The 109,390-nt window shown below is 56.5% G+C and overlaps 10 protein-coding genes across 21 annotated transcripts; 4 read left to right on the plus strand and 6 right to left on the minus strand.

The window, feature by feature from the left end:
• Positions 1–5,154: 5,154 nt before the first annotated feature.
• MMP25 (matrix metallopeptidase 25) lies at positions 5,155–14,385 on the minus strand. The gene is made up of 10 exons (XM_068968780.1): positions 14,276–14,385; positions 13,705–13,837; positions 11,989–12,124; positions 11,589–11,881; positions 6,869–7,045; positions 6,703–6,784; positions 6,457–6,539; positions 5,953–6,105; positions 5,611–5,868; positions 5,155–5,445 (listed from the first exon to the last, which is right to left on the minus strand). The coding sequence occupies exons 1-10, from the start codon at positions 14,363–14,365 to the stop codon at positions 5,177–5,179; spliced, it is 1,674 nt and encodes a 557-aa protein (XP_068824881.1). The 5' UTR covers positions 14,366–14,385; the 3' UTR covers positions 5,155–5,176.
• Positions 14,386–39,144: 24,759 nt separating this feature from the next.
• BICDL2 (BICD family like cargo adaptor 2) lies at positions 39,145–45,246 on the plus strand. The gene is made up of 9 exons (XM_068969227.1): positions 39,145–39,426; positions 42,010–42,225; positions 42,456–42,572; positions 42,682–42,828; positions 43,682–43,879; positions 43,998–44,147; positions 44,594–44,721; positions 44,879–44,999; positions 45,085–45,246. The coding sequence occupies exons 1-9, from the start codon at positions 39,145–39,147 to the stop codon at positions 45,244–45,246; spliced, it is 1,521 nt and encodes a 506-aa protein (XP_068825328.1).
• Positions 45,247–45,681: 435 nt separating this feature from the next.
• On the minus strand, positions 45,682–48,613 carry THOC6 (THO complex subunit 6). 4 transcript variants are annotated; one of them, XM_068967492.1, is made up of 13 exons: positions 48,443–48,613; positions 47,623–47,738; positions 47,450–47,514; positions 47,256–47,359; positions 47,091–47,128; positions 46,960–47,008; positions 46,765–46,836; positions 46,583–46,685; positions 46,449–46,498; positions 46,293–46,355; positions 46,083–46,193; positions 45,863–45,997; positions 45,682–45,783 (listed from the first exon to the last, which is right to left on the minus strand). In XM_068967492.1, the coding sequence occupies exons 2-13, from the start codon at positions 47,736–47,738 to the stop codon at positions 45,703–45,705; spliced, it is 987 nt and encodes a 328-aa protein (XP_068823593.1). In that variant the 5' UTR covers positions 48,443–48,613; the 3' UTR covers positions 45,682–45,702. The 4 variants fall into 4 exon arrangements, with proteins under 4 accessions (XP_068823593.1, XP_068823592.1, XP_068823591.1 ...); XM_068967491.1 differs by having other exon boundaries at positions 48,439–48,613; XM_068967490.1 differs by having other exon boundaries at positions 48,308–48,613.
• Positions 48,415–50,005, plus strand: HCFC1R1 (host cell factor C1 regulator 1). Of its 5 annotated transcripts, none has more exons than XM_068967494.1 (4): positions 48,415–48,845; positions 49,144–49,200; positions 49,285–49,440; positions 49,681–50,005. In XM_068967494.1, exons 1-4 carry the CDS (start codon positions 48,751–48,753, stop codon positions 49,814–49,816), a joined length of 444 nt encoding a protein of 147 aa, XP_068823595.1. In that variant the 5' UTR covers positions 48,415–48,750; the 3' UTR covers positions 49,817–50,005. The 5 variants fall into 5 exon arrangements, with proteins under 5 accessions (XP_068823595.1, XP_068823596.1, XP_068823597.1 ...); XM_068967495.1 differs by having other exon boundaries at positions 49,312–49,440; XM_068967498.1 differs by having other exon boundaries at positions 48,797–48,913; positions 49,312–49,440.
• Positions 50,006–50,731: 726 nt separating this feature from the next.
• TNFRSF12A (TNF receptor superfamily member 12A) lies at positions 50,732–52,335 on the minus strand. Its single transcript, XM_068969171.1, has 4 exons — positions 52,215–52,335; positions 51,363–51,467; positions 50,992–51,126; positions 50,732–50,906 (listed from the first exon to the last, which is right to left on the minus strand). Exons 1-4 carry the CDS (start codon positions 52,306–52,308, stop codon positions 50,851–50,853), a joined length of 390 nt encoding a protein of 129 aa, XP_068825272.1. The 5' UTR covers positions 52,309–52,335; the 3' UTR covers positions 50,732–50,850.
• A 1,276-nt stretch (positions 52,336–53,611) lies between these two features.
• Positions 53,612–56,369, plus strand: CLDN6 (claudin 6). Its single transcript, XM_068968831.1, has 2 exons — positions 53,612–53,624; positions 55,678–56,369. The coding sequence occupies exon 2, from the start codon at positions 55,704–55,706 to the stop codon at positions 56,367–56,369; it is 666 nt and encodes a 221-aa protein (XP_068824932.1). The 5' UTR covers positions 53,612–53,624; positions 55,678–55,703.
• A 1,255-nt stretch (positions 56,370–57,624) lies between these two features.
• Positions 57,625–58,275, minus strand: CLDN9 (claudin 9). The gene has a single exon (XM_068968995.1). It carries the CDS (start codon positions 58,273–58,275, stop codon positions 57,625–57,627), a length of 651 nt encoding a protein of 216 aa, XP_068825096.1.
• A 6,918-nt stretch (positions 58,276–65,193) lies between these two features.
• On the minus strand, positions 65,194–81,794 carry GREP1 (glycine rich extracellular protein 1). Its single transcript, XM_068968410.1, has 36 exons — positions 81,728–81,794; positions 81,500–81,532; positions 80,734–80,763; positions 80,593–80,622; positions 79,971–80,006; positions 79,613–79,645; positions 79,460–79,531; positions 78,997–79,050; positions 78,695–78,742; positions 78,221–78,253; positions 78,079–78,138; positions 76,969–77,001; positions 76,849–76,878; positions 75,910–75,939; positions 75,796–75,828; positions 75,672–75,707; positions 75,454–75,483; positions 74,699–74,728; positions 74,597–74,629; positions 74,465–74,500; positions 74,105–74,134; positions 73,982–74,014; positions 73,182–73,235; positions 73,016–73,048; positions 72,898–72,939; positions 72,775–72,807; positions 72,637–72,672; positions 72,231–72,350; positions 71,607–71,648; positions 71,466–71,498; positions 70,990–71,052; positions 70,876–70,905; positions 70,491–70,604; positions 70,132–70,185; positions 70,020–70,078; positions 65,194–65,967 (listed from the first exon to the last, which is right to left on the minus strand). Exons 1-36 carry the CDS (start codon positions 81,792–81,794, stop codon positions 65,194–65,196), a joined length of 2,337 nt encoding a protein of 778 aa, XP_068824511.1.
• Positions 81,795–100,468: 18,674 nt separating this feature from the next.
• Positions 100,469–104,558, plus strand: PKMYT1 (protein kinase, membrane associated tyrosine/threonine 1). 2 transcript variants are annotated; one of them, XM_068967687.1, is made up of 7 exons: positions 100,469–100,828; positions 101,675–102,168; positions 102,825–102,931; positions 103,054–103,226; positions 103,310–103,467; positions 104,271–104,357; positions 104,447–104,558. In XM_068967687.1, exons 1-7 carry the CDS (start codon positions 100,478–100,480, stop codon positions 104,556–104,558), a joined length of 1,482 nt encoding a protein of 493 aa, XP_068823788.1. In that variant the 5' UTR covers positions 100,469–100,477. The 2 variants fall into 2 exon arrangements, with proteins under 2 accessions (XP_068823788.1, XP_068823787.1); XM_068967686.1 differs by having other exon boundaries at positions 100,478–100,828; positions 104,271–104,369.
• PAQR4 (progestin and adipoQ receptor family member 4) lies at positions 104,522–107,850 on the minus strand. Of its 4 annotated transcripts, XM_068967690.1 has the most exons (4): positions 107,666–107,850; positions 106,141–106,362; positions 105,801–105,970; positions 104,522–105,599 (listed from the first exon to the last, which is right to left on the minus strand). In XM_068967690.1, exons 1-4 carry the CDS (start codon positions 107,829–107,831, stop codon positions 105,537–105,539), a joined length of 621 nt encoding a protein of 206 aa, XP_068823791.1. In that variant the 5' UTR covers positions 107,832–107,850; the 3' UTR covers positions 104,522–105,536. The 4 variants fall into 4 exon arrangements, with proteins under 4 accessions (XP_068823791.1, XP_068823790.1, XP_068823789.1 ...); XM_068967689.1 differs by having other exon boundaries at positions 104,522–105,970; positions 106,141–106,245; XM_068967688.1 differs by having other exon boundaries at positions 104,522–105,970.
• Between the last annotated feature and the right edge of the window lie 1,540 nt (positions 107,851–109,390).

Genomic DNA, 109,390 nt, shown 5'->3' on the forward strand with positions numbered 1-109,390 from the left:
GCTGACAAGCTTTTTGAATACAAGTTTCCTCCTCCTCATACTTAGAAAGGGTCCTGACAGAGGCCCAGATGGCTTCTGGTGCCTTTGAATTCCCAGGTCCCCGGCTGGTTGAAGACCTGGCTGTCATTGTAAGGCCAGACCCTGGGGCCATGATGAGCCGCCCCTTCTCTCTCCCGCCAGCGGAAAACTCCGTAACGGAAGGAGCCTCCCAGATCCCGGAGACCAATGACAGCACACTTCGCCAGCTAAAGCCGCCCTACCCCAGCCACGTAGAAGGACCTGTCAGCCCGCGACGCCTCAGCCTGGCGACCTATCCGAACCCCCGTACATTAACCTGACCATCCCTCGCAACGGACATATATAAGCCACCCCCAACATGGTCCGGGCGCGGACTTCCGTTACCTGCCATGTTCCATGTTCGGGTCCGGAAATCCCGCCCGGGAGCGCTTCGCCATTAAAAAGCCTGTTAGACACTCTTTTGGTGTCCTGGTTGTCTTTTACCTAACAGTCATCCTTCTGGTCTGGTCGTGACCAGGCTGGGCTCCATGCCCCTGGGTCAGCTCTGGCAGCACTGTGGGCCTGCTGAGGCTGGTGACACATTAAGAAAGGGTGGGTATGTGACTCCACCCATGGGGGTGACCCTCTCACCCAGGCCATGAGCTGGCCTCTGTAAAAACAGGAAGAGGTTAGAGAAATTGCCAGAGACACAGAAAAGCTACAAGACAGAGATGCAGCTGCTGGCCCAGCTCCCTGGCCCAGGAGGACCATGCCCCACCCCCACCCCACCCAGCTTGTTCCAATGAAGATTCCTGTCCCCAGACCCCGAGTGTAGATTCAGATGAGGACATGGAATATGCATTCTCAGTTTCCACGGTCATGCTCTCTCTATTTTTTTTTTTTTGCAACATCAAGCGACTTGAGGGATCTTAGTTCTGAGACTAGAAATTTAACTCAGGCCATGACAGTGAAAGCACCAGATTCTAATCAGTGGACCACCAGGCAGCTACCTTCTTGGGTCATCCTGTGTGGAATATTCCAGAAGCAGATTTGCAGAGGCATTGGTTTTTAGATCCTGAAATTTGTGATGAGTCTGGGGTGGGGGCCAGTCAATGAGGTGGCTCAGGTTCCACCCTCTCATCACGCAGGAACGCTGAGGAAGCAGTGAGCCCAGACTGAGAGGGGACCAGTCCACTGTCTTCCCACCAGCATGAGCTGATGGGAGCCAAGCAGTTCCCGAGAGGCTGTCAGAGGCTCAGGTGTGGAGGAGCGGAGAGGGGTTTCAGGTGCAGGAGAATGTCCCCCTGAAAGTGGGCAGTTCTGGTTCCAGTCTGCTGACTGGAGAGAAGGTGCACAGGGGCCGACTGTGGAGCATCCTCTATGTGTGACCAGTGATGTCACCCAGGACTTGGGGCACAGCGATCAGGGGTGGTCTCAGGGCTGATTTGGGGTCCCCAGCAATGTGGGTTGATTGGATTTCACAGAAGCAGGACAGGGTGAGAAACATCCTAGAGGGCCCGCAGAGGCAGGCTGGCGTTCAGTGTCCCGGGGTTGACAGTGGGGCCCGTCCCTAAAGACCCAAACAGCTTGGCACAGTTGTTGACCAGAGGGGCCTGGGCTGCCTGGCACACAGACTGGGGCCTTCAGGAGGGAATGAAGGCCGTCTAGGCGCTGAGCCCTCTGGGGGCCCCTGGATCCAAAGCGAAGTGGCAGCTGTCTCCCTGCCTGGCCTGCCCACAGGGCTTGTTGCTCACAGCCTGGCCAGCCTCCCCCTGAGACCACAGCCCCTCACAGCCATGGCCTGGCATCTGTCAAGAACCACAGAGCCGGAACTCAGCAACACACAATTACTCTCACAGTGGACCCTGGAAATTGAAATCAAGGCGTCAGCAGGCAGTGAATGCTCTGAGAGCCCTGAGGGAAGCATGTATTCCAGGCCTTCTCTCCTAGGCGTGTAGACGGCTGTCTCCAGGTCTACATGGCGCCCTCCCTAGACAAGTATCTGTCTCCTTATTCCCCATTTTCAGAGGTCACCAGCCATAATGGATTAGGGCCCACCCTAAGAACCTCATGCTAACTTGATTCCTTGTAAAGACCCATCTCCAGGTGCTGGTAGTTAGGACTTCACTGTGTGAATTTAGGGGAACATGATTCAGTGTCTAATATCCTTGAAGAGGAACTGGCCTCCTGATGGCCCACCCATGTGCACCCCATGGGGACAACCTCAGAAATCCCGCTCCTCAGAAAAAGTCTCTCTTGGGTCCACCAGACCCAGCTGCATCCCCTGCCCCTTAGGAGCCCTTCAGTTGTCTGAAACTCCCTTCCCACACCCAGAGGTCCAGATCTTTCCCTGAGTCAGCTCAGAACTCCAGGGCGGGAAGGAGACAAAAGAGACGCTCTTGCTTCAGCTGCAGACTTCCCTGGTGGCTCAGAGGGTAGAGAATCCACGTGCAATGCAGGAGTCCTGGGTTCGATCCCTGGGTCGGGAAGATCCCCCTGGAGAAAGGAACCTACTCCACTATCATGGCCCGGAGAATTCCACAGACTGCACCGGCCATGGGGTCACAGAGTCAGAGATGGCTGAGCGGCTTACTTGTTTCAGCCAGATGCCTCATTTCCAGGCCTTATCTCCGGAGATCTGGCTCCCTGAGACACGACACTGGGGACCTCCACATCTGTCTCAGGAAGGCCACCTCCTGAAAGGCATTTCCTGTCTCACTGTGGCCTGAATCATTTTCTTTATAGGGTTTTAGTGAGATGTAATTCACATATCATATAATTCACTCAGGAAAGTTTCTGATTTAATGCACAGTACTACTCAACCATCACCACCAGAGATTTGAGAACACTTTTATCTTCTCCAGGAACCATCCTGCACCTCTGAGCCATCATCCTCCAGGGCCCACCACCAGGCAATCCCTAAGTCTGTTTCTAACTTTTTGAGGTACCACTAGACTATTTCCCGAAGCTTCCCTGGTAGCTCAGGGGTAAAGAATCTGCCTGCAATGCGAGAAAACCGGGTTCAATCTGTTGGTCAGGGAAGATCCCCGGGAGGACGGGACGACACGGCAACCGACACCAATATTCTTGCCTGGAAAACCCCATGGACAGAGGAGCCTTGGGGGCTACAGTCTATGGGGTCACGGAGACAGCACTGAGCATGCACACACACACAGAAGGGTGGTATGTTTTCTGGCTCCATGCCCTTATCAGATGAATCATTTGCAAACTTTTGTCCCCATTCTGTGGGTTGTCTTTTTACTTTTCTTGTGTTGCCCTTTGAAATAGAAAAGTTTTAAGTGTTTCTATTTTAATTTGTATCATTTTCCATTCTTTAAATAACATATTTCAATATGATGTGGCATTTTTTTAGTCAGACTTCATGAAGTCTCAGAGGCCGGAGAAATGTCCATTGTCGCAGCAAAAGGAGCCTCCAATGTTTCATGGGACATCCCTCTCTGGGTCCCTCCAACCCACTTTTGGTTGCCCCCCAGCTCATTCTCAGCCACCCTGACACCCATCAATGCCAGATTCCAGCCTCATCTGTAAAGCCATGATTCGGGTCTGTCACGTTCCTGCCACCAAACTTCACCTTGGGGCTCCATCACTGCTCCGAGGAAATGAAGGCTTTTCTCTCCTGTTATTTTTATTGTCCTGTTTCAGGGCTGACAAGCTTTTCGAATATAAGTTTCCTCCTCCTCATACTTAGAAAGGGTCCTTACAAAGGCCCAGATGGCTTCTGGTGCCTTTGAAATCCCAGGTCCCTGGCTGGTTGAAGACACCTGGCTGGCATCCTCCTTCTGGTCGTGACCACCTGGGCTCCGTGCCCCTGAGTCAGCTCTTGCAGCACTGTGGGCCCGCTGAGGCTGGTGGCACATTAAGAAATGGTGGGTATGTGCCTCCAGCCATGGGGGGTGAACCTCTCTCACCCAGGCCATGAGTGGGCTCTGTAAACACAGGAAGAGGGTGGCCCCTGGGTGGAGAACATGGAGGGGACACACGAGTCAGAAGACAGAGACCAGGGACGGCAGCTGCTGGCCCTGGTTCCTTGCAGCTCGGGGCCAACCCCAGCCCACCCCCACATCAACCACCCAGTTTGTTCAAATGCAGATTCCTGGCCCCAGACCCAGAGTGAGGATTCACAGTGAAGACATGGAATCTGCATTTTTAAAGCTCCCTAGGTAATTCTTTGTCTTGGACCACACCGAACGGCTTGAATTATTTTAGTTCTGGGACTCGAAATTTAACTCAGGCCATGACAGTGAGAGCACCAGATTCTAACCACTGGCCCACCAGGCAACTCCCTTCCTGGGTCATCTTGTGTGGAATATTCCAGAAGCAGAGTTGCAGAGGCACTCATTTAGATCCTCAGTTCAGTGGAGAGGGGGCTCATTGAGGTGGCCCAGGTTCCACCCACTTGTCACCCAGGAGTACTCAGGAGGCAGTGACCCCAGGCTGAGAGGGGACCAGTCCACTGTCTTCCCACCAGCATCAAGCTGATGGGAGCCAAGGGGTTCTGGAGGGGGCGGCAGAGGCTCAAATATGGAGGTGGGAGAGGTGTTTTAGGAGCAGGAGTGTGTCCTACTGAATGTGGGCGGCTCTGGTACCAGCGTGCTGACCAACCAAGGATGGGCCACAGGGGCCGTCTCAGGAGCATCACCCACGTGTGAACCACGGATGTCACCCTGTACTTGGGACACATGCTCAGGGGTGGTCTCAGAGCTGGGTTTGGGACCCTACCAATGTGCTTCCATTGGCACTTCGTGGAGGCAGGACAGAATGAGAAACGTTAGAGCAGAGGCTGGAGAGCCGGCTCAGCTGGCAGTGGGCAGTGGGGCTGTCCTGTAAAGAGCCAAGCACTTGGGACAGCTGCTGTTGGCAGGTGGGGTGGGGCTGCAGGAATTCAGCCGCCTGAGCTCCAGGAAAGGCCAGGTGACAGGGAAATGGAGAGTCCTGCGTGGTCATGGCCAGGGGCAGGGGAGGAAGGCCCAAGAGGCTGCACTCAGGGGGCGTTCAGTGCCAAGGCCAGCCCTGTGTCTCCGCCCTCCTGGACTTAGCTCCACGGGCATCCCCAGCTGCATCCTGGCTGAGCCCCGCCCCTGGGACAGACTTCCCACAGCCACAACCCGCGGGGGCCCCGTGGGCGATCCGCTCCCTTCCGCGCAGCCGCAGGTCCCCCTCACGGGGAGGCCAGGCCCCCCACCAGCAGGGACAGAAGAGGCAGGAGGGGTACCGAAGGCCACTCTGCAGCCTGACTGATCCCGCACTGACAGTCGCAGTCTCCGGGCTTAAGGGTCGCTCTGGGGGTTCTGGGGGCCCGAGGGCCCACACTGGGGGCGGGGCAGTCCAGGAACTTGGGCCCCATGGGTTGGGGGGAGTCCGGCTCGGCTTTGATGCTGCCCTTCGGGAAGCGCCAGTAGTGGACGCCCTTGAAGAAGTAGGTGTCACCTGCGGGGAGGGAGGAGATGTTGGAGGGGCTGGTCCACGCCTGCCCATCCTCCAAACCCCTCTCTCCGCACCGCTTCTCCCCCGACCCCGGGGTCTGCAGGCCCTACCACCCCACGGCCCCTGGGCCCCCATCGCCCGGCCCCGCAGGAGCGCGAGCTCTCCCACCCGTGTTGCTGACGGTGACATCATCGGGGGCCGGCGGCGCGCCCTCCCAGAGGCTCAGGTCGCGCGGGTAGCCCGGGTCCGGGCTCGCCGCCGCCTCGTCGTACCGCCAGTACTGCCGCCCCCGGATCAGGTAGGTCTTCCCGTTGAGCGGCCAGGAGAACACGGCGTCCACCTCCTCCCCGGGGGGCAGCCCCAGCTCGGTGAGCGGGCGCGCGGCGCCCTCTAGCAGCCGGTCCTGGAACGACCAGAACTGCGGGCCTGCGGGCGGGGCGGGGGCCGGTGAGCCGCGCTGCGCATGCCCGGCGCTAGCCGCCTCCTCCCCCAAACCCGGATCCGACTGACCGCTAAAGAGGAGGATCCGGCCGTCCCGGTGCCGGGCGTAGGCGGCCTGAATCACCTTCACCTCGGCCGGCAGCCCCTCCCAGAAGCGGTGGAGCCGGGCGGGCCGTGGCGATACCAACTGTCCTGAGGGCTGGAGACGCCAGAACCAGGGGCCTGGGTTGGGGGACGAGTGTTCGGAAGAAGGCGTGGGTTATGGGCGTGAGATGAGACGGCAGGAGGTCACGCCTCTGTACACCCATCCGCTACCCCGCACCCCCCACGCCTGCCGGGGTGTGGCTGGGACACAGTGGTGGGTTTCCCCTCCCACCGCTGGGGGCGGGGCAGGGCGCAGGTCCATCCAAAATCAAGGCTGCAGGGGCTCTAGGGTGACCGGCTGGGCCAGGAGTTTCCCATTTGGGGCACTGAAAGTCCGGCATCCCTGCGACCCTCGGGGCCCCGGCGGCGGGTCACTCGAAGTGGGTGTGAAGCCAGTTGTATGGGGTCGGGGAGATGGAAGTCACTTACCTTTGAAGAAGAAAGTTTCGCCTCGGATGTTGGCGATGGCGTCAAAATTGCCATCACATCGATCAGGGAGGGGTTGTGAGGGGCTGGGGAGGAAAAGAGAGGTGAGCGGAGAGGAGGAGCGGGGTCCGGCTCCTTTTATTTAACCTTGACTACATCCTACAAGGCAGAGACTCTCACCTCCCCATCTCGAAGAGGACCCTGAGGCTAGGGAGCGCATCCAAAGCCTCCTCCCTGGAGAGGACTCACCTGTCCGGCGGCAGGGCAGGGGGCGGGGGAGGAGCCAGGGGCTTCCGTGTGGGCTTGTCATACGGGGTTTGGGGTGCTCTGCCTGTGGAGAGAGTGTTACAGGCCTGGGTCCCCTGACGCTACTGCAGAGGCCACCAGGGGGCGAGCACCCCGCCGCCACCGGTACCGTAGAGCTGCTGCAGGCCTTCGCGGTCGTCCTGGGACAGGCGGTACTCGGCGGGGCTGCCCACTGGGCCCTGGTAAAAGGGCCTCATGATGGAGTCGGGCGCTGAGGAGTGGCCCAGGCCCAGGGCGTGACCAAACTCATGAACAGCCACCGCAAACAGGTCCGTCCCCTCGCCATCTGGGGAGGAAGGGAGAATGCGCTCGAGCCGGGCCCCACCCCCACCCCTAGCGCCCCCAGGAAGCCCCGGAGAAAGGGGCCTTCTGGTGGACACAAACAGCCAGGAGGCGCTCCGAGGTGGCCGTGGCCGCCTCTGCGCAGACCCCCTCCCTGAGCCATCTTTTCCCTCCTCTGTGGGAGCACGTTTGGTAGTTCGTCTCCTGTCGCCTGGTTTGGCAGTGCTGCACACCGGGGGGATGGAAACAGTGTGGCAGGGGGTCTAGGTCAGGCAGCTAGATCCCGCGGGCTGCAGCTGAGAGTCTGCAGGCTGCAAGATCCCGAGGGCCGCAAGGAAGACCTGGCACAGCCAAACGCCTAAATGAATATTCTTTGAAAAAAAAAAAAGGAAACATTCTAGAGGAAGCAGGATCCTCTGAGTGTGTGGTTCTCTAGAGGGAGCCCCAGCTCTGGGGAAACTCCCTTCTCACAGCTCCAGAGGCCCCGCCCCTCCGCACCATTCTCACTCCCACCCACAGGGAAGGTAGGTCAGACTCCATGGCCCCCTCTCCCTCCCTCCATCCCCACCAACCTAGTGCCCAGGACCCCCAGTCCTCTATTTCCGCTCCATCTCTCCCTCCCACAGCCTCCACCCCCCACCCCTGCAGCCTGCATCTCTCAGAAGCTCTAGCAGGCACTCTCCAACCACAGCCCACTGACCATGGTGCCCAACCTCTCTGACCACAGAAGGCTTTTCCCTGGGGACCCAGCCCAGGCGCCAGGACCAAGCTGTCTCCATGCTCCCAGCTGCTGGCTGAACCCCAGCTCCTCATTGATTCCTGAGCCAGTGAGAAGCTAAGAAGGCACAGAGACAGCAAGAGAAACAAGCGGCGCCCCCCCGCCACCCCCAGGTTGATCTACCGTCATGGAAATCTCCAACTAGAGTGAGCAGTGGTGAAAGTGCAATGATGGGAAGTAACCTGGTAAACTGAAAAGCAAATTTCTCTCCACCCGTCCAGGCCACTGAGTGAGAATCTAAGGACAAGATGAGTGAGTCATAAGCAGAGCAGCAAAGGCTTGTCCTCAGTTACTTCTACCTCCTATCCTCATTTTACAGGTGAGGAAACTGAGGCACAGGGCGGTCAAGTTACATGACAGAGCCAGAACCCTGGCTGGGCTGTCCTGCTTCTCAGCAGTGGTTTCAGATGTCTTAGTCAAACTCATAAGGACTGCTGAATTCCCACGTTGACTGTGGCTTTTCTCAATATGCGCTGAGAGCTTTTTCTAAGAAACTGGATGGAGGACATTTGGTGTCTTAATCAGGTAGATCTTTTTTCCTATTTTACCACCTGCCCCCCGCAGCGTCCTTGCCTCTCCTCTGGCCACACCCCTTCCTTGCACCCTTATCAAGCTATGCAGCTAGGGAAATTACACAACCATGCAGATCCAGCTGGGGGAGCCTGGTGGGCTGTCGTCTATGGGGTCACACAGAGTCGGACACAACTGAAGCAACTTAGCGGCAGCGGCAGATCCAGCTGCAGAGACTCCCGGTGCTCGTCTCGGGGGGGTCCTCTGTACCTCCCCTCACCCTCACCCATGGCCTCAGTGAGCAGCTCCTTTGCTCCTCCCATTCACCCTCAAACCCAGACTCAAAGCCCCTCCAGGTGCTACCCAGTCCCAGCCCCAGCCTGCAACTCTTCGATGACAAATTTCCTGTTTCATCAAGACAGGCTGCTTGTGTCATCGGTAAGCTTCTGTGCATGGGGCACAGAGCTTCATCCCCTCCCAGCTCATCTCCTGCCTCTTGCCCTGCCCTGGGAGAGATCCTTGCCTCACTCACCTCCTCCAGGACAACGACAAAGCCTCACCCATCCGTTCATCTCTGCCTTCGTGCATGCATGCATCCATGTATCCCTCCATCCATCCACGTGTCCGTTCATCAGCTCATTGATCCATCCGTTAATCCACGATCCACGCACTCATCCCCCACCTCTTTCTATTAGCTTATCCACTCTCCCCGGGTCTTCAAGACTCCCTCATCCTAGGACAACCCCTGGACCTGTCTGCCCACCATCCACACCCCGCTTCCCCCCGCAAGCTCTCTGGTCAGCGGTCTGAACTCAGCCTTCTGTTGCTCAGCTCCTCTCATGCCTCTGTGGTCTGGATTCTCCCTCCACCCACCAAGCCATTGGGCTCTAAGGTCACTTTGTCCCCACAGGGCGAGATCCAACCATAAGTAACTTACTGGATGACTTGAAGCCCTGCTCACTGCTGCCCACTTCCTCCTTCGCTTGTCTTCCTAATCACCTTTCAACCTAGTTTTTCTCCATTTGTTTTCATCCCTCCCCCACCCTCCACCTGCCCCGCTCCCCATAACTGTGAGACTTCCCCACCTCTGAACTTGGTCTTCACATTCTACCTTCTCCTGGAACCTGACCCCCCAGGTACCACCAACTCTCAAATGTGCTGGAAGACCCAGCTCATAGTGGCCGACAGTGAACAGTGTGCTAAGACCCAGCTCATAGTGGCCGACAGTGAACAGTGTGCTAAGAGCTGTAGGCGAATTACTCGTTTCATCTGCAAGCCCGTGGGACCAGTACGTACTATTATCCCCATTCCTCAGGTGAGGAAACTGACCCTACTGAGGCCAAGTAACTGGCACACGAAGCAGCAGGCGGAGGAACCCTGAATTGAGTTCAGCTTCAACACCAAGTTCTTAAATGCTGTTACACAGCCTCCCTGCAGCGGATCTGTGTCTGCTATCCCCACCTCACCTAAGTCCCTCTGCAGAGCCTGAGGACCCATCCCCAGCAAATGGCTCTCCCTCCTGGCCCAGCCTCCCCCAGCAGTTCCAAGGATGGGGAGTGGGAGAGCTGGGCCCCCTGCCTCCAGGCAGAACCAACCCTGGGGCACTATTTACGTTCCAGAGAGTTCCCTGCGGGGTCAGGCTCTTCTCCAGCTGAGACCACATCCTAGCTTAGCTTCTCCCCCCTCCCTCCCCGACACATCTCTCCTGCTTTCCTTTCCCCTGAAAACGTGCCCCCCAAAACTGCTTGCAGAAGAATTTTCCTCTCGCACTCCAGTTCTGGGAAACCTGACTTAAGTTGGAGGGATCCAAATTCTAGCACAAGATACTAGACCATCAACGCACCACCTGCACCGACTCAGCACTGCAAACACAAGCCCTGACCCAAACTCACCTGCCTTCCCCAGCCTGCTCCTCCTCCTGCCCTCTTCTCACCTGCATTAATGGGACACCATCCTCCAGGGCCTTTGAGCCAGAAACCTGGCTGGTATCCGGCCATCCTCACCCCCTTTGCTTCCGAATCCAATCAGATCCCAATCTCTGTCCATCCTGATGGACTCCCCTCTGAGCTGCCACTGCCCTCCGCACCCACCCCCTCTTACCTGGACCCCCAGCTACCTCCCTGCCTCCCCGTCCCCATCTTGACGCCCACGGCAGCCAGTAGTATCTCTGGAATGCAAAACCTTCCACAGCTCCCACTGCCTTTGGAATCCGATTGTCCAGACCCCACCACGTGTCCTCCCAGACCCCTCTCATCATATGAGACTGGCCCTCCATCCTCTCTGGTCTGCTCCCAATAGCACGTGTGTGCCTTCCAACCCTGAATATCCCAGGCCGTTCCTCACCCCTGTACCCCCACCTCTGACTCCCCTGGCCTCAGTGAGCTCACTGGCTTGTGCTTTATGTGTCCCTTCCCATCCCCACCCTGGTACTCCAGGAGAGTGGACCCTGGGTACTAGTTGGCACACATTGTCTACATGTGAAACAAACAAAGTCACCGCTTCCAGGAAGTCCCCGTCCCTTCAGCCAGCTTTCGTGTGAGCACCCCCAGGCTTAAGGACTTCCTCTGTTGTGATTCCGCGTAATTGTGACACCCTGTGTAGCAACTGCCAGTTACTCTTCTGACTCAGCTACTGGCAGACCGTGTTCTTGCCCTTTTGAGTCCTCAGCCTCAACTTGGACTTCCCCTCTGTGATGGGTAATTTTCTGTGTCAACTTGGCCAGACTAGGGTGCCCCAATGCCTGATCAAGTACCAGTCAAGATGTTGTCGTGGAGGTTATTTTATCGGCATGAATAACATCTATAAGCCACGGTAAGTAGAGCAGATTATCCTCCATAGTGTGGGCGGGGCCCATCTAATCAGTTGAAGGCATTAAAAACCAAAACTGAGGTTTCCTGGAGAAAAAAGAATTCTGCCCAAAGACTGCAACATGGAAAGCCTGCCTGGGTTTCCAGCTGGCTTGCTCTGCAAATACTGGACTGAAAATTGCACCATCAAGTCTCCTGAATTTCCAACTTGCAGGCCTGCCCTACAGATTTTGGAGCTCACCAGGCTCTGCAATTCTTTGAGCCAGTTCCTTAAAGTAAATCACTTTCTCCACACACACGTACACACACCCATCTTACTGGTTCTGTTTCTCTGGAGAAGCCCAACTGATACAGCCTCCATTGGTAAATGTAATATAAACGTCATTCTTAAGGACATTCTTAAGGACAGGTGGTTCTGGACAGGGGACCTCTCAGAAGAGGGGAGATGGTACCTTTTGACCCAAAAGTCCAGGTCTCCTCATCGTCGAAGTGCGTGTCCCCAGAGATGGGGTGCTCCCCTGGGAAGAAGGCGTGGGCCAGGGTGCCCCCCTGCCCGTCGAAGGGGTAGCTGTCCTGGTGATAGGCCCGGGCAAAGTCGATGAGGATGTCAGGCTCCGTGGGCCCCTGCGAACCCACCTCCTGGAACCTGAGGTCTGACTCGGTGCCCCAGGTGGTCAGGGCATGGTGCATGAGGGTCCGCACCGTCTCCTGGCTCAGCGCGGAGCTCTGGGGGAAGGAGTTGACCCTGGAAAGAGGAGGGCCGAGTGAGGGGCTCTGAGGAGAATGGGTAGACACATGAAGCTGGGGCCCAGAGGGCAGCCCCAGGGTGGTCGAGAGGGCACCAGGACTGACCTCCACGTCAGTGTCCGCTTCTTCCACACGCTGCCGCTCAGAGCGTACCGGCGCCGCCGCCTCACCAGCCCCGCCGCCCCCAGCACGTCGGGCAGCGAGCAGCGGGGTTTATGCATCGTGGCCACCGTCACCGGGTCTGCAGGAGGTTGTGGCAGATGGGGGATCAGCAGCAGGCGTGAGCTAGCATCCTCCATGGGCAAACTGAGTCTCCAAGAGCTCCAGACACTTGCTCACAAAGGCCCCACAGCTTGCACTGGGAGCCGGGCTGTCTGATTCTGAACACCAGCTCGTACCAAACTATGGCACTGCCCTCTGGGTACGATCACCCTCCACACCTGGCCCTGGATGGATGCAAGAGTCTCAGGCCAGGATCTGGGTGGCCCGCTTCCCTGAGTCCTGGCAGCTGGACTCTAGAGAAAGAACCCTGGGGGTGCCGGGAAAACGCCTCTCTTAAAGGTTGGAAGCCCCTGGGAGACTAGCTCCCAAGTCCCCATCACATCCAGGTCAAGTTCAAAGTCCCCGGGCCAGTCAGGTCTCTGGAATCCCACTCCCCAGCTCAGCTCCATTCCCAGCAGTCCTCTCGGCTCCATGTGAAGGTCCAACCTCATCTTGTCGTTTGAGGTGGCGAGGAGCAACTAAGCACATCCTGGGGCCAGAAGGTTCTACCTCCCTCGCATCTGGACAGGACCCCTCTGCTTCCCTCTTCCTCTCATTTAACCCAACGGAGGAGCCTCTCAGCTCTGTCTCCGAAATACACATTCTGGATTCACTGGTTCTCATCACACCCTTGCCTGAACACTGGTCTCTGTGCGCCCCACTCTCCATTCTCCACCAGTAAGCAGTAAATAAACGTCGTTCAGTTGTGTCCGACTCTTAGCCTACCAGGTTCCTCCGTCCATGGGATTTTCCAGGCCAAGAATACTGGAGTGGGGTGCCACTGCCTTCTCCAGGAGATCTTCCCAACCCAGGGATCGAACCTAGGTCTCCCGCATTGTAGGCAGACACTTTACCGTCTGAGGCACCGGGGAAGTCCAGTAAGCAGAGGAAACTCTAAAGTGTAAATGAGGTCTCCTTGCCTCCCTCCTTCAAACCCTCTCAGCGATTCTTATCACTTTTGAAGTCAAACCAAAACACCCTTCCTGGTCCCTAATCAGGCTCTTGTTTAGCTCTGCAGTCCACCTTTCATCACAGGCATGCAAGCCTGTGTCTGCCACAGGGCCTTTGCACCGGCCTGCGAGATCGCCTCCCACATCTCCCCATGGTTGTTTCGCCCTCTTTGTGTCCTAGGAATTCTTCATGTCACATGAGCTCCTCCCGGCTCACGTGACCTATTTCAGAGGGGCCTGCCCTGCCTGACCAGCCCCTGAGGATCATTACCATTTTATTTTCTTCAGAACACTCATCACTGTTCTTGCTCTGTGCCTCTCTCGCTCTAGAACGTAGGCTCCATGTGAGTGGGGACCTCCTCTACCTCGTTCACCACTATACCAGTGGAGCCTGGAATGACCTCACATGTCAGTTCATCGGGAAGAGATTCCTGATAAATATTTACTGAAACAGGAATGTCTTAGCACCTCCAGGGTTGGGACCTGAGGTCAGCATATTCACAGCCCTGGTGATTCAGCTACATGCAGATGTTTAGACCCTGCAGTTGGTGGGGTGGGCAACAATGGTCAGGCTGGGTGCGGGGCCAAGACAGGGCTGGGGGCCACCTACCCAGGACGCCTGTCTCCGGCAGGCCAGCAAACCTCTGCATGACCTTGATCGCATCCCGAAGTTTTGCAGGGCTCTGCAGCTGGGCCTGGGCAGGGTGAGGGGGCGGCAAGTAGCCATAGCGGGTCAGCCAGTCCTAGACCAGAGGTGGGAACAGGGGAAGCAGAAAGGCTCATGGAGGGACTCTCCCATCCAACCACCATCCTGGAAGCCTCACCACTCACCAAGCATGGCCAGCCCCGGGGAACCGTCTGCTCCCTACCTCAAGGTCCAGGCCCTCCAGCCCCGGCTTTGCTAGTGCTCATCTGTTGCCAAGAGTGCCCACCTCTCCACCCCAACCCTTTTTCAGATTTCCAAATTCTGGCCCTCAGCCTCCTGACGAATCCAAGAATTCGGGTCCCCAGTCTCCACCCTCGGTCACGAATCCAAGGATTCCGGTGCCCAGTCTCTATCCTCGGTCACTCTTTGGACATTTGGAAAGCGTCCCCAGCCTTCTCTGAACCCAGAAGTCCAGGCCCCGGCTCCCCTCTCTCAGCTCTGTTGCAGAACGGAGCCGGCGGACCCCTGCACTCACCACGCCCAGGCTCACGTCCTGCGCCGAAGGCTCCCGGGCGCGAGCGAGCGGCTGCAGCAGCGGGAGCAGCAAGACCAGGAGCCGGAGCATGGCGCTCTCCTCCCCAGTGGCCGGCTGGGCTCCCGGGGACCTGCCCCGCGCCGCCCTGGAGATCTGGGGAGGAGGTCGGGGGCCCGGAGAGGCTCAGGGGACCTGGCACCGCGTACGAGAACCGGGCGAGGGGGTGAAAAGGTGGCGTGCGGGGATCTGGGACCTTGGGAGGTACGATGCGGGGGGTACTGGGGCGTCCAGGCGAGGGCCGGGAAGGTTGAAAGGGCACGGGCTCCGGGTCAGCGGCGCGGGCTCCCGGGGGTGCGCACAGGTCCGGTCGGCGCCGACGGCCTGTCGTCCGGACAGGAGCCGCTAGCCCGGCAGGGCGGGGCAGGGCGGGGCGGGGCAGGCGGAGACGGCGCGGCTGGGAGCCAGGGCCCAACCTTCCGTCGTCGGTGATGGCTAAAGACCCCACCGGATCCAGGGCCTCCCCGAGGGCTTCAGAGGGCCCGGCCGCAAGTTTCTCTTCCCAGATCCCTGCTCCAATGGGACTCTCCGGAGGGCCGCTCGCTTCTGCTTTCTCAGATCCGCGCCGCCGGGCCCGGGGGAGGGGCGGCTCGGGGCCCTCCCCTCCCCCCACCGCCCTTCCTGGAGACCCCAGGGCGCGCGGCGGGCGCTTAGGCTGGGGGATTTCCGGGCAGCGGGCGGCTGGGCTGCTACCCCCTCAACGGGGCTGCGTCACGCCCCCCGCGCACCCTTGCCGACCCCGCACTTCCCCCACCCCGCCCCCCGCCGCCCGGGTGTGCGCGCCTGGGGCTGCCTGTGGTCCCTGAATTAATTCCCCTAACCACGTGGGCTGCGAGGGTCTCTGCTTCCCACGCCGAGGTTCTAGCGTCTCTAGATCCCAGACCCGGGGACTACCTTGGGGCAGGTACTGGGCTTTTAAAATCCTCGCAAGGCTTCCCAGGTGGCTCAGTGGTAAAGAATACGCCTGCTAATGCAGGAGACTCAGGTTTTATCCCTGGGTCGGGAGGATCCCCCGGAGAAGGAAATGTCAACCCACTCCACTCTTCTTGCCTGGGAAATGCCTTGGACAGAGGAGCCTGGCGGGCTACAGTCCATAGGGTCCCAAAGACTCGGTCACCACTTAGAGACTAAACGACATCCTCGCAGGAGCTAGAGCGCCTGTGGCAGGTCGGTCGGAGCGCAGCGTGGAGGAGGGGGCGAATGGGAAGAGACCCGGGCGGCAGAGCCGCCGCTCACGCCCGCGGGGAGCCGGGTGCTGGGAGGCCGAGCAGCTGGAAAAAGATGAGGAGGAAGCGGGGGTGGACTTCCTGTCGGGGGAGGCGGTCTGCGGAGGTGGGCCGCGATGGGACCCCTGTGTGCGTTTTAAACAAAATAAACAGTGAGCAGGATTAGCAAGGTAGAGATGCAAACGAAAACATCAAGATCCTGTGCCGAGCCGCTGGGACTGCAAGAACAAACCACCACAGACCAGGAGGCCCGAACAGCAGTTTATTTCCTTACTTCTGGAGGCAAAGGTGTTTTTCCCAAGGCTTCTCACCTTGCAGGTGGCTCAGTGGTCCTTCCTCTGCCCAGGCAACCCTGGTGTCTCTGTGTCCATATCCCCGCTTCTCATAGAAACCAGTCACGCTGGTCGAGGGCCCACCCCAACGGCCTCATTTTACCTTAATCGCCTTTTTATAGTCCTGTCTCCAAATGCAGTCACATTTTGAGGGGCTGGAGGTTAGGACTTCAACCTATGAATTTAGGGACACAGCTCAGTCCATATTGGATCCCCCTGTGCAATGAAAACGTCCCCTCCTCCTCCTGCTGGGTCTCCTCTGCTCTCACACACGGCCACACTCACAACACTTCTGACACCAGATGTGTGGGGTTTCTTCCCACGTCAGGCAGTTCTGTGTGACACCAGCCAGGGTGTCCTTCAATTCGGACCATAGCTAGAGTTATCTAAGATCCCACAGGTTAAGAGTTCAGGCCCGCAAAGCTGCTCCCTGCTTCAGATGCAGGCAGGAGGTCTGCAGGTCACCCTAGGTCAGCCAGGTTGGCTGCAAGTCAGAGGTTCACATGCCTTCCCCCTCCGTGGATTCAGTTGTTTGTTAGACCAGCTCACAGAACTCAGGGAAACATTGGGATTTTCCTGGTGGTCCAGTGGCTCAGACTGTGTTCCCAGTGCAAGGGGCCCAGGGTTCTACCCTTGGTCAGAGAAGGAGATCTTGAATGCCGCAACTAAAGATCCCACAGGCTGCAACCAGCGCAGCCAAATAAAACCCCCAAAAAACAATATGTAGCTTGAAAGACACTGTCGTGTCACAGAATTCCACGCAGTCAGCAATCACCCCCATCCGTAGCCAGGGTGAGGTTGCAGTCTTCCATCCGATCTTGTCAGATTCCAAAAGCAAGAGTAGTCTTGGCACAAATGGCTTCACCCTTCCGGGCATCTGGTTGTAATTGAACTAAGAGATAATATCATCTCTTGCTCTGAGCCTCTTTCGAGGCGTTAATGTAATACTGGCTTTCCCTCATGACATAATTAATTTATCTTTACTCTTAGCTCCTGTTCCGCCTTCTCTATACAGATCCTGTTCTGCTTTCTCTGCACTGATTCCCCAAAGGCTTCCACCTTTGGAAGGGACATTAAGTGGGGCTACTGTCCTGGTCCAAACTGCAGGCAGCGATGCTAGACCAGTCGGTGTCTCCCTCCTTGGCCCACAGAGGCTGTGGTCACACAGGTGCAGAACTGGTGAGCTTTTTTTTTTTTTTTTTTAAGGAAAGCAAAGTGTTGATTTACACGTTGGTCTGTACACAAGAGTTCCCCGGGGAGCCTGTCTCTGAGAGCCTGCTCTTTTTTGTCTCAGAAGCAGGTGGGAGGTGCAGGGCTCAGGATGCAGCCTTGGAGCTGGTGAGCTATCTTTAAACAGCACCGCTGTAGCTGCATTCGCTGTCGACACTGACTGTCACGGGGGTGAAGGCATACGTTGCCCCAGCAGGCACTTAGGAATTCTGACATAAGGTTTGAAGTAGTGTTTCTGTCTCTTATTTGGGATTCATCGCTGTCTTGGGCACTTGTGTTTGCAGCCCTGATCATAGGAGCAGGTGTGTGCTATGTCACTTCAGTCGTGTCTGACTCTTTGCTACCCTATGAACTATGTAGCCCAGCAGGCTCCTCTGTCCATGGGATTCTCCAGGCAAGAATACTGGAGTGGGTTGCCATGCCCTCCTCCAGGGGATCTTCCTGACCCAGGGATCAAACTCATAATTTTTATGTCTCCTGAATTGGCAGGTGGGTTCTTAACCGCTAGCGCCACTTGGGAAGCCAGATGGGAAGAAAAAAAGTGGTATGAAGGGAAACAACAACAACAAAAAATGAGGTGGTATATGGGTATTTTCCTGCCTTGGCAAAAACTGCATAGTCTGACCTGCATTTCTCCCTGCTTTGTCTTCCCCAGATCCACCAGAAAAACAGAGACACCCCCCAGTGGGGACACTCCTTTGGCCACACTCAGGTCTGTGTTACAAGTGGAGGTTTGTAACCCAGCTCTTTCAGTTCAGTTCAGTTCAGTCCCTCAGTCGTGTCCGACTCTTTGCGACCCCACGAATCGCAGCACGCCAGGCCTCCCTGTCCATCACCAACTCCCCGAGTTCACTCAAACTCATGTCCATCGAGTCGGTGATGCCATTCAGCCATCTCATCCTCTGTCGTCCCCTTCTCCTCCTGCCCCCAATCCCTCCCAGCATCAGAGTCTTTTCCAATGAGTCAACTCTTTGCATGAGGTGGCCAAAGTACTGGAGTTTCAGCTTTAGCATCATTCCTTCCAAAGAAATCCCAGGGCTGATCTCCTTCAGAATGGACCGGTTGGATCTCCTTGCAGTCCAAGGGACTCTCAAGAGTCTTCTCCAACACCACAGTTCAAAAGCATCAATTCTTCAGCGCTCAGCTTTCTTCACAGTCCAACTCTCACATCCATACATGACCACAGGAAAAACCATAGCCTTGACTATGTTGAGGCTTAGTTGGCAAAGTAATGTCTCTGCTTTTGAATATACTATCCAGGTTGGTCATAACTTTTCTTCCAAAGAATAAGCATCTTTTAATTTCATGGCTGCAATCACCATCTGCAGTGATTTTGGAGCCCCAAATAATAAAGTCTGACACTGTTTCTACTGTTTCCCCATCTATTTCCCATGAAGTGATGGAACCAGATGCCATGATCTTCGTTTTCTGAATGTTGAGCTTTAAGCCAACTTTTTCACTCTCCTCTTTCACTTTCATCAAGAGGCTTTTTAGTTCCTCTTCACTTTCTGCCATAAGGCTGGTGTCATCTGCATATCTGAGGTTATTGATATTTCTCCCGGCAATCTTGATTCCAGCTTGTGTTTCTTCCAGTCCAGCGTTTCTCATGATGTACTATGCATATAAGTTAAATAAGCAGGGTGACAATATACAGCCTTGACGTACTCCTTTTCCTATTTGGAACCAGTCTGTTGTTCCATGTCCAGTTCTAACTGTTGCTTCCTGACCTGCATACAGATTTCTCAAAAGGCAGGTCAGGTGGTCTGGTATTCCCATCCTTTTCAGAATTTTCCACAGCTTATTGTGATCCACACAGTCAAAGGCTTTGGCATAGTCAATAAAGCAGAAATAGATGTTTCTCTGGAACTCTCTTGCTTTTTCGATGATCCAGCGGATGTTGGCAATTTGATCTCTGGTTCCTCTGCCTTTTCTAAAACCAGCTTGAACATCTGGAAGTTCACGGTTCAGGTATTGCTGAAGCCTGGCTTGGAGAATTTTGAGCATTTCTTTACTAGCATGTGAGATGAGTGCAATTGTGCAGTAGTTTGAGCATTCTTTGGCATTGCCTTTCTTTGGGATTGGAATGAAAATTGACCTTTTCCAGTCCTGTGGCCACTGCTGAGTTTTCCAGATTTGCTGGCATATTGAGTGCAGCACTTTCACAACATCATCTTTCAGGATTTAAAACAGCTCAACTGGAATTCCATCACCTCCACTAGCTTTGTTCGTAGTGATGCTTTCTAAGGCCCACTTGACTTCACATTCCAGGATGTCTGGCTCTAGATTAGAGATCACACCATCATGATTATCTGGGTCGTGAAGATCTTTTTTGTATAGTTCTTCTGTGTATTCTTGCCACCTCTTCTTAATATCTTCTGCTTCTGTTAGGTCCAGACCATTTCTGTCCTTTATCGAGCCCATCTTTGCATGAAATGTTCCCGTGGTATCTCTAATTTTCTTGAAGAGATCTCTAGTCCTTCCCATTTTGTTCTTTTCCTCTATTTGTTTGCATTGATCACTGAGGAAGGCTTTCTTGTCTCTTCTTGCTATTCTCTGGAACTCTGCATTCAGATGCTTATATCTTTCCTTTTCTCCTTTGCTTTTCGCAAAGGTCAGTGGCGGCCAGGAGGAGACACCTCGGGTCCGAGGTCAGGGGCGGCGGCCGAGAGGAGCTACCCAGCGTCTGAGGCCAGAGGAGGCAGCCGAGAGGAGCCACCCAGCACTGGAGGCCAGGGGCGGCTGGTCTCATTTTAAACAACTAGTGTTTCAACTGGTCGCTCCAGTTCCCTACCAAACGGGTACTCTGGACATCACAGGCAACCAAGTGTGGTCCTCGGTCTGAAGAAATGATGACCGGCCATGCACACTGGCACAGTGTTCTGTTCCAGATCTTTTATGTCATTCTGAGCATTTGTATCTACCCCTGGGTAAGCAAAGCCCACTCCAGAGTCGGGGTCTATTCCAGGCAGGACCCATGTGCACCCCCAGGACACCAGAATTAGTCTCACCTGCCAGTTATGATCCAGGTCTGCCCCCCAGAGAATGTGCCACCTCAGGAGGGGCTACAAGAGGACCATGTCCAGATTCAGCCCCATCTCAGTATTGCTGCAGGGGTCCCATGCCCACTTACTTCATGGGTCCAGGTCGTGGCCACCTTAAGTGAACACACCGAATCTCTGCTGATTAAGCTGGAAGAGGGTTCCAACAATGGGCACTGAAGTGTCAAATCCTACTTACAAGTGCCCTCAAATTTCCAACGTGATTTCCACAGGGCTGTGCCCCATATGGGCATCCTTTTATTTATTTATTTTTAATTTTTTCTTTTTGGCCTGGCCTTTCAGCTTGCAGGATCTTATTGCGCCAACCAGGGATCAAACCCAGGCCCCTGCAGTGGAAGCGCAGGTTAGGAGTCCTCACCACTGGCCCACCAAGGAAGTCCCCAGGCATCCCTTTAAGAAGCTAGTTTTCCATCACCCTCCTGCCTGACCGTGAGTCTGTAGAAACCAAAACATAGGAAATTTCACCACTGCCAATTCTCCCATCACAGCTCAGAAAACAGCTTGCAGTTCAGCCCACCAGGCTGACCTGTTTTCACCTTCTTTGGTCAGAGTGGTGACCTTCCAAAGACGAGGTTGTCTGTTCACCTGGGAACTACTGTCTACAGGCCGAGCAGCTCTTTGAAGGTCATTTAAGAGCTGTTAATGGGGCATTCGCTGTCCAGAGGTGGAATTCAGAACTGCTCACACAGTGGCACATTCAGTCCTCAGAGAAGAGGCTCCCTGCTCCTGTCGGTCTCCGCAGGCAGCACCATCCTGGGAAAACCACTTCCGTCCTATGAGGGGACTTTTCTGGGCACTGCCATCTCCATTGGAGCATTTTTCTGACATCTGCCTAGGCGTTATGGATATTTCAGGTTTCAAGATCATTGTATGTCCTTTAGTCATAGGGTAGCTTCAGTTAACGTCTGAAAACTAGGTCCTGTAATCCCCTACCTAGGAACCTTCAAGTTGCAAACTTTCAAAGATGCAAGCGCACACTGGCATATGCAGTCACATAAGGCGTGAGTGACATTACAGCTTGCCGTCCGTCTCCTATTGCTGACAACCTTTCAGCTCTACCATCTCCCACCTCCTCTGCCCGCTCCAGTCAGTAACTCTTCTTCCTGTTCACTTGATGCCAGCCCCTGTATGCCAGCTGTTGCACTGTATTACTGTACTTTTCAGGGTGCAGTGTGGTAAGATTAAAAATGTCTCTTTCATTTTTTTGTTTCTAATATACTATTTGAGTGAAAAGTATTATAAGACCATCACAGTTCAGGAGTGCATAGCTGATTGTGTTAGTTGGGTACCTAGGTTAGCTTTTTTGGACTCCAAATGCACTCTTGGAATGGAACTTGTTCATATGTAGGCGACTTACTGTAGTAAATAACCCTGGAAACTCTCTAGTTAAAGTCCCAGTAGTCATCGCTGGGCATGCTCACAAGCTTTTGCCTTAAGCCACAGTCTACACTCCACATAGTGCTACTGTGCAGAGATTTTGTCTGAGCCGGCACCCCACCTTCTATTCCACACTGTGTGGACTCGGGCAATCTTACTGGTTCCTGTTTAGCTTGTCCACATAACCTTGCTTGAAATTCAGATTTGCACACCTTCTGTTTCACAGTACTATTTAGGGAAACAGTCCCCAGTCAGATACAGTGTCAATCCCATAATTCAGTTCAGTTCAGTTCAGTTCACTTGCTCAGTCATGTCCCACTTTGCGACCCCATGGACTGCAGCACACCAGGCTTCCCTATCCATCACCAACTCCTGGAACTTGCTCAGACTCATGCCCATTGAGTCAGTGACGCCATCCAACCGTCTCATCCCCTGTCGTCCCCATCTCCTCTTGCCTTCAGTCCTTCCCAGCATCAGGGTCTTGTCCAATGAGTCAGTTCTTCACATCGGGTGGCCAAAATATCAGAGCTTCAGCTTCAGCATCAGTCCTTGCAATGAATATTAAGGACTGATCTCCTTTAGGATGGACTGGTTTGATCTCCTTGCATTCCAAGGGACTCTCAAGAGTCTTCTCCAACACCACAGCTCAAAAGCATCAATTCTTCAGCATCAGCTTTATTTATGGTCCAACTCTCACATCCATACATGACTACTGGAAAAACCATAGCTCTGACTAGACAGACCTTTGTTGGCAAAGTAATGTCTCTGCTTTTTAATATGCTGTCTAGGTTGGTCATAGCTTTTCTTCCAAGGAGCAAGTGTCTTTTAATTTCATGGAAATCAAAATTTCATTGAAATCTTTTCATTTCAATCCCATAATTGCACTCAGGTAAAAGAGGCACTTCACAGAAAGTCTGACTGATTATTCCAATTAGTAGAATTCCAACTAGTAGAACTTTTACCGTAATTCCATAGACCCTGTGATTTCATCTATAGGTTTGGAGTTTATGATACCAGGTAGGGGAAATGTGCCCAGTAGGACATAATATTCGTTCCCATGAAACATTAGGTAGAGGAGACACCACTGCTCACATAAAGCCTGTTCAAACATCCCACCTTCCGTAAGCTCATGAGCTCTTGCCATTCTGTGCTCTGTTCTCTCAGTCTCACTGCAGCCGAGTCAGGGCTTCATACACAGAGTTTTGGTACCACAGTGAGTGAGGCCCCTGTGTCCAGGAGTGCTGGGGACTTCCCTTCTCCTCCGCACCCGCCCCCCGCCGCTGCCCCCACCCCCCCCAGTTTCCCACTCTTGTGCAAAAGGCTTTGGATCAGAGAAGATTCTGGAAGATGGTGATGCAGGAAGCACCAGAAATCTGTCTCCCGACCTGGGCAGCAACTGCAGGGCAGAGTCTCTCTGATGGAACTGTTCTGGAACCCTGAAGGCTTCCAACTTCAAGGGGAAGCCTCCGACCGTAAATGAACATCCGACAGTCAATGGGCATCCCCGTCAGCTCTCAGTCCGGTAGCCCCGCCCATCCCCGACCTGGAGGGCTTCCAGAAAGGACCTGAGCAGAAACAAACCGGTCCCCCAGGGGTGGGGGATCTGGGCTCTGATGGCTTATCACCGAGGTGCAGACAGAGGGGGCTGAAGTCATTCTTGCAGCCCCTGCCCCCTGCTGTAGCCTCCGCCTCCCTCCCAAGTGAGGATTTAAAGGGCCGGACCCCTTTTTCACCGCCTTTTTTCGATTTTTCCCTTTTGGGAGTCAGACACTAAAGAAGAGGACATTAAAAAAAAAAGAAAGAAAGAAACCCTACATCCACGGGGAAAATTAGAAAGTAACTGTGTGTCCCCAAGGCTCAGAGAAGACCTAAGAACATATAAAGTTCACACTTCAGTCACAGACAGCCTATAACATTAAAAAAATAAAAATAATAAAGCTCCCAAACAACAATAAAAACCAACAAACCCTGGGGAAGGGAGAGAATCTGACTTTCAGAGTTACCACATTATTAGATTTAAATGTCTGGTGTTCAACAAAAATCACAGGGCAAACAAAGAGACAGGAAACGTGGCCAGTTCAAAGGAAAAACACTGACAGAAAACTGTCCCTGGAAGACTTGTGTGCGTGCATGCTAAGTTGCGTCTGACTCTTTGCAGCCCCATGGGCTGTAGCCCGCCGGGCTCCTCTGTCCATGGGATTCTCCAGGCAAGAACACTGGAGTGGGTTGCCATGCCCTCCTTCAGGGGGATCTTCCAGACCCAGGGATCGAACCTGCGTTTCTTTATCTCTTGCGTTGGCAGGTGGCTTCTTTACCACTAGCGTCACCTGGGAAGCCCTGAGAAAGACTCAATGGCAGACAAATTCTATACAGTTCCACTAATATGTGGTACTTAGAGCTGTCAAATTCACAGAGACAGGAAGTACAGTGGTGACTGCCAGGGGCCAAGAGTGGGCAGAGTTTCAGTTTTATAAGCTGAAAGGAGTTGTGGGATTGAGGGTGCTCATTTCTGCACAGCAATATGACTGTATTTAATACCACTGACCTCTACACTTAAAAATGGTCAAGATGATAAATTTTATATATGTGTATTATACCACGATAAGAAAAAAAGGTTAATTTTGGGAAAACTATATGATTCCTTTTATGTTTAGCAAATGCAAACCAATCTACTGGGATAGAAAGCAGTTGGTTGGTTGCGGGGAGGCAGAAGGGAGGAATTGAAACTGAGTAGAACACTGTGGTACCCCGCCCCCCACCCCAGATACAAAGGTCCTTCCATGCCCCCTGCCTCTTGTTTATAGAAAAGCTGAAGTCACCCAAGTTTGATCCCTGGTCAGAGAACTAGATCCCATGTACCGCAACTAGAAAACCAGGCACAGCCAAAGGAGAAAAGGAAAGCTGAAGCCTCCCGATCCTCCCTGAGTCACAGAAGAGCAGGCTCAAGCAGTTAATGATCCGGACAATGGAATCATAGCACCTTTCAGTGTCACATGTACACTCCAGAGTTGCTTTACAGTTACTGTAACTGCTCCCTGGGGGGGAAGGGCTAACTGAATGATGGCCAGACAGCAGCCATGATATAAGCTGTGCCATCTTGAGCAGTACTGAATTTATGGTGAGCGACATTCCAAGAGCTGGCCCCAAGAGAATGGGATTAACGGTATTGCTCATAATAGTCTGTATCTTTGCGGACATCAAAATAACTGTAGCTTGCTCTGCCCACATGTGTAAGCGGGCAACTAAAATTGTCAGCAGAGATGCTCCAGACCCATGTCGACATATTCCACTCTAAGAATAGGCACCCTATGTCAGCAGGAGAAAGTTGTAGGAGACAGACCTTTGCCCATGATGCCCTGGAAATAGAGTGAGGATATGTAAGCAGCTTTTTGCAGGAAAAGAGGGTTTGTTTTCTTTTTGCAGGAAAGAGCTCTCTGCAGGAGGTCCCTTTTGTTTTATCACTTTAGCAAAGCCGTATTGTAACTAACCTCCGGCCCAAGCCCACTTTTCAAATCTTTTGCTCACACAATACTTTGCCTAAACTGTTTTCTTTCCTTAGATCAAAGAAATAGAGATGAAGAAAAAGGAATTAACAGATGGCTAGATTTCTTCCTTAGCTTCCCCTTCAGTAATCTCCCAAAGAAATTATGTGAACCAGATAACATCGAAAGAAAGGTTACAAGGCTGCCTGCAAAGGGAGATGGCGGTCAATGATTAGCTGAGATTACTTTCCGTTTTTCTCTTCTGAAACGTTCATGGCCAAGCAGAACTTCAGAGAGAGTTCTGGGACACAAGTCTGCCTTCTCCCCAGCTTGCTAGCTTCCCAATTTTTTTTTTTTTTCTGGCCACATGCACGGTTCTCAACCAGGGATCAAACTTGCGCCTCCTACACTGGAAGCCTGGATCGTAATTACTGGGTCACCAGGGAAGTCCCTCTCTCCGCTTGTTTTCCTTTGTTTCATTCTATCGATATTCGTTTTATTCACCTTGTTTTTAATAACCCTTAAAAAATTGTTCACCTGCTGAGATCTATCTCTTGATTCTCTACTCTGCCTTTCCCGATTTTCTTGTTAGTTAGCCTGATGTTTCTTTAGTAAGACCCAGAAGGGGGAGCTAGGACCACAAATTCATAAGGCTTTCTGAACTGTCCTTTGGTTTTGGCAGTAGTCAGGTTATCTGAGGTACTCACGCAGAAGGGCCACCCCAACCACAGCACGCACTGTGGCCCTGGTGAGGGGCAGCCTCGGTGGGTGAACGTCCAGGTCCACTGTGGATTGGCTGCACCAGGTCTTAGTGGCGGCGCAGGGGATCTTTTAGTTGGAACGTGTGGGATCTAGCTCCCCGACCAGAGCTCGAACCTGGGCCCCCTGCATTGGGAATGTGAAGTCTTAGCCACTAGACCACCAGGGAAGTCCCTCCAGGTCATCACAAAGTCCTTCCGGGTCATCCCAGGTGGCTGGCATACAACATTATCAGCCGCTTCATCTGGAGCGTTCCTTTTGGTGTTTATGGGGGGAGATGGAGAGTTCTCTTTCTCAGGGAAATTAGACCTTATGGGGGCTTTTATCTAGTTCACCAGGCTGGCTGTTCCCTCGGAAATAACCTCCTAAAGGGCTGGATCCTGTAAAAACCATCTGTGATGGCTTCATGTTGAGCTGTGTGTCCCCATTCAGACTCTGCAGATTCAGAACCAGGGAACGGCCCCTAAGCTAGTGACTCTCACCATCCCTTTCAGTAAAGGGTCTTCAAGAAGGTGAGGATAAGGATACACAAAATGAGAAGTCCCTGCAGGCTGTCCCTCTGCTCTCAGTAGCTCCTTGGGTTTGCCCTTCCCCGCACCCTGACTCCCTTCCTGGTGACTCGAGGTCTCAGAGGTACTTAGAGTTGTCCCAGTGTGACTCTTCCCTCTGTGGCTGGCACTAGACTAGTGGTCAAACCTCAGATTCACCGAAATCTGCCCAGTACCAAGGTTCCAGCCAGCACTCCCTTTTACTTTCCTTCTAGCTATCACAGATAACAATAATAACCGGCAAAATATTAATAGTTTGCTTTTTTCTTATTGCTTTTCATTTCTTTCTGCCTCCCTTAAACCAACTCCCTGGGAGTTGGATCCCTTCCTAAATTCCGTTGCCAGCTGTTACTTTCAGTACTTGAGTACAGGGGGCTTCCCTGGTGGCTCAGTGGTAGAGAACCCACCTCTCACTGCAGGAGACACGGGTTCAATTCCTGTGTCAGGAAGATCTCCTGGAGGAGGGCATGGCAACCCAGTCCAGTATCCCTGCCTGGGAAATCCCATGGACAGAGGAGCCTGACAGGCTTCAATCCATGGGGTCGTAAAGAATTGGACACAACTGAGCAGCTAAACAATAAAAACAACAATCTGAGTACAGCACAGCTGCTTCTCCAGACTGTGGGTGACCACATGGCCACCAGGAAGCAGAATCTCTGCAACCTTGCCCCTTCATCCTTTCTCTTCCCAACCCACCTGTTTCCATGAGTTCCAGCAAAACCCACTTCACTGACAGCAACTTAACGAAAGCCTCATCTCTCCTAGCCTCTTATTCACAAGGGCTTTAGGAGCTTTGTACCAGAAACTGAGAGCAGAGACTGATAAGTAAGTTTTCTATTATTTCATACCATGTCCATCATCAGATTGGCAAAAATGATAAAGCCTTGTAGTCGCTAGGTTCGGGCCAGATGAAACTCACACTCTGCTTATAGGAGTATGTTTCATGGTTGCTCTGTGATGGGATCAAACCTTCCACACAAAATTTGGTTCAGGGGACTTCTGCAGGGGGTTCAGTGGCTAAGACGCCATGCTCCCAATGCAGGGGGCCTGGGTTCAACCCCTGGGCAGGGAACTAGATCCTACATACAGCAACTAAGAGTCCGCAAGCTGCAACTGAAGATCCTGCGTGCTGCAGCTGAAGATCCTGCGTGCTGCAAGTGAAGATCCTGCATGCTGCAACTAAGACCCAAATAAATGAGCAAAAATACATTTAAAAATAAATGTGGTTCAGATGTGAAGATTGATGAGGCCACAGGGAGCAAGAGAACAGGATGAGATTGGTGACTCACGTAGTGAGGCTTCCTGGGGTGAGCCGGGCAGGTGTTCCAGCAGGTTTGAAATGGCTTGAGAGGGCGGGGAGGGGCCTTCGCTGTGGTCAAGGGGAGAGGCTGGGCTGAGGGCCCCTCCACTCTGGCCAGAGCAATCCTGGATTAAGTTTCTCTCCTCTGCATGGAAGCAGGCATCAGGGCCTTCTTATTAGTTTGTCCAGATGTGGGACATGAAGAAAGAGGAAGCCTGTTTTAGGCCATCAACAAACATCAGTAATGGTGTTAGACTTTTTATTACAGAGTGTAAATTAATACCTACCCCTTGGGCCATATTTACTAAAGAGGTGAAGTCGCTCAGTCGTGTCCGACTCTTTGCAACCCTGTGGACTGTAGCCTACCAGGCTCCTCCGTCCATGGGATTCTCCAGGCAAGAATACTGGAGTGGGGTGCCATTTCCTTCTCCAGGGGATCTTCCTGACCCAGGGATCGAACCCAGGTCTCCCTCATTGGAGGCAGACACTTTAACCTCTGAGCCACCAGGGAAGCCCAAAGGTGAAGGAGTCTGAAAAATGACCACAAATTATACTCCCGCGGAGCGGCAGAATCTACTCCTTGCCCCTTGAACCTGGGCTCACTCAGCGCCTTGTCTGACCAGAAGCTTGCTGTAGAAGTGATGGTTCTGGGAACTTCGGGACTTCCCTGGTGGTCTCGTGGTTAAGAATCCACCTGCCAATGTAGGAGAGCCAGGTTAGCTCCCTGGTCTCAGCAAGACTCCACGTACCGCACGGCAGTTTAGTCTGTGCCACAGCTGCTGAGCCCGCCCTCTAGAGCTGGAGAGCCGCAACTGCTGAAGCCTGTGTCCCAGGGCTGGTGCCCGCAACAGGAGAAGCCCGCACTCCGTAACTAAGAGCAGCCCAGTGCAAAGCAACAAAGATCCAGCGCAGCCAAAAATAAGTGAATGAATTTTAAAAAAAAGAAGCCTGGCAGCTTCTGCTCTGGTTTCTTGGAACCTCATTTTGGGGAAGTCAGCTCCCTCCAGTCAAGGATAGCCTCCCTGAGAGGAAATTCAGGCGGCCACGTGCAGAGGCTGCATCCAGAAAGAAACGCTGTCTGACCCCAGCTGACCCAGCCAGCCAGCCCAGGCGCCAGATGTGGAAGCTGAGACACCATCTGACTCCAGCCCCACCACCGTCTTACCTGCAACCACATGAGACTCCAGCAGAAGCCAGCCGACCCTCAGAATGGTGAGAGAGAAAACCAAATTGTTGTTCCAAGCCTCTAAATGGTGGGATAGTTACTACCCAGCAAGAGGTCACTAGAACACCTCCCCCCACAGATTTCAGAAGTAGATGAACGACGGCATAAAATTTCCACCCAAGAGTCCACGGAAATCTGTGTACAGCGATGAGGATCTGCGTTAAAACACTGTTTATAACTTGGAAAAAGTGCCAGGAGACTAAGTGCTCAGTGATAGACGAGTGGAGAAATAAACTGGGGCATAAACATTGGATGAAATACCTTACAGCTGTTAAGTACAAACTAAATCTAAATACATCTTCCTGGATAAGTCTGAGAACATTCTGGAAAGCAGCTGCTCGAATTCACCCCCACAAAGTCAATGTCCCAAAAGACACATAAAAAGGCAGGGGGAGTGTTGTTGATGAAAGGAGGCTAAAGAGAAACGGTCAGCTGATCACATGTGATAAAGGTACACGGTTCCGTAGCGGGGTATCTGCATCCTCAGAGAGGCAAGCCGAAGTAGCTGACGCTTAGCAAAGGGTTTGCAAGAGTGTGTAACAGCGGAGAAGGCAATGGCACCCCACTCCAGTACTCTTGCCTGGAACATCCCATGGACGGAGGAGCCTGGTAGGCTGCAGCCCATGTGGTCGCTAAGAGTCGGACACGGCTGAGCAAGTCATGTAAGAGAGAGAGAGAAAGCCAGTGGGGCAAAATGGCCACCACTGGGAGCCAAGTGGAGGGTATTTGTTATGTCATTCCTGTGACTTTCCTTTGTGTGTATGTGTGTTGGTTGCTCAGTTGTGACCCATGGACTGCCGCCTGCCAGGCTCCTCTGTCCGTGAAATTCTCTAGGCAAGAACACTGGAGTGGGTTGCCATTCCCTTCTCCTGGGGATCTTCCTGACCCAGAGATTGAACCCCAGGTCTCCTGCATTGCAGGCAGATTCTTTACCATTTGAGCCACCTGGGGCTTTGTTGCCATATGCGGGATCTATGATCTTCCTGGGGTGTGCCAACTCTTCGTTGAGATGTGAATGCTTAGTTTCATCATGCAGGATCTTTAGTTACAGCATGTGGGATTTAGATCCCTGTGCATTGGGAGCTCAGAGTCTTTGCCCCTGGACTACTAGGGAAGTCCTCAGCTCTATTGATTCCACCGATACACACAACATGGGTGAATCTCAGCACCATTATGCTGGGTCAAAACAGCCAGGCACCAAAGACTACACATGGGACATGATTCTGATGCAGGAGATTTACAGCTGGCCTCCTGCTGGCATCTCTTGGGGCACCAAGAAGTGGGCTTCAGGCTGGCTACAACTGTTAGCATTTTTTGAGGCAAGAGATAGGTGGGCTCCAGTGAAGGCATTTACATTTAGCCTCCTGTTTGCCCTCTAAAATGGAAGTAACAACAGAAACAGGGTAAATAGCCAATGTTTGTCTCTTGTACATAATAGTGTTTGTCTGTTGAGATAAAAGTCATGGCAGTAGTCAAGGTGAGGGCAAAGGGGGACAGAAGCCTGTTTGAGAAAAGGATTAAGGTATCTCTGCTTGCGCCTCTTTGGGGGCAAGGGAGACTACACATGTGCAGAAAAACTCCTTGTGGGTCAAAAGTCAAGGGATAACGCCAGGCCATAATGAGTCTTGCTTCTCCCAGAAGCCTTCACTTTGAGATCCATCTTGGCTGAGGGGTGTATGCACACCCAGGGGAGTGTCCCAGGGTAGGTCATGTGTGGATAAAGGAACCAGATAATTGGCCTGAAGGAAGACAAAGACCCGGAAGGACTGTCCTGTATAAACAACTCAACCACCTCTCTTCTGAGCTCCTTCTCACTAGGGGGCACGCTCACACCCTTTCTCTCTGGGTGTCCATCCCTGCCTTGCCTCTGGCTTAACTAAACAAACCGTTCCTCTATGTGCTCTCCCACTTGGCGTGCTGTGTCTCTAACAATAAACTTTGTACCTATATTTACAGTTTCTGCCTCTGTGATAAGTGCATTTTTCAATGGGGGCAAAGATCCAGGGGAAAATAGCATCTAGCTTCTAGCCCTCACTGGTCCTGCAGCTAGGATTGATGGTTCTCTCTCATCCAGGCTTCTCAGTTTCAACTCCGGGACAGGGAATAAAGATCTCATTTCACCCCACTGCTCACTGCTGCCTCGCTGTGATCAATTTCATTTAGAGAGTGTTCTGGTGTTAAATGAAATATTTCCTGCGTTACCAGTGGGCAAGAGATGTCCCAGCTATCCATGATTCAGTTCAGTTCAGTTCAGTCGCTCAGTCATGTCCGACTCTCCGAGACCCCATGAATCGCAGCACGCCAGGCCCCCCTGTCCATCACCAACTCCCGGAGTTCACTCAGACTCATGTCTATCGAGTCAGTGATGCCATCCAGCCATCTCATCCTCTGTCATCCCCTTCTCCTCCTACCCCCAATCTCTCCCAGCATCAGGGCTTTTCCAATGAGTCAACTCTTCGCATGAGGTGGCCAAAGTACTGGAGTTTCAGCTTTAGCATCAGTCCTTCCAAAGAACGCCCAGGGCTGATCTCTTTTAGAATGGACTGGCTGGATCCCCTTGCAGTCCAAGGGACTCTCAAGAGACTTCTCCAACACCACAGTTCAAAAGCATCAATTCTTCAGTGCTCAGCCTTCTTCACAGTCCAACTCTCACATCCACACATGACCACAGGAAAAACCATAGCCTTGACTAGACGGACCTTTGTTGGCAAAGTCCTCTGCTTTTCAATATGCTATCTAGGTTGGTCATAACTTTTCTTCCAAAGAGTAAGCATCTTTTAATTTCATGGCTGCAATCACCATCTGCAGTGATTTTGGAGCCCCCAAAAATGAAGTCTGACACTGTTTCTGCTGTTTCCCCATCTATTTCCCATGAAGTGATGGGACCAGATGCCATGATCTTCGTTTTCTGAATGTTGAGCTTTAAGCCAACTTTTTCACTCTCCTCTTTCACTTTCATCAAGAGGCTTTTTAGTTCCTCTTCACTTTCTGCCATAAGGCTGGTGTCACCTGTATATCTGAGGTTATTGATGTTTCTCCCAGCAATCTTGATTCCAGCTTGTGTTTCTTACAGCCCAGCGTTTCTCATGGTGTACTCTGCATAGAAGTTAAATAAGCAGGGTGACAATATACAGCCTTGACGTACTCCTTTTCCTATTTGGAACCAGTCTGTTGTTCCATGTCCAGTTCTAACTGTTGCTTCCTGACCTGCATACAGATTTCTCAAAAGGCAGGTCAGGTGGTCTGGCATTCCCATCTCTTTCAGAATTTTCCACAGTTTATTGTGATCCGCACAGTCAAAGGCGTTGGCATAGTCAATAAAGCAGAAATAGATGTTTTTCTGGAACTCTCTTGCTTTTTCGATGATCCAGCGGATGTTGGCAATTTGATCTCTGGTTCCTCTGCCTTTTCTAAAACCAGCTTGAACATCTGGAAGTTCACGGTTCATGTATTGCTGAAGCCTGGCTTGGAGAATTTTGAGCATTACTTTACTAGCGTGTGAGATGAGTGCAATTGTGCGGTAGTTTGATAATTCTTTGGCATTGCCTTTCTTTGGGATTGGAATGAAAACTGACCTTTTCCAGTCCTGTGGCCATGCTAAGTTTTCCAGATTTGCTGGCATATTGAGTGCAGCACCTTCACAGCATCATCTTTCAGGATTTAAAACAGCTCAACTGGAATTCCATCACCTCCACTAGCTTTGTTCATAGTGATGCTTTCTAAGGCCCACTTGACTTCACATTCCAGGATGTCTGGCTCTAGGTGAGTGATCACACCATTGTGAAGAAATGGAGTAGCCATCATGGTCAACAAAAGAGTCCGAAATGCAGTACTTGGATGCAATCTCAGAAACAACAGACTGATCTCTGTTCGTTTCCAAGGCAAACCATTCAATATCACAATTCAATCCAAGTCTATGCCCCAACCAGTAATGCTAAAGAAGCTGAAGTTGAACAGTTCTATGAAGACCTATAAGACCTTTTAGAACTAACACCAAAAAAAGATGTCCTTTTCATTATAGGGGACTGGAATACAAAAGTAGGAAGTCAAGAAACACCTGGAGTAACAGGCAAATTTGGCCTTGGGATGCGGAATGAAGCAGGGCAAAGACTAACAGAGTTTTGCCAAGAGAATGCACTGGTCATAACAAACACCCTCTTCCAACAACACAAGAGAAGACTCTACACATGGACATCACCAGATGGTCAACACCAAAATCAGATTGATTATATTCTTTGCAGTCATAGATGGAGAAGCTCTATACAGTCAACAAAAACAAGACCAGGAGCTGACTGTGGCTCAGATCATGAACTCCTTATTGCCAAATTCAGACTTAAATTGAAGAAAGTAGGGAAAACCACTAGACCATTCAGGTATGACCTAAATCAAATCCCTTATGATTATACAGTGGAAGTGAGAAATAGATTTAAGGGACTAGATCTGTTAGATAGAGTGCCTGATGAACTGTGGACTGAGGTTCGTGACATTGTACAGGAGACAGGCATCAAGACCATCCCCATGGAAAAGAAATGCAAAAAAGCAAAATGGCTGTCTGGGAGGCCTTACAAATAGCTGTGAAAAGAAGAGAAGCAAAAAGCAAAGGAGAAAAGGAAAGATATAAGCATCAGAATGCAGAGTTCCAAACAATAGCAAGAAGAGATAAGAAAGCCTTCCTCAGCGATCAATGCAAAGAATTAGAGGAAAACAACAGAATGGGAAAGACTAGAGATCTCTTCAAGAAAATTAGAGATACCAAGGGAACATTTCATGCAAAGATGGGCTCGATAAAGGACAGAAATGGTCTGGACCTAACAGAAACAGAAGATATTAAGAAGAGGTGGCAAGAATACACAGAAGAACTGTACAAAAAAGATCTTCAAGACCAAGATAATCACGATGGTGTGATCACTCACCTAGAGCCAGACATCCTGGAATGTGAAGTCAAGTGGGCCTTAGTCACGGTGGAAATCCATGATTCCCACCCTCCAAATTTGAACTTCCGAGCCACGCCAAAAGGTGGCGCCACTCCCTACATGCGGAACTTAAGGATGTCACAGTCAGGACTGATTACAGCCCTCCAGTGTGCCCTAAGGTAATTCAAGAAGATTTGGATACCTCTGTAAAAATGCAGGATGCTGGTCCCAGATAGCTGAGATGCATGTGAAAGGAATGCCTTCAATAATCCCAGACACTTGGGGCTCTCCCTGTGGCTCAGACAGTAAAGAAGTTGCCTGCATTGCAGGAGACTCAGGTTCAATCCCTGGGTCAGGAAGATCCCCTGGAGAAGGGAGTGGCAATCCATTCCAGTATTCTTGCCTGGAGAATCCCATGAACAGAGGAGCCTGGCAGGACTGAGCAACTAACATGTTCACTTGCTTTCACTTGCATCTTCCCATACATAGAAGAATGCTAAATTCCTTAACGTGATCTTTGGTTTTCTTTACTTAACAGTAATATTTGATGTTCAGACCACCTGCCCCCTTTGTTGCAAGCTTGTTTATAGCCTGACTCCCTCTCCCACCTCCTCAGAGCAGTCTCTCAGGGCTACCTGAAGTGCTGTCTCCCAGGCTCGGAGTCCCTAAGGTTCCCACCAAATAAAATAACTGCCTAAGGTTGTGACTAGTTTTTCAGTTGACTCTGGAAGAGGCAAAGTCAAGCTGATCAGTGGTTGCCAGGGGATAAGCCCTGCGGAAGGAGCCTGGGGAGCTCTGAGTACTGGACCACAGAGCTGGGAGAGATGCCACCGACAGAGGCTCCAGGAGGAGCCAGCCCTGCCCACAGCTGACCCCCAGAACTGAAACAATTTGTTCCTGTTGTTTGAACATCCAGTTTGTGGTCATTTGTTAGAGAAGCCCTAGGAAATGAACGTGTATGCGTGCTCAGTTCAGTTCAGTCGCTCAGTCGTGTCTGACTGTTTGCGACCCCATGAACCGCAGCACGCCAGGCCTCCCTGTCCATCACCAACTCTAGGTCGTGTCCAGTTCTTTGTGACCTTGCGGTCTATGGCCCACCAGGCTCCTCTGTCCATGGAATTTCCCAGACAAGAATACTGGAGTGGGTTACTACGCCCTCCTCCAGAGGATCTTCCCAACCCAGGGATCGAACCCAGGTCTCTTGTGTATCCTGCACTGGCAGGCGGATTTTTTACCACGGCAACACCTGGGAAACCCATAAGAAATGAATACCCAGCAATCAAAGTCTTTTTTTTTTTAAGTTGAGGGAAAAAAAAAAAAAAACCTTGGAAATAACAGGCTAAATGAAAAAAGCAAGTTTCAGAACAATGTATTCAGTGTAAAACATTTTATAGGAAGGTTTGCAAAGGCCCCAAACAATACTGCTTATTGTTCATAGGCTTTGGATATGTTGCAAGCACTGGGAGGTGCCCTGGTCTGGAAGTGCACCAACCCCCAGTTGTCTTGATGGAGGGGGTGGAGCATTCTGCTGGCTTCCCCCACCCAGCAGAGTCCCTGTGAGGCCTGCAGAGGCTTCCCGACGGAGGAAATGCCCGGGAGGAAATGCCAAGATTTGGAACACTAGGCGCCCACCAGGCGGTGGGGAGGGTCGGGGAGAGTATTCAGGGCTAAGCCCAGGCTTGGAGGCTGAAGGAGGCGGGCTTGCTTGAGGGCCACCTGGAGACCAGAGGACTGGATACCTTCCCTTCTTTTATCTGAACCTGTCCCAGTATCACTAGGGCTTCCCTGGGGCCACTCTGTCCCTCTTCTCCATCTTCACCTAGAATCAGCAAGGAGCCTGGAGGCCAGATTCAAATGCCCCAAGAATGACCCTGGCTGGGAGGCAGGCAAGCTGGGATGAAGCGCTGGTCATGCAGGCACAGACAAATCACTTTACCTTCCTGAGCTGGTAAACTGTGAATGGTCATGACCTCACAGGGCTGCTGTGCAGATGGAATACACTGTCATATTAACACACGTGGTGAGTCACTTCTTATGGCCCTGCTGAGCAGCAGCGCAGCCTAAGTGCTCGCACCTTACCTTCACCCTCATTCAACAGTCAGAACTCCATTAGCTGGGGACTGTGATCACCTCCATTCTACATATGGGGGACTGAGGGCAGCTGAATGACTCAGACACACACAGCTGATATGTAGGCAGTCTGGGATCTAGACTGAAGCCATGCAATGCCAGCACCTGTGAGCTACACTCCGTAATGTGTTGTTTTATTGGTTCATTTCTAGTTTACATAGGTCTACACCTCCTCCGACCTCCTGGGGTGGACTGTGAACCTCCTAAGAGTAGGGCCTTCATGACTTATCTCCAGGTGAGCCCAGCCCCTGCCCGGTAGGACTGGGGCTCAGGGAAGGCGTGCTGAGTGTGGGTGTGATATAGGTGGAGCCCTGGGTGATCCTGGCATTTGGAGGGAGTTGCGCAGCAGCACAGAGGCAAGGCTGGGGTGCCTCCAGCCCCCTGAAGTCCACCAGGCTGTCGCCCAGGTGCTGCGGAAGAATGTGGTGGCTTTACCAGGCGAGGCAGCCCACAGACCACTTTGCTATGGAACTGGTGACACCCCTGCTCTACGCTGGCAGGAAACCCTGTCCCAGCCTAGGATGCAGGAGTCCCAGACTGGAACCGGCCCTCACATCCAATTCCCCACAAGTCAGGAGTCCCAGCTTCCATCTTCCTTTTTCTCTAAGACTCAGCCAGACAGGACCCCAGTCCTCCAAGGCTCAGAAACCCTGACACACCCAAAGTCAGAGGGGCAGGGGACCCAGCCAGTACTGGCTGGCAAAAGCTGATATGGACATCTCTGCCCATCTCCACATTCAAAGATGTCATGTCAGTAGCTTGAAATCAGCCTTGGGGCTTTCCCTGGTGGTACAATAGTTGAGAATCGCACTTCTAGGACATCCCTGGTGGCACAGTGGATAAGAATCTGCATGCCAACGCAGGGGACCCGGGTTCTATCCCTGGTCTGGGAAGAGTCTAACTGCCTTGGAGTAACTAAGCCCGTATGTGACAACTTTTGAACCTGTGTGCTGCAACTGCTGAAGACCGTGTGCCTAGAGACCATGCTCTGCAACAAGAGAAGCCACCGCAATGAGAAGCCTGTGCACCGCAATGAGGAGCAGCCCTGCTCTTCGCAACTAGGGAAAGTCTGTGCGCAACAACAAAGACCCAGTGCATCCAAAATAAACACATTTTTAAAAAGAATCGTGCTTCAACTGCAAGGGGCATAGGTTCAACCCCTGGTTAGGGAAGTAAGATCCACATGCTCCCCAGTGCTGCCAAAGAAAAAAAAAGTAATCAGCCTTGGAGGGAGTATTTATAGCACAGAAATGGGCAGAATTAACAAGTCAAGGCTTTTTCCTTCCCTGAAAGCCTGTTATTAAAGAGTTACCAACACACCACTGCTCCCAGCCCTCCATCCGTCCCCACTCACTAGGCCAGGAGCCTCTTTCACAGGGACCCAGGGAGCCCTGAAGTCTGAGGAGACTCTTGAGAAGCCACCAGGCCACGGCTGGGGCATCACCCACAAGCCCCAGGCTGCCCTGGGCTCGACCCCAGAATTCAGCCATGGGTCCTCCCAGTCTCCTCACCCCATCCTCTGCCCCTGACTCTGCAGCCTGGGAGCTGATAGCCTCAGGTTGGGAGGAGCACAGGCTAAGGTGTGGTTATGGGCAAGTCACTTCAGCCGTCCTCACCTACCACACGGGAACCAGACTAAGAAGTCACATCTGTGCTGCTCACGTTCAACTCCTGTCCATGTGACCCCAAGCAAGATAGATCCTTGCTAGGCCTCAGTTTCCTCATCTGTAAAACGGGGATAATGGCAGTTCCTGCTTCATGAGGATGTCATGAAAGTAAATAAGAGCTTTCTTAGCAGAGTGCTTAATACCCGCTAGATTTGCTGCTGTCGTTAATAATGTCCTATCTCAAAGGGCAGTTGTGAGGGGAAAGGGAACCGACGTCTATGTTCAGCGTGGGGTGTGCATACAGTAAGTGCTCAATTAATGGGCCCTGTCGTTTTCGGTGGCAGCAAGATGGGTCAGCGGCTCTGACCTGGGTGGAGTTGCCTTTCTTTGGGCCCCACCTGGCCATTCCAGCCACCAGGGGGCGCCCCGTGGTCCCGCCCCTCACCTGTGCGGGCGGATCACCCGGCACCGCCCCCGGAAGAGGGGATCCGGGGCCGCGGGGACCTCGGAGGCAGCCCGGCGCCGTCGGGTGAGAGCCGAGGGGGCGCGAGGACAGGGGCCCTTTCGAGCTTCGGGTGGACCGGGCCGGGCCAAACGGGCGCGGGCCGATGGGGCGGGCAGGGGTGGCCGGGCCGGACTCTGGGGGCCGGGAAACCCGGGAGCGGGCAGGAAGGAAGGCGGGAAGGCTGTGGCTGGGCTTCCGACGCCGAGAGTTGGGGGTCGAGAGGCTGGTGGCCCCGACGCCCGGGTGGAGGTGCTAAGAGCTAGTAGCTCAGTGCGGGGAGAGGCGAAGAGGCTGGATGCGCCCGAGTCCCAGAGCGGGCTGGACCCGCAGGGGCCACGTCGGGGAGACCCCCGGTCCTTCCCGGGGCAGTTGAGTTGGGAAGACCGCGGATGCCTGGGTCCTGCGAAGAGGCCTGGGATCTGACACCTGCCAAGAGGAGGAAGGGAAAAGTCAGGTGTTTGTGTGTGTGCGTGCCCGCGCGCGTGCGCTCACAGTGGGTGAGGAAGCCCCAGGCATGCTGGTGGGGGGTAACATGGGGAAAAGGCCAGGGAAGCCCGTGGGTCCCCTCCCTCCTGAGCCCCAGAACTGCGGGCCCTGGCGGCCCTGGGGGAGCGCCGCCAGGCTCCCATCCCCAGGGCCGGGCGGGAAGTAAACAGAAACCTGGAGTGGCCAGGCGGCAGTGCCCGCGCGGGCATAACCTGTTACCTCGCCCAGGGTGGCTGGGAACTGCGGCGCCTGGGCCAGCAGTCCAGAAGCGGCAGGCTGAGGGCCTGGGGAAGAGGAAGCGGGGGGCCAGTGGCTGGGGTGGGCTGTGGTCCTGGAGCACTGGGACAAGTTCCCCGGGGCAGAAACCATCCACCAGAGGCGGGAGCCCCGGCAGCTCTCTTCCTGCTTCCCCCTGCCTCAGTTTACCCTGGGGACATTAACGGAACTGGGCGGACAAGACACAGATCATTAACCCTTCTTGGCCCAGAAGACTCAGAGGGCCAGTGGCAGGTGAAGAATTTCAAGAGAGCCTTGTCTTGGCCAGCGAGGGGGCAAACCCCTTTGGGTTGCAGAGGAGTCCTGTCGCCACTTCTCCTCACAGCCCTACCTGCCCCTACAGATGCTGCCGGTGCCATGAACTCCCCAGAAGGGCCCAGCTTTCCGGCCGGGCTGCTTTCAGGGGGCGCCTCCCCCAGTGGTGATGAGGGCTTCTTCCCCTTCGTGCTGGAGCGGCGGGACTCATTCCTGGGAGGAGGCCCAGGGCCTGAGGAGCCAGAGGACCTGGCCTTGCAGCTGCAGCAGAAGGAGAAAGACCTGCTGTTGGCAGCGGAGCTCGGCAAGATGCTTCTGGAACGCAACGAGGAGCTGCAGCGGCAGCTGGACACGCTGAGCGCCCAGCATGCTGAGCGTGAAGAAGTGAGCTGGTGGCAGAGGGCAGGGCTGGGGGGTGGAGAACAGGTGGCAGGGACCAGGTGGGGGGCGGAGGGACGAAAGCGGGGCAGGGGCTTGCCTCTGGAACAGCAGTCCAGGGCTAGGACCAGTCTCCCTGGCAGTGTTGCCCAATAGTTAAGAACATGGGTTCCCTGGCGGTCCAGCATTTGGGACTCTGTTTCCAATGCAGGGATGCAGGTTCTGTCCCTGATCGGGGAACTAAAGGTCCCACAGGCTGCCCACTGCAGAGAAAAGAACACAGGCTCCGAGGGCAAGGCAGGACCCGAGTTCAGATCCCTGCCAGGCTGTGTGACCTTGAGCAAACCGCTGGCCCTTTCTGAACCTTGGGTCTGGCTCCTCAGCAGTATTGCACAAACCCCAGCGAGCAGATCCTAGGCACTCTCTCCCTGTCTCGCTCTGGGCTGAGCACTTTCCACTCATGATCTTGGTCAGTTCTCACTCAGCTCTGGGAGATATGCATGGTTCCCTCTGCCCATATTGCGGTCACCCTCACCCTGGGCGCCACATCCGGCCCCCTACACACACCAAGGACACCACTGACTCCTGCATCCATGTTGTCGGCCCCACACCCTCCCCACTTGGCCACCTAATGGGCGTCTCAACATAAGTGGCACTGGATTCCGTGATCCCATCACCTGCTGCCCACCCCCGCTTCCCACTGCAGGGCCCCAGCCTGAGCATCTCCACGACCTCTTTCCTCCCACACTGGCAAGTCCTGTTGATTCTTTTTTGAAACTAGACACCAAGTCTACTCACTTCTTATCATCTCTCCAAGCTGGCTGCAGTGCCATCATCTCTGCCCTAGACACAGCAGCTGCCTCCTCACTGGTCCCCAGCTTCCACCTTCCCCCTTGAGCTCCTTCTCCAAGGGGTAGCCAAAGGGATCTTCAAAAATTGCAAATCCGATCATTTCAGTCTTTGCCCAGAATCTCCCAATGGCTCCCCCTCATTTAGAATGAAACCAAAAGTTCTCACCAGGGCCTAAACGTCCTAAGTGACCCCCCCTGATCTCATCTCAGCCACGTGGCCTCTCCTCTGAGAGGGCCTTTTTTCAGTTCTCTGAGCAACCCACACTTACTGCCTCAGGGTCTTTGCACCTGCTGTTCCTTGGTGTAGCCCTCTTCCTTCTTACCCTGCAGGAGTCAACTTAGATACCACTTCCTCCTGAAGGAGCCCCCGCCGCACCTCACTCCTCTTCATCACTTCCCAGGGTTTCTTTAGAGCCCTCAATGTGCCCCTCTCCGAAACTGCCTGGTTCAAATGTGTTCATTCGCCTCTGGACTCTAAGCTGTTTCAGGTTGTGAATTTGGTGGTCTCACTTACTGCTGATAGCCAGACCCCAAAATGGGGCAAGCTCAGGAAATACTGGATAGATGAATAGATGGATGGATGGATGGCTAGATGGGACTTGGAGGTGTTAGGGAGCTGGGCACTGGCCAGAACAATAGGGCCCCAGACTGGTGGGCTTAATCCTAGAGCTGTGTTGTCCACACCCCACCCCCATGGTATTTGGTTAAGGATTTGGCTGTCTGGGTTAGAATCCCTGCTCTAATAACTCACTGTGTGTCCTTGGGCAAGCCATTTAACCTCTCTGAGGCCCAGTTTCCTCATCTGTAAAATGAAGATGTTAAAGATTTTAAAGGTTTCCCTGGTGGCTCAGCGGTAAAGAATCCACCTGCCAATGCAGAACATGCAGGTTTAGTGCCTGGGTTAGGAAGATCGCCTGGGGAATGAAATGGCAACCCGCTCCAGTATTCTCGTCTGGGAAATTCCATGGACAGAGGAGCCTGGCAGGCTACAGTCTATGGGGCTGAAGAGTCGCACATGACTTGGTGACTAAACAGCAACAATAGGATTCTAATTCCCCCGGAGTAAAGACAATAATATAGGTGAAGCCCTAGCAGGAGGGCTTGCTAATCATCATAGCAGCTATGGTTAGTGTCACCGTCCTGCATGGAGTCTACAGAGGGGTGAGGGGGCAGACGCTGGCCTCTGACTTGCCTGCCTCCCCAGGCTGGTCCTCTGGGTGTGCCAGGAGCGTCCCCCCGCTGGTTAGACAGGTTCTAGGGGAGGGCGGGCAGAGGCGTGGGGCCGGGGTGCGGCTGCCCAGGGTTAATTAGAGGGAGCTGGCCAGGAGGAGCTGGGGGAGAGGGGTTGAGCAGAGGCGGAATCTCCAGAGCACGCAGCTGTGTGAGGCCATGGGCCGGGGCTTCAATTCTGCCAGACTCAGGCGCTAAAAACGGCGCCTGCAACCTTGGGCCCAGAAGCCCCGGAGGCAGGCAGAGGTGAGTGGGCACCGGGAAGCGTCGCCCAGCTCAGGCCCAGGGTCAGCCCCTCCAGAAGCCGCTCTAAGGCTCCTCTGCCTCCTCTACTGTCTGAGGCTGCATCTTGCCCCCCTGCCCGCTCCCCCGCAGCTCTGTCCTGTTTTTGGCTCTCAGGCCTGCCTCGGACCCCCTCGGCCGCCCCCAGGTCTCTGCCTGTTGCTCTGGGTCCCCTCCAGTCTCACTGTTCCGTCTCTGTCTCCGCCCCTCTGTCTCGGCCCCACAGCAGCTGCAGCAGCAGAACCATGAACTGCGCCGGGGCCTGGCAGCCCGGGGAGCTGAGTGGGAGGCCAGGGCGGTGGAGCTGGAGAGGGACGTGGAGGCCCTTAGGGCTCAGCTCGGGGAGCAGCGTTCCGAGCAGCAGGACAGCGGCCGGGAGCGGGCTCGGGCCCTCAGCGAACTCGGCGAACAGAACCTCCGGCTCAGCCAGCAGCTTGCCCAGGTGGGACAACCCTGACCCTGGGTCCCTTGGCAAGGAGGGGGCGGGCTCCCTGTCCTGGTGGGGGTGGGCGCACTGGGCCCAGTCCTGGTGGGGGTGGTTGCACTGGCCCAGGCTGGATGGCCCTGACCCTGGGTCTCCCAGCAAGGAGGGGTGGACGTCTGGGGATGGGAGTGCTGGGCCTGTTGCAGTGTGGGCCAGCTGAGGACTCTGATCCCCAACCCCATTCCCAGGCCTCGCAGACTGAGCAGGAGCTTCAGCGGGAACTGGACAGCCTTCAAGGGCAGTGCCAGGCTCAGGCCCTGGCTGGGGCAGAGCTGAGGACGCGGCTGGAGAGTCTGCAGGGGGAGGTGAGTGCCAGTTGGGGCCGGGGGTCTGTTAAGTGGGGAAGGCTGGCATGGGGGCTGTGTAGGCCCAGCCTTGCCCTTCCACTCTTGGCTGTGATGGGCTTTTCCCCAGAATCAGATGCTCCAGAGTCGCCGGCAAGACCTGGAAGCCCAGATTCGAGGTCTGCGTGAGGAGCTGGAGAAGGGACGGAGCAGGTTGCAGGCCACCCACGAGGAGCTGCTGCTGCTGCGGCGGGAGAGGCGGGAGCACGGTCTGGAGGTGACTGGCAGGGCTAGGGTGGGTGGGCGCGTCAGGCTGGGGGCCTGGATCACTGCCTCGGGGCCTCCTGGGAGAAGACCCCAGAGCTGGGTCACCGGGAGCCCTAGCAGCCGGGCCAGGAGGGCAAAGGCATTAGCACAAGGGCAAGTGGGAGCCACAGAGAGACTGAGTCGGGCTGGTGGTTCTAGGATGCATCAGAGACCAGCAACTGGAGGCCAGGGATGGGGCCGAGGCGAGAGCTCACCATCGGAGGTGATGGGGACCTGGACCAGGTCTGGGTGTGAAAACAGAGGAAAGAAAATGGAAGGAGGCGGTATGCCTTGATGTTTGAGATCTTAGGAGCTTGCGCTTGCTTTGAGGTCAGATTACTGGGTTTCTTATCCCAGGGTCCCTCCCTACTATTGTGGGACACCAGCCTCAGTTTCCCCATCTGTGAGATGGGTGGTAATGCTGCATGGCTGCGGGAAGGGTGTGAGACGTTCAGCAGGTCGCCTGGCTGAGAAGAGAGGATCAGTCAGGGCCGGGTGACAGCTTTAGTAAGAAGGTGGGCCTGCCGGGTCAGGGACGGGGCGGGGCTTTTCTAGTGATCGGATGGGGCGGGACTGGAGGGTGACTGGAGACTTTGAAGTCTGGGTGCTCGTCGGGGTCCTGCTCTGTAGGTAAGGCAAGTGGCATCTGCCGAGGGGGACTGCGGGTCCCACGGCCGCCCCGCGCTGTGGGAGCGGGAGCCAACTTCGGCGCTGGGCGGGGCGGACGCGCGGGGATGCCTGACTCCCGCGGCGCGCTGGCGCCCCCTGTCGGCCAGCGGTGGGGGCATCCGTCTGACGCTCACGGTTTCACTCTGCTGCCGCAGCTGGAACGCGCGCAGTCCGAGACGGGGGAGGCGCTGAGCGCGCTGCGGAGGCTGCAGCAGCGTGTCTCGGAGCTGGAGGAGGAGTCGCACCTCCAGGACGCCGACCTCTCGGGAGCCTCGCTGCAGTTAGAGCTCGCCCACAGCCTAGACAGCGACCAGGACCAAAACCAGAACATGGACAGAAGCGGAGGTGCTCTGGTGAGCTCTCGGCCCACCAGGCTCCACACTCACCATCCCGGAGGGCTGCAGACTCCGCCCCTCTTTTTTTATCCCTAGAAGGTTTGACACTGCCCTGATCGATTTCTTTGGTGGACAGACCACTCTATCCCCGGAGACCCAAGAAGCATCCAGCCAGCAGTGTTCGCCCCAAGAGGAGAGGTTGGAGCCTCCCAGGAAGGGAGCATCCCTGAGCCCAGAGGAGATATTGGGAGAAGAGGAGGAGGAAGTGGTCCGGTTACAGGTTGAGGTGAGGGAAGCATAGTATTGGATGCAAAGCTCCTCTCAATGTCAGTTTTTCTTTCCCATCTATACCGCCAAGCCTTTGCCCACGAATCCCTCTCTACTTGGATACCCCTTCACAAACTTGCCATCAAGTTTCAACAGCCAGCCTGTATGTCACCTCCTCCAGGAAGACTTCCTGAACTACACTCCCCCTTAAGTCCCATCTCCTCCATGCATCCTTCCAGCAGGCTTAGACCATCCATCTAACCCCGACCCACCCCACCCCGCTAGGCACTCAGAAGATTCATCTCCAGCACAGGACCATTAGCTGTCAGGGTTGTTTGTGGAGCAGGTGGAGATGGGAGGTGGGAGGTGCGGGAAGGCAGCGAATGAGTCTAGACTGCCTGGAAGAGCAAGTGCTGGGACACCCAGGGGCTTAACTGCCTCTTCTGGACGTTACCCTGCCCGCAGATGGCACTGCAGCAGGCAGAGCTACAGTCCCTGCGGGAGGAACTGCAAAGGCAGAAGGAACTGAGGGTGCAGGACCCCGAGGAGGCCTTAAGCAGCGCCCTCTCAGACCGAGACGAGGCCATGAACAAGTAAGCATCTGCAACCATTCACCACCGCCCGGGGGCCCTCTGACTTCCCTGGTTTCGTATTAGTGGTCTGACTCCCGCCTGGGTCCAGGAGCCCCCATCACCCCTGCACGCTGAAGCCCCAGCGTCCACGGACCTGCTCTTTGCCCCTCGCCTGCAGGGTCCTGGAACTGTCCCTGGAGCTCAGCCGCGTTTCTCTGGAGCGGGACTCCCTCTCCCGGGAGCTGCTTCGCACCATCCGCCAGAAGGTGGCGCTGACGCAAGAGCTGGAGGCCTGGCAGGTGAGGGGCGGGGCGCACGGGGCCAACGGGGAGGAGCCGGTGGGGCGGGGCCGAACGCTGACCCGCCCCGCCGGCCCGCCCACAGGACGACATGCAGGTGGTCATCGGCCAGCAGCTGCGCTCGCAACGCCAGCAAGAGCTGAGTGCTGCCGCGTCCGCCCCGCGCCCCGCCCCAACGCGCTTCTCCCTGCGCCTGAGCCCTGGGCCCGCCGGCGGCTTCTTCAGCACCCTCTTCCGAAGGACCTGAGCGCCGGGAACAGGCAGGGCTGGCTTTGCCCTCTTGGCTCACTTTTCTTTTCTGGCCGACAGAGTGATGGGTCCCGATTGTCTGCCAAAGGCGGCTGGTGCCCTCCCCTCCCTTGGAGGCTGGGCAAGGGCTCACTGGGAGCAGGGGCCAGCTTTGGGGGCCAAAGACCCCAGACGGGTGGCAGGGGCATGTGTGGCAGAGCTGTTTATCAAATCTATATAAATCTATCTTTTCTAGGCATTAAGCCCCCTGGCCCTCAGCTGTGGGTCGGGGATGGGGGTGGGTATTTATGTATCAAGATCAGACAGAGTAATATATAAATCATTACACTGACTTGGCCTCCATTCTTGGGAAGAAAGCACATTAAAAAACAAAACAAAACACTAATTTTATTTGTATAAAAAAAGAAGAAAACACTGTGAACCCCTCAGATGGAGGTGGAGACACTGTTGGAGGTCAGAAGGACAGAGAGAAAGCTCGGTAGCCCAGATTAGTGAAGACATCCACCCTGCAGCTGTTGCCCGCTGCTGTCAGGACCTAGAAACAAGAGGGGAGTGACTGACCTGCCCCAATGCCCTGGCCTCCCAGGGTCCCCACCACCCCTGGCCGGACCCACCTTGCACTCAGGGGCTGCTGGTTGCTGGTTGAGGCTGAGGCTTAGCAGTCCCGGGGAGGAGCCAGGCACTTGGGCCTTGAGCTCCCCACTCAGCTGCCACTGGTTGACACAGCGACCCTGTCCAGCTGATAGAATCTGTGGAAGACAGGGAGGGAGCTCAGAGTTCAGGCCTGGAGGGGGAGCGAGGCAGGGACAGCAGAAACAAGACAGAGGGCCTCACCAGGTCCTGGTAGAAGGTGACGTGCTTCTGTGGCGCCCGCATGGGGAAGACGGTGGTGGGTGTGGAGGATCGGAGGTGCCAGAGGGTGAGTGCTGGGCCTCCTCCGCAGACCTGGGCAGGAAGTTGGGGGTCCCGAGTTACCGTGAGCCATGGGCCCTCAGCCAGACAGGGCCCGAGCTGCCACCCCAGCCTGCACGCTGCCTGGCTCACCATCCAGTCCGAGTCAGTTGCCAAACATCCGATCCAGCGCCCATTGTGGGGCCTCGAGCACTCCTGGGAGGGAGGAGGAGAACAGAGCGGAAGATGAAGACACCAGAGATGCCCAGGAAGGAAGAAGGGAGGACAGAACGTGGGATGTGCCCTCACCTCGTGCTTATAGACCTCGATTGTCTGGACCTCCTTGGCTGTCCGCACGTCTGCGGAGGAAGAACCGCGAGAGGTATCCTCCTCGCCTCAGGCTCCCTCACCACCAGCCTTCCCTCCGATGCGACACTCCTTACCCCAAAGCCGCACGGCCCCATCCTCGCCACCCGACAGCACCTCAGGGCTCCGCTCCCGCAGTGCCAAGCAGTGGATGTAGTCCGTGTGGCCCCGGAGGGCCCACTGCAGGGAGAGAGGCAGTGTCAGGACAAGACCCAGGAGGAATGCCGTTGCCCCTGCTCCCCTGGCCCTGCTCTCTCACCATGAAGGTCCCTGTCTCAAGATCCATTGCATGCAGCTGACAGTCTCCCCCCGCCAGGATGAGCAAATTCTCCTGCAGAGGAAGGCGGGATGGAGTCAGAAGTCAGGGTCAAGTCAGGCCACGGAGAGGGGAAGGATCAAAATCTGGGCCAAAAACAGGACAGGGAAGAGCCCTGAATTTACGAAGGGCTCGAACCTTGGGCACGAGAAGCAGAGCATTGATCTCAGGTACTTCCAGGCTGGTCCTGGGGAAAGGAAAGCAGAGTCAACTCTGGTGAGGTGGCACCTTCACCCCCAGGTGCCCTCTGCTCACAGGGCCTGGCTCACCTGTATGGGGGCTGACGACGCCACAGCTCCTTACAGCCCTTTGTGGAGAGAAATGCTTGTTGTACAATTGCTGAATTGTGTCCGACTCTGTGACCCCATGCACTGGGTGGCCTCAAAGGCTCTCTGTGTCTGGGTACCTCACCCTTCCCCTAGCTCCACACTCACCTTCTTAAGGATCTCCGCCCAAACCCAGGCCTTCACCTCCCCATCACCAGCACTCAGCAGATGTCGATCAGTGGAGACCATGCTGTAGACAGGCCCATCATGGGCTAAATGGAAGCACAGAAACTGAGTGACCTCATCCTGCTCCTGTCATCCACCCTGGGGTCCCCCAAGCCAGACTCAATGTCTGCACCCACCATGGAAGGTCACCATGGGCTTCTTACTTTCCTCTTTAGCCTCGGAGCTCAAAGCAGCAGACAAGCTGAAGGGAAAGGGGAGAGGGGCCTGAGTGTCAGAAGAAGGGGGCATTAGCCCCCCAGAGGGCCAAGTGCCAGAGCTCATGGACAGTGGGGAGCAGGGGCAAGGGTACCTAAAGATAGCTATCTGTCCATAATTGTTGCCAGCAGCCAGGAACTTCCCACAGGGTGAGACGCTTTGGGAGAATATGGTCATGTGCAGCCGCTGCAGGGCCTGAAACACTTCCATCTGTGGAGAGAGGCTGGATGAAGGCAGGCTCGGGCATCCGGGACCTCCGACCCACACACTTCTTCCTGCTTCCCCTGCAGCAGTCGGGCCTCCCATCACCCAGTTCTCCTTTGAGACAGCCCACCAAGTGGGCCTTGCCCATATAAGTCCCAGGGGCGGCTCCAGGGAGGTGAGGAAGAGGAGAGTTGAGGCATGATGCCCAGTGGAAATCTAAGCAAAGAGCCTCTCCTCCCGGTTTCCTTAACTGTCTAATGGAGTTCATGGGAGATTTTGTCATGATTGGATGAGCTACTGTACATAGCGTTGCAGTTTCTGTCTTCGCTCAGAAACGGCTTAAAAAACTATTACTCCAATACAGAAAAACGTACTGACCCCTGATCCGTATCCTATGACTTTCACGTTAGGCCCCTGAGGTATTTCTGGGTTATCCTCCCTCCCCTGGGTCAGAATCCGATCCCACCAACAGCCCACGCAAAACAGTGCTCAGGGCACGACTCCCTGCCGCGCCCCTTCGGAGCCAGACGTGGACTACAAATCCCAGAAGGCACTGCGCATCGCCCCACCCTCACCTGACCCAGAGGCACCGCTTGCTGCGCCGCTCGCTCCATCTCGAAACTAAAAGTCCCAGAGTGCTCCGCGCGCAACGCAGCCTCACGAGTCCGGAAGTGCCAGTGGGCGCCTCCCTTTCGCGGTTCCTCACCTACCCTATACCGTTGGCCGGCCCAGCGTGAAGACGGCCACCGCGTAACCCGAGTTCCAGGAGCAGAGGTGACCACCGAGAAGACACCCCAACACCAAGTGGCGCCCACCGCGACCCCGCTACGCCGGGTCCCCTCCCCCACCCCGCTGAGCGGACCCGCCTTCTAGCCGCGTGAGGTTCTTCTTCCGCGCCTGCGCGGAACCTGGCAGCGCACGCGCCTAAAGCCACGCCCCACGCACTGGGTCACGCCCTCAAAGGCTCCGCCCCTGCTGCCTGGATCCCACCCCTCTGCCCGCAGGACCCCGAACCCCAATGATCCTGCAGCAACCCCTGGAGCGAGGCCCCCAGGGTCGGGCCCAGCGCGACCCGCGGGCCGCCTCGGGGGCTTCTGGAGGCCTGGACGCGAGGTGTGTGTGGGGGACCCTGGCTGGGCCCGGCCCAGGGTCCCAGGAGCTTTGGCTGGGGCCTCGAGCAGGTCTGCAGGATGAGATGCGGTGGGGCTTATCGGCAGGGCTTGGGCATAAGCTGAGACAAGGTTGGAGACCTCCGAGGCAGGCTCGTGGATGGTCTGGGAGCGAGGGTGACTTAGACGTCAGCGACAGGCATGGGCCGGGGGGCTGCTGGCTGACGCTGCAGGCTCAGGCGGGCAGATCCTGGGGATGGCGCCAAGAGGGTGGGGTGCTCCTAGCTCTCTTTTCTTCCCAGCTCCCCTCTCCGAGGAGCTGTGCCCATGAGCACCAAGCGGCGCCTGGAGGAGGAGCAGTGAGTTTGGGGGCAGGGAGGGACTCCCGCCAAGTCCTCCGTCACCTCAGGTCCCCATCAGGCTACCTCTCCTCTGAATCCCAGCCTGCCTGCGCCCCCGTCTCTCTCCAGGGAGCCCCTGCGCAAGCAGTTCCTGTCCGAAGAGAACATGGCCACCCACTTCTCTCAACTCAGCCTGCACAATGACCACCCTTACTGCAGCCCCCCCAGGGGATTCCCCCCAGCTCTGCCCCCACTCAGGTAGGCACCATCCACAGTCCTCCGGCTGGGCCTTCCAGGGGATCATACCCAGTCCTGGGAGCCCATTTCCAGGCTCTGCCTCACTCTGCTATTTTTAGCTTCTCGCCAACCTCTGTTGTTTCCCTACTTGGCTCCTTGGAAGGTGCCAGCAGTCCAGGAGCCCCTGGGGACCTGGACCAGGTGGGGCGTGGCTCTGCCAGGCCAGCCTCTGCCCCTGTGCCCTGTTATTTCCTCTTCCAGAAGCCCTTGCTCTGAGCTGCTTCTCTGGCGCTACCCTGGGAATCTGATCCCTGAGGCTCTCCGGCTGCTGAGGCTGGGGGACACTCCCACCCCCCACTACCCTGCATCCCCAGCTGGGGACATGATGGAGCTCTGAGATCTGGGGAGGAGTGCTCCTGCCCCACCCCCTCCTTCTTCCCCTGAACAAGGGAGAGCAGCACTCACACGAAGGGACCAGCTGCCCTGCTTTTCCTCCAGACCAGGCCTCTGGGCACCAGAACCTCCCCTCAACAGAGGACACAGAGCCCTGAGGTGAAAGGGGCAGGAACATGGGAAAGGAGGCCATCCCCTCCCCGCCGAGAACTGAATAAAGATTGCTGAGTGAATGAAAGCTTCATCTGGAACCCAGCCTCTTTGGGGAAGGGAGGGCAGGGAGGGGTGCTGGATGCCGGATTTCTCCTCAAGCACTTCCCTGGAAAACAGTCGCGGCCGGCCAGGTCCTGGCAGGCTGGGCTCAGGCATTGAGAATGGGTGAGTCAGAGCCTCGCCCCCACCCCCGCGGTGACTCACTCCTCCCCTCCAGCTCTGGGAAGTCAGGCTGGGATCATGGCATTCTCCAAACCATTTAAAGTTAAAGATTCTTTTATTAATAAATTCTCTCCCCCTCCACATTTTCTCCCCAAATAAATATCTCCCCCTGTGTTAGGGGGTTCGAGGGGGCAGTGTCTTAGGGCCAGCCCCATTAGAGGGCCAGCCCTCTAGTGTTAGGAACAGGTCCCTAACCCCCCCAGGCTGAGATCCCAAGTAGTGGAATTTCAGTACATCTGAGTGGGTGGGGCCTGGTGTTGTGTCGGTCCCTCAGGTCAGCCTGGCCCCCAGGCCATGGTGGGGGTGGGGGTGGGGACCCTTGTGCAAATGCTGCGGTTCCTTAGCATCAGCTGTCTGGCAAGAGCCAGCCAGGGTCTCCTTTTCTATTCTGGAGCCAGAGACAGGGCGGTCAGACACCTTGGAAGGCCCTTCGGAAGCCTGGGCCCAGACCTTAGAGAGGTGATTCACTGTCCCCCATCCCTCCACACCCCTGTGGTTGGAGCAGCCTGGCTCTGGCTGTGTCTGGGAGGCTGGAGCTGGCTCCAGAATGAATGAATGAATGATGAGCGGGCACAGCCTCCTGCTGGCAGGGGGCGTGCCCTGTCACTGGATCAGGGCCACGCCAGGACAGCTCTCCCCACCGGTCTCCTCGATGGGGGCTGCAAGATAAGAAGAGGGGTGTCAGGAGTGGGGGAGATGTTGAGGAATGATGGGGGGCCATTGGGCGGGCGAGGACACACTTACTGGTAAACTTCTCTCTCCTGCGGCACCGTCTCCAGACCAGGAAGCCAGAAAGCAGCCCCAGCACGAGGGCCAGGCCCAGGGCGCCCCCCAGGATGGGCCACAGCAACCTGAAGGGGGCTGGAGGGGCCGCAGTGCCTGGGGGCCGGACTTCAAGTCAGACCACGCCCCTCTCAGGCCAGCCCCGCCCCCTAGATCGGAACCTCCAGGCTTCCTTTCCCCAGGTCCCTACCCTGGTGAGAGCCCCTTCCTCACTCCAGCCTCCCCCCAACCCCGATTAACTTCCCAGATCTCAAGTCCCCTGCTCCCCCCTCCACCCCGCAAGCCTCTCCCCTAGGCTGGGGTCCGCTCGCCCCGGCCCCGCCCCCACTCACAGCCCAGGCAGAAGTCGCTGTGTGGTCTCGCCCGGCATGAGGCGCAGTCCATGCACTTGTCTAGGTCCGCGCTCCAGGAGGTGCCGCGAGAGCAGGGGGTGGTGCCTGGGGAGGGGGCCGCGGGTCAGAGGCTGGGGGCGGGGCGCGGCTATTTTGAGGGCTGAGGTCAGGGTCGGCCCGGCTCGAATAACGTGAGTCACCGGCGCCCTCCGCATTCCTCACAGGTGACCGCACGGCCCGACCAGGACACGGCAGCGCGGGGGAGCGAGGGGCATAGTGCGGGACGCTTGCGGGGGGGTAGTCAGGTCCCCATAACCGGCCCCCCCACCCCGCTCCAGGCGGGTGACTCATTCCCGGGCACCGGGCCCGACCCCGGTCCCTCCCCCCGCATAGCTGGGCACTGAAGTCACCGGATAGAAGGGGGCACCCCACATGGTATAGGGGGCACAGACCTCCGTGCCCCTCAACAGCCCCCCACTCTTTTGTTAAGGCGGGGTGCGCAGACCCGGTATTGATCAGGTTGGGGGCGTGCCGCCTTACCAGACGAGACATCCCTCCCTCAAACTTTCTCTCTCCACTTCCTAGTCCAGACTCTCAGGACAGAAACACCCCGCCCCCCCACGTCGGACAGGCGGGAAACTGAGGCCCGGACTACGGAAGAAGCTGGGAGAGGAATGGGACCTCTCCTGATCAGGGAAGGCCGTGTCTGGGGACTGTCTGACCCCGGATCCCCGTGTCCGCCTGGTCCCCCGGTTCTGCCCCGCCTCTAGGCTCCTGGTGCCGGCTCCCCGATCCCAGCCCGGGGACTCCCCCCGCTCCCACGCTCTCCCGCCCGGCCGGGGACCGGCATACCTGGCACTCGCTCCCCGGCCGCGGCGCGCAGCAGCGCCAGCCCGAGCCCCACCACGAGGAGCCGCAGCAGCGGGCGTAGCGGGCAGTGAGCCATGGTGCTCGTCTGGCAGCCGCTGCCGTCTGCGCTCGCCACCGGTGGACCCGGGCATACAGTGGCGGCCCCGCCCCCGCCCCCGCCTTCCGGGGCGGACCCCTCGTCTTGGCCCGGCCCCCAAGATCCGCCCCTAGACGCCCCGTCCCGCCCAGACCCGCCCGCTAAGTTCAGGCATTCGCTCAACAAACGCCTCCTCTGCGCCGGAGTGGCCAGAATGCCAAAGGGAGGCAGATGTGGCCTTGCCTTCTCGGTGGCTGAAGCCCGGGAGGTGTGTGTTGGGCGAGGGAGAGGGTCTGACACGAGACAACCCATCTCAGAGATAACTGCAGCTTTCTTAAGGGCCCCGAGGGTATAATAATATAACAAAAATAATACTACTGTGTCGTTTCATTTCTACCTTAGGACATTTGTTGTGTTTGTTGTTCAGTTGCTCAGCGGTGTCCGACTGTTTGCGACCCCATGGACTGCAGCACGCCAGACTTCCCTGTCCTTCACTATCTCCCTGAGTTTGCTCAAACTCATGTCCATCGAGTCGGTGATGCCATCCAACCATCTCATCCTCTGTCGTCCCCTTCTCCTCCTGCCTTCAATCTTTCCCAGCATCAGGGTCTTTTCCAGTCAGTCCGCTCTTCACATCAAGGCTTCCCTGATAGTTCAGTTGGTAAAGAATCCGCCTGCAATGGAGGAGACCTCGGTTCGATTCCTGGGTCGGGAAGGTCCCCTGGAGAAGTGAAGTGATAGCTACCCACTCCAGTATTCTTGGGCTTCCATTGTGGCTCAGCTGGTAAGGAATCCGGCCGCAACGCGGGTAGGCCATGGACTGCATAGCCCGTGGACTCGCAAAGAATCGGCCGCGACTTTCACTTCACTTCACTTTACATCAGGTGGTCGAAATATTGGAGCTTTAGCATCAGTCCTTCCAATGAATATTCAGAACTGATTTCTTTTAGGATTGACTGGTAAAATGCTGTCTCCCGTTTTCGGAGTGAAATGAGGCTCAGGAAGGTTAGGTGAGTTCCGGAGTCCAGACCCGAGCTCTGTTCGAGCTCTGTTCGGCCCCACACCGCGCGCCTTCCCAGCGGGCAGAACTGAAGCCGGCTGCTACCAGGCGCCCGGGCCAGAGGTGTGCGAGCAGAGCCTGCAGGCTCGAGCGCCCCTTACTGACCAGGTTGGGATTCGCCGCAAGTCGGACAAGGGTCTCTGCCCCTCCCCAGGGCGGTGGTCCGGTGACGTCACTGCCTCTTTAAAGACCCCCGCCTCCGCCCCCATCTCCACACTCTGCCGGCTACTCAGAATCTTTGTGGACTCCTTCACAGGTGAGCCTGGGCAGGTGCGCCTGTCGTGGGGGAAGGGGTAGACACCTGGGATTGCGGGGCGCGTGGGTCGTGGCAGAGTTGGGTTGCGGTGCGTGGAACGAACCTAAGGGGATTTGACCGCGAGCCCCTGGGGGCGGGGGGGACGCCTGCACCCGAACCGGGGCCCTGAAGGGGTCCTTCGGCGGAAGGGTTAAGCGCCCCTCCCCCTGCCCAGGACAAAGGCACCGAAACCCGGGAGCCCATCCCCCACCTGCGCTGCTCTCTAGGGCCAGGCCCTTCCCCCCCTCACCTGTACGAGCGGACCCCGCGGCGAGCGCCGCCCTTAGGCCCCTCCAGGGTGCGCGGCTTCCACGGCGGGGGGCTGGGGATACCCTCCTTCGGGCCAGACTCAGGGGAAATAGGGATCGAGAGGGGGAGGGGACGCCCTCGGATGAGCCGAGGCCGTAGAGCGTGGAAAGGGAAGGGGCCCGAGGGCAGGGGCGCGCTTGTAAGGAGGAGGTGCCGGGTGCCTAGGCTAGCGTGGCCCCCACCCTAACCCTGCCGGAGAGGCCTGGAGGGCTTGGGATTGGCGCAATAGGGCCCGCCCCGTCCAATCTCCCCTGAGGTCGTGAGTTCTCCCGGGTTATGGGCGGGGTGCAAAGGAATGGAGAGTCTGCCCTCTGGCCAGCCCCTGGGGCTGGTGCTGAGTTTAGGTCCCAGCCACGTACGGGAAGTTTGTGCAATGGAGGATCATAGGGGGACCCTGAACGGAACTAATCGCCCCCCCCAAACGACGTCGAGACAAATCAGGATGTGAGGGGGCTAGAGTTGCCCCAGAGGAACTGGTTCACTGGACAGACTCCAAAGGTGGCAGCTTCTTTTACGGGAAATTGGGCCCTGAGAGGATGGCATTTGGGGTAAGAATACACAAGAAAATGTCACCAACCTTGAGAATCTGTTGTGTGGGCCCCGGGCAGGGCAGAGGGCAGGACCCCAGGAGGCAGCTGGGGACCTTGGGAAAGGAAGTACTTTGGGTGGGAAGGGCTGGTGTTACTGTTTTGTTGCGTTTCTTCTCCACCTCTCCTGCCCCATCCAGGTTTTGAATGGGTGGAGCTGGTTTGAACCAGGCAGTGGTGAGCAAGGCCAGGACTGTCTGGCCACCGTCCATCCACACTATATCTTAGATCAAACTAGCAACCACCTGTGTGGGGGCATGGATCCAAGTTGGGGTGAATTTGGACACTTACGTTGGATGCTAAGAGGAAACTTGGGTCTGTTCTTGGTGTTAAAACTAAGTTTTAAGCCTGGAACTCATGGCTAGAGCCAACCCACCACCCATTTGCCCTGTGGAAACTATCAGAAAATTGCATTCTGTTGTTTCACCCCTTTTATCCCTTTGTACCCAAAGGGCCATGGGCTAACCTTTGCATGTGTGTGTATGTTAGTAGTTCAGTCATGTCTTTGCAACCCTGCTGACTGTAGCTCACCAGGCTCCTCTGTCCATGGAATTCTCCAGGCAAGAATCCTGGAATGGGTTGCCATTTCCTTCTCCAGGGGATCTTCCCAACCTAGGGATCAAACCCAGATCTCCTGCATTGCAGGTGGATTCTTTACTGTTTGAGCCACCGTGGAACCCCAGCATTTGCACAGGTGCTTTATTTCATTTACGCTCAAAACAACCAGGACTGGGTTGCTTACTTTTTCACTCTTATACGCCAGTGTCTGTCACACAACTGGTGGTTTAGTCACTAAGTTGTGTCCGACTCTTGCGACCCCATGGACTATAGCCTGCCAGGCTCCTCTGTCCATGGGATTCTCTAGGCAAGAATACTGGAGTGGGCTGCCATTTCCTAGGGAGAAAAGTTAATGCTGAAGCATTAAATGTTCATTTGCCTTTGAGAAAATAAGGCTCGGAGCGTGCCTTGCCCATCTACAGGGTTCATACTGACTTCCAGGGTTCACACTCTTGGTGTCCTATGTGGTGGCTATGGCATGTGGCAAGGGACCTAGCGTTCTTTGGGAACGAGGGGCTGAGCCAGCTGGTCTTAACCTTACTCCACTTTTGTCCCCCCAGTGCAGCATCTCAGCCCCAGCCTCACCATGGCTTCCGCTGGTCTGCAAATCCTGGGGATCGTCCTGACCCTGTTTGGCTGGGTGAATGCCCTGGTGTCCTGCACCCTGCCCCTGTGGAAGGTGACCGCCTTCATCGGCAACAGCATCGTGGTGGCCCAGGTGGTGTGGGAGGGGCTGTGGATGTCCTGCGTGGTGCAGAGCACCGGCCAGATGCAGTGCAAGGTGTATGACTCGCTGCTGGCGCTGCCGCAGGACCTGCAGGCCGCCCGGGCCCTCTGTGTCATCACTCTCCTCGTGGCCCTGCTTGGCCTGCTGGTCTACCTTGCCGGAGCCAAGTGCACCACCTGCGTGGAGGACAAGGACTCCAAGGCCCGCCTGGTGCTCACCTCCGGGATCATCTTTGTCATCTCGGGGGTCCTGACCCTGATCCCTGTGTGCTGGACCGCCCACACCATCATCCAGGACTTCTACAACCCTCTGGTGGTCGAGGCCCAAAAGCGGGAGCTGGGAGCTTCCCTCTACCTGGGCTGGGCAGCTTCCGGCCTTTTGTTGCTGGGTGGGGGGCTACTGTGCTGCACCTGCCCCTCTGGGGGCTCCCGGAGCTCCAGCCATTATATGGCCCGATACTCAGTATCAGCCCCACATACCGCCTCTCGGGGTCCCTCCGAATACCCCACTAAGAATTACGTCTAATTTGGGTAGGGGAGTGGGGGCCCCTTTGACAGTGGAGTCTAACCCACTGCACTGGAGTCATGGAGATGGTCATCCATGACAGCTTTGGGGTTGTTTTGGCTTCTTATTAGGGGAGGGGGGCAGTGGTTAATCCACTTTATTACCTACCTGGGGTCTGCTACTAGTGTTGCTCACTTTGGAAGATGGAGCCAAAAAGGTGATGCTTCAGTTTCTGGATTGTTCTCCACCCTGGACAACCCTCTCTTAAAGACCAACCTGGAACTGAGGTCCCATGTGAAGGGTACCATGCCGTCCCCTGCTGGTGCTGGGGGCGGGGCCTCCCTAGGACAAGCCTTTCCTTGCTGGTCAAGCCTCTGGAACCCCCAGGGGCTCTCGAGTCTCATGTAGCCACCAGAAGAGCAGGTGCTAAGTTACCAAAGACCCGCCAGTCTCCAAGTCTTCTGACCTCTGGCTCCTCCATCCTGAGTCGTGTCCCCCTTGTGCTGACCCCTGACCTTCCTATTCCAGCCCCTGTGCACTTGCCATATCCTGCCCGCATTCACCAGTTTTTACTAAATAAAGCATGTTCGTTTGATTACTTACCTTTGGTGTTGCTGGGGGAGGTTGCTGAATGCCAGACTGGCAGGAGGTGGGCACGAGTGGCACACCTCCCCGTGTTGTCATTCCATCCCCTACCCCGTGACTTGCATGGCCTGAGTGAGGTCACCGCCTGGGCATGACCTGGAGCAGGCCTTGCCTGACAAACCCACGGGAGGCCATCAGGTCATCCCAGCCCAACCACAAATATTCTGTTTATTCTGAGTTACAAATGCTCAGTTTATTCCCTACTTGAAGGTGGGGTGAGGGGGGAAGGTGATGGGCAGGGTCTCTAGGCCTGGAGGAGAGCGGCTGCTCTGGATGCCGGTAGTGGCCAGGCAGAGAGGGCCAACTCCAGGCCAGAGAAGGCATAAGGAGCTACTGCTCTTTGGGTGAAGCCCAGGTTCTGGGAGCAAGGGAGGAATCGGGAAGAGTCCTGAATCCAGGACAGAAAAAGAAAGAAGCAGGAGCACCGGCGGGGTTGGAGGTGGACCCTCCACAGAGGGGGTCTAGGCTCAGTCGGGCCGGGTTCTGAGACTAGCTCTGCAGCCAGGCCTGCTCCTGCCTCTGGAAAGCGGGTTCCACCTGGCTGAGGGGTGAGAGTAGAAGGCAAGGTTGAGAGCGGGGCAGCCAGCACAAGGTCAAGGTTTCCAGCAGCAGGCTTCCTGGGACATTTGCCTCACACGTAGTCCCTCTTGTCCAGCCCAGATGCCCCCGAGCGGGAGGGGATAGAGTAGCCCAGCCTCGGTCCCCGGGGCCGCTCGTGAGGCGGGGGGCACGTGCAACACAGTAGCCCCCCTCCCAGCAGAAGCAGGGCAGACGCGGCCCAGCCCAGGTAGAGGGAGGCTCCCAGCTCCCGCTTGAGGGCCTCGGCCACCAGGGGGTTGTAGAAGTCCTGGATGATGGCGTGGGCCGTCCAGCACACTGGGATGAGCACCAGGATGCCCGCAAGGAGGAGGAGGACTCCCGCGGTGAGCACGATGCGGGCCTTGGCGCCTTCGTCCTCCACGCAGGTGGTGCACTGGGCGCCCGTGATGGCCACCAGCACTCCGAGCAGGGCCAGCAGGAGGGCGATGACGCAGAGGGCCCGGGCGGCTTGCAGGTCCTGCGGCAGCGCCAGCAGCGAGTCGTACACCTTGCACTGCATCTGGCCGGTGCTCTGCACCACGCAGGACATCCACAGCCCCTCCCACACCACCTGGGCCACCACGATGCTGTTGCCGATGAAGGCGGTCACCTTCCACAGGGGCAGGGTGCAGGACACCAGGGTCCCCAGCCAGCCCAGCACAGCCAGGGTCATACCCAGGAGTTCAAGACCAGTGGAAGCCATTTGTCCCCTCCCTCAGTCAGGTCTTCCCCTCTCTAAGCGGCCCAGTTGATCGGAGGAGTGGGTCCGATGCTCCACCCCTGTGGGAGCGCAGGTGAGGGGCGTCACCGTCCTCTGACCCAGACAGCTCTCACCGCATCCGAGAGCCTCTTTGCGGGTGCCTCCTTGCTCTGTGCCCTTCACAGATACCCCACAGTTTCGCTCAGCTGAGTGGCTGCCGTTCCCAGGTGGGTCCCGTCGCCCCTCAGGTGCCCTGCAGCTGGTCCCGCCGCCGCCGTCTGACCAGCTTGCACAGACCCTCCCGACCCACCTCCCGGCACAGGAGAGCCAAGCCGTGGCAGCCGTCTGACCAGCTTGCACAGACCCTCCTGACCCACCTGCCGGCAGAGGAGAGCCAAGCCGAGCCGCGTCCCTTGCCGGGGGTTAGCGCAGGTTCTGGGGCTGAGCAGCTCGCCGGGCGGTGCCACCTGGGGACGCCTGGCTGCAGGCAGGGGGTTTTAAGGCCGAGGCCGGGGAGGAGTCAGAGTGATGGGAGAAGGCGGGGCTGGGGGTGGAGGGGCTCAGAGTCGCAGGGGGATTGGTGACCAGAAACGAACCTGGGAGGAAAGAACCTCCATGCCTGTGGGGACGCAGGGACAGAGGAATGAGGAGGAGACGGGACTGGCCCTGGCTCAGGCTGAAAGTGGGAGGACCCCTTGGGCACCATGCTGAGCCTCCTGAAACCCGGCCCCCTGCGCCCCCCCCCCCCCCCGCTGTCTTTGCTCTCCTCCTCCCCATTTTGTTTCTGTTTCATGATGCAGACACACCAGCTTCCCCGGTATCGCATACCCCTGTCTCCCCAGCCCACCCACCCAGCACTCTCTGGAATCTGATCCATCTCCCGGTCTCAGCCTAGTGGCTCTGGCGGCTCCCGAGGGAGGGGCCCCGCCCATATTGTTCCCCTGGCGACAGGTGCCTGGCGCCCAGCTCAGGTGGCATCACCCAGGCAACGGCCTAGAAAACCATCCCCCCCCAACATTGACTTCAGCTCAGGTGTGCCTTCCCCACCCCTGTTGCTGCCACTGGGGGCTGAGCTGAGCGGCTGAGGGTGTCTTGGGGCCGGGGGATTAAGAGCCTCTTGTGAAGGTGGGGGAAGGGGGAGAGTAGCAGAGGGTGAGCCCTGGTGGGGGGACGGCCCAGCGCTTGGCTCTGTTTGGGAGACACCGCAGGGGAGGGCAAGGGGGGTGAGACCCAGGTGACTTGAGAGTCCCTGAGCCCTGCCTCGCAGAACTCAGGACGCACATCCCTTCCTGAAGACCCCATCAGAGCCCAGGACTCCCCTTGTGGGAACAGCTGAGCCTGGGGCTCACGCAGACCACGGCTCAAGTCCTTCCCGCTCCCCCTCCAACCCACCCACCTCCCCAGCCAGGAGCAACTTCATAGAAGGTCAAGCCTCCTTGGGTCAAAGACCCCTTTGAGAAACCTCACAGGACCCACAAACAGCAGCCCCTCATTTTGGGGGGAGGCATGAGCTCCTTCAAGCCCCTCCCTGGGTGCTAAGCACTGAGCTTTATTGTTTGAAAAGGGAGTTGGGGGGTGATGAAAATTCCTATCTCCAGGGTGATGGGGAGGACTCTGGGGAGAGCCTCTCCCCTCCCCCTACTCCCCCTGAGGAAGCTGGAGCTCATTTGGCCTGTGGGGGCAGGGATGGGAGGGCACCCCCCCCATGCACACCTAGTTGAGGCTCTGCTCAGCAACCCTGGGGGAGGGGTCGTCCCCTGGTCCTCCTCGTCCTCCTTGTCCTCCTCATTCCCCCGGTGGGGCTGCATTTATAAAGAATTCTAACTTCAAGTGGCTGCAATGCTCTGGGAATGGCTTTTAGCAATTTTTTGGAAAAGAAGTTTATATCTTGATCAGATCTGCAAAGGGATGGGCGCCCCCAGAAAAGGAGACCCCCTCCCCCTTAAATGAAGAGACTGAGTGAGTGACAGTCACTCAGTCCTGTCCAACTCTTTGAGGCCCCGTGGACTATACAGTCCATGGAATTCTCCAGGCCAGAATACTGGAGTGGGTAGCCGTTCCCTTCTCCAGGGGATCTTCCCAACCCAAGGATCGAACGCAGGCCTCCCGCATTGCAAGCGGAGAGACTGAGACCAGCGCCGATCAGAGGGTCTGACAGGTGGACTCCAGTGGCCGGGGAGCCTCCCCAGAGAGGGGTAGAGACCCTGACCAGAGAGGAGCAGAGTGTCGGCCAGCCTGGTGGTCCTGGCCTGAGAACGGGGAGGAGGGTGCTGATGCAAAGGCTGGGAAATGACCAGAGCTCCCTGCTGGCTGAGATGAGCAGGGGAAAGCAAGGTTGGGTTGTCCAGCTTGTCCAGGCCCCTGAGGACTCACATTTCATGGGGGAAGGGGGGATGTGGAGAAAGAAGAATGGCAAATAGAGGCAAGCCTTCAGTGGGCTCCCTCCGGGGCTGCCAGGAATCCAGTCACACAGGTTTGGGTAGGTGTCAGGCGGCAGCCAGCCCTGTTCTCAAGAGGGCCCACCGACCCCGAGTACAAAAGGCCTCCCATCCTGGACAGCCCCAGCCTGGGGCCTTTTCTCTCTCCAGGCCTGGAGACAGTCTGCCTCTGGCCCAGAGTATGAGGCCACCAGCTCATCTTGATTTGCCTGGTAATTACTAGTTTGAGCAGAGTCCTGCGTCCTGGTTGGGGGGACGGGGGACAGTGAGTCAGCCTGCAGTCAGGCCTGGCTTTGCTGTTAGTCGTTCAGTCGTGCCCTGCTCTGTGTGACCCCGTGGACTGTAGCCCTCCAGGCTCCTCTGTCCGTGGGATTCTCCACGCAAGAATACTGGAGTGGGTTGCCATTTCGTCCTCCAGGGGATCATCCCCACCCAGGGATCGAACCTGGGTCTCCTGCATTGCAGGCAGATTCTTTTCTGTCTAAGTCACCGGAGAAAAAGCATCAAGGAGACCTTGCTTTCAAGGCCCACCAAGTCCACTGGCGGCTCTACCCTGCCCCACCCCACCTAGGCGACAGGGCCCAGTGGTGGCATTGCACACACCAGGTAAGCTTGTGCCCAGGTAAGCGGCCCCTAGGTTTCCTAGATCCCATCATCTACCCTCTACACTGCCCCTCACGCAGCCTCGTGGGAGGTGGGCGCTCAGGAGATGAAGATGCCCCTTCTCACTTTTGCCCCCAGAGGCCAATCCCAGCCACACCTGCCACACATCTCTGCTCCTCTCCCTTCTGATAAGGCACCTACTCCCACAGCTCAGAGAGGGAGTCAACATGGGGGCATTCATTCGTCAGAGAACAAGGAGAGGCCCAGGGTCCCAGGGTGGGGGGTAGGGGGGAGGACAGAGCCCTAGGGCACCAGGGCTGGAATGTGCCACCCACCCTCAGCCCTCAGCCCTCCTTAGGCTGCAGCTAGGAGGCGCCTGGACCCTCTCTAGGGTTTTCTGGTCAGCCTTGATTCAGTAGTATCTGGGAACTGAAGGGTTAAAGTTGGGGTCTACGGAGGGGCAGGGACTCGGCTTGGAAGGCCATTGTTGGGAGAGAGACCAGCACCCCCACTGTGAAGTTACCATCTCAATGACAATTTACCAAGTCCCCAGGAATCGCCACCTCCTGGGAGAGAGGTGGGAGGGGAACCTTCCCTGCTATACAGGGGGTGGGGGGCGGGGAGGTGGGGGGAGGAAACCAAGGAGTGAAAGAACCAAATCGAACCTTTGTTCTCTCCGGGAGGGCGGAGGGGCTGGAGGCTCAGGTGGGCCCAAGAGACCGGGGCTCAGATGGAGGCGAGGGGGGAGGGGTCAGCGCCAACCCTATAGTCCATCTCGATCCCTTTACAGGGGAACAGGACTAAAGAGGGGGAACTGACTAGAGCCACCAGGGGTCAGGAGGTGGCTATGGAGGCTGCACAACAACCCCAAAGGCTGCGTCACCCATTTCCTGAGGCCCCGATATACAGGCAGAAAGCCCCCGGCTGCTGAACCAAGAGGAGCAGAGGAAACTGACATCCCAGTAATCATTCTCCTGAGCTCACACCCCCATTTTATAGGCAGGGAAGGAAGCTCAGAGAGTGAAGGAACTTGGCCAAGAGAACATGTGGGAAAGAGGACAGGCCTGGTGAGACCCCAGACCGACTTCAAAGCCACCGGCTCCATGCCCAGCATCACTGAACTTCCCGATGGGGAGCTGGGCCTCCTGGTGCGCCTTTCCCTGAAGGCAGTGCCATCTGTCCACAGCCAGGCCGAGCCTCCCTAAACCCATCCCCCTGCATCTGACTATGTGGGAAAGCCACCCTCCACCTGGGTTCACTTTCACCATGTCCACGTTCCTACAGTGGGGCTTCCCAGGTGGCGCCAGTGGTAAAGAACTGCCTGACAATTCAGGAGACATAAAACACTCAGGTTCCATCTCTAGGCTGGGAATATCCCCTGGAGGAGGAAATGATAACCCACTCCAGTATTCTTGCCTGATGAATCTCATGGAGAGAGGAGCCTGGCGGGGCCCAGTTCGTGGGGTTGCAAAGAGGTGGACACAACTGAGTGACTTAATACACAAGCATGTGTCCCTGTTGCAGAAGAGGCTGTGTTGGCTTGCCACTCACAGATCAGTGGACTCTGGGTTAGACCTGGTGTCAACCCCACCCACGTCTCGCTGGGCAAATTCACAACTGCCTAATCTCGGTGTCACCTGGCTATAAACCAGAGGGAGAAGCCTGCCCTGCTGAACTCTAGGGCCACTGGCCCAGGCCCCCTGTGTCCTGCATATCTTAGGATTTATTGGAGGTATTGACTGTGTGTGTGTGTGTATGTGTGAGCATAATGATAGTTTCACTTGTAAACCTGTGCCGACTCCATTGACTGCGTAACAATTAACTTCATTATCAGTCATACTTGTCAGCTTTCCACCAGCAGCAGTTATCCATCTGAAGCTCTGAGAATGTTGTCTTCTTTAGGAGCCCACGTTGTCTTGTCCTTGTTTGCTGTCTGAGTCTTGGCTCAGAGGGCAGGAGGGCCATAGGACACAAAGAGGGTAGAGGAAGCAATGAGCTGGCAGCCATGGGGACTGGGCCGCCATTCAGCTCAGGGGAAAGTCAGTCTATTTTTCTCGTTCATCACCAAGGCTTCCCTTGTAACTCAGCTGGTAAAGAATCTGCCTGCAATGCGGGAGACCTGGGTTGGGAAGATTCCATGGAGAAGGGAAAGGCTACCCACTCCAGTATTCTGGCCTGGAGAATTCCCTCGCAAAGAGTTCACAAATTCAACTCACAAAGAGTCAGACACGACTGAGCGACTTTCACTCACTGACACTAGGTCCTTTGGGTCCTGCTCAGGGACTCCAAGGGCACCCAAGGCTCAGGTTTAGCAAAGGACAGAGCCTAAAACATGGTTTAGGGAAACCATGGCAGGTGGGTCAGCCCCACAGCGGGAGGACGCTGCCTGTACAGATGAGGGTGGTCCCCAAGCCCTGGGAGAGATTGAGGGCAGGAGGAGAAGGGGACAACAGAGGATGAGATGGTTGGATGGCATCACCAACTCAATGGACATGAGTTTGAGCATAGTCTGGGAGATGATGAAGGACACGGAAGCCCAGCATGCTGCAGTCCCCAGGGTCCCAGAGTCAGACACAACTTGTCAACTGAACAACAACCCAAGCTCAGGAATGTCTCAAGATCCTTAATTACTTAATCCTTAAACATTCTGGACTTAGGGTGGGCCTTGTATTCAATGACAAGTGTTATAAGAGAAAAAAGATGGGGGGAGATATGAGATATAGATACAAGGGAGAAGGTCACATCAAGATGGAGGCAGAGATTGGAGCAATGGAGTCACAAACCAAGGAACACCTGGAACTGCCAGAAGCGGCAAGGAAGAATCCTATCCTAGACCCTTGGCAGGACGTGTGGCCTGGGGACATCCTGATTTTGGACTTCTGGCTTCCAGAACCAGGAGAGAATAAACTCCTATTTTAAGTCACCCAGTTTGTGGTGGTTTGCTACAGCAGTCTCGGGAAACTCATTCACTTCCTTTCTTGCTCCTGGGTCCCAGGCTCTCAGAGGTCCCCTGAGGTCAAGTTGGCTTTCTGATACCACTCCTGATCTGCTGTAGAAGAGCCCACTGAGATAGGGCATCTGCCTGGTTACCTGAGCCCAAGCCACCTGAGTAACAAAGGGAACTTTATTCTGTGCTGTACACGCTGGGGAGAAGGGGGGCGGAAGGGGGTGGTAAGGATGGGGAGAGGACAGGGGCTTCCTCTCATGACTCACCCTGGGAGCTTTCCTATCCTGTTGGTGTGACTTCACAGCCCTTGCATGTGACACTCCTGTTCCAAGGCCCAGTATCGATTGTCCATCAGCACCACTGGTTTCCTGGTGCTCCCAGGCCCAAGGGACCCTAGGATCTATTTCAGCTGAAAGTTTGACTTCTTAAGACTTGGAAGGCATGTCTGAGTTTCCAAGAAGCCTTACAAACTTGAGCAGAGGACTTTAGTGATAGTATTCAAACCTTTTATTATACAAGAGAAAATGAGACATTTTGCATACACTAGTAAAAGTATTTCAGGTTCTTTGTTTTCATTTTCTCTAGCTGTGTGCTGTGGGCTCCTCAGCCCCACCCGCCCAGATCACCAGCCAGTTTATCAGTACAGGGAATTAGTTCCATTCTCAAATGACCAGGCCAGAGGCTTCTTGTAAGGCAGTAGGAAAAAATGGAAGAAATGGCTCCAATCTTCACATGAGTTTATTTTCAGGCCTGATCTTTCCTTCTCCAACCTAAGCTGCTCCGGACACGCTCTCCCTGCTCCCTAGGCCGTGCTCCGACCAACGCCTTCTGAACCTGCCCGAGGGGAAGGCAGCGAGGGGACAGTCCCTGGGTCCAAGCAGGGCTGCCTACTCACCCGCCCGCACTCCCTCCTGGGCGGGGAAGTCCGGGTCTTCAGCAGGGAGGCGACAGGAAGTAGGACGGCGGGGGCGGCGGCGGCAGTGGCGGGGGTAAGGCGGGCAGTGGCCAGGAGTCTCGAGGCACGGGGGGCGCCAGCAGGTTGAAGGACGAGGGCCGTGCAGGCAGCGGCGGCAGCGGCTGCGGGGGCGGCTCGGCGATGAGGGGCGGGCGGCCGCGCGCGCCCACAGGACCGGGAGTGGCGGCGGCCGCGGCCTCTGGCAGCGGCGGCAGTGGCAGGTGCGCGGGCAGGGGCGCGGGCGCGGGGAGCCGCGGCAGGTCCTGCAGGGCGAGCGCAGCGGCGGGTGGCGCGGGCACGCAGGCCTCAGGCGGCAGCTCCGGCAGCACCACGTGGGCGCCTGGGCCCCAGGGAGCCGGCGGCGCGGGCCTCAGCGGGAGCGCAGGCAGCGGCGGCAGCTCGGCCAGGGCGAGCACCGAGGGCGGCGGCGGCGGCGCGGGGCTCAAACCCGGCGGGAGTCCCGGCAACGGCGGGTGCGGCAGGGACGGCTCGGGCGGCGGGGTCAGGGACAGCGACACGCGGGTCCGGCCCAGCCGCGAGTGGACGCGGGCGCGGGCCAGCCGCGGATGCGAGCGGGAGCGGGGAAGCGGGGCAGCCAGCTTGGCCACAGCCGCGGCTCCAAGGCCCCTCGCGCGCAGCTCGCGGAGGCCTTGTCCCTCCAGCAGGTGGCCAAGCGTCTCTCTGAGAGGCCCAGCCAATCGGAGTCGTGCGCTGCCGCACTCCAGCCAATCAAAGGCCAGTGCGCCGGCGACCTACACATTTCTCCCGCCGGCAGTCAGGAGCTATCACTGACAGCCAATCAGAGACAGTAGCGCTCTCTGTCAAGTCCTTCTTCCTGCCCCTCCCTCAGCCCCAGCCAATCACAGTGCTTCGAGGTGCCACAGGCTCCATCCCCACTATCCTTGAGAACAGACACTGCGTGTTCAGTGGGCGCCCCCAACTGGCCTGAGCGTCCACTTAGCCTCTGCAGCCCCGCTTCGACGCCTCCACCCCGCTCTCCTCCCCCTATGACAGCCCTAGAAGAGAGCTTATGGATCGCCTCTTTTGGGGGGTTTGTCCTTAAGAGATGCTCTTTGTGAGTCAAGATCCTTGCAAATTTCCATCCAGTGGTCTGTGCGTGTACATGTGTGTGCTAGTCACTCAGTCGTGTCCGACTCTTTGCCACCCCATGGATTCTCCAGGCAAGAATATTGGAGTGAGTTCTCATTCTCTTCTCCAGGGGATCTTCCCGACCCAGGGGTCTAACCCGGGTCTGCTGCTACATTGCAGCAGATTCTTTACCGTTTGAGCCACCAGGGAAGCCCATGCTGCTGCTGCTGCTGCTGCTGCTGCTGCTAAGTCGCTTCAGTCGTGTCTGACTCTGTGTGACCCCACAGACGGCAGCCCACTAGGCTCCCCCGTCCCTGGGATTCTCCAGGCAAGAATACTGGAGTGGGTTGCCATTTCCTTCTCCAATTCATGAAAGTGAAAAGTGAAAGGGAAGTCGCTCAGTCGTGTCCGACTCCTAGCGACCCCATGGACTGCAGCCTACCAGGCTCCTCCGTCCGTGGGATTTTCCAGGCAAGAATACTGGAATGAGGTGCCATTGCCTTCTCCTAGGGAAGCCCATAGAAAAGATGAAAAGATACAAACTCAATAGCAAAGCTTGACATGTAGCATTTGCTGTAACGTTAAGAATGGTTATAAAAGACAAATGGGTGACAAAAGGAAAAATGGTCGATCTATTTAAAGTCGGAATATGAAGTTCAAGAGGCAGCCAGGAACCAGACTGGTGCTGGTGCTCAGTGTCTGACTCCTTGAAATCCGCAGGACTGTAGCCCATCAGGCTCCTCTGTCCATGGAATTTTCCAGGCAAGAATACTGGAATGGGCTGCTATTTCCATCTCCAGGTGATCTTCCCAATCGAGGGATCAAACCCACATCTCTTGTAACTCCTGCCTGGCAGGCCAATTCTTTACCACTGCACCACCTGGGAAGCCTGAAGTCAGAATATATAAATATTTATTAAAACAATATTAGGAAAAAAAAAACCCACAACAATCTTAGGGTCTTCCCTGGTGGTCCAGTGGTTATTTGCCTGTCGATGGAGGGGCCTCTGGTTCGCTCCCTCAGGACACAACTCCTGAAGCCCACATCCTAGAGCCAGTGCTTCACAGTGAGAGAAAGCTGCCTCAACGAGAAACCGCACACCACAGCCAGAGAGGAGCCCCTGCTTGCCGCAAGTAGAGAAAGCCCATTTGCAACAAAGATGACCCAGCACAGCCAAAAATAAACAAATAAAACAACAATAAATTATTAGAACATGTCTAGGTTGATTAGAAAGGATAGCACCCACTGGCCTCTCTGAGACGGTGCTTAGTGGCCCCTCTACCCAGATGTTGCTCTTAATCCTGTTCTCTAGTAGAGATGATGTGGTTTGTTCCACATCTCAGGGCGGAGAAACACAAGATGATTTGTTTTTCCCTAATTTTAATTTATTTTTTATACCACTTCAGACTGTTGCTTGATGTAAGGTGACCCCAAAGTGACTTTTTAAAAATATTTTTATTTCTTTTTTGTTGCACTGGGTCTTTGTGGCTGTACGCAGTCTTTCTCTCATTGCACTAGAGTTGGGCTATTCTTCCTTGCGGTGCACAGGTTTCGAGCAGGCTTCAGTAGTCGTGGCGCACGGGCTTTGTTGCTCTATGGTACGTGGAATATTCTTTGGCCAGGGATTGGACCCATACCCCCTGCACTGGTGGTGGATTCTTATCCACTAAACTACTAGGAAAGTCCACAGGATGATATTTTAAGAATCAATGTGTGCTTAGTTGCTCAGTCACGTTCAATTCTTGCAACCCCATAGACTGTAGCCTGCTAGGCTCCTCTGTCCATGGGATTCTCCAGGCAAAAATACTGGAGTGGGTTGCCATTTCCTCCTCCAGGGGCTCTTCTTGACCCAGGGATCGAACCCAGGTCTCCTGCATAGCAGTCAGACTCTTTACCAACTGAGCTTCTTTGAGGGGAAGCCCAAAGAATCAATACTTTTATGAAAAAGCAAAAGCCTATGATGATTCTCAAATAGAACAAATTAAATGAGGTAGGCTAAGAGATATCAGGCTGGAATTCCAGTAATGTTTACACAACCTCCTCAAGGTTGTGCACACTGCAGTCAGGTTTTGGTCTAGATCTGTTATCTTAAATCACACCATAGAAAAACAATCTGAGTTCCTCCCTGGGTGGCAAATCCCATCAACTCTATTCAGCTCAAATTCTTCAGTTAAGGTAAAACTTCACCAGATTGCAAGAGGTGTAGACTGGGGGAGGCATAGCTCAGAACAGAGACTCAAGGACACTGGTTCTGGGACCACCCAAGCCCCAGGTCAAAGTTCAGAAGAGCAGATCAATCCTCAATTGTGCAACCTCCATTCTGGACCCAGCCTAGGAGAATAAATTTGCTTCTACATTTCTGGGTGATTACATTTATAATCATGGGATGAGAAAAGGAAGCATTCAAGTAGCACTGATTATTGATACTGGATTAGTAACTAGCTTTTTAAAATGTTTGAAAGTGTTCAGTAATCTGAGATATTAAACATCTGACTGATTTCCAAGAACCCCTTAAGTGCTTCGGAAGAAAGTTGCTGGTTGGATTTGTACGCACACACACCCCAACCCTGTTAAGAGATCAAGTAGATTATGTGCATAATTATTTGAAGTGTCTAAGGGAATTGAGTATCAGGCTTGTAAAGCATGCTAAATATTTAGGGAGAAGCTGATCTGACAAATTTATAATCTAACTGAGTATTAATCTAAGAATGTGAAAGTGAGTTTTACATCCAAATTATAAAATGAATCAATACAATGATATCTGGAAGCAAGTATAAAGGCTTAAGGAAAATTAAATTTTTAGTGGATCATTTTAGTAAGATAATTATCAATTAAAACACAAGTAATGTACTGGAGTGGATTGCCATTTCCTTCTCCAAGGGATCTTCCTGACCCAGGGATCGAACCCGGGTCTCCCGCATTGTAGCCAGATGCTTAACCGTCTGAGCCACCCGGGAAGCCCTAATGTATAATGGGGGCTTCCCATGTGGCCCAGTGGGTAAAGAATCCACCTGCAATGCAGGAGATGCAGGTTTGATCCCTGGGTTGGGAAGATCCCCTGGAAGAGGGCATGAAAACCCACTCCAGTATTCTTGCCTAGAGAATCCCATGGACAGAGGAGCCTGGCCAGCTGCAGTTCATAGGATTGCAAAGAGTCAGACACGACTGACTCTACTGAGCATGAACACAGTGTGTAATGCACAAGTCCCCTAACCTGGACATGGCTCCATCTCTACATTGTAACCACATGTTGTCCCTGAGAGCAGGCCCGAGTTTGTTCTGTGCTCATGTGGCTCCTATCTGGAGCACAGCCCCTGGCACACAGCTGTATTGATGTTTGTTGAAGGAATGAATAAGGTGCTGGGTGGAGGCTGCAGGCCCAGGCGGTCCCCCAGCCCAGCTGGTGATCCCCCCACACAGCACACAGAGGCAAACAGGGAAGCACACTGCCTTTATTGAGACTTCCAGCCTGCAGGAGACCCCAGGCCAGAGGCCAAGCCGGAGGGTCTGGCTGGCCTTGCCTGAAGACCACGCTTGCAGGCAGAGGCGCTCAGGACAGGCAGTGGGTGTGCTCGGGTGCTCAGCATTTCCCAAGAAGTCAGCGGCCTGGGCAGAGACAGAGCAGGGCCCAGCTGAGCTCTGGCCCCTGCTCACCTCCTGGGGGACACGGGCTCTCTCTCTGATCTCTGGGGACAGCCACCCACCAGGCACCCACAGGTGGCCTGAGAGCCACTATCTGTTCCTCCCACAGGTCGGGGTTGCCTCCAGTGCAGCCTGGAGGGGTGATGACGGTGGCATGGGTGGCTGGGCACTGAGTTCCCTCTCACCTCCAAAGCCATTTCCCAGGGGGCCACTGCTGCCTCTTTTCACCTCAGGGCCTCCTAAGGCACAGAGACAAGCCAGGGCACCCAGGTCAGCAGAGGACTTCGGAGTCCTTCTGCCCACCCCTAGCTTTACCCAAGGCCCTGGAAAACCCCTACTCACCCAAAGGCCCAGGGCCCAGCTCTGGCCTCAGCTGCCCATAGGGCCCTGGGGAGAGATGGAGGTGAGGATACTGAGTCCCTCATGCCAACCTCTACGCCCTCTGCTGGGAGTGCCCCTCCCTCTCTGCAGGGCAGTCAGGTAGGCCCAGAGCCCAGTTCCCTGCAGCCACCCCGCAACAGCACTCTTCCACACACCCCATTACCTGGTTGGCTCCCGACTTCTGGGTATGTGCCTCCGACCCCATATCTAGGCTTCAAGGCAGCCCCCCAGGCCCGGAGGAAGGGCCAGGGAAAGGCCCTCGGGCCCGCAGCCTGACCTGAAGGAGGAGAGCTGCGTGGGACCCCTGCCCACTGGAGCTGGGTGTCCAGGATGCGCCAGTCCTTTCCGGTTCTCAAAGCCCCCTGCCCGCCTGGCCTGGTCCCCACCGCCCTTGCTAGGGCCCCCTCTGCCCTCTCAGTGTGTCTTTACCATTTCCTCCAGGGCCTGGAATGGCCACTTTGGGGGGCACGAGGGCGGCTTCCCCACACCCGTGAGAGAACCAGCCCTTTCCCCACCCCCTTGCACTCGGTCGCCTAGGTCAAACTCACCGTTCAGAAAGCCATTGGCCCCTGGGAACCCTGGAGGACGAAAGACAAGGTCAGAAACACCACGAGCACCCCGAGCCCAAAGCCCCCCACCCCACCCCCAGTCCCCCCAGGCACCTGGCTGTGGGTGGGCCTCAGGGAAGAACCCGGCTCCCAGACCACCATTGCCGTAGCCCAAACCTGCAGGAAAGCGGTGGGAGGGGGGCTGGATGGGGAGGGGCGGGGGCCGCAGGGGGTGGGGGCAGGGTGACCTGCTCTAGGAGAGACAGGGAGGGGCAGACAGACAAGCTGACTCTGAGGCAATCTAGAGAGGGCCTCCCACAATCCTGCCCCTGCAGGCAGCTAAGGGGGACAGCCCAGCTTCAGGAAGCCATGCCTCCCCCCACGCCGGGCACCTCCCTCCCCGCCTGCTCTGTCAGTCACTCTACTCTGACCTGAGACGGGACCCACCGCACAGCCTCTGGCCATCTGTGTGGCCCAGCGCTTAGTACGCGAGAGCCTGGCGAGTACGGACAGAGACAGACACACAGACAAGCCATGCTCGCCGTGAGGCGGTGTGACTCATGCCCAACATGGGGGCCCAGGGGGCTCACCGACTTTCTGGGGCCTGAGGCCACCACCAAAGCCTGGGGGAGAGGAGGCTGGGTCAGAGATAACCTCGGCTTCCTGGGCTGGTGGAGGCAGGGGAGGGGAAAGGGAGGGAGGGAAGGGGAAGCTCAGAAAGGCCTCCTCACCCAGTCCTGCTCCTGGTCTGTAGCCATTCGGGGGCTGGTACCCTGTGAGGGGAATGGAGGTGAGTGGGGAGGACCCCAGCTTGCCCTCCTCCTTGGGGCCCGCGTGTGGACCTTGGAGACTCTGAGGCAGAAGGGACTCTCCTCATCCCCAGGGAATGGAAATCAGAAGACATGAAGTAAGAAAGCAGCACGAGGGACCAAGGGTAGACTCAGAGAGGGACTTCCCAGCCTTAGATGCCTGAACACCTGAGGTGGCCAGGGAACAAGGGAGATGGAATGGCATAATCTGGCACAGAGAGGGAGCAGAGAGACACACACCTGCTTCCTGAGGTTTCGGGCCCCACTGGAGGGCTGGAGTAGGCACTAGAAGGAAGGCCAGGGGACAGGAGTGAGCCCATGGCGAGGCGGGTGGGGAATGCCCCAGGAAGCCATGGGGGAAGGGCTGGGGCCTGGGGGTGCTGTCATACTGGCAGTCACATGGGCTCTCAAGGCCAGGGTTCAGGCTCTTCTTCACTGACTTGCTGGAGATCAGGCCTGGGGGCTTCTGAGTGGCCCAGCCAACCCCAGCCCCTCCTGGGACTAATTACTCACCATAGCCCCTCAGGCCCCCCAGTCAGCAATGACCTGGGAACTTGCCATCCTGCCCTGGGAGAGGTGGTTGGGATTTCAGGCCCCAGCCACCCCCTTTATCAGAAGGGATCCCTGGAGTGGGAGGCTTGGCAAGAACCCCACCATTGCAGGGACCTTGATGGGGAAGAAGGGAGAGGGCAGTGACCCCAGGCTGGCGCCGGCTCCAGGCTTGCCCTCCTGGCCTCCACCTGGTCAAGCCATGGCCTGCAGTGGCTTTTAGGGCAGAAAAGGTGCTGCCAGGGGGACAGTAGCCACGTCAGAAAAAGCCCATCTCCCACGGGTCACAGTCTGCTCTGGGGACGAGAGGACTCAGCCGCCTGCTGTGGTCCCTACCGCTGCCCACTCCACCCCAGCATCCAGCGACATCCCCCCACTTCCCTCTGTCCCACCCCTGCCTCACCTGCCTGGGCCCCCAGCCCACTGCCGTTGCCATATCCTGGAGAGGAGAAAGGGATGTGAAGGGCACTGGACGAGGGTGGGGGGGCGGGGTCTGAAAGGAGAGGCAGGAGGAGGTGCAGGACAGGGAGGGAAGGCTCACCTGGCTTCTGAGGTTTCAGACCTGCTCCAAGGCCTGCAAGGGAGACGGAGGGCACCTCAGGCCCAACCAGCCCTCCCAGCGGAAGGAGCGCTTCCCCTCACCCCAGGCTCCCAGCCGACTCACCTGGGAGGAGCTGCAGCCGGTTCCCCAGTGGCGGCATGTATCCTGGGAGGAAGCGTGGGCATGAGGGCAGGGGCCCGGGAGACTTCAGAGGGGGCAGAGGAGAGATGGATGGACTCACCTGGCTTCAGAGGGCTCGCGCTCCCTCCCAGGTCTGGGGGGAGACCAGCAGAGGCTGAGTGACCGTGGACCCCACCCCACCCCACCTCTTCCCCAGGACCCAGCTCTTCACCCAGTGGGGTCCCCTCCCCACCCCCCAGAACTCCAGGCCTGCCCCTGCCCCGTACCTGGCTGGGCCCCTTGGCCTGGGAAGGCTCCAGCTCCCAGTCCATTCCTGTAAACTGGAGAGACAGAGGCAGGGGTTACGACGAAGACCAAGGGTGGCAGGAGATGGTTTCTGGGGGTAGAGAGAAGGCGGGGGTCCAATCCTGACAGCAAGTCCAGGCTGCACCAGGGGACCCTGCAGTGTGACTCGAGTCTGCCGGGGTCGACCTGGAGATGACAGCGTCACGGGCTCAGTCCCACAAGACGGCTCCCCCCACCCCGCCCCACATTTCTCCCACCAGTTTCCTGTCCAAGTTGTCACCTGTGCTTCTGACCAGCCGGCCGTAGATCAGAGATTCCCACGACCCCATGCTTGGGGAGGGGTTTGATTAATTTGTTAGAGCAGCTCACAGAACTCAGGGAAACATTTTACTTACCAGATAATCGATTTACTAGAAAAGCAGGGACTAGACATGTAGGCAGGCACTTAACTGCTCCCGTCCCTTCTGCGCACGCCACTCCCAACGCCTCCATGGGGTCATCTGCCCAGTGTTGTTATTTGCTCAGTCATAGCCAACTCTTTGCGACCCCATGGACTGTAGCCACCAGGCTCCTCTGTCCAAGGGATTTCCCAGGCAAGAATATCAGAGTGGGTTGCCATTTCCTTCTCTAGGAAATATTCTCCACCCAGGGCTCAAACCCATGTCTCCTGTGTCTCCTGCATTGGCAGGTGGGTTCTTTACCACTGCACCACCTGGGAAGCCCTATTTCCTCTTACAAATCACAGTATCACAGGGTAGGTAGAGAGAAAAGGAGGGTTTACCTGGCTTCTGAGGCTTCATGGCCTCAGCAACTCCTGGAGAAGAAGGAGGTGGGAGCAGGTGAGGAACCATGACCTGCTCTGAGCCTCTCCCCCGCCATCTGCCCCCAGCACCCACTCTTGTACCTGGGCCATAGCCAACGGGAGCTGCAGGCCCTGTGGGGACCAGGGGGAGAGGCTGAGGTACACAGGAGGCCGGAAGCTGGGCCCCCCCCTTCCTCCCAGTGCAGGGATCAGAGAACTTGAAGCCTCCTCTGCTACATGGCCACCCTCTCCAAGGAGCCCAGGAGGGGTGTCTCAGAGCAGGGTCTAGGGCCTTGCCCCCTCCTCTCTCCTTCTCGCCCAGCCTCCAGCTTCTTCCAGCTCCTCAGTTCTGAGCTGGGGGGCTGGTGGGGACCCCATCACCTGTCCTGACCCTCAGAGGCCTGGAGGGAGGCAGGAGAGGATGCCCAGGCCGACCTCCACCCCAGAGCCCCCGAGTCTCACCCGGCTGGACGCCCAATCCGTTGCCGTTCCCAAATCCTGGGGGGAGGGGGGAGATGGAGGTGGGCATGTGAAAGGAGGCAGGGAAGCTCAGGGTTTTGGGTAGACAGGGAGAGGCGGCTAAGGCAGGCTCACCTGGCTTTTGGGGCTTCGTGCCGGCCGCCAGGCCTGGTGAGGAACACACAGTGAGTGCGGGCCCCCAGGCCCCCACTGCCTCCCTGGGCAGGCCCCCCCTACCTGCTCCATAGCCGTTTTCAGCCGCAGGGCCTGTGCAGGGCGGAGGGCAGTGATAAGACTAGTCTTGAGGCTGGGGCCAGCATGGGGGCCCCTTGGTATTGCTCCCTCCTCTCCCCAGGGTCCTTGGAGCCCCTGGACACCCTCCACTTGTGAACAGGGGGAGAAGGCTGGAGGGACCTCTCCTCTGACCCCCGGGGTTTCCCACGCCCTTTAGGCCTGGGGAGGCAGGAGGGCTGACATGGGCTCCTCTAGGCCTCCCTGGACCCCCAGGCCCCAACATTCAGTTTCCCGTGGCCCCCACCTCTCGTGTCCCTCCTCACCCCCATCCCCTGAGGCCCCGGGCCCAGCTGCCCTCACCTGGCCTGGCTCCCAGTCCGTTTCCATTACCATATCCTGGGGAGGAAAGTGAAAGCGGGCGGGCAGTGTTTGAAGGTGAACCCCTTCAAAGCAGGAGAGAGACAGGCGGGGGGGCGCCAGGGGGTCTCCCCTTCACCCGGCTTCCCTCTACTCAGAGCCCGCCCTCCGGGTCCCCTGCCCCGGGGAGGCCCACGCCCAGCCCATGCCCAGATCTTAGAGTGAGGAGGCAGGGGGTGGGGGGCTCTGATTCCGGGGGTCCATGGAGAGAGATGAGGCCAGGGTAGGACTCCCCTGGCTTCTGGGGTTTCATGCTCCCCACGAAGCCTGAAGGAGACATGGGATTGGGTAAGGGGCCCAGAGCCCCCATCCTGGGCACCCGAGGGCCCCTTTGCTCCTACCTGCTCCGTATCCCTGTGGTGTTGCTGGGCCTGTGGGGAGAGGAAGGGTGAGCTGGGCAGATTTTGGGTCCAGCTGAGGCAGAAGTCAAGCCAGAAGGCTGGAATCCTGGGGGTTTCCTCCCAGCACCCCTCAATCACTCCCCAGCCCTCATGAGGCCTGGAAAGGAGGCAGGAAAGGACACGGGCATGTGGAAGTCTCCAGACCCCACCACCCTCACCTGGCTGAGCTCCCAGTCCATTCCCGTCCCCAAATCCTGAGGGGACAGATGGAGGTGGAGGTGAGGGGGGAAGGGGCCGCAAACTCTGGTGGGGGACAGAGACACAGCCGGGGCTGAGGCTCACCTGGCTTCTGAGTTTTCACACTCCCTCCAAAGCCTGGAGGAAAATGGGGAGCAGATGACGGACCACCCCAGAGCTCCAGCACCCCGACACCGGCTTCTCCCAACCCTCCGGTACCTGCTCCGTAGCCATTCTGAGCCGGGGGACCTATGGGGGAGGGAGGGGTGAGAAAGGAGTTTGGGGCCCTGGCTAAGATGGGGGGAAAGTATCAGTCGCTCAGTCGTGTTGGACTCTTTAGGCCCCGTGGACTGTAGCCCACCAGGCTCCTCTGTCCATGGGGTTCTCCAGGCGAGAGTCCTGGAGTGGGTTGCCATTCCCTTCTCCAGGGGATCTTCCCAACCCAGGAATTGAACAAGGTCTCATGCATTGCAGGCGGATTCTTTATCATCTGAACCACCAGGCAAGCCCCAGTGGCCCCCTCAAGAGCCCAGGCAAAACCAGGGTCCCAGAGGCTCTCCCCCAGCCCCTCTCATTCCCTCATCAATCCTGCCCCTCAAAGGCCTTGGGGGGTATGGGAGAGGAGGCCCAGATGTGGACCCCCATCCCACCCCAGCTAGGCGGGTCCTAGTCCTGGAGTCCAGCCTCCCTGTGGAGCCTGAAGGCCATCCTGCCTGCCTGGGGTCCCCCCACTCCCACCCACCAGGCAGGAAGGGGCCCTGACACCCCCTCATCAACCACACACTCTGCTCTCAGCACAGGCTCTTGCCGCCATGGCCCGCGGCCACTTCCAGAGCCTGTTCCCTCTCTGGTCCTCTCTCTGGGATGCCCCAGCTCCAGATTCCTCAGTGGGGCACGGTCTGCCTCTGGCCCCTCCTCCCAAGAATGTGCCCCCCACCACCTGGCTGGCAAATGAGTATTTGCTGTGGGACCCCAGACGGGACAGCGGGTCTCACCTGGCTTCTGAGGTTTCAGCCCTCCTGCTCTAAGGCCTGGGGATGAGGAGACTGTCCAGTGAGTCCACCCGGATCCTGTCTTCCCTCAGAGCCGGGGCAGCCCCCTCCCCTTCATCCGCCACCCTCTGGGTGAGCCCTGCGGCCCTAGAGCTCCGGGCCTCACCTGGCTGGGCTCCATTCCTGGTCCCGAATCCTGGGGAAACAGCGAGAGGCCCGAGACTGAAGTGGGGACGGACAGACAGACAGTCCGACCGAGAGCCCAACAGGGCAGAGCAGGACTCACCTGGCTTTTGGGGTTTCCCGATCCCTCCAAAGCCTGAGGAGAAACCGGCGGGTGAGGGACCCTGGAGTGCCCCCTCCGGGCCTCCCTCCTCAACCTCCCCTGGTCCCCTCTCTACCTGGTCCAAAGCCATCTGGAGCTGCGAGACCTGGGTGGGGAGGGAACATAGGAAATCCAGACAATGCTGACATGGGGGTGAGCCCCAGCCTCCCGCTGCGCCTCGCCTGGACCCCTGCCCTCCCCCCAATTCTTCTATCCAGCCTGGGTAGGTTCACAAAAGGGGTGGGGAGGTCACCTTGGGGACCTGTGCCAGGAAAAGGGCTGGGGAGACAGTGGCAGCTGAGACAGGAACCCCAGATCCAGCCTTCCTCCTCATTCTGGCCCCGAAGACTCCTGGGGTCTTATCCACACTGATCCCACTCTGATTGCTGCGCCCTCACCCCCACCCCCCTGCAATGCCAGCAGCCTCCTCCCCAAGTTCTCCTACTCCAGGTAGACCAGCTCTTTCACTCCCAACTTAAAACCACAAAGGTGAGTCCCCCAGCTAGGTTCAGGTCCCCCCTGGCCTCCAGCCCTCTGGCTTTCCACCCTTGGTGGGTTCTCCCCCAAGTCCTGACCTCAGTCCGCACGGGCACCCAGGGGTCCTGGCTTGGGCACTCAGCCCAGCGGGCCTGCAGCCCCAAGGGTGACCCGTGGTGGGGTCTGCAGTGTGCAGTCAAGGCCGGGCTCAGATGGGCACTCAGGAAAGGTGGTGGAAGGAGTGAACCCCTAAGGGGCCCCTGTTAGGAGTCCAGAGTGGGGCACGGCGGTGACCCCTCCCTCCTCCAGCAGCCTGGGCCCTAGCCTCCCCCCCTGGGTGGGCCCCCAGGCCTCGCCAATACTCTCTGTGAGCCGTGGATGGGGCACCGGGGAGGACTTGGGGTGGGGACAAGGGCAGGGAGGGGCAGGGGCCAGTCTCTATCTCACCTGGTTTCTGAGGTGTCAACGCCCCCTCGCAAGCCTCGTGCCTGCGGACCCCTCCCAGCCTCTACTCCCCCATAAACCAGTTTTCTGCCCTCCTCAGCCTCTCCCCTCTCTCCTCCCCAGCACCCCAGTTTGGCCCGCAGCCCTCACCTGGCTGGGCTCCAGCTCCGGGGAAGGCCCCAGCTCCCAGCCCATCCCCAGCACTGAGTCCTGGGGAGACGGAGCAGGAGGGAGTAAGGGGGAGGGTCAACAGGGGGAGAGGGCAGGGAGCTAGGGACAGGGTGGGGCTCACCTGGCTTCTGAGGTTTCACGGCCCCTCCAATTCCTGAGAAAGAGACCGAGATGCGGTGGAGCTCCAGTGAACCCCGAGCCCAAGCCTGCTCGCTAGCTCCCCGCCCCCCATCATCCCCAACCCTGTCCCTGACGACTCTGAGCCATGGGGCCTGTGGGGAGAGGGAGGTGGGGTCTGGGCTGCCGGGGGTGTCCTCACCCCATGAGCGGGGCACCCCCACCACAGTTCTCAGAGAGTTATGCCCAGAGAGGGACTGGGGAGCCTGAACCCTCCCCAGGACCCCAGCCCCAGCCAGGGGAGTGGCAGCAGCGGCTGGATGAAGAGAGCACAGGCCTCTCCCAGACCTCACCCCAGCCCCAGGGGAGAGACAGAGAGGCCGGCGCTGACCCAGCCGGCCCCTCTCCTGAGAGCGGGCTGAGTCCCTGAGAAGCCCCTTGCCTGCTCCTCCCTGCAGCCCTGCCCCCCTGCACTCACCTGCTCCCGGAAAAGCCCCAGCGCCGATACCATTTCGAGCCCCGAATCCTGCGGACAGGAGATGAGGCCGTTAGTCACGGCTGGGCAGGTCGGGGCGCACAGACGGGCCGGGATGGGTGGCGGTAGCGCCGAGATGGGTGCGGGGCTCACTGGGCCGCGGAGGCTCCACACCCTGCACCCCCAGGCTGCATCTTCGTCCCCCTGCACGACAGCACTCTCTCCCCGACGGGTTCCTCGATTCCAGCTCCGCGCACTCCCTCCCCCATCCCTGGACCCCAAGTTGGTGCCCCAGGCGCCCTTACCTGGCTGGGCTCCCAGCCCCGGGAAGGCACCAGCTCCCAGCGTGTTTCCGTACCCTGGAGACAGAGAGGAAGGGTGGAGGGGGCAGGGGCCGGGGCCGGGGCCGGGGTCGGGGCGGGAAGATGGAGAGGCGATCTGAGGGCCATCTCACGGTCAGGGAGTGGGGCTCACCTGGCTGCTGGAGTTTCGCGCCCCCTCCAAAGCCTGGGGAGTGAGGTAGTGGTTGAGGGGACCCAGGGACCCAGCCTCTTCCTGGGACTCCATGAAGGAGAGGTAAGGGGGGCATTTGGGGTCCCAGCTGAAGGGGGGGCGATTCCATGTTCTCTGTTCCCCAAACTAGACCACAGGATCCTTTATGGACCAGCTCTGCCCTGAGGGAGCCGGGGAGAAGCCCCTCCCGGGGGTGACCCGCTGTGCCCTTCACACCCCTCTCTGCTACCCATACCTGCCCTTCCCCCGCCTCACCTGGCTGGGCAGCAGCGCCTGGGAGGGTCTCGACTCCCAGCCCATTCCCGTTCCTAAACCCTGGAGAGACACCTGGGGAGACAGGGCAGGCGGGGTCAGGGAGAGTGAGGGTAAGGGGCACAGAGCCGGAGGGACAGGTAGGGTGAGGCTCACCCGGCTTCTGGGGCTTCGCGCCCCCTCCAATGCCTGAGAAGGAGACAGGGGTCAAGGGAGGGTCTCGGGACATCCCGTGTCCAGGCTGCCCTGAGACTCCTGGCCCCATCTCTACCTGCTCCGTAGCCATTCTGAGCTGGAGGGCCTGTCGGGAGAGTAAACCATGAACTGGGTAGGTTCAGGGAGAGGAAGCCACGAATTGGCTAGGTTTAGGGTGGGGGGCGCAGCGCCTTGGACCCCACCAGAAACAGCAAACCTGACAGACAGCTCCCTATCTGGCCCCCACCCCCAGAATCATCCATCCTGCCCTCCCTTCTGAGGCCTGGGAGCCCAGTCCCCCTCCCCGCCCTCCACTCACCTGGCTGGGCTCCCAGCCCACGCCCATTCCCGAACCCTGGGGGAAGAGAGCGAGGTGAGGGGTGTGAGAGAAAGATGGGGAGGCAGAGAGAGAGCTGGGGCCTGGCCGGGCCCACTTGGCTTCTGCGGTGTAACACTCATTCGGAAGCCAGGGGGAGACCCGGTGAGAGACCCCGGACACCCACCCCTCAGCCATTCCGAGCCTGATGACTCAGCTCCAGTCATCCCTTCCAAGAAAAGGGGAAGGCGTGAGGGTGTGGGCTGGGGGGCTGCCGGGAGCCCAGGCCCCTTCCTCCCTTCCTCTGCTCAGAGCTGCCTCGCTCTGAGCCCGCTCAGCGCCCCTGGAGCTGGCTTCTGCGGCAATCAGGGAACAAGCAGGAAGAGGAAAGAGCTGTACCCCCAGGCGGGTACTGGGTGACGTGACACCAGGATGGCCTTGGTGGACTCCTGAGGGACTCCTGGGGGGCGCGGGGCAGGAGGTGGTGAGAAGGAGGAAAGGACAAGGAAGACACTGCAGGAAGGGTGGCAGGTGGGTTTCTGGGGGGAGCAGCAGCACGGGGGTCCCCGAGTGTTTCTGAGATGGCTGCCTCCCCCGGACCCAAATCCCGTTTCCCATGCCTCACCTGCTCCTAGACCACTAGGGGGACCGTAGCCTATGGGGGAAACGGGAAGGTGAGCGGGGGTGGGGCAGGAGGGGCCAGGAGCTAGGGTACCCACTGGGAGGACAGAGGGACCCCCCCCACCCGCCCCTCCACCAGCTGTACCTGATCGATAGCCATTGGAGCCTCCTAAGCCTGCGGGGTCGGGAAGAGGGGGTACTTAGGGGGCAGCAAGGAGCTGAGTCTGCATGCTCCCTGCAAAGCAAGAGGGTGCGCCCTCCACCCACCCCACCCCCTGGGCCTCAGGCTCCCCAGGGGTCACCGCAGGGTGAGCAGACTGGCGGCAGGGGGAGCGGAAGGGTCCCCGGCAAGGAGGGAGGGGTCTGGGCCAGACCCCTGGGGGTGGATCCCCAGGATCCGCTTCCAGGGGTGGCTGCACCCCTCGCCTCTGTCCTTACTTGAGCAGCCGCTGGAATCCCATCCTCCTTGTCCCCCCAGTCCCCCAGTCTGGCTCTCCTGCAGTTCAGCTGTGTCAGCTCTCAGGAGGGAGCCCTCTCCCAGCTGTAGGAGCCCCCAGGTCCCCGCCCAGCTCACCCGTCTCCTCCCTCCCCTTCCCACCTCCAGGCCTTCGCCTCACCTCACTGCTGGTGGCAGGCAAGGTCCTTTCCCTTTCCCCGTTGCAACCTGCCCCTCCCAGGCCCTTCCTCCTCTGGCTTCTTTTCCTCACGCTGAGTTGAGGTTCTGCCCCCTCTCAATCCCCCTCCAAGGGTGCAGAGTGTCTGTGTTCCTCACACTTGAGCTGACATGAACAAGGCCACAGGCCTCGTGTTCTCCGGGGCCCCCAGATCTGGATCCCAGAGAGCCCCCAGACCCCTGAGAGAGAAAGACCAGACCCTCTTCCTTGAGCCCAGAGCCTGGAGGGTCCACTTACCTTTTCCCAGGCCCAGAGATGATGGAGGGAGCCCTAGGGGAGCAAGCCGGGTGCCAACTCAGGGCAGGGACCCCGGGGACAGAGAAGGGGCCGGTCCCAGGCATCCATCCCCCAGCCTCCCCAAACCCTGCCCTGTCCCAGACTTCACAGGCCCTCACCTCCCTCTCTGGGGCCCAGTGCTCCCCCGACACCCCCAGACTGGCCAGCAGCCCCACCGCTGGTGCTCACCGCCTTGCAGGCTTTCAGAGGTCAGGCCGAGCAGGAGAAGGGCTGTGGGGAAGGCCCAAGCACTCATGATGCCGGCAGAGTGGGAGGGTACCACCCTGTGGGCCTTTAAACACCCCTGCTGGGTGGGGGCCAGGGTCTTTGCTGGGCTGGCAGACCCCAGGGGGCCAGCCCCTACCTCCCACTGCTGCAGGAGATCAGCCCCAGCCTCCTCCCTGCCCCAGTCCTCATCCATCATGGGTGCTGACAGATGGGACAGGCCCCCACCTAGCCCCTCCGAGGCTCCTCCACCCCTGTCAGGGGCTGGGGCCCTGGCGTCAGGCCCTCAGGCTCAGCTGCTCCCCCACCAGTTGGCGAGGGGCAGGTGGGCACCCCAGGCCCAGCCCAAACACAGCTGGGGGTGAGAGGGGAGCCAAGCCCAGAAACATGGGTGTGGCTGGCAGGGGATCCTCTGAATGAGTTAGTGTGTTACAGGAAGGAGGCAGTGTTACAGGGGCAAGTGGCCCAGGAACAGGGTAGCACGTCAGGACCTCATCACTATCGCACAAGCGGACGTGTGCGTGACGAGTCCACTCCTAATCCTGGGGACGGCAGCGACCATACCAGGAGACGCTGGCCCTCTGCCCCCAGCTGAGCCCGGGTCGGCATGAGTGGGCCAGAGCCTCCCTTTCACAAGGGATGGTGACACACAGGGATGGCTGACACGCACTCAGCCCAGTTTACACTGTCTCTCGAAGGCTCGGCGGGGGCCCATCCACTGCACAAGACACCCTCCACCCCGGCTTCACCTCCCTCTCCTGCTCTGCTCCATCAGCACTGACTCTAACTTTAGGGACAGAATCGGGGAGGGGAGTTGCTTAAGCTGCAGTGGGGGGCAGAGGTGCATGCAGGTTGTCTCGTGGTGGATGAGCCTGGAGCTGGGGCCCGGGGAGGGGGCTTGTGGAGAACTGAGTCCTGGAGGCCAGGATTGGCAGGCCTGAGACATGCCAGGCATGGGGGGTCTAGACCCCAGCTCCCCCTCCTCCTGTGGGCCCCCACTGGGCTGGAGGGGGACAGTGGTGACTCAGGGTGCCTGGACCTTAGTCCTGAAGCCTCCACTCTCTGTCTGCTGGCCTGGCCCCTGCCCAGCCAGCCACCCCTGGCCTCTTAAGCTGAGGAGTCCAGAGTCAAGCCGGCTACACTAGACAGCCTGGCAGGGTGGGGTGTGGAGCGGGGCTACAGTGAGGAGTGGGCCACGGTCGGGGGGGGCTTCTCCCAGGTCCTCCTCACTGGTGGTGCTCCCAGCACTGCCCCCTCCGCCTCCCCCACACAACCTACACCCTTGCTGCTCACTCTGCCCACACACGAGGGCCGGCACCCCTGGGGCAAGCGCACATGAGTGCACACCTGATGTGACCACACCGGTGACACCCACCTCCCCCCCCCCAGACCCCCTGTGAACACGATCCCCTCAGCCAGGCTCCCCGGCCCAGCACCGCACAGGCCCACTCCAGCCCCGCCGGGGGGCAGGTGTCCGTGACCTGGAGTCCTGGAGGCTGGGAGGGCTCAGGGTTGGCCCCTGGCCCCAACCACTCCCGAGAGCCCAGGGCAGCTGTGGCAGTCTACTCCCCTGCCAGGCCACCTGCTCGGCCCATGGCAGCAGGCACCAGCTCCCTGGCCCGCTCATGGAGGGCACCTAAGTGACCTGTGATCAGCAGCCTGGGTGCTGGGTTCAGATTCAGACCAGGTTCACATACCAGCTCCTTCTGGCTGGGGAGCTTGAGCAGAAATCCCACTTCCCTGTGTCTGTTCACTCTCCTCTAAAACGAGGGAGCTACTTCTTACCCCATTTTACAGATGGGGAAACAGAGGCAGAGAAGAGAAGGGACTGGGCCCAGATCATACAGCCAAGCTTGGGGGCTGGGGTTTGAAGGCAGGCAGCCCACAGGCCTCCACCTTCTGCTCACCCACACATGCCTGAGCAGCAGACCCTCTTACCCCAGTCGTCACATTGCTGTCAACCCACCTTGTGCCAGTCTGGGCCCAAGGCCTCTGCCTCAGACCCAGGAGAGCTGAGGGCCCCCTGCACAGATCCAGACACAAGGCCCACCCTGCTGGGCGCCAGGGAAGCTTGGCCCAAGAGGAGGTGGGCAGGGAGACCAGGAGAGGCCCCGTGGGAGGTACGGGCTAGGTACCCGCTTGGCCACTGCCAGAGGGAAAGCCAGGGCCCGCCACCACTGCCAGGCTGCCTAGGTGCTGGCGTGTGCCTGCGGAAAACGCCAAACAGTCTGGGGCCTGGGGCCAACCGACTCCGCTCGGGATCAGGGCCTGGCCCAGCTGGGAACCCTAGCCCCGGCAATGCCACTACCACCCCCGCCCCCGGCACAGCTCAGCCAGGCCCCAGAGCTCAGTCCCACCCTGGGAAGGGCAGCCTGAGAGCACGTGGACCACTCAGGGGTCACGAGAGCCCCTGGCAGAGCCAGGGTCTGGGCTCCCCTTTGCTCCCAGAAGTGGGGGACACACACGGCCCAGCCTCTGAATAGAGGAGCAGCTTTGAGGGGCCAGAGCTGGGAGCCCAGGGCAGGGGGATAGCTGGGGTGTAGGAAGTGTGTCACCTAAAATGGCACGGCCTGGGTCAAGAGGCTCCCACCAGCTGCTCGGAGCAGCACCGCCTGCCTGGTGGGAATCTGGGGGAGGCTAGTTGAAGGAGAGGCCAGGAGCCTGCGGGTCAGACATCTGAACACGCAGCTATGCTAAAAGCCCCTCAGGTCACCCGGTGGCAGCTCTTTAGCCCAGATCCCTGCCTCTGCCGCCTCTGGGACTTCTCTGTCAGCCCCAGACACTCGCACTGTGCAAAGCTGACTTCTATTAACTCCTCCTCACACCTGTCGGATTATTAAAAAAAAACAAAAGAATCTTATGCCAGGGATAAGATTCTTATTCCCTGGTGGTCCCATGGTTACATTCTTTCACTGCTTCGGGACTGGGTTCCTGGTCAGGAAACCAAGATCCCACAAGCCGGGCAGCACGGCTATCCAAAACACAAACAAGTAAACAAACAAAGCCATAGGCCAGGGTGAAGTATAGTGTATATACGAAGCGTGCACAAGACAGAGATGACCGATATGACACGAACCTGCAAAGCACCTACGCGGCTGGCACAGAGGTCAAGCTGAGGTCAAGAAATAGAACACAGCAGACTCCCCAGGAGAGCTCATCACAGTCTCCTCTTGCTGTTAGGGTAGCCATGTTTGCACCTGTGGTCATCTTTTCCTTGCCTTTCTAAAACCACGTTAATCCAGTTTTGTGGTCCCTTCCCGGGTGAGTGGTGAATGCGGCTTCTCTCAGCGGGTCAGAGGTGCTGTTTCCGAGACAGGTCACAAGGGGGCGCACTGTTCAAGCCGGCTCTTGCCTGGACTTGCCGGGACGCACGCCTGGGCGGGACTTGGGGGGCTTCCTCCTGGACAGAGCCCCGGCTAAGGGCTTTGGTCTCAAACCTTGAGACCCCCAGGTGGGAGCAGAGGTCCTGGGTCCAGCTCTCCTCCTGGGTCCTCCTTTTGAGCTAGGCAGCTGCTTTGAAAACTACAAAATACTGTGGTGGCGCTAGTGGTAAAGAACCCCCTGCCAACCCAGGAGACGTGGGTCAGGGAAGATCCCCTGCAGGAGGGCATGTCAACCCACTCGAGTATTCTTGCCTGGAGAATCCCATGGACAGAGGAGCCTGGTGGGTTTCCATCCATGGGATCACAGAGTTGGACACAGCCAAAGTGACTTAGCACGCAGATACATGAGGGAGTGTTAACTGTTAGCATTAAAGAGTGAGTGAGTTCCTGCTGTGTGCTTGACTGTCCTTTTCTCACACGCATTTTCTCTTTCAGTGCTCATACACCCCACGGAAGTAGGAACTATGATTTTCCCTAAAATTGGGAAAATATGGAAATATGGAAACAGGCCCAGAGACATGAAGCAACTTACCCACAATTGCACAGCTTCGGTGGGGGGCAGAGCCCTAAATTCCCTGACTCCACGGCCTGTGCTATCGTACTTAACCTTATATTCTAGCCCTTCCACACTTCCACGGAAAGCACGTTTTGAACTTAAAAAAAGTATGTTTAAGTCATTGTGAACGAGACTTTTCAGAATGAGGAAAAGGAACCGAGTCCAGGACTCCCAGAGGTGGGGCTGGCAGAGGGGATGGCAGCTGGAGAGGGAGGAGACTGCCAGCTCCCTGGGTCTCCTGGGGACACGCCTGGGCTCTTGAGCAGGGACTTGGCCTGAGGGACAGGGGCGTGACTGCCAGATATGCTAATGCAAAGGAAGGGCACAGGGAGGGGAGCTGCAGCTGGCTGAGGCTCTGCGTCTTGGGCCCAACCCAGGACGCCAGGCCTCCAGTCCCAGTCTATGGCTTGGAGAGCGTTTCCTGAACGTGGACACACCACAGCAATCAGGCAGCCCTGCAGTCCATGACCTTTCAGAGACGTGGGGACTTGATCCACAAATGAACTAAACAAGGTGGGAAATGAAATCTGACTGAAGAAGGAAACAGAACAGGCTCTGTCTTGAAAGCAGGACTCCATACTGGGCCGGACGGTGGACTTTGAGCTATATGCCCAGTATCTATGGAAATGACATACCAACTGGAAAACTAGGCCCCCGGAAGGATGAGACACAGGGCTCTCCATCGCTTAAAAGAATACCCTAATTATCTGTGTAACTGAATAGAATCATACATTCTATTATGCTTATTGGAGTATGACCACAGGTCTATTGATAATTGTCCACTGTTAACTACGTAGGCTTAAGGCATATGATCACGGGTTAACTTTGATTATATCTTTCTTTTTCCTTTGTTCAGACTAGTTTCAGGGAACCTTATACACTTAGGGTATATAAGGTTTTCACAAAAACTGGTCGGGGTCCTTGGCTAAGAGGAGACTCTGCCTTGGGCCCGCCGGTGTAATAAACTGCATCCCACTATCTGCATTGTCCTTCTGAGTGAGTTTGTTCCCTGGAATGTGTGGCTACAACATTTGGTGCATTGGTCGGGAAGCTCCTCACTTTGAGGAGACAAGTCCCATTTGGGACTACTCCAAGGCCTTACAGGTTGAATCTTCTAGAGGGGGGAAGGCGCCTTGTCCTTCAGGAAGGATTCTGCTTCTCAACACCCGGACCTTTCATGTTAGCAGGTAGTGGATGGCAGCAGGGGAACTGAGCGCTCAGGTGAGGAGGAACCCACCCAGCAGGGTGGAAGAGGGGGCCTGATCACCCCCCTGGAAGGGACTGGAAGGGGCACAGACCCACAGGAGCCTGGAATAGGCAGGTGGCAGCGATTGCTTGGTACACAGGTCCACGAGCGTGTTAGGGCTTAGGAAGGAAATTTGTGAAGGTCATTTGGAGGTGTGTCCACGCCGTCTTGGGGGAAAATTATTACCAAGCAATCACCAGGGGATTTTTAGGAGAAGAAACTTGATCCTTCTGTGCTTGTATTCTACCCTCCCCTAGCAGGTATCCCGTCTGCTGTGAAATTCTTGACCCCCTCAAACTTGTCAGGCTAGAAGGAGGGGGATACATAAGCGAGTATGAATTGGCTTTTCCAGAGTGGGATATTTAACTCATCTGTGTTTTCAGACACACCTGATCAAGCCCACCAAGGCAGAACAGACATTAAGGGAGAAACAGTCTTGGACCACGTGGTGTTCTGGTTCAGCCGTGCTGGCTGGCAGGTGAAGACACGCCGATCCCCCTTCTCGCTCTGGGCTCTGGCAGGATTTGGACAAGGATGACCTGCCCTTCCCCCATACTGGATGATGATGTGCCTGCCGCCCAGTGCTCCACCAGGACCCGAGGCCACCTTAATGCCCGATCCAGGGCCAGGTGAAGTTCCTGCAGCAGCCACTGCTCCTCCACCAGCTCTCTCGGAGGTCATAGAGCCACCACCTCGGGAGGCTCCGATCCTGGTAGCAGAAGCCTCTGGCCAACACTTCCAGGATCCGGCTCTAGCTGAACCGCCCAAGCTATACCCGCCTCTCCCGGTGAGTACTGACAGGAAGGGAAAAGGAGACGCCAGAATCAAACAGAGGCTGTGCTCCACTAAGGAGCCAGAGGAAAGGGCCCCACTACAAATGCCTCTCAGAGAGTTACAGCAGCCTCCGGTTCAGGGGACAGACGGCCACTACCATCACCCCCCTGTGGCCTATTATTACCAGTTTAGGCTAATGGAGACTATTTTTCGAACCCACTGCCCTACATGGGATGACATAATCCAACTTCTAGTCTCTTTCTTCATCACTGAGGACAGACACAGGATCCTAACTGAGGCCAGAAAATGGTTAACAGAAATGGCACCTGAGGGTACTGCAAACCCGCAGCGGTGAGAGGCCCAATTGAGACTGTAACACAGAGGAAGGGAGGGATCACCTGGAGAGATATCGGGTGGCTATTTTACAAGGCCTTAAGGCAGGGCCCCAAAACCTATGAGTATGGCAAAACCCTCTGAAGTGATTCAAAGAGGGAAAGAATCACCCTCTGAGTTTTATGAAAGACTGTGCGAGGCCTGTATACTTTATATGCCAATAGATCCAGAGGCTACTGGGTCTCAGATGGTGATAAATGCCGACTTTGTGTCTCAAGCCTACCCCAAAAATGTTAGATGGGGGGACACCAAGTGACTCATGAATTTTTATACATCCCTGAATGCCCAGTACCTTTGTTGGGAAGAGACTTGCTGTCTAAATTGGGGGCACAAGTGACTTTCCCCCCACAAAAGACCCACTCTTCGAGTGGGCTCAACCACCTATTTACTCTTCCTCTCGGTAACCCCTCAAGATGAATGGCGGTTGCATGATCTCCTGGAAGGGAAACCAGATGGGCTAAACAGTGGAGAAAGAGAACTCAACATATTCCCTGAGGTCTGGGCAAAAGAAAACCCCCCCCACCCCCCCCAGGCTTGCAAAACAAGTCCTGGTGGTAATAGAACTCAAATCCAGTACAATTACGTCAGCACCTGGCTTGGGCCTGCCAGACTTTGCTAAGCTGTTTACTCTTTACGTGACTGCAAAGGAGAAGGTGGCTATGGGAGTATTGTCCTAGACTGTGGGGACATGGGACAGGCCTGTGGCTTATCTCCTGTTGCCACTGGATGGCCAGGATGCTTACAGGTAGTAGCTGTGGTTGCCTTACTGGTCCGGGAGGCAACCAAGCTTACTTTGAGCCAAAATTTGATCATAAAAGTCCCACGTGAGGTCAACACTCTCCTTCGAGAGGACCTCCATAAATGGCTGTCGACACCCTGGATTACTCAATACCAGGGACTGTTATGTGAGGACCCCCATGTTACTATTGAGCCTTGTCAGGCCCTGAATCTGGCCACTCTCCTTCCTCTGGGAGAAGGTGGGCCCTCACATGATTGCAAAGAAATCCTAGAAGAAGTTTATGCCAGCAGACCTGACTTGAGAGACCAGCCAATCCTGGACCCCGATTGGGTCCTGTACACCAACGGCACCAGCCTGGTGAAACAAGGACAACTCTCGGGATATGCGGTAGACATGGAAGAAACCATTGTTGAGGCTAGCTCTCTGCCATCACACTGGTCTGCTCAACGGGTCAAACCGTATGCTCTAATCCAGGCCTTCCAGCTGTCAAAAGGTAAGAAGACATTTACACAGGCTCCAGGTATGCTTTTGCTACTTTGCATGTACATGGGGCTTTATATATAGAGAAAGGGGTCTTTTGACAGCCAACAGAAAGGACATTGAAAAATAGAGAAGAAATTCTGACCATATTGGATGCTGTCTGGGAACCAGAAAGCGTTGCAGTCATACACTGCCAAGGACATCAGAAAGAGGATACCCCCCAGGCTCAGGGAAACAGACTGGCAGATAAGATTGCTAAACAAGCAGCTGAGGGCTTGGGGGTGACAAATGAAGCCCCTATTAAAGCTCTCATATTGGCGGAGCTGCCTGAGCTAATGCGGGAGTACACTGAAGCCTAAAACCAACTAGCCAAAGCGGAAGGGGGCCATCAAGACTGAAAAAGAGATGGTGGGAATTGCCAAGTGGCAAATTATTGGTACCAGAGGAGCTGGCACCCACTCTGGTAAGCCAAACACACCAAGCATCCCACCTAGGCCATGATAAACTGGAAGAGCTAATTCAAAAATATTTCTTGGTTCCCTGTCTCTATTCCCTATGTAGGACAGAATCTCAGAACTGCACTGCTTGCTCATAGGTTAATGTTGCCTCTCAGCACAGACAAAAACCTCCAGGGATTCAGCTGAAAGGCACACTGCCCTTTGAACACCCTGGAAGTGGACTTCACTGAAATGAAACCTCACCGACGCTACTGCGTTACCTGCTGGTATGTACCTGCTGGTACGTTCTCGGAATGGGTAGAAGCTTTTCCTACCCGGACTGAAAGAGCATCAGAAGTAGCCTGGTGCCTGCTTAGGAAAATAGTTCCCAGATTTGGACTTCCTACCAGCATTGGACGAGACAATGGCCCGGCTTTCACAGCTGATTTAGTACAACAAGAAAACAAAACTTTAAACATCAAATGGAAACTGCACACTGCATATAGGCCCCAGAGTTCTGGGATGGTGGAACGAACCAACCGGACACTTAAAGAGACACTCTCCAAGTGGATCAGAGAGACTGACTGCTCCTGGGTGGACTTGCTCCCGACGGCTCTGCTCGAACTCAGGATGACCCCACAGTCCCAAGGCTATTCTCTATACGAAGTGTATGGGAGGCCCCTCCCATAATAAAACAGATGTCAACAAATGTGAAGTCAAGTGGGCCTTAGAAAGCATCACTACGAACAAAGCTAGTGGAGGTGATGGAATTCCAGTTGAGCTCTTTCAAATCCTGAAAGATGATGCTGTGAAAGTGCTGCACTCAATATGCCAGCAACTTTGGAAAATTCAGCAGTGGCCACAGGACTGGAAAAGGTCAGTTTTCATTCCAATCTCAAAGAAAGGCAATGCCAAAGAATTATCAAACTACCGCACAATTGCACTCATCTCATATGCTAGTAAAGAAATGCTCAAAATTCTCCAAGCCAGGCTTCAGCAATACTTGAACCGTGAACTTCCTGATGTTCCAGCTGGTTTTAGAAAAGGCAGAGGAACCAGAGATCAAATTGCCATCATCCGCTGGATCATCGAAAAAGCAAGAGAGTTCCAAAAAACATCTATTACTGCTTTATTGACTATGCCAAAGCCTTTGACTGTGTGGATCACAATAAACTGGGGAAAATTCTGAAAGAGATGGGAATGCCAGACCACCTGACCTGCCTCTTGAGAAATCTGTATGCAGGTCAGGAAGCAACAGTTAGAACTGGACATGGAACAACAGACTGGTTCCAAATAGGAAAAGGAGTACGTCAAGGCTGTATATTGTCACCCTGCTTATTTAACTTATATGCAGAGTACATCATGAGAAACGCTGGGCTGGAAGAAACACAAGCTGGAATCAAGGTTGCCGGGAGAAATAGCAATAACCTCAGATATGCAGATGACACCACCCTTATGGCAGAAAGTGAAGAGGAACTAAAAAGCCTCTTGATGAAAGTGAAAGTGGAGAGTGAAAAAGTTGGCTTAAAGCTCAACATTCAGAAAATGAAGATCATGGCATCTGGTCCCATCACTTCATGGGAAATAGATGGGGAAACAGTAGAAACAGTGTCAGACTTTATTTTTTGGGGCTCCAAAATCACTGCAGATGGTGATTGCAGCCATGAAATTAAAAGATGCTTACTCCTTGGAAGGAAAGTTATGACCAACCTAGATAGTATATTCAAAAGCAGAGACATTACTTTGCCGACTAAGGTCCGTCTAGTCAAGGCTATGGTTTTTCCTGTGGTCATGTCTGGATGTGAGAATTGGACTGTGAAGAAGGCTGAGTGCCGAAGAATTGATGCGTTTGAACTGTGGTGTTGGAGAAGACTCTTGAGAGTCCCTTGGACTGCAAGGAGATCCAACCAGTCCATTCTGAAGGAGATCAACCCTGGGATTTCTTTGGAAGGAATGATGCTAAAGCTGAAGCTCCAGTACTTTGGCCACCTCATGCGAAGAGTTGACTCATTGGAAAAGAGTCTGATGCTGGGAGGGATTGGGGGCAGGAGGAGAAGGGGACGACCCAGGATGAGATGGCTGGACGGCATCACGGACTCAATGGACGTGAGTCTGGGTGAACTCTGGGAGATGGTGATGGACAGGGAGGCCTGGCGTGCTGCGATTCATGGGGTCGCAAAGAGTCGGATACGACTGAGCGACTGAACTGAACTGAACTGAAGGCAGGGGATAGGATTTCGCAGCAGATGGAAATGGATAAGGTAATAAATCAGGTAACTAAGTTTGTACAAGAAAGGGTGTTTCCCAAAGGGGAACAGATTCATGAGTTTATGCTTGGTGACCAAGTATGGGTCTAAGATTGGAAACATGATTTACTAGCCCCTCAGTGGAAGGGCCCTTATATTGAGACTACCCCTACTGCAGTTAAAGTTGCAGGTATTGCCCCTTGGATCCATCATATGAGGGTGAAAAGAGCATATCACGCAGACCCAGAAAACGCTGAGTGGACTGCGCAGAGGAACTCCACTGACCCTTGAGAGACCAAGATCATCCTTAAGAAAAAAAAGGAGATCCCTGATGAGCCCCTTCAGGATGAAGCCGCATAATCAACTCCTGCTGCTTGGTCTCATCAACATGCACATTCCTACGTGAACTTCCACAATACCTCCAACTGTTCGATATGTGGGGCTATGCCTCTGTCTGTGATGGATGGACTTCCCTGGTGGATGTCACCGCTCCGCCAAGGAGATTTTAAACCATTCTGCTCTTTTCTGGGACAACAAAAACAGACTTTCCTTTCTCTTCTCAATCATAATCTCTCCCTGCTCTCTAGGTGTGAGCCAGACCTACAGTCAGTAGACTCGGGTCATGGGGTTACATATTATGTAAACACCAGTTTCATAAAAGTAACAGAAGTGGTAACTCAAATTAGAATGGCTTTGGACATGCTCACAGCTGCTCAAGGAAGGACCTGTGCTATAACTAAGGTTGTGTATATAATCCTGATTTATCTGGCAATGTATCAGCTGCTTTAGATGAAAAAACAGAAAAAGAAACCCAGGTAAAAGCAATGTCAAATGAAAACATTCCTTTCTGGAGTTCAGTACTATCTTGGGTGAAGGGTGATTGGTGGAAAACTGTATTTACCATTGTTATAGCTGCCTTGATAGTTCTGCTTTGTGGATCCTGCATTTTACAATGTATTATGAACTTTGTAAGCCAAAGGTTGGTGTTCTCCCAAATTGGCGGTCGGAGAGCCAGGGTGCAATATATCCTTATGAATGATGCTCATACTAAGAGTTGAGAGCATCAAGAGGGGGGAACGAAGGAGGAAACAAAACAGGCTCTATCTTGAAAGCAGGACTATCTTGGGCCAGACTGTGGACTTTGAGCTATATGCCCAGTATCTATGGAAATGACATACCAACTGGAAAACCAGGCCCCTGGAAGGAAGAGACCCAGGGCTCTCCATCACTTAAAAGAATGCCCTAATTATCTGTGTAACCAAATAGAATCATACATTCTATTATGCTTATTGGGGTATGACCACAGGCCTATTGATAATTGTCCACTGTTAACTACATAGGCTTAAGACATGATCAAGCGTTAACTTTGATTGTATTTCTTTTTCCTTTCTTCAGACTAGTTTCAGGGAACCTCATACACTTAGGGTATATAAAGTGAAAGTGAAGTTGCTCAGTCTTGTCCGACTCTTCATGATCCCATGGACTGTAGCCCAGCAGTCTTCTCCGTTCCTGGGATTTTTCAGGCAGGAGTACTGGAGTGGGTTGCCACTTCCTTCTCCATGGGATCTTCCCAACCCAGGGATCAAACCCAGGTCTGCCACATTGCAGGCAGATGCTTTACCCTCTGAGCCATCAGGGAAGAAGGTTTTCACAAAAACTGGTTGGGGTCCTTGGCTAAAAGGAGACTCTGCCTTGAGCCTGCCGGTGTAATAAACTGCACTGCCCCATCTGCATTGTCCTTCTGAATGAGTTTCTTTCCCGGAAGGCGTGGCTACAACATGACCAGATGGGGAGCCTTGTGGCCTGGAAGCCTGACTCCCCTGATCCTGTTAAAGGATGAAAAGGTCCGGTCCGGTGAAAGAAGCAACTCCCAGTCACTAGCTAGGAATCAGCGTCTGCTCTGGCAGTCCCGCTGCTAAGAATTTTAAGGGGATCATCGTATTTGACACCCAGTTCCCTGAAGGAAGCGTCATCAGCTCCATTTTTACAGAAGGGACTTCAGTCCCAAGCTCGGAAAGACCCAGTGCCTTCCCAAGGTCATTAGGCCAAGAGGCTGAGGGAGATTTAAGCTGCGCCTAAGTCTCAAATCCAAAGACTGGGAAGGGCTGCCTCCGAATTAGCTGAGACCTGGAGGAAGGGAGGCTTCTTGGAAGAGGCAGAATTTTCTGGTTCATTCTTGTTCAGCGGGTAGAGGGTGTGTGTGTGGTGGGGGGAGGAATGGGGGGATGGCAGCCCTATCGCCCCATTGCAGTGCACGGCAGGTATGAGGAGGGTACAGTAAACCCCAAGGGACTCGACTGCGACAGAACCCTGGAGGCCGCAGAGACTTCCTGTCCAGCCCCCAAGAGACCGCCTCTTGGGGCTACACCTCAGGGGTAAAAAACACAGTTGACCGTTCCCTTTATAGATGCAAAAACTAAGCCAGCCCAGCGAAGGCCGTGGGTCTCGGCACGGAAATCTGGAGGTCGGCTGGCGACCCGGGAACCAGGCAGGAGGGACCCAACAGCTGCCTGAGACTCCGCGTGGCCCCTCAGCCTCCAAGCCGCACCACGTAGCCACCCTCCTCCGCCCCGGGTCGGAGCTGAGGAGACTTCGCGCCTGCGCAATGAGAGGGCTGGTCCGGCGACGCGGCGTCGACGACGCGCACGCAGGGGCGTTGGGGCGGAGCCCCAGCAGGCTGGGCGCCTCTGATAGGCCACATCGGGGGTAAGAGGCGTTCCTGGGCGGGGCCTCGAGGCCGGTTTGGAATTTTTGGCGCGAGCTGGGTCCGCGCGCGTTCACGGGCCGTTCCCCCTCGAGAGTTCCCCCGCCCGGGTGTGGGGAGCGGTGGGCCGAAGACCCCGGCCCGCCTGACCGCCCCGAGGGCTCCCGCGCCTTCCGCTGACCCGGAATCTGGGACTTTGCTGAGCTGCGCCCCGCCCACCCGCCTCAGGTGAGCCCAGGAAGGGACCGCCCTCTCCTCCCTTCTGCCGCCTCCCGAACAACTCTTAGCCCCCCTGACTGGCCTTCCTTGGATCTGCCTCACAGCCAACCCCCTCCAGCCTCCCTCCTTACCCCTCCGACAGCCCCAGCCCTCCCTGGGCCAGCCCAACCCCACTGCTCAGCCCTCCCTGGGGCCCCTCTGCCGCGAGCGGCTCCGCCCACTTCCCCTTCGCCGGGCCTCCCTATCCCCTTGCTGGGAGCCCCATACCCCTGCGACTACTCCTCCTTTACTTGTCCTCCCCAAGAAAAGCTCCTCCCCGGTGACAACAGGTCTGCTCCACTCTGTTCGCCAGGGTTTCCCCACGCCCACGGAGGTGAATCAGCTTCGGCCCTGCCCTGGAGGAACTCACAGTCTAGTGCGGTAGACGGTGGTCAGCAGATGGCATCCTACCTACTGAGAGGGTGAGGCCCCTGAAAGGTCATCCCGGCCTGGCCTGTTCTTGGGGCCGCCCTGGATTCACCGGGAGCCCCAACTTCTCCTACCTACCCCCACCCCCCACCCCCAAAGCTGTTTGGCCAGGCTAGAACGTTTAAGTACTGTGGGATGGTGTGAGAATTGGTTAAGGGCCTGGAGGCTGTACTTTCAACGAGCCCCCTACAGGGGCCTGACACCCTAGTCCCTCACTTTGAGAAACTCTGGGATTCCTGAGATGGATAGAGGCAGAGGGAGCGTCCCCACAGGCTGCAGGGTGAGTTCTCCATGCAGGCCCTCGTGGGGTCCCTCCCCTCATCCCTCACTTACTCAGGCATTGGAGGACACCCTCAGATTACCGCTCCTTCCAGTTTCAGTTACTGACTCACCCCCCTGTGCTGAGTATGGACTCCTTTTGCTACACTGCGGCTGCTCTCAAGATTAGACTCTCCCCCCCCTTTTTTCTTTCAATTATAACATTATAGCCACACAATAGCCCTCTCTGCTCCAACAGAAAAGTCATTTATACCCATGGGACCACTGTCTTTTGTGTATTTTTTAAATTACAACTCAGAGCATTATATAACGGATACTGAGGAATCTGCATGCCAGATGCTAGACTAAGCCTTCCATAAGGCCAGCATTACAGGTCCACAAGCCCCTGAGTCCAGGTGTGTTTCCTGGACTAAATGTCTAAATTCTATAATGTCTCCAGTTTTAGAAAGCTAATAGGGTACATGTAAGACATAATAGCTCAGTTGGTAAAAAAATCTACCTGCAATGCAGGAGACCCAGGTTTGATCCCTGGGTCGGGAAGATTCCCTGAAGAAGGAAATAGCAACCCACTTCAGTATTCTTGCCTGGAGAATCCCATGGACAGAGGAGCCTGGCGGACTATAGTCCATGGGGTCGCAAGAGTCTGACACGACTTAGCAACGAAACCAATCAACCAACCAACATATGTAACACCACCCATTCATGCATCTGGGACATCATCTCATAATCAAATGCATTAGTATTTCTATATGAATATTTATACTTAGAAGGAAGAATAGGCTGGGTCGGATTTTTCTTCTAAATGCTTATTGCATGTACACACCCAATTTTCCCAGCACCATTTATTAAAAAAACTATTTCTTTCCTACTGAATTCTTTTGGCACTCTTGTGAAAATCAATGGACTCCTTAAGTGTGAGAGTTTTATTTCTGAACTCTCAGTTCTATACCACTGATCTTCATGTCCATCCTTATGTCAAGGGGGGAGTGGGTGTTTTCAGTAACGAGTCATTTTCCTCTTGCTACTCCCAAGATTTTCCCCTCACGTTTGGTTTTCGGCACTTTTGATTCGGTGTGTGTGTATCTGCATTTATCCTACTTGAAGTTCATTGAGCTTCTTGGTTATTTTTACAATCACATTTGGGAAGTTGTAATCCATATTTTTCTAGCTCCTTCTCTTCTCTGGTGTACCCATCATGCATATGTTGGTTCACTTTGTTGTTCAGTCACCAAGTTGTGTCTGACTCTTTGAGACCCCATGAACTGCAGCACATCAGGCTTCCATGTTCTTTACTATCTCCTGGAGTTTGCTCAAACTGATGTCCATTGAGTTGGTGATGCCATGCAACCATCTCATCTTCTGCCGCCCCCTTCTCCTCCTGCCCTCGATCTTTACCAGCATCAGGGTATTTTCCAGTAAGTAGGTTCTTCGCATCAGGTGGCCAGAGTATTGGAACTTCAGCTTCAGCACTAGTCCTTCCAATGAATATTCAGTGTTGATTTCCTTTAGGATTGACTAGTTTGATTTCCCTGTAGTCCAAGGGACTCTCAAGAGTCTTCTCCAGTACCACAGTTTGAAAGCATCAGTTCTTCAGCACTTAGCCTTCTTTATGGTCCAGCTCTCACATCCGTACATGACTACTGGAGAAACCATCGCTTTGACTATATGATATCTCTGCTTTTTAATATGCTGTCTAGGTTTGTCATAGCTTTTCTTCACTTAATGCTATCCTATATTTTTCTGCAGCTTGTTTCCCTTTTCTTCATCTGGTCTTTAGATTGCATAATTTCTATCAATCTATCTTCAAATTCACTAATTATTTCTTCTGCCAGTTCAAATCTACTTTCAAACCCCTTAGGTGATTTTTTTTTCATTTCAGTTACATTGTACTTTTCCAACTCTGCATTTGCTTCTTTTATAATTTCTATCTCATTACTGATATCCTCTACTTAATTGAGATGTTGTCATTGTGTTTACTTCAAGTGTGGCTTCCTTTAGTTCTCTGCACATTATTTATAGTGGCTTGCTTCATTGCTTATTCTAAAGCATGGATAACAACAAACTGGAAAATTCTTAAAGAGATGGGAATGCCAGACCACCTCACCTGACTTCTGAGGAACCTGTATGGAGGTCAAGAAGCAACAGTTAGAATCCAACATGGAACAATGGACTGGTTCACAATTGGAAAGGAATACCTCAAGGCTATATATTGTCACCCTGCTTATTTAACTTATATGCAGAGTACATCATGAGAAATGCTGGGTGGATGAAGCACAAACTGGAATCAAGATTGCTGGGAGAAATATCAATAACCTCAGATATGCAGATGACACTACCCTTATGACAGAAAGTGAAGAGGAACTAAAGAGCATCTTGATGAGAAAGAGGAGAGTGAAAAAGCTGGCTTAAAACTCAGCATTCAAAAAACTAAGATCATGGCATGCAGTCGCATCACTTCATGGCAAATAGATGGGGAAACAATGGAAACAGTGACAGACTTCATTTTCTTGAGCTCCAAAATCACTGCAGATGGTGACTGCAGCCATGAAATTAAAAGACGCTCCTTGGAAGAAAAGCTATCACCAACCTAGACAGCATATTAAAAAGCAGCGACATTACTTTGCCAACAAAGGTCCATATAGTCAAAGTTACACTTTTTACGGTAGTCATGTATGGATGTGAGAGTTGGACCATAAAGCTGAGTGCCAAAGAATTGATGCTTATGAACTGTGGTGTTGGAGAAGACTCTCGAAAGTCCCTTGGACTGCAAGGAGATCAAACTAGTCAATCCTAAAGGAAATCAACACTGAATATTCATTGGAAGGACTGATGCTAAAGGTGAAATTCCAATGCTTTGGCCACCTGGTGTGAAGAGCTAACTCATTAGAGAAGACCCTGATGCTGGAGAAGATTGAGGGCAGGAGGAGAAGGGGATGACAGAGGATGAGATGGTTAGATGGCATCACCGACTCAATGGACATCAGTTTGAGCAGGCTCCGGGAGATGGTGAAGGACAGGGAGGCCTGGTGTGCTGCAGTCCAGGGAGTCGCAAAGAGTCAGACACAACTGAACAACTATGAAGTCTGTCTGTTAAAGACATCTGGTCTTTCTCACAGGCAGATTCTGCTGTGTTTTTTGCCTGTGTATGGGTCACACTCTCCTATGTCTTTATATACTTTGTAATTTGTTGTTGAAAACTGGACATTTTAGATTCGTTCCTCACTCTGCATCTGGGGCTTGGGATTATTTGCTTGTTCGTTTAGTGACCAGCCGGACCACAACAGTGATGTCTCTTTACTCTGCAATGTGAAGCCTTTGACTTTGCTCCTCAGAGGCCCTGGCCTTGCGCCTGTGCACAGTCACCCTGGGACACTAGTGGTTTTAGGGGTGCTCTGTTTGTCTTTTCCCTGATCATACCCAGCTGTCAGGCCCCACCAGTTGCTGGCTGATTGCTCTACTGTTTTTGACAATGCCCTGAAGCATCAATTGCTCCACGACTGATCAAATCAAATCTGGACTTTAAAGGGGTATCTTTGGAGTTCCAGACTGAAGGTTTGTTCTGACCCCAGGAAGCCTCATCTTAGCTATGTCTTTCCCTAGTTCTATCCGGTACACTAGCTGGCCTGTGGTTCAGCCAATAGCACTAATGGAAGTACCAGCCTCCTTCTAATAGCTTATTAGCAAAGCCTCCATTGATTTTGAGAGTACCTTTAGGCTTGAACTTCTCATACTCTGTTACTAGTCAGGTCAGTTTTTTGCAGAGAGAGCTTTGGAGCTCTCTATTTCCTGACCTGCCTCTCCCCTGGGCAGAATCTCTGAGCTGGGGGCATGGACAGTGGAGCCTGTCTCTGAATATCACTGCTGCCGGAGAGTGAGGCAGTAGCCTCCAGCCTTCTTGGCTGGCCTTTGCTAGTGTGGGATCTTCTCCTGAGGAATGAGCTGGGACTTGAACTGCTGGGCTCCTGTATCGCAGCTTCCTGCAGCTCAATTAGAGTTTCTGCCCCATGAGTGGCTGGTGAAAGAAGGGAGCCCTAGTTTCTCTGCTACACTCAGTGGAAGCTTAGCCTCTGCCACATGGAGCTGGAAAGAAACCCCACTAACTGAGTTTTAGCAGCTCAACTATGAAAAAGGAAACAAGAAAGACATTTGGAATTCAGACTTTCTTTTTTCCTTTGGAATTGGAGATAAGAGGTAGTGGGCCTGTGTTAATATTTTTACCTTACAGTCTCGGAAGAGGTTGGACTTTTTTTTCCGAAGTTTTAAATTTTTTTTTTTTTTTTAATGTTTTTGGCCAGGCCCCAGGAGCCTGGCAGACTACAGTCCATGTGATCGCAAGGGGTCGGACACAGCTGAGCAACAAAGCACAGCACGGCACATGTGGTGTGGGAGATGTTAGTTCCCTGACCAGGGAATGGACCCTGGGCCACGGCAGTGAAAGTGCCAAGTCCCAACCACAGGACTGCCAGGGAATTCCCAAAGGTTGGCTATTTTAAGGCTAAACCAGGCAGGGCTGTGCACACAGGTGGTCTGGCTTCAGAACCTGCCTCGGTTAACCTCTGTCGGACTGTAGGCGCCTCCAGGACAGGAAGCTGTGGTTTTCAGTTTTGTTTTTCTACCCTCATTTGTATACCTTTTCCTGCAGGTGTTCGAGGAGCCGCGGCCTCTGTGCTTAGAGCGGAGCGTGTGTGTGGTGCGACGTGGCTGTCTTCTGCAACCTCTTTGGGGCCACAGGAGCAAGCGCCATTTGAGTGACACACCATACTCTGCCTCCCGGGGCACCTGTGCTGGACATGCTCATGCCCGCCGAGGGCACCCCGCCACCCCTGGGTGGCACCCCTGTTCCAGTCCCAGCCTACTTCCGCCATGCAGAACCTGGCTTCTCCCTCAAGAGGCCCAGAGGGCTCAGCCGGAGCCTCCCACCCCGGCCCCCTGCCAAGGGCAGCATCCCCGTCAGCCGCCTCTTCCCTCCTCGGACCCCAGGCTGGCATCAGCCCCACGCCCGGCGGGTGTCTTTCCAGGACCAGGCCTCTGAGCCCCTGCAGAGCCCCGGATATGACCCAAGCCGACCGGAGTCCTTCTTCCAGCAGAGTTTCTACAGGCTTGGCCGCCTGGGCCATGGCTCTTATGGGGAGGTCTTCAAGGTGAGTTGGTGACAGCTCTGTGGGTCTGTCTGGGGTCCCTCCCCCAGCCAGGGTGGGAGGGTGTCCATGGAGCCTGTTCCCCTCCTCCCCTGACGGCCCCCCTCACAGGCTGGCAGGCTCCCCTCAGTGCTGGACTTGGCTGCTTTCTCATACCCCCCTACACAGGCCCCTCTGAGGCCCCTTAGTACACACTCTCCCCTTGTCCAGAGCCTGGCACGCCTTGCGGTGGCTCCTGCCTGCCATCTCCTGCCCAGAGCCAGCCGTCTGGGGGTCTTGGCAGCTCTACCTGGCCCCTGAGCCAGAACCACTCCCCCGCATCTCCCTCCAGCCGCAAGCATTCAGGCAACTCCTCCATGCCACCTTTTGTTCCTTAAAATATATTTTCCAATCATGTATATTTACTTTAAAATGTAGTTTTCCTTACACAAGTACTACATGAAGACAATTTTGTTAAAAAGTACAAACAGGAGCCCCTAGGTCAGCTGTCCTTTCTGGAGGAAACTAAGATGATTGTCAGGTGGGCGTCTTGCTTCTAGACTTTTCTCTGGAGTTGACTACATAGAGACAAAGCCATTTCATAGGCTGCATGCAGACCACACCGCCTTGCTATTCTCTAGGCAGCTTCTTCATCTAACATATCCTCCCGGGCCAGTACTTAGAGGTCTGCCCCGTCTCTTCCATTGCTGGGTCTCCAGCAAACTGGCACGTGGCGTGGAGGTTTGTCCAGCTTTGCTCTTGCACGCACAGGGGGTCCTCTAAAGTGATTGCCATGCGACACCTCCTGCACAATGAGATCTTAACCGAACCTTGGGGTGGTCCCGAGTGGCTGTGCCCCCTCCCTTCCAGGTGCGCTCCAAGGAAGACGGCCGGCTTTACGCAGTGAAGCGCTCCATGTCGCCTTTCCGGGGCCCCAAGGACCGGACCCGCAAGCTGGCTGAGGTGGGCGGCCACGAGAAGGTGGGGCAGCACCCGTGCTGCGTGCGGCTGGAGCAAGCCTGGGAGGAGGGCGGCATCCTGTACCTACAGACAGAGCTGTGTGGGCCCAGCCTGCAGCAGCACTGCGAGGCCTGGGGCACCAGCCTGCCCGAAACCCAGGTCTGGGGCTACCTGCGGGATACCCTGCTGGCCCTGGCCCACCTGCACAGCCAGGGCCTGGTACATCTGGACGTCAAGCCCGCCAACATCTTCCTGGGGCCCCGGGGCCGCTGCAAGCTGGGCGACTTTGGGCTGCTGGTCGAGCTGGGCGCGTCGGGAGCTAGTGAGGCCCAGGAGGGAGACCCCCGCTACATGGCCCCCGAGCTGCTCCAGGGCTCTTACGGGACTGCGGCAGATGTGTTCAGGTGAGGGCTGGGGGGCTTCCTGGTGGGTGGGGCATGGTCAGCACAGGGACACCAGCCCAGCCCAGAGTTAGGAAGACTTGGTCTCAGGCCAGGAGACCCTGCCTTGGGGATGGAGGTCCCGCCTTCCAGTCGAGAGGGCCTGGAGAGCTAGGCTGTCTAAGCAGAGAAGCCTCAAGAGCCACCTTATGTGATTCACTGGCCTCATCACACCTCCCTGGGAGGGACCATATTACTCCCATTTACAGGGGAACAGACAGCAGGTGGAGAGACTTTCCCCAAGTCCACAGTTAGCAGGCTGTAAAGCTGGGCCTGGATCAGGTGCTGGGTTCCAAGGTCCACGCCAGTCACCCCTGCCCTGCCTCTGACAGTAGCACCTGGTCACCTCAACAGGACGAGGAGAGCCTCAGTGTTAAGTCACTGTTAGCAACCAGAGTGCCAGTCCTATGGGGGCAGGGGCTGCTGGGAGGACTCACCATGGTGGTGTGTGAGCCGTGCTGGCCCGGGGGTCCACACTCGATGAAGTGGTCATCAGCCCCTCCTCCCCCAGGGCACTGGCTCACGGTGGAGGCCAGCAGCCCTCTCCGTGGGGTCAGCCCAAGTTGCTGGGTTCTGCATCTCATGGCCCTCCCCGCCCCGCTTCTGTCCCCATCCCCCAGCCTGGGCCTCACCATCCTGGAGGTGGCATGCAACATGGAGCTGCCCCGCGGTGGGGAGGGCTGGCAGCGGCTGCGTCAGGGCTACTTGCCCCCTGAGTTCACGGCTGGTGAGTCGGGGGGCGAGGGCTGGGGGGCTGTCTGCCGCAGGGAGGACAGGCTGTGGGTGGCTGGTGGCAAGGGGCTGGGAGGTGCAAGGCCCCACCCCTGACGTGGCCCTGCCCGGGGACAGGGCTGTCCTCTGAGCTGCGTTCTGTCCTCGTCACAATGCTGGAGCCTGACCCCAAGCTGCGGGCCACTGCCGAGGCCCTGCTGGCCCTGCCGGTGCTCAGGCAGCCACGGCCCTGGAGCGTCCTGCGGTTCATGGCTGCCGAGGCCCTCAGTCGAGGCTGGGCCCTGTGGCAGGTAAGCGGGGAGGGTGACGGGCCGCCTGGCTCCGCTCCCTGCCCAGGGCCTGCCCAGCCTCCCCGGAGCCCCTATCCCTGCAGGCCCTGCTCTCCCTGCTCTGCTGGCTCTGGCACGGGCTGGCGCACCCCACCAGCTGGCTGCAGCCCCCGGGTCCACCGGCCACCCCACCCGGGTCGCCGCCCTGTAGCCTTCTCCTGGACCGCAGCCTCTCCAACACCTGGGACGACGACAGCATAGGGTGGGTGAGGACTCGGGAAGGGCGGCTGAGGGCAGGGCAGGGGGGAAAGCCGTCAGTATGGTGAACTGGGAACGTACCCACAAACCTGGCCCCCTTCAAGCCCCGGGAAGGAAACCAAGGCTGGTGGGGGTGTGGCCTGGCCTAGTTTGAATGCAGTTCTTTCTAAACTTGGTGCGTGGAGCAGGGTCTGTACTGAGCAGAGAACTGGCAGCCTCCCACTGAGGGTGCTGCCACGCTGGGGGGCTGCGCGGGGCCCACCGCACTGCTGAGAGGCGGGCGGTGCAGCCCCCACCCCTGCAGACACCCCCGCCACCCGAAGACAAGGCATCGTCTTTCCTCTGGGGGACAAAACCGCCAGAGCCTGGTGAGCCCCTTCCCTGGGAGGAGGAATTCCTTAGTCCCAGGTGCCTGGTGGCCAAGTGACAGGCCGTAATTAAGAAACTACTGCAAAGGAAAGCACATGGTCGGGGCAGGCAGCTCTCAGGAGGGTTCACGCCATTCACCCACGGGAGCATGTTACAGCAGACAGACTGCCAGATGAGCTTCATTTACCACAAGGTCATTTCAGAGTCAGCTCAGTCAGAGCCTCCGTGCTCTAAGGGACAGAGGTGGCCTTTGTGTGCGGTCAGGTGGACTTTGGAAGCTGTCAAAGCCCTTCTTTCAACTCCACCACACACCCACTGTCCGGCACCAGCCCCCGCCTGCTTCAGGCAGATCCGCCCAGGGACAGGTGGGCATTGCTGCTCTGGTGCCCTCCCCTCCACAGCCTGCTGGTCTTGGCCCCACCCCCCAACCCCATCCAGGCCCTCGCTGTCTCCAGAGGCCGTCCTGGCCAGGGCTGCCGGCAGCACCTCCACCCCCTGCAGTGGCTCCCCTGCCCCCCGGAGCAGGCACACACCGAGGTGAGCTGGCCCAGGGTCCTGGGGTGGGAGGGGGCAGCTCTTGGCCCTGAGTCATTCTCTGTTCTTCCTGCCCCCAGGGATGCTCTGGACCTCAGTGACATTGACTCAGAGCCCCCTCGGGGCACGTTCCCTGCCTTTGAACCTCGGAACCTCCTCAGCCTGTTTGAGGACTCCCTGGGCCCGAGCTAAGCCCCACTGGCCCAGGCTCAGCGCTTTTTTAACCTCTTAGCCCCTCCCTTCCATCCTCCTGGAGGCTGGGGTCCCTGTGTGGACTCCAGTGGTCCCTTCTGCCTGGCTGTCTAATAAAAGGTATTTGAATCTTGGGGCGCACCCAAGCTTGCTTCTGTGGCAACACAGTGCTTCCTGCCCCCTTTTATTGACGTCGCTTAGGGCTTGAGGCCCCCGGGACAGGCTGAGCTCTGCTGCAAGTCCCCAAGCCCCAGGCCAGCAGATGAACTGGGAGCCACCGCCTGTGTGGGGCAGCATTCCTGAGCAGGTGTGTTGCTGGTGGGCAGGTCAGTTGTCAGAGCACTCATTCAAGGTGGAGGGTGGGCCCTCAGCCCAGTAGGGCCTAAATGCCGTCCCACATTTTAGGTCTCTGTGCCAGTTGCCTGGAAAAAGCAGCAGCTGCCCTCCTGCTCTTAGGTCCGGGGGTGAGTCTAGTCTTGATGCCCAGACCCCTCAATCCACAGTCTCCGGACAGAAGGGAAAACCAGTGGGCGAACCTCGGGCTGCTGGGAGGGCTGGCACACAGGATGGATGGACAGAGGCCATGAAGCAAGGGCAGGAGGCTGGGCAGCTGTGAGGTTCCGAGGAGGCCCAGGGTGGGCGATGGCTCTGGGCTGGCAGGATCACAACTATCCCTTTGGCCTAACTCTCAGAAGTCACACAGAGGGTAATTGGAGGCCCAGAGAAAGGAAGGTTGCCTTTCAACCTATGCAGTAGGACTAAGTTCCCTGGAAGAAGGCAGGCAGGGCCACTGGAGCTCCAAGGTGTGAGTAGAAGCAGCTAGTCCACAGGGAAGACAGGATGAACAGACGGAGGCCCCCGCTGGGAAGTCCCATTTGCGAAGCGTCCAGGGAGCCATCCGCTTGCAGGCCAGCGGAAAGATGGAAGCATTGCGCCGTTGGCCCTAGAAGCTTGAGGGCATGGCAGGCGGGAGGTGGCTCAGTCCGGGAGGCAGGTATGCCGGGCAGCCCAGAGCAGGTCGGGCACGACGCCAGCATGCAGCTGGAGGATAGAGCCCACGCTGAGCAGGTGCATGATCTGGTGCGAGTTACCCCAGTAGTCGAAGCGGCCGGGTCCCCAGCGCTCCGGCAGGCGGGCCACGTTCACCAGCCCCCCAAGCAGTGCCAGCGCGTCCATGCGCAAGTAGCAGCGCAGGGAGCCTGGAGCCCCGGAGCCCAGCCCCGCTCCCCGGGCCCCAAACACCAGGAGGCGAGCGCCGGCCTGCCAGCCAAAGGCACGGAGCCGGGCACTGGTGGAGGGGGCGGTGAGGGCCCGCCAGCCAGCCACACCCGACAGCAGGGTGTAGCCCAGCAGGGCAGCGGGGCGCAGCCAGGGCCGGCAGGCCAGGGTGCAGTGGATGATGGGCAGGGCCCCTGTGCAGAGGAGAGAGGCGGGAGAGGGCACGTCAGTCTGCGGGTCCACCTGCCCTCTTGCTTCCAGTTTTCCTGACTCCTGCCCTTTCTACCCAGGGCTCACGTGAGTGGACCCAACCCTCAGCTCCCGTCCTTCAAGCCCCCCGCCCTCCACCTCACGCCCTGCTCACCGAGAGTGTTGATGAGGCAGACCCCACACATATCCAGGGCAAGGAGCCGGGTGTACACAGGGCTGCCCCCTCTGTGGCACATGAAGAGGTGATAGAGCACAGAGCCTGCAGGGGGTGCCAGGCAGGCCACACAATGTGTGCCCCACAGCCAGCCATCCTCGCCCAGCTGACCCCAGGGCATGGTCATGGGCAGCAGCACCAGGAAGCCCAGCAGGGCCAGTCCTGGGGAAGGGAGACAGTTTTCCATCAGACACCTTCACACTGAGGACAAGGCAGTCCCCAAGGAGGCCCCAGTCCAGAGACAGCACAGTGGGGTGAGCGCAACACAGGTCCTGTGGGTCAGCTGCTGGCCGGCCCTGGGCAGGGGCGGGCCCTGGGCTTCTGGTCACTTGATTTAGCAGAGCTCACAGTAGTTCTTGGAAGGACAGACCTTTATCCCCACTAACCGGTGAGCAAACTGTCACTGCCCCAGGTGACCCCAGCAAGGAAGCAATGGAAGTAGCCCAGAGCCCAGGCAGTCTTGACTCCGAAGCTGCTCTCACCCTTGTGGCGGATTCCCTGGAGAGCAGGGGCCCCAACCCCCAAACCTGACTTCAGCAGAAGTCAGAAGGAGGCGTGACCCCAAGCTGAGCTCTGAACAGGACATGTGGGTGATGCTAACATGCCAGGGCCAGTCCACCTGCTCTTCCCAACCCCTGTGCCCTCTCCTCTCCAGAAGCGACCAGACAAATTGGGGGGGCCTTTCTGTCATCTCGAGGCGAGGCAGGGGAGGGGGCTGAAAGAACCTGCTCTGTCTCCTTCCCCAGCACCTTTTTGGGGAGCTCCATGCCTCCCAGCCCAGGCCTCCAGGGCCATTCCTACCACTTCCTGCAGGCGCTTTGGAATTGCCTTCACAGCAGTCAGAGTTCAGCGCCTGCGGACTGGGGCCGCTGACTGACCACTCTTGGCGGGGCCTGGCCAGGCCACAGTTCCCCCAGGGAGCAGGTACGAAGGCCAGGCCCAGCGCACTCAGCGCCCCTCTCTCAGCCACCTGTCTGCCGGGGCAGGCCAAGGACGGGCAGGCCTGTGTCAGCACGGTTCGGCGGGGCAGCGGAGGAGGGGCCCGGCGACTGCGGGGGGAGGAAGGAGCCGCCACCAGGCGGAGCCCCGCGGCTGAGCGGCAGGGCCGCCCGGCCTGACTTCCTCTCTTGGGCCCCTCTTCGACACCCATCTCCGAGATGGGTGCTGGCGGGAGAGGATGACAGGGCGCAGGGATTACGAAGTGGCCGGACACCAAGCTCCGTCTTCCCAGGGCTCAGAAGGATTAAGCGGACTGGGTCCCCCACTCCGCTTCCCTCGCCTGCCCCTGGGGCTGCAGAAGCGGGTAGCGACGTCCGGGACAATGGCAGCTTTGTCACTGCGGCTCCTGGCCGTGCCAGGGCCGGGACAGCCAAGGATCTGGGCGCTGGGGCTCTCCTCGGCCTTCGGGCCGCGGCCCCGGCGCGGACAGGGCTGCTGCGGGTGCGGGGTGCGGGGTGCGGCTCACCGTGCGTGTAGATGTTGCCCAGCTCGTTGTGCATGTAGAAGAGGCTACGAAGGCAGCCCGAGCCGCTGCTGGCCGGCCGGTAGCCAGTGAGCACGAACTTGTTAAACTGCAGGTGAGGCGGCGAGCTGGCCCAGTCAAGCAGGCGCGGCCCGGCCAGGAACGCCATGGCCCGGTCCAGCGAGGTCGGTCCGCGCTTCTCTGGCCCCCCGGGTCTCCTCAGTGGGCCCCCCGTACCGGGAGCCTAGTCCGGGCGCCCGCCCACCTCTCAGGGCTCTGTCCGCGCAAGCGCCGGCCCGGGGGTCCCGGCCGGCGCCCCTCCCGCGCTGCGCACGCGCGGGCCTGGCGACCCCACGCTGGGGCGGAGGCCGGGGACGCGCAGGGCGCCGGAGCGCAGCGCGGCCCGCTCCGCTGGGGCAGGCGCTCTGCAGGGACAGCTCGTGGCGGCGGCAGTTTTCTTTCGGCGGCCCGGAGGACGGGCGCGGCCGGACATGGGAGGGGACGCCAGGCTCCGCCCCAGCTGCTCGCCCCCGTCGTCCCGCCCAGGGTTTCGCGCTCCGGGCTCCTGACGTTGCAGCTGCGAGGGCCAATGGGCGCGGCTGGCGGGGAGGTTCCTCCAGCGGCAGCTCAGGCCTTCACCCTCTTAGCATAATTTTTTTAGGTCCCAGTCTCACTTGCATGGGGTGCCTGTTGGATTGGGACGCAACGTTCTGAGTCCCGGTGGCTCTGTCAGACTGACCCGGGAGCCTCGCGTTCCCTTGCAGTGCGCGCCCGGGCTTTCCGCGCGAGCCCCAGGGTCGACCCACCCTTGGGCATTCACCCTCTAGGATACAGCCCGGCCACCCTGCCCAGTCCCCACAGCCCGGGCTCTGTCCAAGGTGCTGCCGGCCCGGGACTTTCGGACGGGTCAGGTCTAGAGCCTGAGCGCCACCACTCCGCGGGTGATTGCTCCACTCGCACGACTTCCCCGGAGCGCAGCAAGGCGCGCCAAGGTGGCTGGGCCTCTAAGGGTGTGCCTGACTTGCCCGGTGCCCTCCATTGAGGACCTGCCTTTGGGCCAGGATTCTCTGAGCGTGTGTGTGTCTGTGTCTGTGTCTGTGTGTGTATGCGCGCCCGGGCGCGCTCAGTAGTGTTTGACTCTTTGCGACCCTTTGGACTGTAACCCGCCAGGCTCCTCTGTCCATGGAATTTTTCAGGCAAGAATACTGGAGTACGTGACCACTTCCTCCTCTAGGGGCTCTTCCCCACCCAGGGATCAAACCCGCATGGACGGCTCCTGCATTGCAGGCGGGTTCTTTCCTCGCTGAACCATGAGGGGTGGGCGATACTCGCTCACTGTTGAAGCATATTGCGCTCCGCCTAGGACCGGCAAGAAACAGTCAAGGAGAGAAAGCAGGAAATAAGAAAGTTCAGCATTTCCTTCCCCTCCCTTGCCCCGCAGGGTTCATTCTAAATCAAATCCACGAAGGTATCCCTTCTTCCGCCTCCACCTCCTCCCCTTCTTCAGGATCCCGCCCATTCATCCTTCCGCCTCCTCGGTTTCTCTATCTCTGCGTTCCAGGCGGTTACACGAAACTCTTTCCGTGGAACGCCCTTAATTTGCCCACAACCAGTCTAGGCACAGTACCTCGTTAACATAGCTCCTCCCGCACAGAAGAGTTTCCGGTGCCCTGTACCAAAACAGGTCCTTTATTCAAAGTCTATGGTTGGTCTTTTGACCACTTTTGT

Source organism: Capricornis sumatraensis, chromosome 3, assembly GCF_032405125.1.
Source record: "Capricornis sumatraensis isolate serow.1 chromosome 3, serow.2, whole genome shotgun sequence".
NCBI classification, from domain to species: Eukaryota; Metazoa; Chordata; class Mammalia; order Artiodactyla; family Bovidae; genus Capricornis; species Capricornis sumatraensis.

Coding starts and splice junctions, on each gene's coding strand:
- PKMYT1 (XM_068967686.1), top strand. CDS start 100,478: ATGCTCATGCCCGCCGAGGGCACCCCGCCACCCCTGGGTGGCACCCCT. Junction 102,169..102,824: donor ACTGCGGCAGATGTGTTCAG/GTGAGGGCTGGG, acceptor CCCATCCCCCAG/CCTGGGCCTCACCATCCTGG. Junction 104,370..104,446: donor CGGAGCAGGCACACACCGAG/GTGAGCTGGCCC, acceptor TCCTGCCCCCAG/GGATGCTCTGGACCTCAGTG.
- MMP25 (XM_068968780.1), bottom strand. CDS start 14,365: ATGCTCCGGCTCCTGGTCTTGCTGCTCCCGCTGCTGCAGCCGCTCGCT. Junction 11,882..11,988: donor AAGCGGACACTGACGTGGAG/GTCAGTCCTGGT, acceptor TCCTCTTTCCAG/GGTCAACTCCTTCCCCCAGA. Junction 6,540..6,702: donor CCTGCCCTGCCGCCGGACAG/GTGAGTCCTCTC, acceptor TTTCCTCCCCAG/CCCCTCACAACCCCTCCCTG.
- THOC6 (XM_068967490.1), bottom strand. CDS start 48,346: ATGGAGCGAGCGGCGCAGCAAGCGGTGCCTCTGGGTCAG. Junction 47,360..47,449: donor GCCCATGGTGACCTTCCATG/GTGGGTGCAGAC, acceptor GCTTCCATTTAG/CCCATGATGGGCCTGTCTAC. Junction 47,129..47,255: donor GGGCGGAGATCCTTAAGAAG/GTGAGTGTGGAG, acceptor CTCTCCACAAAG/GGCTGTAAGGAGCTGTGGCG.
- CLDN9 (XM_068968995.1), bottom strand. CDS start 58,275: ATGGCTTCCACTGGTCTTGAACTCCTGGGTATGACCCTGGCTGTGCTG.
- HCFC1R1 (XM_068967494.1), top strand. CDS start 48,751: ATGATCCTGCAGCAACCCCTGGAGCGAGGCCCCCAGGGTCGGGCCCAG. Junction 48,846..49,143: donor TCTGGAGGCCTGGACGCGAG/GTGTGTGTGGGG, acceptor TTTTCTTCCCAG/CTCCCCTCTCCGAGGAGCTG. Junction 49,201..49,284: donor CGGCGCCTGGAGGAGGAGCA/GTGAGTTTGGGG, acceptor TCTGAATCCCAG/CCTGCCTGCGCCCCCGTCTC.
- GREP1 (XM_068968410.1), bottom strand. CDS start 81,794: ATGAGTGCTTGGGCCTTCCCCACAGCCCTTCTCCTGCTCGGCCTGACC. Junction 80,007..80,592: donor CCCTAGTGGTCTAGGAGCAG/GTGAGGCATGGG, acceptor CTCTTCCCCCAG/GGTTCGGGAATGGGCGTGGG. Junction 74,501..74,596: donor CACGAAGCCCCAAAAGCCAG/GTGAGCCTGCCT, acceptor CCCTCCCCCCAG/GATTTGGGAACGGCAACGGA.
- TNFRSF12A (XM_068969171.1), bottom strand. CDS start 52,308: ATGGCTCACTGCCCGCTACGCCCGCTGCTGCGGCTCCTCGTGGTGGGG. Junction 51,127..51,362: donor CAGCGACTTCTGCCTGGGCT/GTGAGTGGGGGC, acceptor TCCGGCCCCCAG/GCACTGCGGCCCCTCCAGCC. Junction 50,907..50,991: donor CAGGAGAGAGAAGTTTACCA/GTAAGTGTGTCC, acceptor CTTATCTTGCAG/CCCCCATCGAGGAGACCGGT.
- CLDN6 (XM_068968831.1), top strand. CDS start 55,704: ATGGCTTCCGCTGGTCTGCAAATCCTGGGGATCGTCCTGACCCTGTTT.
- PAQR4 (XM_068967688.1), bottom strand. CDS start 107,831: ATGGCGTTCCTGGCCGGGCCGCGCCTGCTTGACTGGGCCAGCTCGCCG. Junction 106,363..107,665: donor GGGCAACATCTACACGCACG/GTGAGCCGCACC, acceptor TCCCTTCCCCAG/GACTGGCCCTGCTGGGCTTC. Junction 105,971..106,140: donor CTGCCTCATCAACACTCTCG/GTGAGCAGGGCG, acceptor TCCTCTGCACAG/GGGCCCTGCCCATCATCCAC.
- BICDL2 (XM_068969227.1), top strand. CDS start 39,145: ATGAACTCCCCAGAAGGGCCCAGCTTTCCGGCCGGGCTGCTTTCAGGG. Junction 39,427..42,009: donor AGCATGCTGAGCGTGAAGAA/GTGAGCTGGTGG, acceptor TCGGCCCCACAG/CAGCTGCAGCAGCAGAACCA. Junction 43,880..43,997: donor ACAGAAGCGGAGGTGCTCTG/GTGAGCTCTCGG, acceptor TTTGGTGGACAG/ACCACTCTATCCCCGGAGAC.